General features: G+C 41.1%; 2 protein-coding genes and 1 long non-coding RNA gene across 7 annotated transcripts; 2 read left to right on the top strand and 1 right to left on the bottom strand.

Moving 5' to 3' along the window:
- The first annotated feature begins 11,954 nt into the window (after positions 1–11,954).
- Positions 11,955–20,233, top strand: MMAA (metabolism of cobalamin associated A). Of its 3 annotated transcripts, none has more exons than XM_042779235.1 (7): positions 11,955–12,039; positions 12,615–13,090; positions 14,206–14,328; positions 15,388–15,558; positions 15,847–15,932; positions 16,284–16,433; positions 17,723–20,233. In XM_042779235.1, the coding sequence occupies exons 2-7, from the start codon at positions 12,670–12,672 to the stop codon at positions 18,008–18,010; spliced, it is 1,239 nt and encodes a 412-aa protein (XP_042635169.1). In that variant the 5' UTR covers positions 11,955–12,039; positions 12,615–12,669; the 3' UTR covers positions 18,011–20,233. The 3 variants fall into 3 exon arrangements, with proteins under 3 accessions (XP_042635169.1, XP_042635172.1, XP_042635171.1); XM_042779238.1 differs by lacking the exon at positions 11,955–12,039 and adding an exon at positions 12,117–12,368; XM_042779237.1 differs by lacking the exon at positions 11,955–12,039 and adding an exon at positions 12,117–12,380.
- Positions 20,234–23,222: 2,989 nt separating this feature from the next.
- On the top strand, positions 23,223–37,572 carry LOC122149393. Its single transcript, XR_006162984.1, has 5 exons — positions 23,223–24,193; positions 25,466–25,542; positions 32,232–32,370; positions 34,441–34,518; positions 36,672–37,572. It is a non-coding gene; the product is annotated as an uncharacterized LOC122149393 (long non-coding RNA).
- On the bottom strand, positions 37,079–136,270 carry ZNF827 (zinc finger protein 827). Of its 3 annotated transcripts, none has more exons than XM_033061403.2 (14): positions 136,024–136,270; positions 111,530–112,540; positions 107,553–107,725; positions 97,372–97,855; positions 85,693–85,926; positions 73,972–74,220; positions 73,211–73,268; positions 68,636–68,739; positions 50,639–50,776; positions 48,999–49,170; positions 47,359–47,525; positions 44,261–44,452; positions 43,989–44,166; positions 37,079–41,213 (listed from the first exon to the last, which is right to left on the bottom strand). In XM_033061403.2, exons 1-14 carry the CDS (start codon positions 136,064–136,066, stop codon positions 40,406–40,408), a joined length of 4,011 nt encoding a protein of 1,336 aa, XP_032917294.1. In that variant the 5' UTR covers positions 136,067–136,270; the 3' UTR covers positions 37,079–40,405. The 3 variants fall into 3 exon arrangements, with proteins under 3 accessions (XP_032917294.1, XP_032917295.1, XP_032917296.1); XM_033061404.2 differs by having other exon boundaries at positions 41,130–41,213; positions 43,980–44,166; XM_033061405.1 differs by having other exon boundaries at positions 41,138–41,213; positions 43,976–44,166.
- Positions 136,271–144,179: the final 7,909 nt, after the last annotated feature.

Raw genomic sequence — 144,179 nt, 5'->3', positions numbered from 1 at the left:
CTTTAGATTACTGAGCCAAGCTTAGAACAAGCAGGAGAATGAGATTTGATGTGTGTAGTGCTGCAGTAACACTTAACTATTTTTTTTGAGCGCTTGCTTCTTGGCAGGAGAGCAAGGTCTGTCTCATCTTTGAGCCCTTCACTTCTGCCTTCTGTTGATACTTTAGGGATTGGTAATCCCGAGTGTTTTCAGATATACATGTGGAGACTGAAAGATGGCTGCTGTCCCATCAGATATTTATCCAAGTTTGTGGACCAGTCTTCTCAAGTCAAAATCACCATAGGCCATAGTGTTGGCAACAGCACTGTTTAGAAACTGGATCCAAGCATGGCTTCATTTTGAACGTGATTCGGCCGATGGTTTGACTACAAACGCTTTTCAAACCTCTCTAACACAGCTTGATCCCTCAGTCTGCTGGATTTGGGCCATGCTGTTTTCTCAAGCAGCACAGAAAGAAGCTACCTTGATCTGCATGCTCTAGAGACTCAGAAGCCCAGGAATTGGATCTTTACCTTGTGCTAAGAGAGCAGTTCTGTAAATACTCTTTCATGGGGTAGCTTTTAATTATGGTGTGGGGTTTCTTTGTACCCCTACTGCTAATGATTGATATGACTCTAATTCAGAATACATTCTGGGCACTGGGGCCATTCAGTTTTCTGAGCCACTGTGTTGCTCTGTTCTTTCAGGAATCGAGTCATTGCCTCAGGTGTCCCTGATTCCCCCAGGTCACAGAAGCAAGTTTGAACAGATAAAGTGATAGATCTTTGGTTGAAATTGATCTTACACTGACAGAAAGCAGCTTACAATTAAAATATTACACTACTAAACTCTCTAGAGATTGACCATCTTCAAAAAGATTCCTAGGAAAGCACTGGGATGTCTTAATGTTGACAAGGGCACATACAGCAGTTTGAGCTGACACCTTGAGTCTGGAGGCCCTGATTTGGCAGCTCATACTGAGTAAGGGACCATCCGTTCCCTCATAGGATCTGTTGGCACCATACAAGCCCCAGGTTAATCCATATTGTGAGTAATCAACAGAAGCAATGGGGGAAAGGCTCACCTGACCACACTATGAGTGATCTTGTTGTTTTTGTTTTCATTTCACTGTTTTTTCAGAGTTGTCTGGGTGCTCTTGCACTGTTTTTCCTTTGACAGTAAGGTGGGTGAAAGGATACACAGAATATGTAGGCTTTCCTGTATTTTTCTCCATATTCTGGTCACCTCTTGTGTTTTGTAAAACATTACTGTGTCTCCTGTTATTGGGAGTGACCATGGCCTGACACAGGTGGGGTATACAGGAAGCCCAATCAAAATTAATTCTCTCTACAACTGTATCTGGAATGCCTGAAAAACGTGACATGGTCTGTCACAAACAGGAAACAGCCCTTGTAAGGGAGTGAGTGTAGCTGAAAGCCTCACCCATGTAACACTGTTAGTCATCTCCATCTGGGAACCTTTCAGTGCCACACAAGTTTGGAAAGCGTGGTTGTGACTGGCTTCCACATGCGGCATGAATGGAGGGTACCAGATGCTGCCTTACACATTCAACTCTTTTTCTCTAAATTCCATCTGAGACACAAATGTTCTGTGTGCAGCACTTGTGGGGTAAAAGCCTGCACATGACGAGGTTTTGGTGTTTGCATAGGAATAGGGCTGGACCTGTAAAACTGAAAGCAGGGTCGAGGTTTCTCTGTTCATCTGAAGTTTCTGATGACAGTGAGCAATAAAAAACCAGAGAGGTTAGCAAATTAAATAGGCACTTGTCAGAGGTGGAATGCAGTTTACTTCTAAGTGCTGGCTAGTATGTCTGTGAAAGCTGGCCTTATTTCCTCAAAAAGGACACCATGGAATGTAACAACAGACTGATGATATCCTCTTTGGCATATGTAATAATTAGGCACTCTTAATTTCCGTATTTTCAAATGTATGGGCTATGGATTATATCCTGTGTCTGGTTTTAGTTTTTCAAATGCAGAACCAGAAGGCTCCTTGTGACATTCCTACTCTCAGTACTTGTAGCCTGCTTCCTCTTTCCACAACCTTTCTTCCTCCATGCTTAGGGAAGTTTGGAGAGCACAGTAAAAGGGCTGGTTACTGAAAAAAGTGGAGTATGAGATCATGTGATGCCATGAGAAGATAATTAGTGTATACCTGGAAAAACAAACAGTTGTATGTGGGATATTTTAATTTCTGTTGTTGGGCATTTTTGAAGTGTCCTGTTTATTTCTTGTGGGTTTTTAGAAATGTAGCTTCCAGACTACAAGTCTGAGATGGTTAACCTGGTATTGCTGGTTTGTTACTAAGGTGCAAATTATAGAATTGGAAATAATTTAAAATTCCCTATTTTGGAGAAGGCAAATTCTATAAGACAATATTCCTACTTTTACGGAATACTTTTGGTTGGGTTTTTGTGTTTTGTTTTTCCTGGAAAGCTGGATGAAAACAGGTGAGAAATTTCAGTCCTCATACGTGCAGAGGGGGGAGTACAGGGATCTGCTTCACTTTCTTCCCTGCCACCTCCCTGAAATGAATTATTCTTCTGTAGTTTTGTTGGAGGAAAGGGAAGAATCTGGAGGGACTTGCTCCATGTGGTTTCCCTCTGGCTAAAGCTGACCCAGCCACAGGGAGAGATCTCACAATGCAACAGATGCTGTGTTCTTCAGATGAATTATGAATTTCAGTCTCTGAAAAGATCAGTCTAAAAGCTGGAGGGCTATGAGGGGAGGGAAAATAACTTTGAAAAACTAAAACATCACTTTGGGTGCATAAAGATTAGTGAGAAATTCTTTCAGGAATGCTGTATTGGAAGCGTATCTGAGCCTTGTACATTTTATGCACATGCAGAAGGGCAGTAAATGCCAGTCAGGTGAGGGGCTGACTGCATCATGCATCCTTTCAGTGGTGTATGGGATGATCACAAGGGCTTGGTGTAGGATTAAAGTAAAATTTAGAAGGTATTTTGTAACTTCCCTAGATACCCTGTTCCACTTACTAATCACTTTTGTAGTTAGAATGCTGCTTTTACTCTTTGGTTAAAATTCACCTTTCCACAAAATGGGGTTGCTTTATAGTCATGCATTATGTCTGAGTATTTTACAGAGTCTTTTGCACTTGCCTTTAGAGATTGTCACTCCACTATAAATACAGTGGGTTTCCATCATGTTTTACTGGGAATCCTGAGGCTTTCATCATTTCATGATGCTTTCATGAGACTCTTGTGAGAATGAGCAATGATTCTATGAAAAAATTGGCCTAATCTCAGGACTCTTACATAACTGAGCTATAATTTTATATCTCCTGGAAATTGATCATGTGGATTGTCCAGATTAGTGCTCAGAAAAGATTAAAATAATTGGCAAAGATTATCCCCTTGGATTAAACTGGTTTTTTTGTTCTTGCCCGTTCTTTTTTTGACTGTTTCTCTGATACCTTTTAACATTAAAACTCCTAAAAGTGTTGTTTGCTTGTTTGCTAAGTATTCACTGTTCTTTTTAAAATAAGAGTTAAAACATTTATCCAAGAAGCATCTGAGAATTACTGTTTTAAAATATTTCCTTAAAGTGAGGGGGCAAAAGTTGGGTGGATTTTTTCATTTTATCTTATTTCAGTGGAAAAAAATGCATGTGCTGTCATCTTTTTCTTAGATCACAAGGAACAAAAAGAGTTTTCTTTTACACGTCAGACTTTAAAATGTGGTCTTTGTTATTTAGAATGCATTAATTAAGAAGGTATGTGGTTAGATAACTAGCATTAGGTTTGTATTTGTAGTCTTCTTCCAGAAAAGCTGACCAAAGGGTTTTCAGAAGTAACCTTTGCTGAATTATTTGCTGCCCTGCTGTCTGAGCCTCTGAGACACTGCAGTCATCAGTAACTAATGCAGGAATGTTTGTGTGCATGGTGGCAGAATCAAGTGAGGAGACTGCCTGATCACTAAGTTTTGTTTTAAAACATCATGGTAAATAACATGCTTTAAAATGCTTTAAAATTAACTGAAAGGGTCAGACCTGGAAGTTTTGAAGCATGTGTAGATAGCTACTTTGAGGAAGAAGAGTTGAATTCCTTTTCTCTGCAGGGAATAGGACAAGAAATAGCAGGCTTAAACTACAGAGAATAAAACTGAGTAATACTGGGGACAGGGGAAAAAATTGTGTCAGTTAACTTGTTAGTGTTTAATATCTTATCTGGATAGATTTTGGGGTTGATCATTGGAGATTGTCAATGACAGGTTAGGAAAATGCATATTGGGAATAGCAAAGGTCTTCTTGATGCTTTCCTGCTGTGTGCTGTGAGTGTTTAGGGCTTGGTCTGAACTTTGAAGAGCTGAATTCTGTCAGAGATGTTGAGTATGCCTTTGTCACCTGAATATATTTTCATATCTACTGAGACATAGTGATTTAATATAAAGCAGGCAAAGCTATTTTCCCCTCTTCTCCTTGTTCCATATGCCTGTGTAGTTAAAGATGAGTTGCAGCTAAAAAAATGTATTGATTTGCACAGCTATCCTAGTAACAAACCTCACTTTCTGCTCAGGAGAGTGTTCTGTACAAGCATTTAACCATCACTGGGAAAGCTGGAGTACCAATGCCTCGTACAAGACCATCTGGAAGAGCTTTTCCTGGAGCTTATCAATATTCCTAACAGGAGCCTTACAGAGTCTTTGCTCTCAGAGCAGCAAGACTGAAGAAGCAGTGACAGCTATAATGGCAGGGCACTAATGACTTTGGAGAAGTGTTACATGTGTAATTGGAAATTATACAAAAACACTGTCATTAAAACAGATTGTTGGTGCCACCTTTATTCTTTTCATAGGCTTAGTTACAAGGATGGATTCACTCTAAGGAGATGATACCATAATTTTTATGCTTTCTGCAACTAGATGTAGATCATGAGTCTTTAACATATGAAATGTTGTTTTTCCAGAACACCAGCTGAAGGAAGTATGGATTTGAATGACTGCATACTTTTCCTTCCCTGGAACAGGAGCACTGAAAAGTTGAAATGTCATTGACGTGTGATTCTGAAACGTGGAGCTGAGAGCTCTGACTTGAGCTCTAATTTTCTTGCATTTTTTTGATTTGATGTTAGCAAAAAAATCTTTATAGCTCAGTGTTTGGTATAAAATATGAGAAGACAAAATCAATATCCCTTCCCCTCAAGAAACATCCCATTCTGCAAGTAACTGCTGTTTTAATCCTTCGAGTCTCCACTCATTCTGTCTTTTTCAGAGTAAGTACATACAAGAAGTCAGCAGCAGAAAGGGGTGGTGATGAGGAGAGACTGCAACACAGGAGGCCTCCTAGAATACTTTTAATGCAACACTATCAATTTTTTGCTTATTCCATTCTTTTAGATTATTTTAAAAAACTAATGGGCTTGTAGAGCCTTCTGTCAGACCTCCACTACTGGTGACTGCACTCTCATTGACATACTCAGCATTTGCTCTAGTATTAGTCTTGCTCCATGAGAAGAAAGTAGCACCAGAGATATGTTCTCTTGGAACAAATGGCAAACATTTGTGTTATACACACACACACACGATGGTGTGTGTGTGTAACACAGACTTGTATTCAAGAGTTCCTATGTTCGTTTTTATAATGCTTCATCATCTGACAATTTGAGTAGTCTGCCTCTGGCTGAGCAAGAGAGAGCATTCCTGGAAGTTCCTAGAAGTGAAGTATTCTTGGAAGTTTCTTTCCAGAAATGGCAGAAAACCTGAGCCTAGGCCAGATTAGAGACATGCAGATAGATACAAAACTAGAAATTTTGGACAGACCTAGATACAGTTTTTGGCATCTGACTGCTGCTGGTTTTTTCCACAGCACTATGGGAAGGGCCATCTAACATGTCAGCTTGATTAGCTTAAGTCAAATAAACAGCTGGGATTTTAATGCTGAGAAATTGCAATGGAATAGCTGATCTAAAAAAAACAACAACAAAAAAAACCCAACCCTCACTCTATCCCCTTCCATACTAAAATTGCAAGATATCAAATAAATGCAGTTGAATCTGCTCTAAAAAGGATGAAGGATGCTGATAACCACAAGCCATCTGAGCTGTGAGTACTGCAGATTTCTTGTCTTCTTTCTAAACAATAAAACAAAATCCTTTAATATTAATGCAACAAGGCAACTATTTATGTTTCCTGAAAAGCTTTCTCTTTGTTTCCCACACTGATAATCTAAGCAGGTGTCATAGCAGCAGAATTCTGGTTAAAATGTATGCTTTGTATTTTGTTTCTGGTTTAGGTGGGAAAATAAGATATTTCTATGTAAACCTTATGTTGCACAGAGATCGCTGACTTGCTGCAGTGACTAAAGATAGGGCAACAGCAAAATCCTGATGGGAAGTCAGAAACTCGCTGTCAGGGACTCCTAAACAGGGTTAGAAACACTTGCTGCTGGTTTTCCTTGAGTAACTCTCCAAACAAAACCGAGCTGGAACCCAAGCTTGCAGAGAGGCTTTTGTGTTTTACACTCTGAAGCCTCCTGAACGCACTGTCAATAAATGTTCAGTGTGTTTAAGTTCCTCAGGTAGTTAAACTCTGCCGTGGCCAAACAGGGCGGATTTACGATGGTGAGGGTGAATTGAATTCCCGTGTGTTCAGAATCCACCCAGGCTGTGTGACTCAACCACAGAGCGCTAGCTTCCCCTTCTGGCCAAAAGAGGGAAGGGAAGTCTCAGGTCGAGAGTCACGGGAATTATTTCTCAATTTTATTCCTCTGCACTAAACACAAATTTTCAGATAACAAATTAATGGCTAACTTCCAGTGGTGGGGAGTGCAGATCCAACATCTTTGATTCTTGCAGCATATTATAATGATATATTGAGATGGGGTTGCTGCTTGCAATGTAGAATTCTTTTCTTAACATGGACCTAGTCAGGAAAGCAATTAGATGACAATACCAATTCCAAATTTCCCTTTTGGACCTCTATTAGCTGATCCTGAAAACAAATATTTTACTTCTTTCTATATGCTCTGTGCTATTTTCTCCCTGCAACTGCATCAGTTACAATTACAGTGGTGTTTGTTGTTTGGACATTGGAGTTTTTGCTCCTCTTTTTGTCCCATTTAAGGATTCTTCTTTAGTCTTAATTGTGTGGTACAATATTTTGTATCATTAAGCTAAGCTTTGTAAATGTAGGGTGTACTTACATGAAGGTGTTTGTTTACTTTGTGGTGTAAAGCAATGACACAAGTATGATCCAACAGGCTTTTTAACAAGCCCTGAGTCAGTCAGCCTTTTAGAATGCTGGTGTGCTGTATTTCTGGATGGGTTGATCATACAACATTGACTCTTAGCAGAATCATCCCTTTTTGTCTTTCTCACGCCCATCTGCTACAGCTGGGACATTTAGCTTGCACACAATTTTGGATAGTGAGACCAAAGTCTTACTTTTGTGGGCATGCTGCAGAATAAGCAAGCAAATACCTACAGAGCAGAGAGTTGCAGTATGATAAACAGTCCCTCAGGAGGCCTGCCAGAAACAACCTTCCCTGGTCACTCCACAGGTTTGGTCCCAGCTGGAAACAGTTAGGTTTTCCTACATCTCAGTCTTGAATCCTGAACTATTGGATTTACCATGGCCTTGGTCTTCCTCTTCATCTCAACTGTGTCATCTTGGAACAGAGAATGTCATGCCATGTTTTCCTGCAATGTTACGTTCCTATGGATAATTGTCCCCACTGTGTCACTTCTACCAATTGTAGTTTTCATGTGCTAGTGAGGCACTCGGTGTGGGACAGAGCATTAATGCTGTTGGAGATGCAGGGGAAAACACCTGAACATATGAGAGACTTATGCTTTCACTCTCAATGTTCAAATTGTCTTCAATGGTAAACTGAGTTATGCATTCATCATTGATTCCTTGCCCCAATGGATGCTTCACCTTGTGAACTACAGTATTCACTTTTTACTGTGTAAGACTGTGCTCATTTCAGACTGACTTAGTAAGCCTTTAGCACCCTGTGTTGGAGGGAAGGAGGATTATATTAAAAAGCCTTGAAAAGGCTCAGTTCTCTGCTCAGGACTGAGTTTCTGACAACTAAAGAACTTAAAAACTGCAACCAATACGGCCTTTCCTTAAGCAAAAAGTAGCTGGGAATGAGGGTGTCTCAGCAAAGTCAGGTGTCAGATTGTATTATATTTTTTATGTTTACTAATATGCTTGCTATGGTTTCATTGTTGTATTGAAAAAACAGGAGGAGGCAATTAATGATTTCCTTTTCAGCTGTGCAATAATGAACTACATGAGAAATATTTTGATATCATGAGTCATTGGTGGCCATGGAGAAAAACATACTCTTTAAGCCAGGCTTTTAAATACTTTTTTAATTGAAAGAAAATGAAATCATATTTTACTGGCAAGTGACTTGCTCTTCCAGGTTTATAATTTTAACAATGAATCAGTCTTGGAGAACATTATTTAACTGGCTTTTACAACCAGTAGTAGTATATGAATAATGTTTGGGGGTCTTGCCTGTATAGTAAATGTCTGTCTTTCCTTTTTTTCTTATAAAAGCAACTGTCTTTTCTGTAAAGATTATTTTATCTGTCCCCTTTAAAAAATCATTTCACGTCTGCCAGTTCATCATTAACAATAAAAAAACTTGTGCATAAGCAGTAGAAAACTTGCCTGTAATGGCCGATGTCATTTCTCATTAATGTGCAATCACTGCTCATACCAACAAGGAAGTGTTGAAGTCACTGCTCTAAGGTTTTGTGAAGAAACTTCAGCTCTCTTGTTTATAAAAATATTACACAAATACCATGGTTATTTAAGATTATGTTTCCAGATGCTCCCTTGTAGGTCTCAACCAAAGCTGAAAGAGCAAATTTCTGTTTCCAGGCCTTCAAGCTCCAGTAGCCCTGACAACCTTATGGCTCATTACCAGTACAGGTTCAGGGAATCTGCTCAGCCATGGACTTGTCCCCTCTGTGTTGGTGGCTGACCCTGGGGAGCTGTAGAAAGGCTGTTTTCTCCTCACCTAGACAGGCAGCTGTCCTCCTGCTCTGTCCTAGCCTTTGTAGAAAAACCTTGGGATGCTCACAGTCAGCCTGACACCTCTTGGTGCAGCTGGTGCAGAGTTTTTGGGGAGATGGATTTTTTTCTGGTATTTCCTTGCCTGAGTCAGGATTGCAGATCTGAGGCCTGGCTCAAGATGCATCTCAACAGGCAAACTTTCAGCTGTGATTATGCTTTCTAGTGATCTTATTTCAGGTGTCCAATTATCTTTTAAGATAAGGCAGGAGGTATATTTTGTCTAGAGTGGTAAGACTGTCCTTGAAAGGCTTAGCCTGCCTTCTTGAAAGGAAGGCTGTAATCAGCAGTTACCTTCCTTTGTGTTTTCTTGTAAAGAGGAGGCTGGATCAAACTTCTCTGCTTCTGTGAAAACTGAAATGAATTGAAGCCTGCCTTCTGACATATTCGGTCACTGCTGTAATTTCAGTTTCTACCATGGCAGGGACTAGGGTTTTGTATTGGCTTTACAGCACATTGCTGTAAAGAAATGTCTATGACTATATTAAATGTCATTGTATTAATTATGTGCACAAAGATTACTTTGGGGTTTCTTAAAGAGGAGGTGAACAGAGCAAGGAAATCAGTGCTGCCAGAGAAAGAAATAATGAACGAATCCAACTAAAACTGCAAGGGGAAGCCAGTTAGAATGTAAATTTGTGTGGTTGAATTTGGCAGATTCTAATGTTAATGCTATTCCTGCTGTGAAAAGTTACAGAAGGATCTTTTTCTATTCTTTTGCAATGAACTGGATTTGGTTGCACATTTTGCCTAAATATTTGTGCTTCTGTATGCTTTTAGCTTGTGGCACAATATTTATAACACTTTACAGGTTTTTGATTTAGTATTGGCTCAGAAGGAAGACTATTTCATGAGTTACCAGCAGTACCCTTTTCTTTAACAAATAAAGGGAGAAATTCACAGCAAGGAGGTTAAAACAGAAAATTTTCTTAAATCTTGGACAAGTTTGCAGACTGATGGAATAACTATGGGGTGTGCATTTTTATTCTTCTGACACCCTTGGGGAAAAGAAGCAAAGAGAACACAGAATATGAGTTAAATGTGAAATAAAAAAAAAAAACAAATCCACAAACACGCTTCCCCACCCCAAACTTGAAAGATAATTTTCAAGAAAAAGGAGAAACAGAGTCTGATGTGGAAAGCTACTGAATTACCTTCTTGAATAGTTCAGCAACAGTGTTAAGTACAGTAATGGTGAATGGCTAAAGAATACAGAAGCTAAGAGAAATCTGTATGTTGGAGAACAGAAAGCATAAATACAGCGAGTCTGACCAAAATTTATTGGACTGTGTATAATAACAAGCAAAAACCCCTCTCTTCAGTTGCATATATTAAAAGACCATAAGAGAAACACATGAACATTGTATAGTATGGCAGGATGTAGATTAAGAAGATTCTAGATAGGATCCAGCCTCTGAGGGAATACTTTGCCTATTTGGCATGAATGAGGTTAGAGTAAAAGAAAATCAGAGATGGTAGAAGAGCGCATAGTTCTAGGAGACCTATATAATCTCTGATATATGAAATAGTATTAAAAGAAAGGGTGTATATAATTGACAAGGTAATGAGAAGTCTTCCTCTCCTATCTGGCATTTGGAGACTGTAGGCTCTGACTGGTGAAAATCAAACATGTTGAGTAACAGAGCTGGGGGGGAAGTGGAACAAAAATGAAGATGACTTGAGCAGTTTGGAGTTCCAGACCTCACTGCTGTGCAAAGTCTTGACAACAGTTCTTGCAGGAAGATGACTCTAAAGCACATTCATGCCTGTTTGTGACCGTATCAGAGTGGCAGTAGAGCTGATGGGCTGTGTAAAAGAGCAGCAGTTTTGTTCTGAACTGCTGAGTGCACACTTTAATCTCACTCCTATTATTCCAGTCCACAAGGTCATCATAGAGAACTGAACAATCCCCTCTCCTCTTCAGCATTGATGAAATGTGCAATTTTGCACACCTCATCGAAGTCACTGACAAAAGTATCCAAGTTGGGAGAACATAAAGGGGCATAACTGAACTGAACATAAACTGAAGGATCAATTAAGCAGTGGTAGAATGTTTTTTGTTGTTGTTTCTGCTGTTATTAAAATAATAGTGGGGATGTGCTACCTAGGTGTAAGCACAGCACTTGAAACAGAGAGCCTTAGAAAACTTGTTAGTGAAGAGATTAGACTGATCCATGCTAACTCTGAATAAAGACCTGGTTAAACAGAAAGACCTCACAAGGCTATTTTCAAATTTAATTTCTTGACTCTTTGTGTTGTGATTTCATCCCATGCCGATAGGGACACAAAATTGCATGTTTTCTTAGCCCTGAAGTGTTCAGTTGTCTGTGTATCATCATCTTCTGGACCAGAATAACAGCAGTGAGATTAAATCGTGCATTCAGAACAAAACTTTTGCTGTTTAATAGTCTGTCATTTTCTCTGCCCATGTGACGACACTGTGAAAAAACCTTTGCAGCACTGGGAGCAGCTCAGTCAGTGGATTCTGTGCATTTACATTTATTGGAAACAGATCTGTGTACCTTAACAAGAAGACGGGCAGAAAAAGGGCGGTGAGGTGACTGGAGGAGTAAGAAGTAACAAAACAAAAAAAAATCCGACCTCACAATAAACAAACGTGATTTAATTAGCACATGTGGCGATTTAAGCATTTCTTCTCCCTTCCTTGTGTATGAAACGAAGTGGAAGAACTAGTAAATCGCGTGCACGGATTCAGAGTGACTATTTCTAAACCAGGAGAGAAATGATTTGAAACAGGCTTCAGTGTAAGGCCAGGGCAGGGAGGGTGTGAGCCCATGGAATGGGGGAATGGCCACACCGGAGCCTTGCGGCCTTGGCCCCTCGCTCGGGCAAGGGCAAGGGCAATGGCAATGGCAGGGTCACTCCTCGCCCTTCGGCTCCCTCACCCCGGCCCTGCTCGTCCCTTTCCCTGCGGGACACCGGGTTCCGGCTCAGCCTAAGGGCGTCACTTCCCGGGGCGGAGCGGGGCGGCTCCGGTAGGTGCCGGCAATGGGGGCAGTGCCGGGCATGGCGGGCGGGCAGCGGCGGTGGCCGGGCCCTCACGGCCGGGCTGGGGCGGAGCGGGAGCGGGGCTGGGGCCGCCCGGGCGGCTCCTCCTGTTCGTCTCTGAATGTTTCGTGTCTGACCTCTCCTCACTGCCCTTTCTTCCCTCTTTCTCATGGAAATAAGTGCACATATGCCCTCAGCGTGAATAATTGTTAAAAACAGCCCCAAAATAGCCCTTCAAACTGAGTATACCGCCATTTCCATAAGCTTAAGGATTGATTGTCCCTGGATTTGTAGTGCGCTGTGTGTGCTCTCAGAGGTTTATTTGAAAGTACTTGTTTTTGATATTTTCATTCTATGAAGTATGATAATAAAGAGATGCTGTGCTTTTGATTCTATAGCTTGTTTTTATTGTATCTGTTTAACGGGAAAAGAGGATGGTTATTTTTAATTCGAGGCAGTAGGTACGGATAAAAGCTGATGATCACGGGTGTACATAAGTTTAATTTATGTATGCACTCACAAGTGCACTGAAGAAAGTAAAAATGCTTTTCCTTCTCTTTAGGGTGTCGGCAAACAAGTGATCTGACAACTCTGGTACTTTTTAAATTCCAAACAAGATGAAGTTCCCTTCTCTGCTGCTGAGATTCCCTCGTTGTTATTTCTCCAGAAGAACTTACTTTGTGAACTTTCCCTTCGCTTCCCGAGCAGATTTCCTGGGCGTTGAATCTCTCGTGCCAGCACACCGCTGTCATACAAAATGGATTTGTTCCTCAAATGGTTTGAGGAGAGAGCTGTGCCAGCAAGCAGCCCCGGAGCAGCAAGCAGAGGGACTTTCTGACCGGGAGCAGAGACTTGTAGACAGACTTTACCATGGGCTAATCCAGGGTCACAGAGCCTGTTTAGCTGAATCCATTACACTTATAGAATCAACTCAGAGTAGGAAGAAGAAAGTAGCCCAGGTGCTCCTTCAGAAGGTATTATCCTACCACAGGGAACAAGAACATTTAAATCAAGGAAAGCCACTTGCCTTTAGAGTGGGTTAGTCCTTTTATGTCTTGTCTAGTAGTTGCTTACCTGTAATTACTGTCCTCACCTTTTATTATCCCTGTTGTTTGTGGTCTATAGTCTTGGACTGTTATTTTTTTTGTGTTTTGTAACCAATCTAGATTGCTTCTGTTGTCCAGTGGAATTATGACTTGAGATGAAAAATGCTTTAGAAATTATCATTCCTTCTTGAGAGTTATTTGGGGTGGGTTTTGTAACCACTATAAGGTTGAACTTTAGTTAGTTTGCAAATTGATGCAGATGTTATCTACACTTAGGGAAACATGTAGTCAAGCAGACCTGGTCTTTTCCAAAAGGTGTTTTCTTCCTGAATCCCTTTTTTAGACTACAGAAGGAAAAACATGAACCTTCCTGTTTTATGGCCCTCTGTTAAGCAGCCTGCTTTTCAGCTGAAGTAGACTTGAACCTACTTCTCTTGGAAGCTGTAAAATATTTTTCCCTTACAAAGAGGTGGACTGCTAACATGTGTCATGCCCAGCTGTCATCTCTCCTGTCTGTACAAAGGTAGTAAGAACAAGAACTGGGACATGGGAGTGAGAAAAGTTTGGTGCTAATCTTAGTTTGTAAGCTTTGACATGCAAATAAATGGCCTCTTTTTTTATTTTTATTTTTTTAAAAAAATGAACAGCTCTTTAAGATAAGGGGTTGCTTTTCCTTTTGGATTGTTTATTTTATAGCAAATCTGGAAAATCCAGTTCTAATATTTAACATTTTGAAAGTTCTGAAGGGTAAGTCATACAGTATAAGTAATTTTATTTGGAGGGGAGGAAATAGATGTGAATAAACCCAATATTATGTTGGTGTCAATAGGATGAGGGGTTGTGAATGCTGCTATGTTGCCAAACTCCTATTTTGTTTTGGCATAGTTTTTATTTGCTTTTGTTGGGATGCTGTGTTAAAGTAAAAATTGTTATCAACTTAGATATTGATGGTATTATGAGATGTATTCTTTGGCATAGTTTTTATTTGCTTTTGTTGGGATGCTGTGTTAAAGTAAAAATTGTTATCAACTTAGATATTGATGGTATTGTGAGATGTATTCTTTATTTGACTAACAAATTTTTTTTCTTCCCAATGTGATTATTTAGGGTTGTCCGGTCCTCCTGGTGCTGGAAAATCAACTTTCATAGAATGTTTTGGGAAAATGCTTACGGAAAGAAAACACAAAGTGGCTGTGTTGGCTGTAGACCCTTCCTCTAGTACTAGTGGTGGTGAGTGTGAATTAAATTTTGAGTCAAGTTTCTAATACCTTTTAAACTACAGAAGTATCTCATTGGGCCAAGTGGAAGAAAATTTGGTGCCTGTAACAGTAAAATATAAAATAACTCAAGTTTTCATGTGATATTGGGAAATTGGGAAATATTGGGAAATTGGGAAATAGGTACCACTTTCAGTTTTCCTATTTTCCAGTGTTCAAATATTGCCTTACATTTTTTTTTTCTAAATTTGAATTTTTTGAAGTTGTGCAGGATTACTGATGACAGGCTGTGATCTGTAAATCTCCAAAAATATTGCAGGGAAATTACAAGCTGATCATGCCTGATTCGTGGCATCTCTGACATAAATAATACAATCTTGATTTTTACCATTTTGTAAGGGGCAGCTGCCAAGCAGCACCATTAATTTTCCCAGCTTTTGTGCTGTTAGAGGTGTGCAACTATTTATAAAGAAAATAACTAGAGCATTGCAGTGATACGGAGCTGAGACAGACTGTGTTGTTGAATGCATGCCTTCAGGATGCATCAGTAGAACAGCAAAATGTGACAGCAAGACTGCACCAGTTGAAAGAGTTGAGCATCTCTCATCTTTTGGAGTGTGCATTGAGTGTGTAGATCTTGCTGAATCTGATTTGCAGTTTGAGTATAAGGAAGGCAGGGACACCTGTCAGCTCTCTTAAAACAAAACATTCAGCATCAGGGCGTGTCAGAATCATAATGTAGAGGTTTGTCGCTTTGGACAGGAGGAAACGAGAATTGGCTGCATGGCCTGAAGTGTATAGGCTTCCAAAAGCCATTCAGGAGTTGTAGAATTCATTCTGACCTAGCACAGATTCTTTGTTTGGTAGCAGTCAGGTCTGCCTGTCGGGCCTTTCCAGCTTCTGAGTAGAAAAAATAAGGTGGTAGCTTAGTCTTGAGCAGCTATGACTGGGATATTCTTTATTTTACTGACTTTGTACAAGAGATCTGTCTGACCTCACTCATTTATTGGTGGGGGGGAGGGGGGAAGGGAGAGTTTGTCTGTGTTGCACTCTTGAAATAATGTAACGTTAGGTTCCCTACTGGGTGATAAAACACGGATGACTGAGTTGTCAAGAGACATGAACGCATACATCAGGCCATCTCCAACCAGTGGGACACTGGGAGGTGTCACAAGGACCACAAATGAAGCCATTCTGCTCTGCGAAGGAGGAGGCTATGATGTTGTTCTGGTGGAAACAGTAGGTATGTGCTTAGGGTTTGCTTTGTCCTCTTCTGATATGAAAATATGCTGTGCTAGTAATTGCATGCTTCCTGCCTTGATTTTGCCCATGTTTTCCTGCATGGTCACTGGCTGAACATGAATGCTTATTCTGTCTTATTTTCCAGTCCTTTATGTCTTTTACTAAACTGATGTGATTCCTGTTGTCTTTGTTTTATTTGTGGGGCAGTGCTGGGATCTGTCACAATTACTGTCATTAATGTCACTGAACATTTTTAGTACATGGTAAATTCTGAATTTAATTGTTTTAGGTGTGGGCCAGTCAGAATTTGCCGTGGCTGATATGGTTGATATGTTTATATTACTGCTACCACCTGCAGGTGGAGATGAATTACAGGTATTTTTCATTTTCTCTTGTTGGTTACTACCTGGGACTAGAAAGAGAATCTTAAGTTCAGCAGGTAGTATCTATGCAGAAAGTCTGTATCAATAGTGTTTTGTCCATTATACTGTTAAGTATTTTCAGTATCATCCACTTACTGCACAGTTAAGCTCCCTTTTCAATTTTAAAAGTATTAGGATGTAAACTTTTCATACACCATGGCTTAACTGTGACATGTTTGCTAGCTATATATATTTTTAGGGAGAAAACTAGAAACTACCAAAGCATTTTGACTTGCATTTTGTGATGAATCAGCAGGTCACAACCCCTCTGGGTACTCCTGATTTCTATCCCTGTTGCATTTAGGGCATCAAACGGGGCATCATTGAGATGGCAGATCTGGTTGCTATCAATAAGGCTGACGGTGATTTAGTTGTGCCTGCCCGCAGAATCCAGGCTGAGTATGTCAGTGCTATGAAGCTGCTTCGCAAGCGTTCAAAGATTTGGAGGCCAAAGGTTTGTGGAGTTCCCTGTGTTTTGTGGGGCTCTTTGGGTCTGGGTTGGTTTTATGTGGGTTTTGGTGATGTGTTTGGGGATTTTTTTGTATTTTTACCCCCCAGAAAACGTGCTGAATGAGTTAAGATTGGTATCTTTTCATCTAGCTGTCCTAGTCTCCCTGGACGTTCTTTAAAAATTGCAGTTGGTTGTTTAGTCTCAGTGTGCTGAAGAGGTGATTGCTGCTGTCTGTGCTTCACCTCTGATCTCAAGGTGTGTCACATGAAACACTGCAAAGTCAGTCCTGCTCCCCAGGACTTCTGCCCTGAGCTACAATCTCTGCACTAGCAGACCTGTTACTGACATCAGGAGTGGTGCAAACTTTACTTGCTTTTTGTAAACTGTGCATATTGAAAAATGTCCCTTAATCTACTTTTCCCTCCATTGTAACTCTGAAGCCTGTGATTATCTTTTTCCTTTCACTAGTTCACCTGTTTTCCTTTATTGCTTTAATTTTTTTTTTTTTAGTTTCTCACGTGATGAAAATGGCTAGATAATTGGAATTCTCATCCTGTGGGTCTTCAGTTTTAATACTGTATTTTATCTACTAAAAGGTTTTGGTGTATTTTAAGGAGAAAATTCAGTACTAATTTTTAGTATGTGTATATAGAATACGCACACATACACTCACTTCCTTTATAAAAAAACTATCTCTAAAGGAGGTTTGTTCTACCCTGGTATTGAAATTGACCCACTAAGCTGAGTTTAGATCAGCTGGGCTGCCTGAGGATTAGCCTTTCTTTTGTGGAAAAGGAGAGAAGCTTTTTTTAAAAAAAGTACAGGCTGTTCAATTTGAAAGACTGTGCTGGATGTCTGAAATATTGGTGAAATTAATTCCTGGTCTGGAAAACAAAATGAAAAAAATAGCCAAAAGATGTTGTTTCTGGTATATTTTAAGTGCAAAAGAATAGCTACCAGAATGTGCACTTAACTCTACATTTAAGTAAAAGATCGATAATGTACCTTTTAGCTGAAGGACTTACTAAAAAAGATTCTTATACGAAGCAGCTAGACAAATATTCCAAGTAGTATGGATCTCAGGGTGTACTTCTAGCTAGTAGAATCTCAAATTTTTTTGGGGGGTGGAGCTGGGGAGGAAGGCACAGTAATGCTTAGAGCCTCATGAAGCAAGTATTGAAGGAAGCTTCCCTCACACATTTCTTAATTTCCATGCAATCTACCTGATCCAGTAATGGAAGCCTCAAGGGCAGCAGCTGACTTGGCTCTAACAATTCCTCTGGATCCAACAGGTAATGCGCGTCTCCGCCAAAACCGGGGAGGGGATCTCGGATATGTGGGATAAAATGACCGAGTTCCGTGACCTCATGCTCACAAGCGGTGAGCTGCTTGCCAAACGACGGAAACAGCAGAAAGTGTGGATGTGGAACCTCATCCAGGAAAACATGCTGGAGCATTTCCGGAGCCACCTGGCAGTCAAGGATAAGATCCCACTTCTGGAAGAAAAAGTTCTTAGAGGAGTCTTGTCTCCTGGGCTGGCAGCAGACCTGCTGCTGAAGGCATTCAAAGATGGTCTCTAAGCATTGTTTTCAACCCTGTTCTTGATAAGTGCTTTATGTAAACATGAACATTAAAGACACTTTTTCTATGTGTGGATTCAGATGTTTTGCTGCAGCAGACATGCATAGAAAACCTCTCCAGTACTCTGCAAAAGAATTCTGTTGGATTCTGTATACGCAGTGATCATGATAAATCTAAACATACACTAAGAGATTACTACACACTGGATTGGGAAAAAAATAAATTTCCAAATCTTTTATTTTTACAGGCTGTAGATCTGTTGATAAAAACTGGATGCCCATGTAAAATGATTGGGTTTGGGAGGGCAGGGAGTGAGGTTTGTGATGGTATAGAGTTTGATTCTGGTTTAGGGTCATCTCAGAGCAGTTGACACTGCAGCTTTCTGTTCTAATGTAGCAGCAGCTGTTGCCAGAATGGATTGCATTTTCTTTCCTCACCTTGAGTGACAGCGAGAACATTGGACTGCCTGACAGCACCAGACCACAGCCTTAGTTTTAAATAAATTGTATGCATATAAATAGAACATAGTGGTGTTTGGTGCCTCTTTGGAAGCTGTAGTTAGTTATTACACACTGTACAGTAGGAGAAGGGAATTTTAACCATCCCAGTTTCAAAATAGATGTTTTATCTAGAAGCAAAATGTAGTTAGGCTTTTTTTTTTACATACTGACATCAGATGGAACGAATGTTACCCATGATGTTTTACTAGGAAATGTCTTTATTCTAGAATAATTTATCTCTAAAAATAATGTTTTGTAGTTTTCTAATCTGACTTACATTTTTTGGATTTGAACAAAATGCCAGTTGTGTTTGGTGTTTATCTCTAGCAGAAGACAGGACTGCACTTTTATTTTTTATTTTCCCTTGAGAAAAATCTAGAGGAAACATTTTCCTGATCCGTGATCTAGAAAGCAGAGCTCATCTGGTAACCACTAAATGTGAAGGATAAGGTGGAAAACTGCTGATTTTTGCAGACCTGACAGTAAAATCAGTTAAACAGGAGAATTTGTGAGTCTGTTGGTGCTTAGATAAATTAATTTTTAAAGAAATATATTGGAAGTGATGATTTTCACAGTTTTGATTTTCTGGACATATACCTAAAAGGTATGGTGACTTTAGCTTGATTTCACCTGTTTGGCTTCTGGCAACCCAACTCCAGTATAGTAGTGAGTTGGGTTACTTAAATCCTCTTTTTACCTTCATGGTGTTTTTTTTTTAATTTATTTTTTTTTCCCTCAAAGTATTTTTTTCTCTTTTCCCCTTGTCCCGGTTGTTATATCATGTTCCCAAATTTTGCCCCCTAGGCACTGTTTGCAGTGAAACACTAAGGAAAGGCATTGTGGTGTTTTTGGGGACCATGCAGCTGAGGCATTTCTTTGGGGTAGCTGGTGTTAGTGGTTTCCACCACGTAAACTGTCAGACTTGAGCACTGACCTCTTCCTCCTGTTTATTAATCCCTGCTTTGGGATTGCTGCAGTTACAAAGAAGCAGCTGAAGAATGCATGGAGTGGCAGAAGCACAGTGACTTTGTTATAACCATGATGAATTTTTATTTAAACAACCTCACTGGATATGACAGAGTGCTCCAAACCAAAATCAACGTCTTGTGTCCTTTGAGTCCTTTCAGCTTTAAATACTGACTGTATTTCATGGTACCTTGTAGAAGAAATGACAGGTGGGAAATGAATTAATGAGAGCAACAACATTTTAACTGGTGTGTTCTCAACTTTTTGATAGTCCCTTTGTTTCAGGTGGCAGTTTTTGAGGTGACCCCATTTGTGTTTATCTGTTAGATCAAACCCTTACTATGGTCATTATTTCTTCTTCTGTCAGGGACTGCTGTTTTCCTTGGCTGTTATACATGAGCTGCCAAGCAAGTAAAACAGAACCTGCAACTTTGTTTAAATGACATCCTGCTCAAGCAGAATATGTTTTACAGCTTCTTCAGTACTTGTTTTCTGGATGCAGATTTGCTGATCCACTCAAGCTATGGGCTATCATTATTTTCTCATTTTGTTGCTTCTTTTATAGTATTGTAAATTTACAAATGAACTCTTAGCAGAAGTGCAATGGCTTAAACAGGCATTTTCCTCTTAAAGCAGAGCATTAAATGAAAATCTAATTTGCCTTTTTTATGTGTTCAGTCATGCCTCATGCTTCAGTAGATGGAGAAATATCCTTATATTGAGAGGAGTCTTTGGAAATGAAACAGTAAATGAGAATCCCTGTTTTGTTTTTCAGTGATTCCCCTACCAAACTGAAAAGCTGTCCTGTGCAAACTGTGAACTGAACCTTCCATGCAGTAATGAATAGTTTGGTTTTTTTACACTGTAAAATTTTGCTGTGATACATTTTGGAGTCAACTGCAGCTCAATTAATTGTGCAGTGTTCTCGTGGGCTGGGCAGATGCATTGTCTTCAGAAGGACTGCAGAACTTCAGCTGGTCAGCTACAACTCTGTAAACAATCCACTGTGTCCCAAGATAGGGAAGAATGTTTCCAATTCATCATTTTTAGCTCTGTGGGATTAACTTGGCTAAAATGCATTAAAATACTGTTATTTGAGTAAACAGGCTTCTGAAAAAAGATAGTAAATAAATCTGTTGAGTAGGATGTTGACATATTCTTAGTTTCTGGAGTTGTCAAGCTGCTCTCATGTTAACACTTAAACCCACAACTACTGCAGAATAGTTTGGGAAAATAATATAACTTCATGTGAAGCCAATAGCAAATTTATAGCTGGAGGTATGACAGACTGTTAGACAAATGAGTATAGGAGGTAAGAATAAACGGTTCAGATACACAAAGTTGTTTCCTACAAAGTCTTGCAGTTGTCTGTAAGTGTGAAACTTTTTTCCCCAGGTCCCTGTGTAATAGATACTGCTGGTGTTTCACAGCTGGAAGAAACACGTGTGGTGAGATCAAGTGATTTACCCAGGACTCTGAAACAGGTCAGAGAGTGTAAGGGTTACAGTTCAATAGTCTTTACTCTGAGCCCCACATATATTTACAGCCATGTTACTTAAGGTTGAAAAAATGCTCTTAGCAAGTTCATGCTCTTAGTGTGACTTATTCCTTTCATATCTAATCTCTCTGCTTTCAGTGACAGGACCCAGTGACCCCTTCTTGACTACTGTTCTGTTGTAATGTCCTGCTTTAAGTAATAAAAAACTTTCCTTTGATATCTAATCTGCCCTTGCCTTCTGTAAATGCATTACTTCCTGTTGTGCATACTGCTTCAGCCTTTAAGTTCTCCTCACATATATTGCTTATTTGTGAATCTGCAAAGTGTTGGCTATTTGAGAATTTGGGGCATGGGAGTTGAGTAAAACTAAAGAATACAAAGGATTTTTTTTATTTTTTAAACTGTACACAGTTCCCTTTCTAAAGTTTTCTTTCATAATGTGGCCGGATTCAATTACTGACTTGCTCTGTACTGGTGCAAACATCCTTAATTTCCCCTTTATTTTCCTTTCTCAGAGTGCTCTGTTGCTCCCACTTGAATGCACATTCAATAAGTAACATACTCATGAGTTAAAATGAGAAAAACATTTTCACAGAGCTTGTTCTTCTATAACTATTCCTGCTGGACTTTTCTAAAACATTTATAATGTAATGAAAGATTGAACAAAAGTTGATAAAGAATGTATTTAAGGAAACATTAGTGTGTTCCCCTGAAGAGTTGGACAATCATCAGTGCACAGACTGACTAGCAACAGGATTCCTCTTCCAAAAACCAGTTCAGCTACTCCACAGTCATATTCCTTACAGTTTATTTAAAAATAACCCACCCAACTCATAATAGGACATTACCAGCATTTGTAAATTGAGAATAAAAGTTTCAAAATTATAAACTCACAAGCAATTACAGTAAATACTTAGAATGGAAGGATGACAGACATACTCTGTTCCCTCCTCTCATACTAGGGTATGGTTCAGCTGATGAACAAGGAAGGAAAAGAGGAGCTGGCATTCATAACTGTACGGAGAAGGTACATTATGGAGCAGCAAGAAGAATGCCTGTTTTTCTCTATTTTTCATCCCATGGGAGCATAAGAATTATCTTGGATAATTCACTGTGAAACTGATGTGACCAATGGTGTTTGCTGTGTGAAGCTTACAAAAATTATAAATTCAACTTCTGTTCATATCTTTTGGTTTTGTTTGTTGCGTGGGACCATGCGGCACTTGTCCCTTGGCACCAGGTGGGTTTGTTTGTAATTCTGCTCTAAGAGGGGAATAGTTAGAAGCTCTTGTGCTTTGAGTAAAAGATTGTAACCAGTTACTTGTAGCAAGTTAAAAGCTTCACCTTTCATAATGCATTATAAGATTCCTATATTTTCCCTTAAAATACTGGCAAAGTGAGTTCCTGCTCTGTGTTACTATGTCTTCATTTCCTCTTACCTCTTTCCACTGCTAGAGTAGCCTATAAAAGCTTTAGTTATGCACCTTTTAACATGACTCAGATATTCATGAAGTTAATCAGGGACTGACAACACTTCTGCTTTAATTCTTCAATTGAAAGTGACCGCTACAACCTCGAGATTACAACCTATGAGAAGCCAAAGGCTATTAGAGCTTCAGAGGCCTGGGCTGACCTGCCCTGTGCAGGCTGCAATGGCTGGGGATGCAGAATGTGTGTCTAATGAGAAGTTGCTGCATGAGCTGTGTGCCTGGGAGCAGTGCGCGCTCACACTGCTAAAGGTTTCCTCCCGGCCCTGAATCTGTGATCCTGTTTGTAGTTCTCTAATTGCAACCAGCAGAAGACAAGGGTGATGTTGGTTTTTATGACTTGTTGCTTAGCAGCGTTGATCAACAAAAGTACAACCTTTTCTTTTGCTGTAACCTCGGTGAACCCGGGCTTGGACGGAGCTCACCAGCGGAGAACAAGGGTTTCTGAAGCCGTGTGAAACTCCTATGCTGTGCCTTGTTAGCTGCATCTGAGGGAAAGCATCTCTTCTTGACCTCTTGGTTACCTTTGCCCTTTGCTGCTCTTTCTTTCTCTCATCAAGTCTTAGAAGAAAGCAGGCACCATTCTAGGAAGATGTGGAGGATGGGAAATACAGGGACAAGTAACTATACTAAGATGTATCCTGCCTCTTTTCAGGAAAAGGATCAAAGCTGGTTCCCAGACTGTGATGTCAGACCCTCCTCTCATGGAAGGAGAAAGACTTCAGCCACCACAGTAAGGTCTGTTCCTATTTAGAGAAGCTTTCCTAGTATTTTGAAGTAGGCAAAATAATCCATAGAGGAAATTGGGGCACTAAGAATTTCCTGGTTTCCATCTTTTAGAGGGGATTTCACAAACTGAACCAGAAGAGGTATTGAATGAGGTTGAAAATGATTGAGGGTCTGCACTGAATGCATGCCTTTATCTGATAAAATCTGGCAAAACCTGCAAAACAAGGAGCAAGGAGTAAGTTGCTTGTTTCACCTTAACTCTAAACTGTAAATTGTTTGACTGGACCAAGGCTCTTTAGTGACACCAGGAGCCGCAACAATTAATGTGTCTTACAATATCAGAGGCTTGGAGCAGGATCTTTGACTGTTCTCAAATGCTTGTCTTTTACACCTAGATCTGAGTAAGAAACAGCTGAGTATTTGTATACTTTTTCTGCCAGAAATGTTATCCTGAGTCACCTTTATGCTTGTGGACACTAGGTGGAAAATAAGGCCTTGTCAGTGTGGTGATTTTCTCATTTTTCTCCTCCAGCACTGACTTCTCCCCTCTATTCATCAGTAGCTTTTCAGAGCACTACAGGTCAATGTGTTAAAAGGTCAGCATGTGTTTCACAAGCCTGTTATGCTCTGTGTCCCTCCTCTTCTGAAGTTTAAAGAGAAACTCTGCTCCAGTCTTGTAAAATTCATGGAGAGGACTAATATTGCTGTAATTGCATAATTGAGATCAGAAACTGTCTTCGGCCCTACATGCCATGTCAAAAGCATGGCAAGTGCATGGTGACTGGCAGAGCTCAATCAAGAAAAATAATCAGCAAATGGGAATGGGAATTATGTTGAAAATATTGTTCTTTTTTTTTTTTTTTATATTGCATGAATCTTAACAAAATTATCTACCTGGAAATCCTGACTGTCATCTGAGACTGAGAGGAATGACTTTTCATGCCCTTGCTTGATGAACAGAGCAAATTGTGTTCACTCAAACAGGATTTCTTATTTAGAGCTGTGAGTATGATTTGTCTGTCTTCACTGAACAACAGCTGCTAATATCTGATATCTGCAGGACTCAAAACAAGAGACCGAAGTTTTCTTAACTTCTGATTTACAGGAGAAATAGGGAACTAGAAGTAGGTCAAGATCAATAAGCTTTTAGAAGCAGTTTCAGTAAAAGTTAAAAAAACCCTTTTTTGTTGTTTTTTAGTGCTACGATGCAGCACTTATAACCTGACTGGTTCTTTCTGTGTGCAGCGCCAATAGAAACTGATCAGATTTGAAAATTAATGTTTCAGACTTCAGTTCAAATATTGTTGTCCTTCACTTTTCCTTTTCACTGTCCATTAGAATGTGGCATTCTTGGAAATGAAGGAGTCTTTAATGTGGGACTCTTTAGTACTGTCATTTCCACACCTGCAACAATGGCCACTCTACAGCACTAGCATGACTAAAAGCCACTGAATGCTGTATTTCTGTACTGACATTTAACAGTTATTTTGGGTTATGATGTGTTGAAAGTCCCAGTTTCACGTCTTGCACGATGCATGTGTCTTTCAGTTTAGCTGGAGACACTGCTCCAGACACTCATTCTCACCACACGCAATTCCTTCCGTGTTAGAAATGCCGCTGCTTCTCCACACCCTGAGGTCAGGAGAGGTCAGCAGTGGAGCATGTGCCTACACGTGATGGAATAAGGTCCTAGAATAAAGGTTGCCTGAGGCTTGTCCTGCTAGGCAGGTCAGTTTTCCATTTTTGGGGTGTAAACTTCATATGCAGTGAGACGGGAAATTTCAGAGGGAAACTGGGATAATTAAAATAATCTTGTTTGGCCCATTGCCAATTCTTTAATCTCAGAAAACATTGCTGTGGAGACAGGCACAGATCCTGTAAATTAGTCTAGTCTGAATAGCTCTCATCTGACATTTTTGAACATTGAACCTTAGTGAACATCGAACATGCAAGGGCTTTTCTGTGGGACAGTTTGAATACTTTTGCCTTCATAATTTTTTTTTTCTTCATTGAGTGTTCCTTCAGATTAAGGCTGGACTAAGTGGATCCTCAGGTTAGTGTGGTATTTCCCTGTGTAGATTACATCACAAAACCACTCCAGAAGAAGATATTTTCGTGAGCAAGACCTGTATAAATTACAAAGAAAAAAAAATTTGCCTGGAAAAGCTGAAATAGAGATTTAAATACTGCACAAGCTGGATAGAATTAAAGCTCTTGTTTTTCCATTTCTAAATCTAGAAACCATAACATTTTCTTCTCCTGTGCTTAATCTAGAGTGTTTGTAATAAACCACCTTGTCTGCATGCCAAGAGATTGCCACAGAGAGAAACAAATTGCTGCTGATGACAGAGGTAAATCTTGTTATTCTGAAAATTATTCCTCAGGCAGTTTCTTGGTAACTTCGTTTTCCAGAAAATTCCTGATGAATCAGTGGCAGCGACTCAGAGAGGAAACAGTTGCTCAGAGAGTTTTGCTGTGGTGACCCTGCTGTGTGCCTGGGAGCCTGGCAGCTGACTGGGAGCATCCACGAGCCAATCCATAGGTTTGACTCATTCCATCCATCGGCAGTACTTATGGAGAGCCCTTAGATGGTGCTGTATGGCAGCGCTCAGCACCTGCCTTAGGGATGCCTGTGCCCCACCTCAGGGCGAACATTTTGGCCGTAGTTCAGTCTAAAGAAGGTAAAAAGCAGTCTCTGGGCTCTGTTAATTAGGATGAGTAAATGAAATCTGTCAGTAGAGACATATTAAATGTTAAATTCAAACATGGATTTCAATAGTTGCTGTAATTTAATCCTTGTAAACTTGAATCATGTCATGCTTAAACTTCCATGCCAAATTTACTGCTCTCTGTCTGTAAAACAAAGGGCTTTTAAATAGTAGTTAAGGAGTTTTTAAAGGGCATTTGAGGATCATCACGATGGAAGAAGCGCTCACCCTGGGAACTTCCTCATGTAAACATGGGTGTGGTGGTGTGGCTTTCAGGTTAAATCTTCCAGACTGTGAAACTCTCTTCATTTCTGAAGAACTAGGGATGCAGATTTAGGAATTTGAGTTGTGCTGTCTAGTGCAATGGGATTGAAATGGAATTTCCTCTAGCAGGATGGGTTTCAAGCCACAAAGTAAATTTTATTTGGAAACTGTTGGTTAAATTATTAGAGAGTTATTAGATGACTCTCAAATACTGATGGTATCTTTTGTAATAACACAGGAGAGAAGTAAGGTGGTGGAAACAAATTGATCCCTGCCCCTTGGAAAAGAGTTATGTGACTGTTTTTTTCTAAGTTGGGAATATATCTTTCCTATAATTTTACTGAGTGCTTATGCACATTCCTGTATTTTGTGTTTTCCACCTGTTCCTGTAGCTTGAGGGGGTTAATCCTGGGAATATTCTGCCAAAGCAAATGAAATATGCACATGAAATAATTCATGTTTTCAGAATGACTTCATTTAGTCATGACTTTTATTTATTTATTTAGAGAGAGAGAGAGAAAGAGCTGGTGTTGTTACAGTCTCCACTCTCTCTGCTCTCTTTTTTTAATCTCTGAAACTTCCTGTAACCCAACTTTTTTTTTTCTGACATTTGAAATATTCCAGGCTGCATAAACTGAGTATCTGCTGTGTGTTCCTTTCGTCCCAGTAATTCTCATCCTGTGGTCCCTGTATGCTGTTATTTTAGGTGTATCCTTTACCATTATGTGGGTTGTTAACATTACCCTGAATTCTGCTGCCATGTAGGTGGGACCAAGCACTGAGATTTCCTTTCTTGTGAGTTGAGAAAGAAACTCTGTCTTGAAAACACTGACAAGTTACTGGGTGGTGATTTGTAGCCTAAAGCTGGTGGCAATAAATTCTCACCTGTGAAAAGAGAATCTTGTAGCTCTGCACAATATGTTCATCCAGCTGCAGCTGAATTTCTGCTCTGTTAATATCCTTAAGCAGCTACAGCAATGTGTCACACTGATCTGGCATTTTGCATCCCCAAAGCTCTGCTCAAATATTTGGACTTAGTGAGGCACTCCACTGAGCTGAGAGGGAGGCCAGTGTCACTACAGCTTTGCAGAAAAAGAAACAGCACCTGGGAGGTTAAAACAACTTTCCCTCACCATGCAGCAAGTCAATGGTGCAGCTGGAATTACAGCTCAGGAGGTTCCTGGCTCGTGCTACACCATGCTGTGGAGAAAGGTCATTTCCCAAAATAGTGCAGAAGGTTTGTTATTGATAATATGGCAACAAAGGGCTCTAGATGTATTAATAGGTCACTGTGTGCCACCCTTACTAATACATAATTTAGCAACCTTGCAAAATGGGCTGCATCATATTTTTCTGCAGCAGTATCACTTTCACAGTTAGGTTTGTCTGCTATACTCTGGATAGGTATTTTTGTTTTGTCTCTTCTAACACAGCTTTATTTAAAGTAAATAGGGACATTTACTAAGTAGGCATGAAAAGCCTCCTGATTAGCAGCCACATTAAACTGCAATATCCAGCTCACCTTTCAGGTCAGCACAGCTCCTCTGCCCCTTGGAAGCCACTGAGCAGAGAGCTCTGTCTGCCTGAGGAGAGCAGAGAGGTGACAGAGGATTTTGGTGGCAGTCATACCTGGCAGTGCAGCAGCTGGAGTACAAGGATGGGAGCCCACAGGGCTGCCAGGTTTGGTGATGGCCTTAGGCCTCCCAGGGAGACAGGCAAACCCCATCCCCACCCAGTGGGACAGGGTAGAGGGTGCTCGTACTTACAAAGGGGCTTTCATTGAGATTTGGTCTCAGCTGTTCCTCAAATGACTTTGGGGATGGGTTATTTGGTAGCTATTGTTGGATCTTGTAGATTTTTATTTCAATTTGCCTTTTATAAAATGCTGTTGATCCCCTTTGAACTCTTTTACTTCAACAGTCTACTTACTGAAGGATTTTGTTTCTTCTCAAAATGATTTATTTGACCTGCTAGGTTATTCAGCAAATTCAAAAGTACTATGTAGGAAACAAGTTTATTTTTTCAGCAAGCCCCCAGATCTATGCATCTGCAATTGAAAGAAGAACAAAATGATATTTTGTCTTAGCCAAGGCTGATGAATTGCAGTGAATAACGGTGGGAAGAATGACATTCACAAGGCAAATAGATATTGAATCCATTTATTCCATCTCATTATGGTTTGAGTTTGGGTGAAGAGTCTCCAAACAGGGAAACTCCAGAGAAAGAAATGTGGAAGCCAAAATGTGTAAGGACAGTTAAGCAGAGCACGTACAGCATCCAGAGATGGCAGGGGTGCTGTTCTCTCTTCTTCATGTCTATGGATATATGTGTTTGAATTAACAGAGCAATGTAAGCTTTATGTGCTGCATTTGTTTTTTAATGCTTGTTGGTTGAAGTAATTGGAGCTATTGTTGTGGGCATTGGGAATGCCAGCTTGGCTCTTACAGTCACTGACTTGTGAACATGACCTTCTGGAGGTCAAAACACTGGAGAGCTTGCTCTGTTTCATTCTCAGAGGTGCCAGTCATAATAGTCACTGCTTTGAAAAAGCAGTGTTGATGCTCCCTGCCTTTATCTAGTTTGTTGTTTGTGCTGAACTGTGGTGTGTTTTGTTTTGTTCTTGTTTTGCTAAACTATCTTCTGGATTCAGAGTTTTTGAAGTTTGGTTGATTTTTTTCCCCCTGTGTGTATGTGTTTTGGTTTGGTTTTTTTGAACTACAGTTGAGTTTTCACAACTGAAACTTGTTGATCAGAGATTGAATTGTAAATGTTAGTGGTTTGGAGTGATGTTTAGTACTTGATTGGGCATCCTGCTTTCATTCTTCCAGATGATGAAGTCAGCCTGATGGAGTCAAACAGTGCCACAAAGGAAAAAGCGTACACTTTCTGGGAGAGACAAAAAACTCTTTTTGTGATTGAGGCCAAATGATTCATGGCAAATGCTAATGGAGACATAATTTCAGCATTGACTACCTCTGCCTTCCCTACTAGGGAGCTCAAGAGAGACCTGAGTGAAACATCCTATAAAAAAAGAGACAAATGATCCCTCTAGAGTGTCTCAGCTCATCCTCCTGGTCTGGAGCATGCTTGAGTTCTTGTAGCAAAAAGGGAGGTTTCAAGGTCTATGTGGTTTGTATTTTCTGGTATCAGATGATTTGTGGTTCTTCATGATATGAATCCTTTCCAGGAGCTTGGGGAGTTGCTGTCAGTCCTCAACTTTCCTTGTACAAACCTGTCAAAACATACAGGATTAAAGCACCAAGCATGGCATGAAACAACCCACAGATTTGGTGGTCCATCACTGGATTAGCTGGACTTAGACCAAAGCAATCATGGCACTGGTGATTTGATTGCCTATCATAAAATTCCTGGATGGTTCACATGGGGTTAGTTGTGCTTTTTCAGAGCATCTTTATTTCTCCCTAAAACCTCACCAGGTTATAACTATCATGTTGCCCCTATCAAAGATTCTGTTTTAGCTGATTTGAATGTTTTTTTCCAAGTCTTTAGCCTTCTTGCACCACACTGCTCCTTAAAAGTACTCGCATTACCATCTGAAATTTGCATCTGCTTAAGAATTCTGTTTGGGACTGTGGGTAGGCTTTGTCTAGATAATGGTCTTGTTTTTCTGGAGTTAGGAGAGTTTAGACCTCCTTAAAACTGAGCTCCTGCTTACAATGGATTTGAGTATTTTTATGTCGTGCTAGAGAGCCTTATTTTTTTTTTTTTTTGGTGCTGCTCTGTGGCTTGATCGGGGCAAGCAGCACGTTGTATATCTGCCTGCACTTGTTTGGAATTGATGCTGTGCCCTGGGTGTTGTGCTCAGATTTACAGCTGAGGTAAAAAGAACAACCACTTGTTACCATCTTTTTTTTCCCCTCCTCAATGTGTCAAACTGCTCCACGGTCCTTCAGAAGCGTATTGGGCTGCTTGGAACCAGAGAAAAAAAACTGGTGAGCAGAGTTCTGAATCAATTGTCTCAGGTCTCATTTCCTTCAGGGTTCTGCATTTCTGACTCTCTTTGGCAAGGATTTTTTCACTGCTTTGCAATGGGCAAGAGCTACTGAGGATACAAAATGTTCTGTTGCTGGAGAAGAAGAAGGGCTGGGAAAATTAGGAGTCCCAGCTGTTGTGTAAATAGCTTTAAGAGCATAACTTTTTGAAGAGGCCCGTTTGTGGTTAAGTCATTCAAGTCATTCTCTTAGTCAGGAAACCTGTTTTCTATAGCCCAAACAGATTAAAATCCATTTGGATCATCTCACAAATACTTTTTTCCCCCCTGGATATCTTTTGTTTATGCTAAAACTATCCATTCCTCAAAGCTTCCTTCTGCTCATACTTTCAGATTCTTATGAAGGTGTGTTATATAATTCACACAGTGAATTGTGCTGTTTATTGTTCTCCTTTTCCTTATTTCTCCCTGTAGGTGGAGAGCTGCTAGAGCTAGGGTGAAATCCATGCTACCTTTAATTACTAAGGGCAAAGTCCCACTTTTGCAAAGCACTTCTCTTTTATTTCTTTCCACTCTGTATCTTTGCGTCTCTGTCTTGTGGCTTGTTTGGCAAAGGCTGACAGAGCCCTTTCTAGCCTGATAGGGCAATGCTGGCAGAGGTATCTCACAGGTACCTCTTCACCACTGTTAGATGAGGGAAAATGCTTTTTTCATCTAGAGTTAGAAAATGATCCACACTGTAGTCCCTTGCCCAAAATCCTGGCTGTTTCTCTTCAAGAGATGCTGAAGTTATATCATGCATCTGACTGGCTGATGCCACAGTATGGAGCCTTTATTTATAGATGTGTATAAATAAAATCAATCTTCCTCTACATACTGTCAAATTGTATTTCCCAAAAGCTGAGGAATCTGCAGTCCATTAAATCTGGAGGTAATAAATGAGCCCAACTCTCTAGAAAGAGAACCTTTTGTTCAGAAAGACTGGTTTGTTTTAATCTGGCTGCTGACTGAGTTGTCTACAGTTTTTTCCTGCATAAAAAAAAAGTTGCTGCATTGTGGTATTTAGTGTAATTATGTTAATTCATGTTTTGAATTAAAGAGATCCTGAATAGTTGAAGGTGTGTGTGATATGAGCACAGACAAACCAAGATGTGCAGGCAGGGGATGAGGAAGGGGAATTACTTAAAGAAGGTGTTTATCTCCTGACATTATTTGTGCAAGGGAGAGGGTAGATCATTGGCAGCAGGTGCCCTGAGCAGTTGGTTTGGCTGGCTGCTGTTCACCTTTTTGGGATGTGGGTTTGAAGTACAGTTTTCTCTTTGATCATTATCAGGAAAAAAGAACCACATTTTGAACTGAAGTACCTCAAGGTTAACTACCCTGCCTTATAAAATAAGAAAAAGTACAGTTGCTTGTTTTCATGGCAGCCTATGAGACATGAGGATGCATTTCCCATTTCCTAGATAAGCTGCATTAATCTGTTTTCTGACACCTCTCATGTCCACAGCAACCTGCAGGCTCTGTCAGGGCACAGCCATACTGAGCTTGCTGGTGAGAAGGGGTTGGTTTCAGGACTAACAGATCTTTGATTAGTGTCTCAAACTCCTGCCTCTCCATTCCTGGAGAATGCCAATCTCAGCTCCTCCCTGTAAAGAGCTGAAGACTGGATGGGCTTTGGCACATGCTTGATTGTCCCTTAGCCAGAGAAACTGTGCTAATTGCCAAGAGCCCCACAAGGTATATTGGGCTGGGCAGATGGATGCTGTGAGGATGGGCTGCTTTCCTCTCTTGCCTCTGCCCAGTGTCCCAGATTGCCTGCTGGAGTCAGGCACTCAGCAGCAGCCTCTGTCTGTGGCTGGAAGGTTTGCCTGTGTTCTCTCACCTTGCTGGGAGATGTTCAAAGACTTGAAAGAGGTGGGAGGGTACCTTTCCTTGAGGTAGCTTTTTTTTTCTGGCTGTCCTCTTTATAGCCAGGAAGAAAAGAATAAACAAGGATAGCATCAGAATTCAAGTTGAATGCATCCTTGGGATGGTGTAGGATGTCAGATTTCTCTTGGCTTGACTGACAATATTAACTGTGTTCTTGGGTAAGTGCTTTTTCCATTTTTGTTTACAGGAAAGAAGTCTTCAGAAAGCTTGTGATGAGATGATGTGAGGGACTTGGCAGTCTTACATTGGAGCAAGATAATTGATTTGAGTTTGTTATGACACTGCAACTTGTTACAACAAAGCAGCCCTGTGCAAGAGGAGACCAGGTATGTGCACTTCTGCTGGGGTGCAAGTTCTCAGGCTTTCAGTGTTTGCACAGTGAATTCATTGTCAACACACATACAGACAGCAGATCTCAGAGGAGTCAGAGGTAAGTAGCCTGGCTTTTTGAGGTTTCTAGAAAGGGCTGCAGAGCTGAGGGATTTCTTCTGGGTTTTTGGCCTGTCACGAACTGGCAGATGACATGAGAGGAAGCAGTCCCTGGTCATTTGGCAGTGCCAAGAGTGAGCTTTGAACCATGCAAGCTTCTGGCCAGTTAGGAAACAATCCCACAAGACATTTCAGTCCTGACCTTTTGGCTGCCAGTGACAGTTTTGGGTGATCTTTTCATTTATATCTGGTCACTACTATTGAGTTGTCTCGGTTGTTTTCTTAGACTAGCCCAAGAAACTAAAAATGTTCAGTGGGAAACAGATTTTCTGAACAGTGCAAAACCATACCCCATCCATTTTCTTTTGGCTCTCTAAATGTGGAGGATTCTTAAAGTCTCTACCATCAAATAGGAGCCTGGATCTTGACAAGCTATTGATTAGGTGACGAAAAACTAATGACAACTCATGTGACTTGGGCTGAATGGCAAAAATACAAAAGTTGAGTGCAGTTATTAGTTTTTTAACACTATGACTAGCCACAGAATAGTAACAGTGTGAAGATAGGGAAGAAGACTGGCCTGACTGAACAGGGAGCTTTTGGTGAACTCAGGGAAGAAAAAGGATTTCTGACCTTTGGGGGAAGGGGCAGGTAACTGAGGAAAAGTACAAGGATGTCATTAGGTCATACAGAGAGAAAATCAGAGAGGTGAAAGCTCAGCTGCAACTCAATCTGGCCTTTCCTGTGAAAGATAATAAAAAAGTGTCTTAATTAATCCATTAATAACAAAAGGAGGGCCTTGGAGGTTTTTTCCAACCTTAACGATTATAGGATTCTGTGAAATACATTTATCCTTGAAACATGATACCCTAATTTTTGTGAAGTGCTTAAATTCACCCTTAGTTATATTTTGCTGGTTGAAGTTGCTGAAGGACTGAATTTTCTGGCTCTGACTTAGAGAAATCTGTCACTTTGAGTAGGAATGAAACTTGACTGATGCAATCTTATCACAGTATCACCATATAAATGGATCTTATTTATTTTTAATTGAAATGTCAACTTAAAAGATGCAGTGCATATTTTTAAATCACACTGACATTATATTTAGAGCTTTTCATTAACTTCTGGGTATGCAGTCCCATTAAAAATAGGGAGCTAAGTATAAAAACATGAAGTCTTAATGCTTGCTTACTAAATATTCAGTGTGCAAGTGGGCATTGCTCTGGTAACACCTGTGAATAGAGCTATTCTGGTACATTTAAAAAGTGTCACTTGAATGAGTGACAGTCACCAATGTATTCATATTATTTCAGAACCCTGTTGATGGAAGGAGCTTTCCTGCAGCTATTTATCTTTACTTACATTCCCATCCCATTTAAAATGTTTTTCTCAGTTTCAGGAAAGAAAGATCCAGTGATTTTTACTGCTAAAACAAGCACTGCTTCTAAGTGTGCTGGAATGCAATTGCACACTCTGTGCTGGGAGTCTGGATACCAGGCAAGTGTTAATCCCTGCAGTCGAGGAATACCAGACGTGGATAGTTTGTCTTAATTTATTTTGCTGGTTCTAGCCCTGAGCAGGGCCTAGAACAGGCTCGTGGTAATTTGTAGCAACTCGAGGCAGTGAGAGCAAACTGGGAGAAACCTGCTTGTCTTCACTGATGCAGCCTTGTATCTGTGACTCCAAAGTGCCATCACCCAGGTGGGAGCACCTCAGTTAGGGTTTTGACCCTCCCAACTGGCTTCCTGGTAAATCTCTTAAAAAACAAATTCCTTGGCCTGGTGAGTGAATGAACATTCCAGGCTTAAATAGCAGGGAAAGAATCAAGAAAGTATTTGATGCTTTGTTGACCAGCCAGGAAGCAGGGCCTATTTTTGGTTTTGGTCACTTTAGGCTGTGCTGCAGACATTGGCATGAAGGTCTAGGGGCTCAGCAAGAGAACATTTTTCTCCTCTTTATTTAAACAGGCACATTCCCAGAAGAGTAACAATCCAAAGTTTACACTTCCAGTGAAATGCTGTCTGAGGAGTGCTGGAAAAAGAAAGGTATGTGATAGAAAGTAGAGGTCTGAAAAGTAAAGTGGAGAGAACTAAATGCAAACAGAAGAGGAAGGTCTACTACTTGAAGTCTTTTCATATTAACTATAGCCTAAACTGGAAAAAGAATGGGGGAGGGGGTTGACTTTTTAGTTGTGCCATATGTTGATTTTAATCATGATTAAGGTGGAGGGAAATGAAACAATTACAAAGAAAACAAAAGCAAAGCAAAGCCAAGCATGGAAAGCCCTTCCCCATTGTAAACAGGGAAATAGGCTGCCACAGGATGCAAAAATAGTGCCACACTATCACCTGATGCTCTGCTCTTCTGTACAGTTGTTGGGTTTTTTGGGGGATGCTTTGTTTTTTCTTTTTTTTTACTTAATGAAACATTTCCAGTCAGTGTGTTCCCTTACCCCTGCTACTGCTCAGTTCCAGCTCTAAGTTTCCTTCCCTCTCCTTGTCATATATGTAAATCAAACCCCTGCCAGGTTGGTCAAAGGCAGATGTTGTGCCCATGTGGAAGCCCAACAGCTGCATTCCTCATGTACTGCCTGGCATCCAATCCACTTGGATGTCTTTCTAGGATATGTCCCCAACAGCTCTGCAAGGAGCCCAGCAGCCAGCTAAAATCCCAGTCTTTGGTTCAAATGGCACCTGTGAATTCAGTCAAGGTGTGCCCCCATCCCTTTTCCAAGGGTTCTGCTGGACACTGAGGCATCAGCTGCCCCACGTTCAAGGTTAGCTGTCAGTTTAGGGATTTTTTCATTGCATCTCAGGGAGTTTTTAAAACTTTTGGTGCAAGAGAAAGGGGATTTTTCCTTTGCAGACTCCTTGAGTGCTCTGTGCTGGGAAGATGAAGTTCCATTTGCTACAGCTCCACAGACTCCGTGGTGGCTGGCAGACTCCAGGCAGGAGTGATTGCCCTGGTGTTTTATTAGCTCCCAGAAAATATATAGCAGGGAAAGAGGCCATGCAGGCTCCAGCACGGTCTGCCTGAGCTCTGACCCCTCGGGCAAGAGGCTACATCGCTTTTACAGCCAGCACTTAACCTTGCTGCTGAGACTTGTCAACAAGGAGGCCAATTAGCAGCAGATAAGATGCTGGATGATATAATGCAGATGTCTGTCTGTTAGGGGCATAACTGATGTATTTTTAACTCAACAAGGATCTTAAACCAGGGCTCTGCATAAATGATGCCATCCCCTCCACTGTAGAGAAGCCCTCCTGACAGTGAAGTGTTACAGAAAATTGTAGGTTTGTTGGTTTAGTTTGGTTTGCCTTTTTTCTTCCCCACAAATCCTCTCTTAAAGCCCTGTTCTGCTAGGCTCATGATGACTATGGCACGTGTAGGATTTTTAAGAAATAACTATGAAAAAATGGCAATTTTATTTTTTGAAATATAAAAATGTACATAGATTCAGAATGAAAACAGGACACTTCTTGTTTTCCTGAAAGAGTACACAACTGGAGCTGTTTTCTGTAATCAGACATGGATATTAGAATATCATCAGAAAACACAGACTAGAGAAAGTTAATTGATTAAAATCATGCAGGTCTGCAAGGCTTTTAGAGCCACCTGCTGCAAAGGTCAGGGGCTCCTTATCTCATCTCAGCACATCACACTCATACCCCTATTTGGGTGAACACAGGGGTTTTCTGTCAGACTAAAGCTACAGGGGCTGCTTGCAGGCAGTTTATGTTTTCATTGAGACTGGGCCTGATTTTTTAAACAAAAGCTTATTATAAGTAACTCAAGGGCTGAAGTTTCTATAAGACTTGCTAGCTGCCTACTTAGGCAGTCAGGGTAATTCAGTAAAATAACTCAGCCCCCTCCCAGTTTATTTTAAGTAATTCTGCAGTCTGGTTTTGGTGATTTAGAACTTACTTTAACAAATAAGGCATGTCTTCATAGAAGGTTTGCAGTGCAAGGGACCTTAAAGTGATGCAGTTCCAACCCTCCTGCCATGGACTGGGTCACCTTCCACAGGACCAGATTGCTCAGAGTCCCCTCCAGGCTGGCCTTGAACATTTACAGGGATGGGGCATCCACAGCTGTTCTGGGCATGATTTGTATGATTGCCTTTTAATTGCTAGGATAACTATTTATGTACAGTGCAAAAAACTCCACAGAGAGTATCACTGTATATTTTCTATTACAGATACAGTGTGGGTGGGAAGAGAGAGAGAGAGACACCACATCTTGAGAAACACCATGACTTACCAACGCTGTGTCAAAGCTTTTCTTTCAGCTAAGGAGTCAGCAGCAGAAGAGGACCAAGGAAGGTGAATTCCAACACCTAGCAACATGTACAAGGTACAAGAGTGAAGTCCTGGAGCTGACCTAGGAATATTTGCTGTATTTCTGCATCAGGAGTGAGAGCCAGAGCTTTCATTTTCCATTTCAAAATGGAAGATTAAGATCATTGATAAGAAGAAAAAAAGGCAGATGTTATCTTCTTGTCTTGTAGGAGGATTCTTTCCCCCTCCCTCCCAATCAACTCTAATTCAGAGTTGATACTTAAGGTGAAAAAAAGAGAGGAAGGAAAAATCAAAAGAAACCAGAATATATAGCCAACCTTTTTAATTAGAGTATATTGTACTTCCAAACTGGATACACTAGAAATTGGCAATGCAACATAAGATGCAAAGAAATATACCAGTTACTGTCAAAATGACCCTGTACAGCCTTATAATGCAAAAAGCTTTATACAATACAAATTTTTATTAATGTACACAAACCTTGACAGAATGATATTTGAACATAATACAACAATTTAAAAAAAAAAAGGAAGAAAGAAAAAAGTGCTGAGAACTTCAACTGAATTACTGAATGGAAAAAACACGCCAGCTTTTGTTAAAGAATGCATAGTGAAAACCAGTATGAAATTACCTTTATGGTGGGGGGAATTTATCAGAACTGTTGGTCATTAATCAGTAGGGGGAACCTCTGGAAATCATTCCTGTCTTTAGTCTTGAACTGCAAACAATTTATTTAATATGCAAGAGCTCTGATAAATAGTGTATTTTTTTTTCTTAAAAAAATAAAAACCTCCTAACACACTTTTCCTTACAGAGAAAACTTCTATAACTTGCCAGAAAGAATGAATTTATCCTTTCCAAAGTGCTAGACAAATTTCCCAGGTACACTAAACACTGCCAGGTCAGATACTGGTGCAGTGGAACATGGTCAAAGCACGTGGCGGTCGCACGTGGGCAGCTCATTCTTGGAAGTTCCAGCCCCTTTCAAACTGCCATTTGGTTTAGATACAGTGGCCTATTATTATAGCATTCCTCCTTCTTCTTCCTCCTGGACAGTTGTACTTTACCTGTAGTTGGTGTGAAAAACAAGCTTTTTGATGTGGGAGTGTTTGTTTTTCTGTGCTGTGGTCAGAGATGTGTGTGTGGAGTGTGTTTTACAGAACTGGCAGAGCTGCTGGATACAGATTGCAGATTTCATGCTGTCAAGATAGTAACTATTTTATGCTCTGAGTACTTACCAACACAGTATTTTCTATTTTGTCTGTCCTCCCAAGGAGGTGTGAGCAGGAGCTCTGATGGAGTAAAGCCTGGAGAGCAGGGCCCTGAGTTAGGTGAGTTGTTCACGAAGGTTACATGCAGTTTGGAGCTGATGGGTTTTCTTTGCTGCATAGACAGAACCGCCAAGTGCTCAATAGAACCAAAACTGTCTGCTGGAATGTAAACAAATGGTGAGACTTCTCTGTCCTGTAATTAATAATGCCAAATGATAACCTGCTATGATTTTGGATATTTCCCCCTTGTAACTAGCTTCCAGTATGGTAACAGGAGTGTGCAGATTAGGATGTCCTACACAAACAGGAAGAATTTGGTCAGTTTGGCCATCTCAGTACAAAACTGAGAATGTCTGGCCATCTCAGTACAAAACAAACAAAGAAATCTTGCAAATAGGTTGAAGTGATGCAAGTTCTGCATCCAGAAAGTCTTTCTACATAAAGCTTAATTTAAGAACTAATGAAGATTGAATTACATTTCTACTTTTCCACATGGCCAAGAGCCCTTTTGGACAAGAAATGCCTTCCTGAACTGGGTTGTTGCTTTCCTGCTGTCACAAACAAGGGGTGGTTAGATCCCCTCATGCCACAACAACCTGCAGAGGAAGTTCCTTCAGGATAGCACAAGGGTGGGGAGATAGCATGAAAGATGTGACTCAGGGCACCTCCTACAGTGGCTTAGCCAAGGGACAGGGAGGGGACTGTGGCAAAAGCTAGGTCAGACACTTCTAATAGCTGGTAAAAGACAGCCAGATCCAAATCCAAGAGACACCATGGAAAACAATAATTCAGTATGAAGGCATTCCTGTACGTCACATGATCATTTTGAATTGCTTCACATTTTATGCTTCCAATTGTAAAACAGAGTGCTTTTAATCCCAATCTTTCTTCCCACATATTAAATTGTCTCAGGAACAGAAATCGATTAACAGTCAGTTAGCTTCTCTTGCATTAATATCACTCTTGGCATTTTGAGATTAACAAAGGTTATACAACCAATCTGCATTTGCTTCTTCCTGCAATAAAGTGCTACATATAACATGTCATTTTAATGACCACGAGTAGGAGCATTAAATAAGTACAAAGTTAGCTTCCTAGCAGGACACACTCTATTTGCCATCAACAGAAAGGAATAAAGTATTACTGATGACATGGAGGGGAGCGAGAGGACTGTCAAATTTGCAAGTACAATTGAAATAGTGAGGGTATAAAAGAGAACTTTATGGTTCCAAAAGCATCTTTTTATAGCTTTATATTTCAAAGAAGTTACTGGTACCTTTTCAAATAAACAGTCTTATTAACTTCAGCCCACAATTTGTTTTTTTTCTTTTTTTTTTTTTTTTTTTGCAAGTGAGAAACAAACTAGTGCAAGACTAAAGCACTGTGCAAAACTGCCTTTTTTTTTTTAGTCTGAGTATTTATACCCAGAATTTACCATACCCTTTTTTAAATCCCCTTGTTGGATTTTTTTTTCCCACCATAGAATTCTAGTTATACAAGTTGTTCCTGCAAACTAAAAGGTAACCACTGCATAATACAGTATATATATAATATTTATATGCCCTTTTAAAACAAAAGATGTACGCTGTGACCCAGAGGCAGGTGTTTGTCACACCTGTGTGAGAGCTGAGAATTGGACCTGCTGTGTGGCTGCACACACTGCATGTGTGTGTGTGGACATACACACTCTTCATTGCTCTCATCCTGCAGTGCTGAAAGTAACTTTTTTTCCTCATCAGTTCTACCCCAAATCCTCAAACCTTGACAACTGAATACAAGGCATCAAACAACTTAAGGAAGCTGCAAACAGCATTGAAATAATACACCAGTTCTCCCCCCGCCCCACCCCAAACATTGCTCCTTCTACAGCTCCACAGTTCAGGGGGAGGCAGGGGGAAGGCAGGGAGCAAGTGTGGAAAGTGAAAAGGGGAAAAGAAGGATGATTAAATAAGCCAATCCAAGGGATGTGCAAAAGCAATGTCATGGCACACTACAGGCAGCCTCTCTTCCACACACCCGCACGCACACAAAGCCCAAAAATAAAATGCATCAATATGTCATCTTACAAGTGCTGATTGCCAATAAGGACACTCTTTTTTTTTTCAGCTTAACAAGACAAAATAGTTTCTTAGATAAGAGTACTGGGAACATGCCTCTGAAGGTAGAAGTATGCAGTAGGTCACCTCTTGGAGATTTAATAAAGCAGCTTTCATGTCAATGCAATAAGTATACACACAGAGCCATTTGCTAAACCTTACTAATGATATAGTACAAGTGTTCGTTACCTCTTGGGGCTACGTTTTGCAGCAATGTATAACCTGCTGGGTTTGTTGGGGGATTTTTGGTACAGAATGCAACTGCCCTCAGACAGTTTCTGCCCTTTCTGTTAGTCCAAGGTAGGCAAGGAAGGAGTGTTTAGGTGAAGAGGCACCTCCCGGTGCAGTCTGAGGTCTGGGTGGATGGAATGTGAGATCGTAGTGGTTCTTGGGGAAAAACATTGTTAAAGGAATAAGGTGGGCAAACTCTGAGTTCCAGTATTTATCAAAGCACAGGGAAGTGCCGTTGACGGCCAAGGCTTTCACTGCCAAGTTTGGCTCTGCCCCGCTGCCGTGCGCAGCTGACATAGCTACTGTCTGCAGAGCCTGGGAGGCAGACATAACTGAGAGGGGGGACAGAAGGTTCCTGGAGCTGTTCACTGGTAGGAGTGGACTGGCTTCCTTGGAGGCTGAATACTGGCCCTTCTTCTCCTCTTCAGAGCAGTCCCCATTCTGGTGCTTCTTCACGTGGCGGCTGAAGACAAAAGGGTGGGTAGTCTTGAACAGGCACTCGTCGCAGCTGAAGGTCTGGCGTGGAGCGTGCTTCAGTTTCTTGTGCAAGTTGAGATTGTCTTTGCGTTTGCAGCTGTAGCTGCACTGGTCACAGTGAAAAGGGCGCTCGCCGGTGTGGACACGCACGTGCTCGATCAGCTTGTTGGCCGTCTTGGACAGGTAGCCACACTGGTCACACTTGTAATGGTTGCCAAGGCGGTGCTCTCGGATGTGCATCTCCAGCTCCAGCTGGTTGGCTTTCACTGTCTGGCAGATCCGACACTTGTACTCCATCTTGTAGTGAGTCTTCAGGTGGCACTCCATGGCTGCAGGGCGGTTCGTGGAGTAGATGCAGAATGGGCACCTGGCAACACAGCAAGGAAGGCAGGGACAAAGAAAAGAGTCACTCATGTGGCAGACCTGTGTTCCTGCTTTAACCCTGGCACTCAGCCCCTTTCTGACCTACTAAGGAGGAGAAAAAGGCACTCAGTTCTCCCTATGGAACCTCTTTCCAATACTTGGTTCGCCTTGACACATCTCTACTTAGAGGAGGTTTGCCCATTTAATGGCATTCCTAGTAAAACACTGATTCACTCTGAAGGAGCATCCCTTTAATCTTCTGGCTTACCTTGATGGGGTCTTCCCCCAAAGCAGGCCGGGGTGTGCAGGGTGGGTGACTGATGCACAGGTACTTTGTGTAACGATTCCTAGTGTTTGCACGAAGTCACTTTAGCCATTTTTTCCATTAAGAAGTGGTTTAAAGTGAGTGTTTACAGATGAGTATGAAAACAGCTGTTTAAGTAAAGATGGAATAAACTTGTAATACCACACGTAAAGCAAAAGCTTAGGAATTCCCTTTTATGTGACCTTGAACAATAAACTTGCTGGGTATCCTGCTAGGAGCAACTGAAAGCCAGGCTGTTAGGATGATTTGTAGGGACTCCCATTTCTGGGAGATGAGCTAGCCATGCTGAAAGGGACGTGTGCTTGGCAGTGTTCGCCTACAGCCGCCTCTGCCATGGCAGGAATTGCTCCTGTGCAGGAACAGGATGTGGGTTCTGCTTACTCACAGCAGCAAGCATCTGGCCAGGGGTGGACATGGCAAAGGGCCTCACCCCAGCTCCTGAGCCAGGAGGGGCCGAGAAGGGAATCAGGAAAGTTTGGAAAGAAGCCTGAGCTGCACACTGAACAAGCCTGGCCACCCAGCAAACCCAAAGCACACCCACTGTTGCTTGGTGCAGCTGAGAGGAAGTTGGTGGGGACAGCTCCCTGCCAGGGATCTCTGCTGTACTGAACCTTCCACATGGAACTGGTGAGCTCAGAGAGCTGGATAAAAAACTTACAACTAAGGCAGCTGGCTACTGTCTTCCAACGTCCCTAGCTGCCACACATCTGCGTTCACTGTTTAGCAGGTCTGCTAATCATCTTGTGGCATTTTGGATAATTTCTAAGCTGAGATTCTCTCTCTCCCTATGCATGTTTTCCTTGCTACATTTGGTTGCATATACAGGTATAATATTACTCTACAAGTTAAGAGTTTTTTGAGGAAAGTGAGTAGTAACAGGAGGACAAAGAGATACTAAAACACCTGGACACATTTCCTGATGCACGTCAAGTACTCTGATCCAGAGAGGGAGCCTGTCACTGAGGCTTCTAATGTGATTATCTCTTTCACCAGAGGACTTGGCTGTCAATGCACACATACCTCTCCTGGGCTGGGTGCTCTCTGGATCAGAATCTCAGATTTTGACCTGGAGCTGGAAGAATCATGTTTTTTTTCTCTTCCCCCACAGCAAACAGGAGACAGAAAAATACAATTTACTTAGTTCTCTTCAGGCTCTTCTGGATGCCTTAAAAAAAAATAAATCAGAGCTTTTTCTTAGATGCAGCTTTCAAGGTACCTAATTATTACTTGAGTTGGGCAGGAGTAAAGACTGAGAAACCCATTCTGTTGGGAAGACTTGAGTCATATTATTGTCATGGTTTTTCCTTGGTAAATAGAACAGATTTTACGCAGTTTAAACCAAATGTGTACCCTGTATGTCCAAGACAGACATCCCGTCTTTCTGACACACTGCTTGTTTCTCAATCTGGTCGTCTTCCCAGATTCAGTCATCTCCTCTCAAGTGACCACAGATCCCATTCTGTGGAACTACTGAGCTAGAGACCAGAGCTGCCTGGTAAACAGGACCAGTTTTCCAAAGCTGCAGCACAAACCGAGGGAGCTGCACGCGGTAACGTTGAACATGGCACGCTCCTCACGTCCCAGCCACAGCACACTGAAAACATCAATCTGTTCAGCAAGAGCAGCAGGAGCTGGGAGCCCTGTGCTCACCCCTAGCTGGGCTCCAAGTGGTTCCAGCCTTTTCTCCTGCAGCAGCTGGACTAGACAGAGACCAGGGAGGTGCCTCTTTCATAACATCACACTGCCTGCCCAGAGAGCAAGCACATGGCCCCAGCAGACCCTCCTCCCCTCAGGGGTCTGACTTTGACATAAGGGCACACTCATTCTCTAGAAACACTGCTCTGCACCAAAAGACCTTAAAGACACCACCACAGCCAAAACCAAAAAGGCTTTTATCTTAAAAGACTGTATTACTCATTTACATGGTAATTTATACAATAGTGATTGTTATGGGGCATGCAGACAAAGCAGAAAGCATCCATTTCTTGGAGAGAAATGACTTTGGATTTGAGTATACAGAAGCTATAACCTTTAAGGTTGTAGCTTCATACCTAGTTGCAGAGGCTGTACAGGATCTAGTTTCTTTGAGCCAGGTGCAAAACAAAGCCTGTGCTGGGTGCTTCTTTTTGCTCTGATGCCTTGGAAACAAACCCTTATTCTGCCAAAAGCTCTTTGCAGTACTGCCTCATTCTCTGTAGGACCCATCACATACTGTCTCCTCTTTGACTTGAATGGGGAAAGGACCACAGTTTGTTACAGCTCCTCTGCTGCTAGGTTACCAATCTGCTGTAATGATCCGAGCCTGAAGAACAGACCTTGGATCATCTAAATACAAGGAAGCCCCCAGTCTGGATTATTAGTTAACCAGCCCTTTCTGACTGACTTCCTTTTGTCCTATCCCCATAGTATTAAGGTGCTTAACACAGTAAAAGTTTGTGTACTTGCTTTCCTTACTTGAGCCCACCGGTGGGGACAGTGTGGCATTTCTTGTGCTCCAGTAATTGCTCAGGTGTCTTCATGAACTTGTGGCACACGTCACACTCGAACATCCGTGTGATCAGGTGGATCTGCAGGTGACGCTCAAACATATTTTTTGTTTTGCAGACAAAGTTACAGAAAACACATTCAAAGCCTGAAAAATAGAACAGGAAAACTTAGTCTTTACACTGTGGTCAGATTGACTGCATAGAGAGTGAGAGTTTGCATTTGTTAAACAAATTTTTTACCTTTCTCTGACTTTTCTTCAGTGTTCACTGAGGTCTGACTACCAGGCACTACAGAAATGACCAGCAGGTTGTTTGACCCCTTGTTTTTTGGGGTTATATCTGCATCTTCTTTGCTGTTGGCAGAGTCACTTAGTGCTGACAGTGAAGATGAAGATGGACTGTTAGATTCACTGGGTGTCTTCCTCTCTTCAGCTGAGAAACAAAGAACAATAATTAGTTCATCAGATTAGATGGAGTCTCCATGATCCTGTTTTAAACTTCAGGAAGTACTTATATTTAAAGTTAATTCAAAACAAGTCTGAAATTAACTGAGTTGGTTAAAAAAACATTGTTGCACCTCCTTCCTTTTTATTAGTGTTTAACCACAGTACATCTCTCAGTTTATCCTGCAATTGAGTGCTTCTGTGATGCTAGTGAGAAGGGATCATGCAATTCTACCGCATGACTGAAAAAAGTCCCAAGAGAACACTTTGACTCTGAGTTCAGAAGCTTGTTCCTCAGAAAGGAAACAAAATTTCTGTAGTTTAGAGGGGCAGAAACCAAAAGTACCTACTGGTCCAAGCTAAACTTCACCCCCCTCCCCCCACCTTTCCATTTATGTGGGCCCAGTGGGTTTATTCTCCTTTGCCCTTCCTCCCAAATTATCTCCCTCATTGTACTGAAGAGCATCCTCAGTAACAGAGGTAACAGTGTGATCTCATGATTTATATGTTTTTATTAGGATCTCCTTTCAAAGATAATTGAAAAGCCTGTTATTTAACTGGACCTAGAGATAAAACTTCTTTATGAAAGAAAGCATCAGAGCTTCCTAATGTGTGCAATAAGTATATGAAGCCCACATCCCAAACCCTATCACACACCAGGGCTGAACAAGAGGGAGAGTTCCCATATGAGAGCTGCCATGAGTCAACGAGGCAAGGATGGGCAAATTATTTCCTCCCACCCATGTCCTGGTTCAATGAGAGCCGTGTTAAAACAAAGGAAACTTCACTAAAACTTCAAATTCTCTGTGTGATAAAATCCCCTGATCGAGGGCTCTGCAAACACCAGCACCTGTGTACTTAACTTTAAACTGGTGAGTGGTACCTTTAAAATAAAAACAGAGGAATGCACTAATGAAATCTGATGACCCAAGCTGCCAGTTGGGAGGATGACTGGATATCATACAAAAAGATTCACTGACCTTGGGGACAAGAGTAATACAAATGGAATGAAATTTAATAGCACAGAGAACAAGGTTGTGACCTGAAGGGCCAGTAACAAGAATTTTTGCAACAAATGAGAAGTGCTTAGGCTGGAAACAGTGAAGGAAAACAAAAGTAGAATTCAAGCAGAACAGGGGATGAATATGGGCAGTGTTGGGGAGCCTTCAAGGAAGGTAAATGTGATCACGGAATGTTATTGTGTGACCTATTCCCAGTAACTGCTGCTGGTTTGCACTACCACACTGCTTATTTCATTTCAGCATGTATAGCTGTGATTGCATATGTCCAGAGCAGGGATTCCAACAAGAACATATGCAGTAAGGGATTGGTACAGCAGGAAAACCATGTTCCATATAGGAAAAGGCTCAGTGTACATTTAGAGAGGAGAGTATTGTTCTCCAGAAATGTACTAAGGGAATAAATACTATGCAAGGAGGAAAAGGCAGACTGCTGTTTCTGATAGAGGGCAGTTCTGGACAAGAACAATGTATGTGTATTCTGATTATCACTATGATACACACTGGAAATTTTAAAAAGGTCCTTAATCTTTAATGCAAGAAAATCTACAGCTGCCTGTCCCTTGAAATAGTTTAAAACAATGATACTTCTTTGAAGGCATATGCCATATCCTCACAAACAGTCCCTTCATGACCTGGTAATATCACAGGATAAGGAACTGGAGTCAAGTGACCCAGAAAACCCATTCTATTTTTCACTCTGTATTTGCCATATGTGTGAGCATTTGGCTGAATTACCAGCTGAGGGGCTCAGTTAGGCAGGGTGAAGGAAGAACAAGGGGGTTTTGCCTATCTTCAAAAGACAAGCAGCAGTTTCAATCTTTCAGCCACAATAGGAAAATACAGCAGAGCACAGCTCACTTTTGAGCTCTGAGGCTTTTCACATAGCTATGGGTGGTGTTTCTCATTTGCCTTGAACTCCTCTTTATGAAGTGAAGTAGTGCTGAGAGCTATGCTGGCATAAAATCCCTTGAGAGCTTTCCAGTAGTTCATATTTCTGTAGGTCTGTTTAACTTATGTATCTGTGAACACAACCAATTGTATTCTTCTCTCCCTTCTTCATCCCTCCTGTTTTCCCAATTTTATTCCTGGTAGGACAAGAAAAGCAATTTAGCAATGGGAAAGTTGTGCTGGATGCAATCCTGTTCCGTACTGTAAATACAACTGTAAGTAGTTTGTGGCAGCAAAAATGCTTCTGCCTGGTCTTATAAGAGAAATTAATTACAAGGATTCAAATTTTCTTCTCCTTAAATTATGCCAGACTTCATTAGTTGAACTAAGCATATGGAGCTTGTTTGAAAACTGCTATTGCTTTTATCCTTGGCTATTAAGTGAGCAGGACCAGGGAGTGAGCACGACTTGTTCTGCTATTTAATATAAAGTACATTTATGGTATTGCTGAATCACAGTGTCAACTAAACATCAGTGTGAAATTCCAAACTGATGGACTGTGGGGGCAAACACAGCGAGGAGCAAAGCTGAACATAATGTTTATTAGAGACTTAGAGCCAGGTACACACAATTAGTCCTCAAAGTCACCTTATCATCGCTGAAGTCAAAGCAGGATTTTGATGAAATAGTAAACCAGAAAAACAAATGAAACATTTGACTGACTCCAGCAGGGGAGGGGATTTGGGGGTAAGGGGAATAGGAAGAAGGGCTAAGTAGTCCTTCATTTATTTCACTAAGCTTGAAAATTGATCTGCACTACCAGATTATTTGCCTGGCTGGAGTCCAATTCACTTCAACTTTGAGAGATCAGGCCTTAATTAGCAAGCATTTCAGTGAAAGCAAAGTGCTAATGGGAAGTGTGAAGGTTGCACCTAAAAAGCAAGGGAGACAGAGATCACTGCAGCTGGGAGAGAGGGATCATCACCTGTGTGCTTGTTGTTGACATGAGCCTTCATATCTGCCTCTTCCATAGTGACAAAATCACACGCCGTGCAGCAAATGGCGAACATCCACTGCTCCTTATCCACGTGGAGGGACATATGACTGACAAACTGGACATTCATCTCTGTCTCAAACCCACACACATGGCAGCTGCAGGCAGAAGAGAATGCAAAAGAAACATTAAAAACTAAACAACAAACAGGAGCTTATCACCCTTCCCCAAATTTGCAAGAGGAAACTCACTGCATCGTTTTCTGCTCTTCCTCACTGCTCAGTGTTCACTGCAAAATTCTTTTGTCTGCTGAACTGCCTTTAAACTGATGGCCATGCCAGTGTGATTAAGGGCAGGCACAATGCAACAATCCTGTACATGCTATAATGATGCTAAATAATCATAAAGTTAATTAAAAACTACAGATTCCAGATGCTGTGCATCACCTAACCGATTCCTTTGGGCAATAAGAGGCACTGCAGCTTTGCCAAGATATTTAGTACAGCTGATACACTGACAAACAGAGAGCTTGCTGCACACTCCAGGAGTGATTTTTGAGCCCTGGAATGGTTCCCATGCCAAACTGGGATCTTGTGCAAAACTGCCTGGCAGTTTCAGTGTAAGCAAGTAAAAATGGGTTCAAACATTTCTTATGCTTGACTGGAAAACAGCAGTCTTTAGCTATGCGAATAATTAGCAGGGATACAGATTTTGCAGCCAGCACATAAACAGAGTGATTCTGAGAGGCAGTGGAAAGGACTCTTTAATTTAACTTTCTTTGCAGAGTCCTCCTCTTGCTTTGATTAGACCATTAACATTTAAAACAAGCCAGAAAGATTGGAAAAGGCATATACTCCAGGGCACTATTTTGCTTTCCCAAGGGGAAGCACTAGATAATCTAATCCAGCAAGTCTCATTTATTTCTTACTTCTATGATTTTGTAATTAAATCTGCTCTTGGCACTTTGACTAAAAGTAAGAGTGATTTGGTAATCTGCTTGGCCACTAGAGTGCACATCACAGTTTGCAGAGTGCACAACGGTGCATACAACAAGAAAAATGTCTAAATATCCATTTTATCAGGGCAATTCCTTTCAATTTTTCAGGCAAATTCTCCTGAAGGTTTTTTTCTTTCACCATGTTGGTCACAGAATGTATATACTTCTAGCAAACAGAGGAAATGTGTAGATTGATATAACAATTCTTGATAACACTTCTAAGCTATTTGATTTCATCGATTTGGCTGAAAACAAGAGAACAATCAGAGGCAACTGGAAGCACCAGGCTTTAGATTTGCTGTGAATCCCTGTACATGACAGGATGTTTCCAAACACAAAACTTAAAGGAACACTGCCTAAAAAGTTTGAGAGGCTTCTAAGAACCCAGCTGCCTCACAAAGCCACTTAAAAAAACCAACCCCACAGCAAACCCCCGAGTCCTTCCCAATGGCCAGCCAAACCAAACAGCACGAAGCAGCCAGCCGGGACTCGCTGCTCACCCTAAGCCAGACACAGGCAAGACAAATACTTCAGTCATGGCTCCAGCCCTGCAGCACCAGAAGGGTGGCCCTGTCACACATCCTCAGCAGGCACATGATGGTGCACGGTGCACAGCCCTTGTCTGGGTGCTCACCTGTAGTAATAAGGGTGCTTCTTTCCATCGCTGGGCTCGGCCGTGACGGCGCTGACGATGTCCTCGGTGTCGGTGCTCACCAGCTTCACCGAGTGCACAGTCAGGTGCTGGTTCAGGTTAGCACGGCACTTAGCAGCATAGGGGCACAAGTGGCATTTGTATTTTCTCTCTTCTGAAAAAAGGAGCAGAAAGATGTGAGTGTATACTTCAGTCTGAAGCCAGCTGCTTTGAAAGCTGCCAGTAACCAAGCGTGCATTCCTCTGGGTTTCTCCAAGCAGCTTTCAGGATGAGGTACTTTGGAAGCTCGACACTTTAGAAGTTTATAGCAGTTCACAGCAATTACTCAGGAAAAAAACACAACTAATTTGAAGGTAGTTTAGGGCAAGCTTTTTTAATTTGTAGTCGGATAATATAAAACTTTATAAACTGGAAAACTGGGGCAACTGCTGCTCTGGGAGCTGCAGCAAAGCCAGTAGAGAAACAGGTTAATAGTCTAAAACTACTTCCTATACCCAGCATCTTTTATTTGATTTTTGGGCTTAGTTATTGTTGAGGTTGCCCATGTAATCGCTTGCAGAGAGCTAATAGTTGATGATTTTGTATTAAAATCTGAAGGTAGGAGGAAGGGGAACACTATATCATCAGTCCAGATCCAAAAATAAACTAATAAAAAAGGTCACTCAAAGAACAGTAAAAAAAATAAACTAATTCATCATGAGTTTCTGATGCTTCACAATTTAAAACATTCCTCTTTTTTATTTTAAATTAATCATTTCTAGATCAGTTTTTGTGAGTGCACCAGGCTGCATTTTGCAAAGGGTTGGTTAAAATAACCAAACATTACATCTACTTTTACAACCCTTTCCTTTGAAGGTCTGCTCCTCTAAAATTGAAATACAATGCTACAAGTGTGAGGGGAAAGGTATTCCATAAAGCAGCTTATGTCTAAGGAAACCTCACTAGACCATGGAGCATCTGAGCCTTTTCAGGATGGCTCAACATACACTGGCATTATACCAACAGGATTTCTCAGCACTACATGGGAGACTCTTGCTTCCGAATGTTATTTTGTGCAGTGTGCTTCAGCAGGCTGACAGACTGCATCTTTCATAAAAAACTTTGTCTCAGCTGATTGGAAGCAGATTCACTGTAAGAAAGTTGAAATGGGGTAGAACAGCCCCTGTTCCTCTCAGAACTGTATGATGAGACCGAAGATGAATGAGTTATTCAATTACTGAGATCTAAAACACCAAGGTCAAATCTTTTGCTGTTCGGTGACACTTAAAAGTTCATCAGGTGAATGATATTTCTGTCCAAAAAAAACCCCAAATCCATCCAAAAAAAGGCTGTGCCTTCTCTTCAGAACTCCATTACCAGGCTTGGTTACCCGTTGGTGTCTACAGTCTGGCGTGCTGGAACCTGGGCAAACTCCAACCGACAGGTTCTGTAAGGAGAAATTTCATGTAGGCTGCAAAGAAACAACACGTTCACTCCCTGAGCCCGTGCTGGCATTGTGTCCTGTTCCTGCACTTGAGGCAAGGATGGCTCACACACTCCTCTCCTCATCATCTTTCTCCTCCCTAAAACAAACCCCAAGGAATTCCAGAGTGCTGTAACAACCACAGGTAAGCCTGCCTTACCTGTGTGCAGTGAGAGATGCCGGGACAGAGTCTGCTGGCGACCAAACACTTTTCCACACACATCACAGGGAAACAGCTGGTCATTAAATTTCCAAGATGGCAATCCATTTCCCACCTCCAGCCCCAGTTTTTCTGTTTCTGTGCCAAAAAACACAAAGTCATCTTAAGAACTCTGAAGACTTGCAGATTTCATTCAGTGGAGCCCTGTAGGCATTGTATAAAATGCAGCACTTCAGCAGCATGCTGTGTGATCTGGCACATGAGTTCATTTAGAAAGGAAACTCCCAATGCTGGAAAGGAAATGAATCTTTCATAAAGCACCTTTCTAAAGCAGAATGCTGAGCCCAAGTGTTCTGGACATAGGCACAGCCAAAGAGCTAAACCAGGTTATGTACTGAGAGAAGGTCAAGAGTAAGCAGGGCAAGCCTTAACCTCTAATTAAGGTTTTGTGGAAGAACCACTCCTTTGGCTTTTTCATTCACCCACCTTTGCCTGGTGCATGAAGAAGCCTGATCTGAGATGGTCTAACACTGGATTATTATTCATGGCTTAATGAAGATTTTCAGATAGTTTCTCTTCTACTGAGGCAGGAATTTTTGCTACATAGAATAGTAGAGGCATTTAGGTTGGAAAAGACCTCTTAAGATCAAGCCTACCCATCACTAAAGCCATGTTCTAAAGGGCCACATCTACACACACATGAGGTGTCTGACTCTGAAGACCAGAAGATTGCTCAGACAAACACTAAAACCAAGGGACACAGCATCCCAGTTCATGGTTGGCCTCCAAGGTGAGTTCTACCCAGCGCTGCTCTCCTCTGGCATCAAAATCCCCAGCAGCTTAGAGGGCTATTGAAAAACTGTGACCTAGAGTGAGATATTATCTTTTAATAAGTGGTTTTAATTGTTTCAGGAACAGAGTCTGCAATACAGAAGAAAAGAAACCCCACAGAGCATAGAGCACAGATATGAAAGCACTTCGTAAGGAAGTCAAGAAAAAGGGACTGGGAATGAGGAAGAGGGAAAAAAGTTACACAATGTTTCAAGAAGTTGAAAGCATGGCCAGTTTTGATTTGGACAGAATGGAGAAAAAAAGCAGGTAAAGACTGGGAAAAGCAGTGTACTACTTAGAACAATAAAATAAAGAGCATCAGCAAGTCTTAAGTGAAAAAATACCCTGTGCAAGGGTTCTGTTCCCTGAGGAGAAAGGACTGCTGTTGTAAGAGGTGCACAAAACTACAAAGGCACTTTTTAAACACAGCAGCCAGCAGTGAAGGGCTTAGTGCAATTTTTCTAGTTCCACTGGAAGGAAAGATGCCACTGGCAGAGCACCTTTCCCCAAACCTGGGAATCACTGCCCAGAACAAGCTCCGTCACTGCGTGTGAACATGCCCTGATGGAGGAAAACCACTTGGCTCAGATTTCCAGGTAAATGAGGAGACAGGAGCTGGGGATTTCAAAAACATAGTAGTGAGCGTAAGTCAACGTGGAGTTTGGCACAAACAGCAAAATCTTCATCCCATGAAGCACTGAGGAATAAACACCCCCCTGTTGTACTGACAGTCAGCTACCACTGCAGATGTGACTACCATGGCTGAGAGAGTCTCTCCTTCAGAGAGAGCTTTTCAGACAACTCCGCTGTGGTTTAGGCTAAGAACTGTCAAATACTGTATTTAATTTAAGCAATAATAAAAACAATGCCTCATTTGGGGCAGAGAGTCCACATAGCAATCTCAGCAAATTTAGGGCTGGCCATACTTGCCAGTCCCTTCTCCACTGCTGTTTTGTTCTCCTGTGACCCTGTAATATGTACAATATTCACACCAGAGGAATTCTGAGCCACCTCTGAGTGCTACTATCCAACAACATATCTTTCTTAAAAGAACTTCTAGTTAGAAAACAAGTTCTGCCTATTCAAAATACTAATTTTATGAAAATAAAAAGGAAGACATCTCCCCCCATCCCCTAAGGGCTGCAAGTGACCCATAACCTCTAAGAACTTCAATAAAGAAGGATTCTTTTTATTGCTATCCTTGAGTTCCAAACAATGGAAAAATCTGACTCTGTGGTAGTGCTACAGATATTTCAGCAGAGTTTTTTGAGTACATAATCAAAACAGTGCTTAAAATGAAGAAAATAGCAATAATTATAAGAGAAGGTCACAAGGGTGTAGGTTGCTTCAATATGGTCACAACAAAAATGAATTAATTGGGACATGTACCAAACAACCAGGCTCAATTAAGTAAATAAGTCTCTTAACAATTCACTTCAGTATTAGTCATCAGGTCTCTTTTATCTCTTAAGAAAAAGAAATAGAATATTCTCTTCCCTACGAGGGATTGTCCTGGGAAGCTCATGGGAAGCTGGAAAAATAGCAGTTTTCTGATTATCTCAAGCTGGTGACAGCCAGTCCCTTACAAAGCAGCTGCATATTTTTCATTGATGCAAAAGAGGACACTGAGCTGTTTTGAAAGTACTTCTGTTTACCTTCAGGATGTATTTCTGGAGTCCTAGCTACAGTGCTTATTCCATCTCTTTTCACTGAATCTCTCTGCAGCAAAGTGCTGTTTCTATTCAGCAGCTTCTTAGCTAGCTCATGGCAAACCAGAGCTAGTCTCTTGCAACAGGAGCCTCAGTATTCTGTGAAAGATTTCTCAGCTTCAAGCAAAAGCACCCATTTCCAGCCATCCTGCCCTCAGGCAAGCTTTGACTGCATCCTGGAAACTGGAGCTCTATGTCCATGCAGCAGTCCAGAAATCTGCCCAGAACATGCCTGGCACCTGACCTTGCCAGTGACCTGAAGACTCACGTGAGTCAACTTCCACACTCATTCCTTGGGCTCTGGCTCTAACAAGTGCCAGGGAATGGTGTTTTCTGGGAAGTGGCCACAACACTGGGCCGTGCACAGTGTTCTCTGTGCATCCCTAAGCCCTGTTCCAAGGCAGTCAGTATTGCCAGCCTTAGAGAACACCTTACACAGTAGCCAGGAAGAGGATGGACTGAGACCAGCCAATGTTAGGTAATGAATCACTGTTGTGAAAGATGTCTCACAGAAATCCATCATTCATTATGACATCCCCTATACTAAAATGAAAACGAAAAGAGAAAAAAAAAAGGGACTTGATACAAGATTACTGCTTCAAATGTCCACAGCAAATTCCAAAACTCCAATGTTAGAAAATAATACAAGACAAAATTATATTGAAATTATTAACCAATACACTGCATTTCTGTGTCAGTTTTGTAGTTTCAAACAAAATATGCTCAGTAAAATGAAAGCCTCCAAGTTCTCCAGTACAACATTAAAAGGAAACAGAAGGATTAAGACTCAGAATATCACAAAGCTAGTGATAAAATTATTTTGAAATGACTTTGCATAGAACCGTTAAGAGCTAAGAATCTTATGTAAAGGTAAGACTTAATTAAATATAGTGAAATGCATCTTTATGGACATCTTTCCTGCCCTCCTGCATCACTTGGTGTCATTCCCCTTCTAGCCACAAGTCAACTTCTTAATGAGTAGCTGTGAAGAGCTGATCATCCAAGAATGCCACCATCTGTATTTTCTCTGAGATGAAGACATCAACTGCAGAAACATTGTTCTGTGCCTCCTCTTCCCCTTCCAAATAGGTTTAATTCCTGGCAAACAAAGCAGCTTGAAAGAGTCTCCATATACCCCTTTCCTGAGGTGTTGGGCACAATTTAGAATACATATGTATTTTCAGTTTTCACATTTGGTGATTAATCTTTTCCTTTCCAACTGGTGATATCAACTGTCCCTTCTGAAAAGTCTTTACCCTGACTTGTGTCAGGATATGCTTGGAGAGAAGACACCGTATCTGGTGGAAGCTGTAACTGAAGAAGAGGACGAGGCATGACTTGAATACAAAAGTGACTGTCTGGAGTCACCCAATCAGCCTTGGGACTGCTGGTGGCTGTCAGGCACAAGAACTCCCAAGGCACTGGCTTTGGACTCTGATGTTTGGATTATTTATTTACTTTTACTTTGATGTATTTATCAATTACTGCTTCACAGTGTTTTATGCTACATCATGTTTTAATATGCTGTCCAATGCCATGCCCAACTTCATATCTTTATGGAAAGAATGAAAGCACTATTTAGGTGAAAAAGACAAGCCTAAGAAGACAAACAAAAAGTGTGCTGAGGCATCATTCAAAGAAGATAAATTCATGTTTATAACCTTTGCTGGTTTACTCTCTGCTCTCACATCCTGTAACTCCCTTAAACAGCTGCTTCTCTGTTTTATCTTCACACCTTCACAGACCTCAGAAGCAACCAAGTCCACAAGGGCAGATCGAATCCCATGGATATAAATTAAATAGATTGTTCTTTGCAATAGATATTACTTATAGAGACGGGATTGAGAGGTGCTGATAAGCCTTAACATGGAAGGTCAAAATTAATTTTCTCTTCATTCTTCTAGAAGTGTATGTCAGAGTTATACTTTGGGCTATTCAGACAGCTTGACATCACACAAATGGTCAAGGAGAAACCAGGTAAGTAATTTTGAAAATTAAATTAAAGCAGAAATCCTATGAAAATAGAGTGTTTTCAATAAATGCTGCTTGCAAGCCACCAAAGCAGAAAACTAATATGCTAAAAAACAGTGGACAAGGTAACCAGGGTTCTTGTGAGCTCCTGATAAGAGGATGAACACTCTTGTGCAGATGACCAAGGCAACACTTCGCTCAGCAAGACATCTCACTTTACTCAGAAAGACCTGAAACATTAAACACTCATCAAACAGGTAACTTTTGGCTGCTCCCAGCCTGAGGTGAATTGCTCCTTTTTCCTTTGAGATCGTCAAGTACCCCACATTTACTCAAGAGGTAAATAAACTGCATGCAGCTCTACAGGAATGTCACAAAAGCTTGCTCCATTTGTAAGGTTATTTCTGTTTGGTTACATCTAAAAGACAAAAATGTCAAGAAATTATTTATTCAGAAACAAGATATTAAGGTCAGATAATCATGCAAACATCGCTTTAAAAACATTTATTTACTCAAAGAAGTTTTCTTTCCTTCTGTCTGCATTTATCTGTCTTATTATACAGTCTTCCTATTTCTGCAGTGTTCCCATCATCAAAGATGCATTTTATTGCTTTGGACTCTTCCCTTTACATGTTCATCCATCACCTCTGGCAAGCACACTGTACTTAAAAATTGAGAACTCCTTTTATGAAATAAGTAATTATGGCTCTGTTGCAAGCTTGTTTGCCAAAAGCCTGTGAAAGGTTCCCAAGCTCAAAAATATATTGACTATATGGAATTGCTGTGCTCCAAATACTATATATCTTACTCCCTTTCCAACTTGCTTCCACAGAGGTTTTATTTGTAGGGCCAGAATCCTTATTTCTAGTAAGTCAGTTAAAATACACAGTGGAATCTTTCCAGGTACTGTAGTTCCTGAGTAAGGTATCTCTCAACTTATCTAAGGTATCAGAGATGCTGGCAGGCCCTGCAGCCTTCATTTGTCACCCCCTGCATCGCTGCATCCTGCCTGCTCTTGGTTCAGGGTGTATCTTTTACTGTGAGCAGACTCATCCACTGTTAACTGAGATAAGCAGTTGCTTTCTAGGCATAACATTTTTCTATACTCCCCACAAAAATACAAAGAAGATAGAAAACTCTAGTCCCACATGTGAGGGAGTCACATCCTTTTTGTTTCATGAGCCCCAAAAATCTGCACATAATCAACATGAATAACAGAACAAATGTACAGAGGAATCAGCAAAAGTCTACTTTCCAATAAAAAAAATTACCAATTAAAGCTCTTATTTTTCCCCCTCAAAAACTCTGCAAATATGTTACTATGGAGCTTGATAAAGAGCAGTAATGTTAATTTAAAATCCTCGATATGGAAGAAAGTTGAACCCAAGTGATTTTATTTATCAGTAGCACAGTACTTAAGCTGCTCTTTCTGAAAACAGCAACCATCAAAGTTGGAAATACTTCAGTAAAGTGCTTGCACAGTTCCACCAAAAAAAACATTAATATTGTGCACAGAAGTAGTCCAAGTGCACAACAATAGACAGCAGCACTTGAAAAGGTCACTGAGAAATAATAAAGATGTCAGGGTTTGGCAAAAGAACAAAAACAGGTAAAAGATGAACTTGAAAGTTGGTTCCATAGAGAAGCATGGAAAAAAGTGAAGCCCCCTTCACTGCTAAGACTGAACCCATTGCTCAAAAATGGACAATCAGAAGCAAAGGAGAAAGTCAGGACAAAAAAAGATTGGGACAACTGACTTTAAAACACAAAGCCACTCCCACCTTCTACCTTTGCATCAAATCTCACTCCTGTTTTCACATCCCTTTTACAACAGAAGACTTCTGAGCAAACCATGAGATACCTTGTGATAACCTTCATCTGCATTACAAAGTTCTGGCATTTGCTTTTATTCTCTGCACCAAACTCAAAACTTAAGAAACAGCCAAGAGAGAAAAAAATCCAGTAAATTCTGTGCAAGGTGGCTGAATCTGCAGATTTTTAACGAACCCTAAAACTACAATAATGTTGCAGTCATTACTTGAAAACTACTTTTACAACATGTACATCATGGCATCAATTTGAGGAAAACGCTGGGCAACAGCCTCTATTTCCCCCAGCTTGTACTAGCACTGCCTTGCTTTGGCATAAAGCATAAACAGGACTGTCTTGTGGCAACTGCATCCCTTACACAACAAGAAAGACTAGAACAATGTAAAATTCACAACAGATGCAAAAACAGGCTCTCCCCAAGCTGTGAATTTGCTGCCTGAGAAGTAGCAGCCCTGAAGAATCCCTTTATCTCACTGCATGGCTCCAAGAGCTCTTCCATCGTTCACAGTAATCACAGGGAACATCAGCTGACTTTTGTGGCTGAAGATGAAGTAATACAATATGGCCTGGAGGAAAAATGGATTATTTTTTTCACTGAGGGTGCTGAGACATTTCAAGAAAGGCAAAGGAAGCACCAACAAATCTGCTCCCCAAAAAGTGCTTTTCAAAGCTTTACCTGATCATTGTTGGCCAAGAGCAACTGAGCCTTTAAGTAGCAAAGGCTCTATCACCATTACTACTTTTTTTTCTTGTTTAGAAATAACAGCTAAAGTTAAATTCTGCATCTATTGTCAGAGAAAAACTGGGTAATGTGCTCTCTTATCTTTGCATAATATATTTAATTTAATTTCCTTCATGACAACAGTTAGAGGTGCCATAATAAAATTACATAAGTTTCCTCTAGCTCACTCCCAAGCAGGTGGCCCTCACATCTATCTCAAGCACTACACTGCTTATAACACTTATTTTGAGTGCTACAGCACTGAGTTCCTATGAACCTATGAAAGTATAATTTGCTCCTTTTGCTATTTTTAAATCAAAGTTAATTCATTTCCATAATGCCAACAGGTTTCTACCTTTTTAATTTTTTCCCTACAATTCTGCTTAAGACATGCTTCCAAGAGACACTTTCAAAAATCACTCAAACATTTGTGTACATTAGGACCATTATTAGGGCATACAAATTTTCCTTTTTTGCTTTTGTTTTTGCCAATGTGACAATTTCTGCTTGCCAGTCCACAGGAAATACGGGTTTTTCTTTTCGAAAGGGAAGATAATAAACACACCTGGGGCACTTTGCAGAGGCTAACACTAATAGTTCCCCATCCAGCATTCAGGTACAAATAAAGACAAATTGGATTTTAGATTGTGTTTTTCTTTTCAGCTTTCTGCCTCTTTTTGGGTGAAGCAAAATCTTCTCTACTTGGAAGAAGCTGGTGACCAGAAATCTCAGTGGGGGAATGCAAAATAAAGTGCCAAATGCAGGTTGAGTTCCTGAGCTGAGTGAATTAACACTAAATAATCAACACTGGATGAACCAGTAACTACAAACATTTGGCCAGAGCCACCTTTCCCAAGGTGCTTGTGATTGCTGCTGTGAAAGAAAACGTTTTTGCTGCTTTTATTGCAGATTGCCCAAGTGATAAAGACTGAATCTGCCATTTCCTTGAGGCCTTTAACTCACTCTTTTAAAGATATTAATGTCTCTCCTTGCTCTCTCTCCCCTATCACCAGCCTGTGCATCTACCTGTAAACCACCCCCTCTTTCTGCATAATCCTCCCATCTGCCTTCTGCTTTTGCAGGACACCAGTGACCACCACAATTGCCCCAAACTCAACTAAAACAGCAACAAATCAGGGCAAATTTGTACTCAGACTGAAATCACACTGTAGAAGAAAAAAAACAACCCAACTTGTCTTCAGCTTTGCTTAGATTATTTTTAAATAATACTCTTTATGTCTATCTATCCATCTGTCCAAACAGCTGATGAACTTTACATTTAAATCACTCTTAGGCAGACAAATGCTATACAAGACAAACTAGTACAAGGTAAGATAGGCGAGGACTGAAGAGTCTCAAGGTAACTCTAAAAAGAAATGTCAGGTATGATGTGTTCCAATTCCTTCTGCAGAGCTAGAAAAGTAATTTTAAGACCTGTCTTTCTATTTCATGCTGAGCTCGTATTTGGAAAAGTTTCATCTTTGGGAAACAATGTGACTCAGTGCTGATGCTTAGGTTTACAAAAGATTCTGATATCAGGAAAGACAAAAGAGGATACGAAACCAGAGACAGGTTTCAACGAGATGCAGATTCTAAACCACAGCATGCTGAGTATCTGTAAGCCAACTGCCTCATCTATCCAATCTCTTTCAGGAGGCTGTTCAATCACCACTGTAGCTCTGTTACTGAATTTATATCCCAGAATCAGAGCTGGAAGGGACCCCAGGAGGCCAGCTTGTCTCTCCCTCACCCAGAGACACATCAGTCACGCACCAAACTTACCCATCAGTCCCAACAGGTGCTTTTCTTACTTATTTTTTTTAAAAAAACCCTACCGTGACAGCAGCTCCTCTGACAGTTGTGCCACTGCAAAAACACCCCACTGCTAGAAAGTTTCACTTGGTGTTTAGCTCCATGTCCCACTGCTAGAAAGTTTCACTTGGGGTTTAGCTGCAATCTCCTCTGCTGTCATTTAAACCTGTTATTCCTTATTCTGCTCACATGAACACAGGCAAGGCTTATTATTTTCCTCTCAAAGCTGTCATTTTACATATCTGAATGCCATTATCACATCTCCCCTCCTCTCTGGACTAAATAAATTGGTAAAATTCTTCAACCTTCGTGCACAGCCCATGTGTTCTAAACCTCTGACCACCTCTGTCTCCTCCACATTGTTCTTGGATTACAGAGCCCAAAATTGAACTCAGGGCTCCAGCTGCAGAGCAGAATTACCACATGTGCCTTACAGACAACATTCCCAACACCTCAGCCAGGTGTTTGTCCTTTCTGCAATGCCTGCTCTAAACACGGTGTCTGAGCAAAACTAATCCAGATCCCTGCCTTAAGGTGCCCTGCCTGGGCGTTCACCCCTCCCCTTTCTGCATGGCACCCACCATTCCCCCAGGCACAGAAATTTGATCTCACTGCCTTGGCTGCTATCTTTCACAGTTTCTTGAGTTCCTCAAGGTAAGTCTGAACTCTAGTTCTGTCCTCTTAAGTGCTTATAGCACCTCCTTGCAAGGTGTGCCCCAGACATTTAATAAACATCCTTTCTCCTCCATCCTCCACGCTAATAAAATGAATGAATGCCAGAGCAAGCACAGCCTCTTGCAGACTCCACGTGGTCCCTGGGCTTTGGTAGCTATATTCCACCCTTAATTAGAGCTGTACATACCCTGGGTTTCCCTGCTCACTGTGGGCATATTGTGGGAGGACACATCAGAAACTTCACTCAAGCCCAGAGGTCATTAACTATTGTTAGGCTTTTTTTTTCCATATGCATCTCCAAGTTGGTTCCAGTTGTCCTTCCTGATGCCAACAGGTTTTATTTTGCTGTTTTCCCTTCTTCCTTTCCCAAAATCAGTTCTACAACTTTGTGCCATTCTCCCCTAAGCTGTCTTCTATCACTTGTATGAAAAGACAGCTCCCAAGAACTTGCTGGGCAGACCTGTGTTGTCCCAAATTCACTTCCCAGAATAATACATGGTAGACAAAAGTCCCACATTTCTCACTAAGTACTTCCGATGATTGTAGCTGCTCAAAAAATCTTTTTCCAATTTGACCTCCACTGGTGTTACCTGGTTAAGAATACTTACGGCAACGATTTTAACTTTTAAAAAATCACTTGCTATTGAGTAAATATTACTCAGCAAGCTTATTATGGGAAGTTAAATAATAAGAGTTGCCAAAATAGTAAGAGATGTCAATGAGTATTTTTGCTTGTATGAGAACACTGCATGGTATTGGAAAATAAAATTTACCCTGTAAAAAGGCAGCCCACAGTAAAACAAGAAACACAAGTTTTCAGACAGATGTCAAGTGCCTTTCAAGACAGCCAGTAGACATGGACCTGAACTCTTTCTGCTTGTTTTAATTAACACCTTTCAGCTTGAAGGTCCCGTAAACAATTGGCAAAATAATCAGTGCAGTGACTTCCCACGGAAAAGAAGCGAAATCTATGTGATCACATCAATTGGAGCTAAGTCCTGCTATTTAGCCTGTATTGAGAGACTGGCCAATTCACCAGGAGTTTCATGGGATGCTCAGAAGGATATCATCATATTCCCTGCCCAGTAAATACTGATGGTTAAGAAAAACTAAGACATGTACAATGATGCACGTGCTGCATATTTCACTTGTCCTGCTTTAGCCAGAGATCACACCGTACACATGCTTGAGCAAGAGGCCATTTGCTGATTTGAAATTGTTTGTTCTGCATAATAAATGGTATTTTCAGCTCTGCTACTTATGAAAACTGTGTGGCTGCTCAGGACACAGCCTCTATTGCTGCACCACAGATCTGTACCACACATGCAGGAGATGCAAACCTGCTTGGGAGCAGATCCAGAAAACTGCAATCAGTTGAAGCCACTTTGGTTATATCCCACAGAATGAACCAGAAATGTTCATTCCTGTGCTCAATGGCTGTGGTGCAAAGTGGTTGTCAAGGCAGCTGAGTGTACAGGGAGAGAAGGCTGCACGCAGGCAGACGGTCATGGGAATCTCAAGACAGGATGCACTAGATGGAAAACGTGCCAGAACCACTATCAGGCAGTTTAGTATTGCATTACGTTGCACAAATTCTGCAAAACCTGTCTTGCCTTGGAGAACTATGCTAAGTACAGCCCACTTCTGTAGCAGTCCAACTATCTCACTTTCCTAGAATGAGCCTCCACAAGTTGCCAGCTATGTGTCCCGCTATCAGACAGCAGAGAGCCACCTTAGTGCCTGGCAGTCCCAGCCCTTCCACAGAGTTCCCACCAGATACTTGGACCCACAAGACACTCTCTTTGTGGGAAGAATTAGCATGTTGGAGATAAGGAACTCAAATCAGTTACTAAAATCAATCTGCCACTCTGTCACAAGAAAACCTTTCCTACCATCTATGAAGCTGTTGGATCTGTCAGAGGGACATCCCTCCAGTATCCTTTTTTGTGCACCTGTATGGATTTTTACACAGCCATACACATGCACACCCACATGTACACACACACACAAACAAAGAAGAGTATTTGGTTGAATCTTACTCCCAGAGAAGTACCAGAAGAAAAATAAAATTAAAAGGGTTAATTAATTGAGGACAGAGAGGCAGACTTTGCATGACTTAGGGAGTACCTACAATTGGGCCCTGCAGGTTGCAATGACTGTGTGGCATCTGCTTCCAGCACCACTTTCCCCAAGCACATTTCACAGAAATCCTAAGACAGGAATGAACAGCAGGACCAAGTGCCTGATGGAACATGCCTTGGTAGTGAATTAAGTGCCACTCTCACTTTTCTACCCTGACAGGAAGTCAACAGGGGTCAGGGACTCTCATCAGCAGGAAACTGAAGGGGGTATCCAGTGTCTTGGATGGGCAGAGCTCATAACTCAGACCAAAACTGAAAGCAGATAAAATGATCATAAGCACTAATAATGGGATAAAGCAAGGTGGGGAAAAGCACTACGTAAGTCAATTCACATGCACATGCACTCCCACCTCCGCAATTGCATTGGCAATAAAAATTGCTGTTCTGTCACAGGGATGGAAACAGCTGCCAGGGTCTTGAAATATTCTTTCAGGATTTCAAAAAAGTCTGAAATCCAGTAAACATGATTAAGGGAATGGAGCAGCAGTCATACAAGGAGAGCCTGAGAGAACTAGGACTGCTCAACTTGGAAAAAGGTGACTTTCCAACCTGGACAAACACCTGATAGGGGGAAATAAGATGAAATCAGGCTCTTAGTGACACCAGTGGAGAGGAGGCAAGGGCACAAATTAAAACACAGGAAAATCCATTAAAACATAAGAAAACAATTTTTCTTGTGGTGAGCAAGGTCAAATATTGGCACAGTTGGCTCAGAGATTGTCCAGTCTCCATTCCTGGAGACAGTCAGAACCTGACCAGACATAGCCTTGAGCAGCAAGATGACTCTGCTCTGAGGAAGGGACTGAACTAGACTTCATACCTTAGCCATTTTGTGATTCTCTCAAAAATAATAATCCACAGGTTCTGCTGGCCTGAATGAATTCAAAATCGATTGCTTGTAATCATGCTCTTAAGCCCCGGCTTTCATTTACAAATTCTAACACTTGAACGTTTTAAGAAAGCCTTCCTACAGTAAAGTAGGATTACCCACAATGTGGAGTTAGAGGCTTTTTGGCAGATGTAAGCAAACAACTGTAAGAAGGTGTGAATCATTCTAATTAACTCCATGGGTGCATAGCAGGGAAGCTACAGAAGAGCAATTTAAATGCCAACATTTCACTGCTGGTCACTTCAGTGGAAATTCCAAGGGTCTGTGTGTTTCATAGTCCCCTAAGGGTATTTTCCAGGGTGACAGAAATGGCAGCGATCCCACACACAGAAATCAAACCCTCAAGGTGTCCCTTCATTTCTTATTGTGCTTACAGTGGTCTCATGGTGATGACTCAAAATTCAGAGCTGGTTACTGCAGAAGACTGCAGAAGTTTATTTTGCTGCAGAGCACAGGAAATCAGAAAGAGCACAAATACTGCCAGAAAATAGTGGATATGAGCACCTCTGCTGGATAGACCAAGAGAGTTCTTGCTATTTACTTTCTAGATGCTTGGAGTCAAAGAAAATTACAACATCAAGAGCTATACTGACCTTAAAGCATCTTTAAAAAGGAATTAGGCAGGAAGACATGCAAATTCACAGTAAAGAATGTAATATCTGAACAACGTCACCAGAGTGATTATTTATCATATTCAAGCTAAAATTCTAAACCCTCAGGAGATATTTTTCCAGCTACAGTAACAGAAAAAAATAAACTAGATTAAATGTGCTCATGGGCATGCCAGTCTCACACAAATGCTGAAATTTCACATGGTTGAAGGATACAGCCTCACATCCCAACATTCCCAAAAACTGTTAGTGAAGAAAAGGAGATTAGTTCACTACTTCCCCTGATGTGGCCACACAGGTGTTGGCACTGCTGTGAGCAGAATGTGCAAAGATAAGGCCCTGGGAGCAAGCAGGTTTTTACCTTTTAGTATTATTGAAGTTACAAACCAACAACCAGTAAATTAAGCTGTGACAAAATTTAAAAGGAGAGGGCTATTCCTGGACTACAACTCCTTAAGACCCATATCCTCGAGTTCCAAAAGTTTATTTTAGCCATGTTAAATTTATTTACCACCATAAAAAATTAAAGTGCAGCAAGTAGTACTTAATTCTCACAAGAAGGTGGATTTTTTTTTTAATTAATCCACTACAGATGGGATTGTTTCAATACTTGACACTGTCAATGCAGATGAAAGAGAACACCAGGTCCTTGATAAACAGAAATATTATTATACTACATACAGATAGATATACATGGAGAAAAAAATCCCAAATACCATAGCTAAGGTTTTCACCAATACTAATGAACCATCCAGAAAAGGAATAGTGAATATCACTCATCTGGCTTCCATGAAGGCAGGTTTGATTTACAGAACAAGTCAATGAGATGTGGAAAACTATTAAAGTACATTAAAGACTGACTAAGGGTCAGGAACAGCAGCATAAGATCAAGTTTTTAATTTATCCAGTGATCTGAACTGAACTATATAGTCTGACATAAAATTATTCTGTCAAAAGAAGAATCTTATAAAACAGAAGATGAAAATGTCCTTTTTTAAAGTGACTGTTTGAAATAAAAATTTTAATTTCTTATCTCTACCTTTTGCTAGATTAAAAGAGGCCACTTTCTTATAGAGAGCAGCTGAAATTATTGAATTGGTTTGGATGAGACTTTGTATTAGGTATTACTTTGATACTATGGTTATTTTTGAGCAAAGTGTGTTTGGTTGATGTAGATAGCAAAGCTACTTTATTTCCACTTCTGAGTAAAAATGAAGTTATTTTGGTCAGTAAGACTAACACAGAAAAGTGCAATATAATATGGTTATTAACATAGAAAATATCTTAAAAAGTGAAAGAAGCAATTCCCCAAATCTAATCAGTGAATTTGAATTATATATACTCTAGGAAACTCTGTCTTCCCTTCTCAGAGTATCAGGAATTCATCATGGATTATCAGGGAGATACCATGACTTCTGTGGGTCTGATGAGTCCCTTTCTGACAGCTGTTGGAGATTTCATTGTTATTTCCTTGGATACCTGAAATAAAATCAACTCTCCTGCCTGTGATACTGCTGCTGATTAGGAATACTCCACCCTTTTTTCAGGCCAAATATCATTATTTATTTAGGATTTTTTTCCCCTCCACTAAATGCCCTGATCAGTGCATTGCATTCACACATCTTTTAATATTCTCTCCTAATTATTTCAAACTCCTTGAGGGATCTTATCTACTCAATGCCCTAGAAAGAATGCTCTGCCACTTAAATACACAAATTTGCAATTTTCTTATAAACTGGCTATAAAGTGAAGTGGTTTGTGCTGAGGGGGCCACTAAGCTTAAGTCTCAAGGACTGAACTTTGGACCCAATGTACTTAAAAGTCCTCTTTAATAGTTTCAACACACACACATGCAAACCCCTCAAACAAACCAGAACTGCATTAATGAAAGCAATATCAATATGCAGAAATTTCTGAGTACTGAAGAAATAATCTCAAGAGCTAGAATAGCAAGTGAAACAATTCAAATTACAAGGTCATATGCCTATGAGTGTAGGAACAAGAATTTCTGTTGCATGCTGAAATCATCAGCTGAAATTATAAAGGAAAAGAAAAACACGCTGCTATTTGACCAGCAAGAGAGACACCAGTGTGTTCTAGTTGCAAAGGCTGTGGTTAATCAGGAGAGGCATTTCCAATATGCACTCAGAAGATTGCAGGCTGTTGAAAAAGTCAGGGGTAAAACCTCCTATGAAAGAGCACATATAGCTCTGACTACTCATATTTGCAGAAATTAGTGTCCCTAAACAGAGGCAGAAATAGGACAGGAAGTGGAAACCCTATCATGCTAAGAGACTAAAAGACACTGGTTGGCTTACTTTCCCAAAATGAAGGCGGGATTAGAGGAATGTAAGATGGCACATCAGATGGTGAACATTACAAGGAAGAAGAATTATCAAAGTTGAAGGACAGTACTGATGAAATAACAGAAGTAGAACTTGCAGTGAAGAAATTCAGTCTGGAAAGAGAGGGGTCCCAATTCTTCAAAGAGGTGAGCTTCTGAAACAGCATCCTCATAATAAGGATGATGGGTTTTAAGATGGAGCTTAGAAATGAGTTAGATGGCATAATGTTATCTAGTACAGAAAAGAATTGAATTTGACACATGAAATATCCTATGTCCTATGTTCCTGTAATTTTTCCCAATTCCTCTCCAGCTAGGATGCCAAAAAGGGTCTTTGTGCAGACAGAAAGTTGGCAGGAGTCTGGGGATGCACGAGTCTGGGGATGCAGCCGCCCATTTTGGTGCTCACTTGAGAAGAGGCAACCACATACATGGATTTCCACTAGGGCCATAATTTTCCTATGCTGCTCTTTTCTATTTCTTACTTATTTTCTTATTGTCCTATTTCAGGGATGGAGTCACCTAAAACAAATCTCAAGCAAAAGCACTTTTATGTGGGAGACCACATACACACTTCCATAGTATTTTCTGTAACACTTTCTGTAGGCCTTTCACAATGGTTTGTTTCTGTTCCTTAATGCTGCTCTTTGAAGGAATAAAATGTTTTCAGAGCCATCCATTGCACTATACAGGCTATTTCTTCTTGCAAGGCTGAAACAAATAGAAATTTTACCTGTGGGTATTCTGCTGTTCTTTTACATGAATATAATATTTGTAATTAATTACAAATTTAAATCATGCTCTTGGTGCTACTGTGAAGTTGCACTTCAGGCCCAAGAATTTGTTGTGAAGCTGAGAAAAAGCAGCATATTTGGAATGATAGGAGTTGTTCCAAAAATAAAAACTTAGCAGAAACTGGCATTTTAAAATTTTCAGTATACTTGCTACTATTGTATATCAGACTACAGAGCAAAACGTATTACAATACACAGACCTATCAAGGTTCCACAAAACAGATTATGGAGCAGCACAAACATATAAAAAAACAGATCCTCAGAAGCCAATCCAACACTCCAGGATGATCTAACCAACAGACACTTTACATCCTTTAAGCAGAATATCAAACATGTCACCAAAACCCACCCATGCTTCTAGTGGCCTCACTGAAAGTGAAGTCTTAGAGAGAATTAAAATTCTTCTGCATTTATCTTGGTATGATGTAAGAGTCTTGCTGCTAGAGGCCATGTCCTCTGAGGTATTGAGCCCTGCCTGAGGAGTCTGTGAATTCTCATCTTTCATCTGGGCATATGAATATTCCATGTAATGCCAAGGTCAAAAGCCAGGGTTGAAAGTTCTAACCTGGTTTACATTTTAATACTTAAAAGCACCACATCTGATCTGGTTCTCCTCACCCAGAGGTACAGAATCCACTTTTCCTTGCAGAAGTGTGTCTGTGCACAGCCTAGAGACCCTTGTCCTTATTCTACAATTTTTTTTTTCTTCTTGCTATGCATATTTACCCTTAGACAGCATCTAGCTCTTACCCTCATCTGCCACTTCACAAGCTGTCAAATGACTATTCAAGCATTAAAAAAAAAATGAAGGGTCTGTTAAGTTGTAAATTAAATGACAGTCTATAGCAGAAAATTAGCAGTAACGTGCCCAAAAGTTTATTGATTGCTAAGAAAAGGTGAATAACCCCCCCTATAGCTGACTCTGTAATTACTGACCTTTAGAACCCCAGAGCTATTAATTTAAGAACAGATAGCAGTGAACTAGCAAACGAGTTATTTTGCAGCAGGACAGTGAAGGCACATATCAAGTTTTTGCATGTGTTCAGTGCGACCTTGAATAGTATTATTACATGCCCATACTTTCCATTTTCATGCAGAATATAACCCAAGCTATATCTGGACATAAAATGCCTGTCAACTAGTTCAGAAAAGCAGTGGGAAGGCACCCACAGACACTGTGGCCTTTCAGTACCTTTGAAGAACTCCACATCCTTCCAGAAAGGTTCTAAATTACTGTTAAAGACAGGAAAATTGTATTGCCATCCTGGTACATGTCCTGCAAACATTTTGTCTGTACTCCAGAGATGGAGATGGAAATTGCCAGGAACAGGAGAACAGCAGGCAGTAATTCAGCATCAATACAGTGGCAGACACACACACACAGAAACCCCCCTCTCTTCTCTTGATATTGCTAAATTTAATCTGTTATAGACTATTGCACAATTCATAGAAACAGCAGCTTAAAGACTATTAACACAAATGCTCCAGCAATATATTTAACTTTTCTCCTGTTCTTCCAAATAATAAGCACTTACTGTAATGGAGAAATAGCTGCCTTTTGATAAAGCAAACCATATTTTAAGAGCATTGGTCAGATGGTGGAGTTCACAGCAAGAAAATTTTAGAAATATCTGTTAACTGGAAGTAATGAAAGAAAAAGGTATCTGACCTGGTGCAGACGTCCTTCCATGAAGAGCAGTTTCATTGGGCAGGAGATCTTTTGAGTTGGAAGTGAATGGTGATTGTCTAAATGTGTCTTCAGAAAAGAAAGGGCTATAGGAAAAACAAGATGCCTTTTTTTAAAGAAAACAGTAGTTAACAGAATAAGTAGTAAAGATTAATTTTGCCCTCAACATCTTAATATTGTAAGAAATACCATCTTGTTATAAAAACTGTTTCACTCACAGAATTTGTACTGAAAAATAGGCAGACCATGAGGCAGTGTGCTTTGGTAAAACTGCATTTCAGAGTGAAAACTGAAGACCACACAAAAGGTTATAGCTACATTTCAACATCTCACATTTGCTATATCACAATACAATACTGATCATTAAAATTAACACTTCAAGAATTTGTATTCCATTGTCATATCTGAAAAGGACAATCACGAACTGTAAAAATATTATTATTTCATAATCTGAAGCATGCAGTAGTTATCTTTAAAACAGAACTTTTCAAATATTAGGTTAAGATGCTGAATAGTTCTATTCTGACATGGCCTTCCATGAATTTGATTTTTAAAGCAAGAAACAATTCATAAATTGAATGGGTGCGTCCCAAGGAGTGCAAAACACAAAAATTACCATCTACATGACTCCAGAAAGAGTACTTTGTTTTAATTTTAATTAACAGGCAGAAAAAAATGTTAATTTCAATACTGAAATGGCATCTCTGTCAAATTATTTGTTTTCTGCTCAATTAAGGATCATAACAGAAACAAGAATTCCTTGTCTGCAGTACAAACAGACATCAGCAAGAGGTACATAAAAAGATTTAAAGTGGAAAGCTACAGCCTTTCTTGGAAAAATGCTTTCTAAGGTAATGTATTCCACCTGCATGCAAACTATCAATTTCTTCTAAGCAAAGTGAGAATCACTTTAAATCTGATCTCTCCCAGACTCGGAATCCTTAACAGGCTGGTGTATAGTGGGTGTTTCAAAGGTGCAGGAAAGGAGGCCAGACCATTTCTGCAGCCTTTTCTTACTCAGGAATAAAATCCAAGAATCTTTTCAGGATAAAGGACCTACTATGAGGTCTTAGAAGGTGCTGCACAGCAGGCAGTCCAGACTCAAAGTATGTGCCAGCTGCATCAAGCTGACCTCACCAGTCCAGATACCCAAAGTTTTTGTCCAAAAAGCAGCCCCTCCCTGTGTTTTCCCTTGTGCAGTTTTCCTGCAGAGTGAACAAGGTGTCTCCACCAAGTCACTTATATTCTTAGATCTCTTCTGCCTCAGGGAAACTTGTTGATAATTGACTTGATTGTGAAATGCTTTTGGCAACCATGTTGTTTTACTTTCCTATTAAGGTTTTTGGACATTATTCATTTTGTGCTGTTCCATAAGTGACAGTTAATGGCATATTTGGTATTTCTACAAAAGTTTGAACACATCCATAAGCAGTCAACATTAGGCTGTGCTGAAGGGGAAGGCACAAAGTTGCCCCAAACCTGAACAGTTTGGTAAATACCAATAGCTGAACAATGCAGGATACTCCAAAAAACAAGTGACCAGGATAAACCAAACCAGCTCCAAAACACATGTGCAGAACTTAACTTCTTCCAAGACTCACACTCCCACTCAGGAGTGACATAATATGAAACAGACTGACACTGTATAAAAATACACCATGATTTATTGCAACATTCCTCTCACTGGTTTAATAATTATTTGAAAGAAAAACAGCAATAAAAAATGTTTTATTACTATTGTAACTCTTCAAAATCTTGTAATCCGCTCAGGTTTCCATGTTGGCATTCCTGCTTGTGCCTTAGATTCAGTCACTGGGAACTGCTCACTGCTGGTTCTAAGCAAAACAGATGGTGCAGGGTTTATCTGTTCCAGGTTAGGCCATAGATCATGAGCAGGTGCTGTTGAAGGCCACATGGTGTCGTATCCCAAGGATCTCCCTCTCCTCCATTGGCCTCTGGTGAATTACAGAACCATCCCTGGATACCCCTCCTTTCTGCCTTCCTCTAGAATGGCAGCTGAGTCTCTTCAGTGGTGGCCCTATTATTACTCCTATTTCAGCAGATATGTCCTGCAATTCTCAGTGCAAAGTATGGAGGGAGGAGCTCCTGCTTCATAGCAAGAAATTACACACATTGTCCTCAATCACTGTGCAAAGTCCTTTCTGACGAAGGTTAAGCTTTAGGATATTTTTTATTTTTCCTCTGGCTGCACTTTTCCAGTTTCATGGCTACACAGTTCTCTAGATGAAAGAAACTTATCTTGGCATCTTACGCTGGCGTACTCACTTCCAGATCACTCGCTTCTCCACTTTCTGTCTTCTCATCACAGATGGCAGGCTCTACCATCTCACTCGCCACTGAACTGTGAGGAATCCTTGCCAGTTCCAGCTGCTTAAGCAAAGTCATATGGAAGTATATGCTGGCAAAGTCCAGGAATACTCACAGGAGGAACAGCAACAGATAGGTGACAGTTAGAAATGTTAATAAGGAATAAGACAGCAAAAAGTGCCTGCGTACCCCATCTTGCTGGGCTTTGCTGATTTAATGCTCACCAATGACACAGCTAAATCTTTGTGCTTCCCAGCTACTCACAAGTGGACAACACTGACCTCACCTTGGCTCTCTGCAGCTGTCAGCACATTTCACACAGCAACTGTGATCCAAATGCCTTTCTGTCACTACTCCAGATGTGGGTTAGCGAGCCAAACTGCAACACCACATGTTTTCTTAATGCAGTCCAATTGCCTCTATCCTCCACTGGCTGCTCCATCACATTCTATTTTTGAGAAGGCGTCATACCCTTACCAGTAAAGACTTCCAGCTGTTTATTTGGTTTGGGGTGGGTTGGTTGGTTTTTTTTGGCAAGGTCTTTCAAGTCAATTTGTTTGAACTTGCAAGATTTAGTAGAATGACTCACTTCCCCTCTTAAGAAGGTCTCTTCATTCATGTCTTCTTCTGCTGATAAATAGGCAAGATAAGAAAAGCACCCAGAGAAACTGAGCCAGGCACTCAGCATTTCATGCCCTGATGGGTAGCAGCCACTGTAAGGACATCTCAGTAAAGCTCAATACAAGTTTGACAACAGCCAACTGTGCTACCCTCTTAAAAGCTGGCAGCCAGAAGAAGGGCAAGTTGTCTTTGAACTGTCCTCAACCTTTCCAACTGGAATTATCTTTGATAGATCCAAAAGTAGCTCTGGATTCTCACACCAGTCCTGCTAGTAACATCATGAGGCACTGAAATCTATTTTCAGCTATTTGTCAGCCCGTCCCTGCAGCACACCCTGGATGGTTAATGAGTAGTTGGACAATATGTGCATTTCTCTCTATTTGTATCGCAGGTTTATGCTTTTTAAGTAGCACAGAAAGGCTGTGAAGGCTGCATATCTGATAAATTCCCACGCTAGCAAATATGGGAAGCATTCACTGTAACCAGAAGCTAAAAGCTCAATTGAATTATCTATCAACTTGTAACATCAAAAAGTCCCTAATGTACATTTACTGAGCTGGTCAGTTTATTAAAAACAAGTTATTTATTGCAGCTAAAAGGAATGAATTGGATAGGCCTAGAAATTTAAGTACAATATATTTCAGAGACCTTTTCTTTGCAACTGAAATGCTTTTCCATTCTATCTGGGCAAAGTTGTTACACGTTAGCACTCAGAACTTCTACAAAAGGGCTGCAAAGGCAAGAAACTCTTAATCCTCTTTGAATGAATTCTTCATCACTTCAGTGTGCTCAGTCTCCAACCCTTCCAACAATTAGGGAACTTTCAGGTAGGAAATAAATATATCCTTGCCAATTCCTGCCTACTCCTCCTACCCTACCATGGGCTCCTAAGTTTTTACCAATTCCAGCTACCACTTACTTCATAAGAGCTTTAAATCTTCCCACAGGGACACCTCACCTAGCTGCTCATGGATATGTAAACACCTTGAGGGTTTGTTCCCAGCCACATCACTGTAAAGTGCACATTTCCTTAACAGCACAGGCCACAATAGGATCATGTTTTTAACTCCTGCTTAATTTAAATTATTGTAATAAAGCAACTGTAATCCTTAACACGTTTTGTTAGCATTGTCTTACAGTCTGACTTTTAAAAATTCATCTCTAGAATGTATTGAGATGACAGAAATACTATATAAATTTTTCTTTAGAAATCTAGCTAGACAGAGGACAATCAAAATCACCTCTTCTTACATTGATCCATGTCCTAAAATCCAGTTGTCAGCCTGGTCTTCCCTCAGGTACTGCATGTACCGTGCAGTTTCAGTTTTTTTTGAAAAAAATAGAATAAATAATTCTTAAAATGATGTGTGAATACTTGATCAGAGGAGAACAGACAAAAGCCCTTTGGGCCTTTTTGACTTATGAACCCTAAGCAATCAGATCTATAGTTGTAGCTTTTCAGATATGGGTTCCATTACTCCTGGAAATATCTTACATTTGTACAATCAGGTCACATTTGCAGGAGACAGACAGGTTTGAGTTCACAGGGCAAAAGGAGGCAATGCTATTTACAGTGCAGCTTTGCAGATAACCATGGGCTGTACTTACCTGGCTGTAGTTCTGATGGTGTTATCTTTATTGTGGTTGTGCTCTTTGCTCACCTTTTCTGCAGAGGAACAGACATGAGTTTTGTGATTAGCATATGTCATATGTTCTCCATCAGATTTTATTCAGCAGAACTATTTTAATACTTTCAAGTAACAGCATAACCCAGGGTAATTTAGGGTAAATAGTTCCAGCACGATTTGAGAATGGGCATAACTTTATTTAAATTAACACCCAACAAGATTTTCAGCTCCACACATCAGTGTTAGAGTCCATGCAGAGCATGCAATGCAAGTGTTCATTGAACACAGTGCTGGTCCCACTGCCATTGTGTGACACATGAGGTTCACCTTCTTGGCAAAGGGAAGTGGGCAGTGCAGCCCCAGGAGTGCTGCATCCTGCAGCCACTGGCCACTTCAGCCAGGAACTGCCATCTGTAGATTCCCCTCTACAGGGATCAAAGCAGTCATCACAAATTATTTAATTAGTTTTCAAAAATACAGGAGCTGAACTCTGGCTTTTCCAACTCAGTTGAAATACTGTGAACCTGACCTGGCTGCCACAGTGCTTTAAAGCATATGCAAACTATGGGGGACATTTGGCAAGGCCTCTATGTTTCACATGTGAGGGCAGGAAGGTTCTAACTCCTATTAGTTTTCAGCCCTTGTGATCTCACAGTTTCATAGAACTTTGGGATTAGACAAAAAAACAAAATCTCATTTTGTTCTTTAACTTCAGCTCTTGAGCAGTTGCACTAAATTTACCTGATAGCTGGAAGAGCAGCTCAGATGCCATCTTCACTGATATGTCCTGGCTGAACAGATTTCTGTCTGGGAGCACACGGCCCTCGGGTGCCTTCTGGATGCGCTCGCCCATGTCCCGCCCCAGTAAAGTGCTGTAGCCAACGTTCTGGCTGGGTTGGCTGGGGGACACCGAAGCCTGCGACTCGTGGATGTCAACTTCCATCGGTTCTTCCTTTATCTTTACTGCCTGGGCTTCCTTGAAACTCTCGGCTGCAAATATGTATTAAAAAAAAATAAATAAACTGCCGCCATAATTATTTAATTAGGCTGTAATTTTTCCGAGTGCTCAAAGCAGAAATCACAATTACCGAGTTGTAATTTGTGTACTGCATCCCTGCAAATGGGAAGGGAAGCAAGCAGCTGACAGCCTCGGTATTCTTCTGGCTGTTATAAATAGAAGCAAGCCCTTGAAAATAATTTTTCAAACTAGAAAGCAGAAAACAGTTGCATATTTGCAAATATGAGAGTTACATCACTTTCTATGAATACTGTGTGTGTGATGACATACTAGTTAGTGAAGCTTTGTTTCTATTTATTAAATGAAGTTGCAGTTCCACCCAGCTCTCCTGAGGTGGGCACTGAAGGCCTCTCACAAACCCCAAATTACTCTACCAGCAGAAGCACCAGCACCGACAGTCAGTAGTATCAGTATGGGGATAGGGGCAGAGGAGGAAACCTCATCTTCTCCTCTTCCTCTCTCTTTTATGGAAAATCCCAGACAACCATGTGAAGAACCTGTTTGTAACACGTACACAACCTTTCTAGATGAGAGGAGTATTCTGGGGCTCATGCTTTTCTCAGGGCTGACAGATATTCCCTCATACATTACAAGGTCCATTCACCTTAACAAACAGTCTTGTTAAGTCCATATCCTCCCCTCCTTGCCTCCCTCTCCAGCACCCCAGGTCTAGCAAACAAAACCATAGCCTAGAAGTCAATTTCTAGTTCACTTTCTACACTTGGGATTCCTTGGGTGTTGCTGAATGTTTTGGTTTGGCTGCAAGGTAAGCTATCATTTTTTATTCAGACTAAAAGCCCTGAAATCTCAAATTCAAGGCTCCAAGGTAATTTGTTTACTACACCCCAAACACCTGTAACAGGCCTTTTGATTCGGACTTTCTGCTGTGAAACAAGAAGTTGAAGACCTGTAGAATTTACTCTCAATTTAGCTTCAGAGAAAGAGGATGATTTTTTTTTCCTCCTAATGGTTTTCATTCAGAGCACTCCTGAAAGGGCACTGGTATCATGGCAGAATTCCCCAATGAGGTGTGGCTTCTGCTGGCTGGATGCTGACCAGAAACTCCAGAGAGAGCATAAAAAAGGCAATGTGCTTGGAGAACCAAGAACATAAATAAATGCATGGACAGAGTTAAAAACCAGAAGGGATACCCAGGAAAGGAATCATTCCAACAAACTCTGTTGCTCTGTTTTTCCCATTCTCTCTAACTCACATGTGAGTGTGTCAGCTTCACAGATAATACTCCAAGTGTGAAAGATTCAGGACTTTCATTTTCAATTACCCAATATTACAATGGATCTCAGAGGCACCAAAACATGGTTTGGTTATCCACAAAAATGTTTTCAACTTCCTCAGCTGGTTGGTGTCATGCTATTGCCTCAGCAAAAGATGGACAGAATCCTTTTATCAAGAAGGCATAACCATAACCTAAAATTAAACTGGTATGTATCACCAAGTCCTTTTTCATTACTTTGGTTTTAGCCTCTCTCCACATTCCTGGAGTAGAGAAAAAGTGGTTTTACTACCTACAGCTCTTAAAAAAAAATTAAAAATTGAATCCAGGAGATAAAAGCCACTTGGATATGTTCCAGGAGCAATTTACATGAAGTGCTTTCAATCTTTTCTTATGACATTTCTTGACCTTTAAAAGGTAGATATAAACATTGATAAAAATCCTTACCATCTACTATGCACAGATACATCTCAGACTTCAGAAACTTTTATAGTGAATTCTCAGCTGAAGACTGGTTAGAAATATCATAAAGCCGTTTTTTTGGTCCTGTTAAGATTTTTCTCTTTTTAAAAAATTTTGTTTAAAGTTTCCATTACTCTCTTATTATAAAACCACAAAAGCTTGCATCTGTGTTTAAAAGTGCAAAAATAGCATGCTGCGCATTGAAAGTGAACACAGAGCAGCAAAGGGACACATCAGGTAACAGTGTCAATCAAAAGCTCAGGTAACTCCACAAACAAATGAGTTCTTCAGATGTCTGACAGACTGAGCTCTGCACCCAGCTGCCAAATTTAGGTGCAGAGTCAAGCTGACCTTTGCTGCTCTCTCTGCTTTTAAAATATTCTTTCTATTTCTGTGCTGCTCCACAGTTTAATTCCCTGTCCTGCAAATGCTTTTGTATCAGACAAACTGATAGGACCCCAACTAAGGCAAGAGTCAAGCAATACCAGTGACCTTCTCTCCCTCACCATCAGTGAGCACTGCAATTGCCATAACTAAATCTACATATTTGATCATTTCCTTTGACCTTTATCTTCCCAGCTGCACCCTTTTGATCTGACAGAATGTCCCTGCCAAATGTGACTTCTGTCATACTCTAAATCCCCAAAGCAAACACACAAAGAGAAGACTGAAGGAGAGTTTCTGATAATTTTACAAGAGCTAATGAAAGGGAAACACAGTCAGTCTGTCCCACGAGCAGCAATCACAGGCAGAAAACCCTGCTGTGCTAGATCTTGTGCTGGCAAAATACTGTAATTAAGGTTATGCCCATACCTGTCTCACCATATAGGCAGTCAAACTCCAGCTTCTTGAGGATTATTTTCCTTTCTTTGCTGTTCATTGTGGAGTACAGTGATAGCCCTTATTTCTTTACACAGGTACCTCACATGGTTACAGTGCAGCTACAGTTTTTCAAGTCAAGTACAGGTGCACAAAAAGGTCTCCTGCTTTAAATAACGAAATCATTTTATCTTTGACTTTTATAGCAGACCTAGTAGATGAGCTGGTTAAATAATCTGCTATATATCAGAGTATGAAGTTAGTATATCAGAGTCAGGTTTCTTTCTACAGGTCAGACTTTTATAATGGTACAGCCAAATCTGTGGGCTGAAAAGACTCAAATAGCTCAGAAGTATCCAGACCATGATCTCCAAAACAGTCTGCTATTCATACAAGACTAACCTGTGTGAGGCTCAGAATAACAGCACAGCAGTGCTGAGACACTTCATAGGGCAAAAGATGAACTAAATCACCTGACAGGTCTTTTTCTGCTATTAACTTTGTGACACAGAAACACCTTAACAAAATAAGAGAAAACCATTTTATACAGGGATGTACTTTATCAAGCCACAGAGATGCTGTTTCTTTACAGAGGAGTGTAACTTTTAATCATCTTATCTACAAAAGCCTTAATGAATGTCATCCTATTCACATTGAGTGAGACAATTTTCCACATCCGCTATGAAAAATAGAGTACTGGACAGGTTTGCTCCAGGAGGAAGTAATTTCTTCCATTTTCAGGTTCTCTGGTATTCACAACTGCAGGGAATCACAAAGCAGTGATACTTGCTTAAAAAACCCACCAAATCTAGAACAGCAGAAACGTAGAACAATACTTGTGCTACCTAAAAGCTCAGGGTACATTTATCCCTGAAGGCCTGAGAGTGTCATCTCTATAAGGCGTAGCAGTAAGAACAGTTCTGAAATTTAGCCTCAGACAACACCACTCTACAGCCTAGAACAGAGGCCAGCAAGTTCTAGAAAGACCTTACTCAATCTCTCTGAAAGTTGGGACTATCACAATCCAGCTCCAATTGAGCACAAGTCAGCAAAGTGCCCCTGTGGCATCCAAGGCCAACCCTATTTTGGGCCCTATTATCAGATCTGCAGCTGTCAGGCAGAGGGAGGACGGAGGGAGGGACCCTCTGCTCTGCACTTATGAGGCTGCATTTAGGGTATTGTGCCCTATCTGGGGCTCCCAGTACAGGACAGACACTGATATCCCCATTGCATGTTCAGTGGAAGGCAACCAAGGTTGCCAGAGGGCTGCTGCAAGACAGAAGAGGAGAACAGTTGTGAGAACTGGGTTGTTCAGCCTCAAGAAAACATTAAGGGGACACTTTATTGCTGTCGACAGCTCTCTAAGGAATAAAGGGAAGATGTAGAGAAGATAAAGTCAGACTTCTCTCATAAATGCACAGTGATTGTATGAGTCAACAGACAAGCTGGAACATGAGGAATTCTGTTTATACATACCAGAAAAAACTCCCATCAGGATGGGGAAACAGTGACACATGTTGCTGAGGGAGGTTGGGTTCTCCATCCCTGAACACATTCTAAACTTGGAAAGACCCTCAGCAGCCTGCCTGGCTTGACCTGCTCTGAGCAAAGGTCTGGAATAGATGACCCCAGAGGTCCCCTCCAAACAAAATTATTTCACTAGGCCAGCTGCAGGTTCATCTTGCAGAACTTTAAAAAGGAAGATAACACTTGTTCTAATGCAACACTAGAAATTTTTTTAATGTCTACTCTGAACCTCCCAAACTGCAGTTGGCAGTTGTTACCCCTTCTTTTACCATCTGCCTGCAGGGAGAAGAGTTTAACTCCACCACCTTTCCCTGTCTCCTTCAACTACGTGCAGGCTGCAATTAGATTGGCCTTTAGTTCCTCTGTGCCAGACTGAACAGGCTCAGTTCCCCCAGTGTCTAATAGCACAGGGAAGCCATGACCTGATGGACCTGATCAGAAGGTTGGAGCACTTTCCCTGTGGAGACAGGCTGAGAGAGCTGGGGTTGTTCAGCCTGGAGAAGGGAAGGCTCCATGGATATCATACAGTAGCCTTTCAATACTCAAAGCAACCTTGTAAGACAAGTGAGGACAGACTGTTTAGCCTGTTGTGATAGGACAAGGGACAGTGGTTTTAACCCAAAAGAGGGTAGATTCGGACTATATATAAGGGAAGAAGTTTTTACAATATGAGTGTTGAAACACTGGAACAGGTTGCCCAGAGAGGTGGTAAATGGCACATCCCTAGAAATGTTCAAGGTCAGGTAGGATGGGGCTCTGAGCAACCTGATCTTGATGAAGATGTCCCTACTTATTGCTGAGGGATTGGGCTGGATGACCTTTAAGGTCCCTTCCATCCCAGACTATTCTGTGATTTCATGCAGCACTCACATGCTCTGAAGGGGACACTGAACGTACTGTCCCCTTCCTAATGCTTTTCTTGTTATTTGAGATAAAAGTCAAAGGTAAGGGACAGATTTCATAAAAAACACAAGTCATGCAGTAAATATTCCTTTGGCTGATACAACAGCTGTCCAATAACCTTGCATCGCCAAAATCAAATGAATATTTGTTAAATTATTCCTGTTTCTTCCCACCATTTTATTTAAAACTTCACCATGTGACTAAAATACTAAGTTGCAGATATTTGCTGAAATGCCTATCAGCTTTACAAATCAACTTTATGAATCAACTTAGAGAAGAAAGCCTTTCCCATATGTCTCATAAATTGGACTCATGTACCAGTCTCCACAAGGAAGCAGACAGCAGTAACTGGTGGGTCAACTTGTACCAACTTCAAAAGCTTTCAGCACGGAGAATCAGGCGTTTTGTTATGCTAATTGTTCTGATTTGCTAGAAATAAACATGCCCTAAAACAGCTTAAATAAAACCTCAAAGGTAGGAAACAGTTGGCGAGCCCTGAAGGTTCTGCTACAGAGACACAACAAGGAACATCTGACGTTCCCTAGGGCGCTGTGCTTGATACTTTATTTTGCTAGTATTTTTTTCAAACTGCTGTTTTATATAAGACAATGTCAATGAATCAATGTAACAGGATCCTGCATTTAAAAAAAACCCCATGAAATGGCTCATATTTATTAAAGTGGAACCTCTGAACTCCCATGTTACAGAATTTTGCAACTACAAGCTGCTTCACAGAAATGCGATCCAAGGGAAAAAAATCTGAGCAAATTAAAGCCAAAGACTAATTAGAGCTGTGACAGACATCTGCCGCCCCTTCCATTTAAATGCTAGGATGATGGTGCTTACCTGCAAGACCCTACTTGAAGAACCTGGTTAAAACAAAAACCCAAAACCAGAAAAAGTCCCAACAAAACCCACTTGGCTAGTAGCAGGGTTTAATCTGGGAATGTGACTTGCCATGGTTTGCCATTTCTCTTCCTCCCATGAACAGAAAAATCTTATTTTGGATCATACACTTCCCTTGCTTACATTCTGGGCTCCTACAGAAGCCCCAAGGAACAAAAGACTTCCCTGCATTTTCCCTTTTCTGCCTGTTATAAAGGCTTTCTAAGCAGGGATGAAAGCCTTGACAGCTCAGCTGCAATCAATCCAGGTGCAGGGACTCTATGAGGTACTGGCAACAGGGATGTCCACAGAGAGCAGCCTAACTCCACACAGGCACTTCCCAGAGCAGTCCACAATGTTGTGGAAAAGAAATAAGCAGCAAGATTAGTTCTGACCTTTACCTTATACTAGAATTGTACTATCATTCTTTTCTCCTTGTTTTACTCTTTTTAAATAGTTGTTCTAATCCATGTGATCTCAATTAAATGTATGATACAGTGTCAAAACAATTAACTACAAGGCATGAAATACAAAATTACCATAAACATTTTCAAGTGGATAAAAGCTTCATCAAAAAAAGCCAAAAAACCCAATCACACCCCTCCCCTGTAATAACCAGTTGTTCCAAAAGAGGAACTATCATATAATTAAGTGATAATAAATGGAACTGATTGGGAATGCTTCTGGACTCAACTGTAGGCAGCACCTTACTTTTTGTGCTGAGGTCATGAAGTAAGTCTGCAGTAATTGCACATGCTGATAACCCAAAATTAAGATGCTTTGTTGGTACTGGGTGTATTACAAGAAAACACTGTGTGACCCTGAGGACTGAAGAACAAAAACTCCAAAGGAAACAAATAATACAGATGTCATGCACTTGCTTGGGCTAACATGGAGATGTGCAACACATGGGGAATTGACCTCCAGAAAAAAGACAGGAGGAAAACAACCTGAGTTACATGCAAAATGCACACATTTCAAAAATAGGATACATCTGAAATAAAGGCAAAACATTTCTATGAAAGAGAAGGACATACTACTAATGTCCCTGGGTAAAACATTACTTAAAAAGTGCTAGTAGATGGGATAGATTTTATACTCCTCCACCTATACACTCATTTTTGGACAAGAAGCCAAAACACTGTATGCTTCTAAAAGCAAATACATGCCCCAAACATATCAGCGGCATGACTATTTCAGCAGAAAATGAGTTTTTCAGCCCTAACATTGCCATGTAAATGCAAATATTTATTTTTAATTTCAGTCTCCTCTGAAACCTACCTTTCAATTTACAAGACTAAGTATATAAAAATGACTGGTAATCATTGAGGGTGCCACTTAATTAAACATTTTGAGAAATAAATTAGCTTTTCCATGAAAGAGAACTGGTAAAAATGTAAAAAACAGGTGTATTTGAAACACATTACTCCCATTTCTTCTAATTGATTTTATGTAATGTTTTATGGGAATTTAAAATCTTGCCTTCCAAAGAGAGATGAGAGCAATTTTTCCCACTCCACTATCTCCTCAAATCTGTCTGCTTACCACTGCATCTAGTCTCAGTCAAGATTTAGCAATGGACAGAATTCCCAGCCCACCTATGTGCACTCACACATATCATGGAGGTAATTTTATTTTCTTCTGTAAAATGGAGGTTGAAAATCTGCTCAAACTTTGCTGTTAACTTCCAAACACCATTTCTTTCAAAATTATTTATTCTGAAATAGTAGCTTGATAGGAAGTTTTGTCCTGGCTGTTTGGGTGGAAGTGGGTTCTGCCCAGACATGCCCAAGAGACATGAGCCCTCTGAGCTTGGATAATCCTATGGAAGAGGTGTGAGTAGGTATCAAGTCTATGAACTGAGGGGTAGAAGACCTGAATCCCAGGGGAATGTAGGAGAGAAAGACCTGGTGCAAAAAGTACAATTCCACTAACGTAATGTGTGGGGCAAGGGCCTGACCCCAAAACTCTGGTCATGATGCTAGAAGCAAGTGTCTGAAGAGCCCTTCAGCTTGAGAGAGTCTTGTCTTGCAGAACTAAAATATAGCTGTGTGTGATTTTCTCTTGTTTCTTTCCTTCTGCTTCAACAATGGCAGTTAACAAATGTTCTATTAATGCTCTACTAGAGGAAAAGATGTTTATTCTTCTAACTTTTCCTAGTTCTGGAGTAATTTCTGAGTGACTGACAAATAGAGGCTGACAAAGGGCTAGTGGATTTGGAGTAAACCCACCCTACAAGGATGCACCAGAACAAACCAGGCTCCAGAGCTGGAAAAGCTGTACAGGGTAGTGGAAGGCCAAGAGCTGGTAACACAGCACCTCGCTTTCAGAAAAGAGATTTCCCTGTGAAAAATATAAACCAGTTTATCCTTCACATGGAAGGAGACAGCAAGGTCTATGCCTAAATCCCAAGTGGCTCCCACTCATGAGGCTGAAACAATCAGAAGTATTCTTGCTCAGAGGATAACAGCAGCAGCCTGTATGTCAGGAATGCAAGAAACACAACACTGTTATGTTGCAAATTCCTTCCTGAATTAGTACGTGATGCAGGTTTTGGTGATTAGTATTATGCAGAAGAAAGTGAAAATAACAAAGCAAAACCACAATCCATTCAGTCCTTACCAAGCATATAGAGAATCTGGAAGGACTTGACTTAAACCCAATTATAAAATATATAATATCTAACAAGGGCACTTGACTGAGGATTTCCCACAGAGAATAAAACATCAAGATATACTTGTTCTTTTTTTTTTCTTTCCAGTACCATGAAAAAGGAGAAAGGTTGTTCTTATTTTCCCTTTAATCTCAAGGGGTGGCTCAGAAAGAGATGTGGATGCCTCATCCCTTCAAGTGTTCAAGCCTGAGCAGTATCTTCTAGTGGAAGATGTCCCTGCCCATGGCAGAGGCGTTGGAAGGAGATGATTGCTCTCTACAGCTCCCTGAAAGGAGGTTGTAGCTGGAGAAGTCTCTTCTCCCAAGCAACCAGCAACAGGACAAGAGGAAATGGCCTCAAGCTGCACCAGGGGAGGTTCAGGCTGGACATCAGAAAGAATTATTTTCACAGAAAGGGTTGCCAAACATTGGAATGGGCTGCCCAGAGAGGTGGTGAAGTTACCAACCCCAGAGGTGTTCAAGAAATGACTGGATGTGGCACTCAGATGCTGTGGCCCTGGTGGTCTTTTCCAGTCTAAATGATTCTGTCATCTTTAAGGTCCCTTGATGTTTTTAGAGGCTTGGGAATAAACTAGGTATTTATTAAAAAGGCCTTCAAAGGATACACCTTGGGGAGTACAAGAGCCTGGTGGTGGCTCCACCCAAGATGGACTCAGAATCATGAGTTTTCACACTTTTTTAAGCTTAGGTTCATTTACATATTGAGGTTAATTGTCCAATTATAGTTTCAGGTTATGAAGTCTCCCATCCTCCCACTTTGCTCTCCACAATTCACCGCTGTTTACACTTTTTGGGCCCAAAGCTGCAGTGGTGTCCTTGGTTCTTGGGCTGGAAAAGGATTGTTTTGCCAGACTAAACTGTGAGGAGAACTTGCTAAGACTTTATATGAAATTCAGAGTTACATACTAAAGCAGTATAGAATCTGGATAATATGAAAGCTAAAACCTAAGGTATCACCTTCTATGATTTTATGAATAAGTAGCTTAATTGGTTAAGTAAGTTATAAGTCACCAAAACAAGGTTGCAAAATTGCTTAGGTAGGTTGCAAAGTCAATATAGGGGTATTCCACCAGACAAAGTAAAGAGTCAAAAAAACCCAAAATAAACCACAAAGGAGGCTAATCATCTTAAGATTTTCCTCTTGTAGTTGTCCTACATTAAACTGTATTAATGTTTTCCTCTCTAGTTTCTGCCTTCTATGGTAATTCAGGGAAGTGCAAGTTGAAAGCTGTGTCAAACTGGGTGTAACCCCACCCCTGGCTGATGTGGGAATACCGACAGCAGCAACACCGACTCCATAAATCCGAGTTACTCTTCACAACCTAATCTATGGATTAGCCAAAAAAACCACTGTCAGCAAAAACTGTTCAGCCCCTAAGAGCTTGTAAGAGAAATGTTACACTGGTGTATTTCTTATTACAGCCTTTAAAGCCTGGGAGGTCCCAACACAAGCTGAAGACTTGACCAAGATTTAATGCAGGCTGGATTTCTCTCATAAACAGGTATTTAAGGCACAAATATACTAGGCAGCAATGGAGCTATTTAAACACAGCCTGCCAGTGCTGAACTCCAGACTGACAATCCAGAACCCTTGTGTCTCTGACGTACTTGACAAAACATTAAATTACAGAGCTCTCTCTTTATAAAAAGTTACATAAATTTATATGCATCAAAAAAAATACAGCTTTACATTCATTAGGCTGCAAAGTTTAGTTACCAAAACACCTCACTTAAACCAGTTACCAGCAGCAACTGTGAATTACACAAAAACCAAGTGTTTTTTCATTTGGGAGTCTGAGAAAAAAAATCTGGAAACTGGTGCTCTGGTTGGCTTTTGTACTTGGGAAACCCTTTTTGCATCATTAACATGGAAGGCTTGCAAATCAGTGATTCAAATTGTTCTGCAAATTAAAGTGTGGAGGAATGAACAGGAGTGAAATAATTACATGTTTTTTGGGGGAGATCCTAGTCAGCTCAAGTCTTTCAGATACAAGTTTGAACTCAAATTCATGGTTAACAGTGTCCAATCAAGTCAACTGATTTCAGGTACATTTGACAGGGATCTCAGAAGTTACTTGTAAGCATTCCCACCAGGACTTCTTGCATGACTTTGGCATAATGAAAAAAAGAAGTCTTGTCCAGTTTTGGAGAAGACTTAAAATCTATCAGATTCAGTTCAGGTGCAGAAGCACAAAACCCAGCCTGCCAGACTGACTTTTATGTCTTGGTCCTAAAAATTCATCTGTTAGAACTTCAAAGCCTTTTCATCATTCAGTTAACCTGATCTCAGTGGAAAGAATTTACTTTCTCTTAAACCTCAATACTGACAGTTAGAGAAATCATAATTAACAGAACATACATTTTTATTTTACTCCCTCCAGCTTTAACACTACCTATGTGTGTACACTGTCTACTTGTCTGGCAGAAGAATCTATCACTGAGGCAATAGAAGCAAGTTCAAGTGGTCTTGCTAAATGCAGAAAGGTTCAGTTTACACCATTTTTTAAACAGTGTATCTTGTAATTTTGAGTACTATGTATTGTCAGAAAAAAAACCAAAAGCTTTAAAAGTCATATTTTATAAAGTTATGTCAGGTACAGTAAAGTACAGAAATGTTCTTATTATGTTAATGTGAATAAATTGTTATTAACATGGCTTTGTACATTTTAAAAATTACAGCAGTTAAAAGCTTTAAGGCACCATTTCTTTTGACTTACTCCATAGTCATTAATTTGAAAATCAGAGCAGAGACAATTAGGTAGTGTGGCTACAGACCAAACTGAGATGTTTCATGTACATGACATTTTGCAGACAGGCCTTTTCAATTGTTCCTTAGTTTGCTGCTAAAGCTGAACACCTACCTTCTTGCAAGGTAACCCTGTTAGCATACACAAAGGAAAAAAACCATCAGAAATGCAATATTATTAAATAAAATATTTACCTGAGAGTTTCATGAGGAGCTCGGATGCTGCCTTGACTGACATGTCCTGCCTCATCACATTTGCCTGTGCTTCTTGTGGCTTGAGTTTCTCTTCAGGGACATTTGGAGCTGAGGCTTCAGGTTCTTGGCTGAACACATAGCTGGGCTGAGACACAGCTGAGCTTCCAGCTTCTTCATCCTTAGGCTCCTCCTTCACTTTAAAATTAGGAGTCAAGGGCTCTTTTTGATTTGCAGCTGTCATGAGAAGTAAAGAAGTGAGACTTAGTGTAATCCTGGAGCAGCTAGTGACAGGAAGAAACCATAACCTAAGAAATGTTACAGTAAGCAGAAGCAGAGACATCAAATTCTGCTCAAAGATGCTTCAAGGGACAAACTTCTGCACCTTTTCTACAAAGGGGCAGTTTTGAAACACAACAACTGCATGTACCAAAGCTCAGAAGAACACCCTCTCCCTTTTTACCCCCTACTCCTCCTAAAAGCTCTTTCTTGGTCACTGGTTTTCAGGTTTCCTACAGGCTTGGTGGAAGTTTAAAACTCATTTCACATAAGGGCAAATTTGGCAAAGCCCATGGGTATGACATACTAAGGTTTTAAAGCATGGAAGAGAGGCAAGAGATGAAGAGTAGGAAGATTGAAAAATCTAAGAGGGGAGTAAAAGGGAAAAGAGCAAATTCTTAGGTCCTAAAAATTGCTATATTAAGAAGAGAACTAAGGGATTTTTCAGAAGAGAGTTCTGCACTGTTCCAAGCTCTATATCCATAAAAAGAAAGAGAATAAGTTAAAAATATTCCTTTCAAATACTCCTCCTAAGCAGCTGTATAGCCTCAGAGGAGGGTAAGGAGACTTTGGGGAACTGCTTAAGACCTACACACTGAGCAATGCTGTTCTTGAACGGTCTTTCTGATAGCCCCTGACAGTGGCAGAACCTTTGCACAGTGTTTGGTTTAAAGGATAAAACCAGAACAGCTCTTAAACAATACCTCCAAGCCCAGTCAACACAATTTCATGGGCAGAGACATGACAAGCAGCAAGTTAAAGAAGTTAACTATTTTTCAAGTAAATCTTATACTGTTTTTATGTTTAACCATGAAGAGATACTTCTTTCCCTGTCTCTTTGTGACCTTTCCTTGGTCAAAAATATCACTTTAAATTCCCAGTAACACATAGCACATGATTCATTGAGTGCCTTTAACTTCGGCAAGTTTGTATTTTTCCCACCTCTAAACGTCTGTCTCCACAAACACAAAAGACAGCATTGAGCCTGGCAAAATCTGGTAACATTTACCTGCTTAAACCCTTGGTCTACTTTCTCCTCCAATTCTCAGCTTCTTAACTACTCTCAGTTTCCTTTTTTATTTCCTCAGACACACTCCGTCTCAGCAACTCCCCCAAAACTCCTAGAGAATCCAAATTCCTGCATCCTACCATGAAGTGCTCACCATCTCCCAGAGACCCAAACTCTAAAATATCAGGTACAATTGTCCTCTTTATCAGAATTAGATGCTTATTTTTTTACATTTGCTACTTTGAGTCTCTGTTCATTTCCACACAGTTAATTTTTTTAAATGTTTGTCTTTGGGGGTGTGCTAAGGATTTCTAAAGCTACTGCATTACCTTGTAACACAACACATCTTTTCAATTTATATTTTAGAGTTGTTTGATTTTCCTCCTGGTTAGTTGGCAAGCCGCTACCAAAGAACAGAATTAAGACAAGTGGTATAAAGAGTGCACACATAAGCAATGTGCACATACACATTAGCTCTATTCACTTCAGAAATTACATAACCTTATATCTGGAATTTTTAACATGACCTATAGGCACTTTTAACAGCACTAGGAATTGTTTTTGCATTTTTTATTTTTTAAAGAAGAGCAAAAAGCAGAAATATGAAACACTAAAACATGCTTTAACCCATAAAAATGCAAGTTAGAGCTCTCAAGATAATCTTTACTAAGGTACTAACACAAAAATTCCATTTATCTTCTTTATCCTGGCCTCAGTCTATTCTGGGGTTTGACCTGGAGTGATGAATGGTCACCAAAAAAAATAAAGAGACCCAAATCTTCTCTGCTGAATTACCTTCTGCTGTCTCTTGCTTTTAAAACCTGCCACTCCAGCTGTTATGCTGATATGAAAAATACCTCCACCAGGATCTGAGTGCAACCAAGAGAGAGCGGTCTGCCTGAACTTCCAGAGAACATTAGGGAAAGAAAAGGTCTTTTGAATTTATTCCTTTCAAAAAGGTATTAATTCAAATCTGTCCCAGAAAATAAAGGAAGCATGAGTCTGAGTGAAGAGGTAAAGACCCCCTGAGAACAACCATTAACCTGTGGACCCAGCCTTGTCTCTGCCATGGACCAGGGCAGAAAATGAGCCAGGTAGAGCAAGCACTACAGGCTGGGTGAGCCTACACTCTTCCCCCATTTAAAATAGAGGTGATATTAAACTTGCATAGATCAGTGTAAATTTGCAACCATATACCATATCACAAACATCCATAAACAAACAGAATGTAACAGAATTGATATAATATCACAGACTTAAGGAAAGAACTTATTACAAGAGTTAGGTGCTATAGTATGCAGTAGCAGATGCTTATTGCATTACCCTACCACAAGAAAAAGGATCAAAAGGAATGCTTTTGGAAGAAATGAGTATTTTTTAAAACTCTCTTATCACCAAGGCAAAAATCAGCAGCCAATTTAACCCACTCCAAGGGCAGGTGTAAGGTGGTGCCTCTATGCTCTTCATCCCAGGGTATCTTCAAACCCTGCTAAGATGAAGACAAGTTCTGATAGTTCAGAGGACCAAAAAACTCAAGGTAGATCATGCCAGAGTTTAAATAGTTCAGTGATAGTCCAGTTCCTGGCCCCTCAATTCAGGAAGAACACTGAGGTGCTGGAGTGAGTCCAGAGAAAGGCAACAGAACTGGTGAAGGGTCTGGAGCGCAAGTTTTATGAGAAGTGGCTGAAGAAGCTGAGGGTGTTTAGCCTGGAGAAAGGGAGGCTCAGGGGTCATTATTACTCTACAATTCCCTGAAAGGAGGCTGTAGCCATGTAGAGGTCAGTCTCTTGTCCCAGACAGCCAGTGACAGAATAAGAGGAAACAGTCCCAAGCTGCACCAAGGGAAGTTTAAGTTGGATGTCAGGAGGAATTTCTTCCAGAACGAGTCATTACGCATTAGAATGGGTGGCCCAGAGAGGTGGTGGAGTCACTGTCCCTGGAGGTGCTTAAGGAAAGACTGGACATGGCACACAGTGCTGTGGTCTGGTTGACAAGGGGGTGTTTGGTCACAGATTGGACTTGATCTCAGAAGTGTTTTCCAACCTGATTGATCCCATTAAGTGGTAGATCCAGAATGAATCAAGTTTCTCTCCTTTCCTCTGTACATCTTTCCCTTTCTGTCCCTACCCCACACACCATCCCTCCTGCAGTGACAGCACGTGCTGCTAGGAGCCACTGCCTCCTCACACTTCTGAGCCATCATCCAGGCTAACAGTAACAAACAAAACTATGCTGGTAACAAATCTACCAGCACAGCATCAGACATCATCTGAATGAGCTCTTCATGAGGTATGTATACTCTGTGTGCTTACAGTACTTCACCAATGAGAAAAACGAAACATAGACCCCCCCCAACCCAGAAGATGCCCTGAAGGTGTGTCTTTGGCAGTATTACATGAAGGAAAAGAATCCCAGACTGTTGTTGTTACCTATGTCACTGATTCTGCCTACTTTAGCTGCTTTGTTACGGACAGAAGAGGGAACTGATCAATTATGAAAGAAATAGAGTCTTATTTCTTTAATTAAATGGCAGCACATTCTTTAGACTGAAAATCAAAACTAAATCAGACAACTACTGGGTCACTTTCAAGCCAGTTGCTACAATTAATAGGGTTTTTACTGCTTCTTGAAATATACTGAAGCAGATTCAAATGTAAATGAAACCTAAAACAGAAGGACAAATAAAAAAGGGCAGGTTGTCTCATTTATCAGATCCATACATTAAAGTTAGAGGGGGAAAAAAACCCACAACACAAAAAAAGACCTTTAAACAACGAAAGTCCCCACCATTCTTGTCCCATCTTGGATCCACAACTATGGACAAAATTGGTAACACATGGGGAATAGCAAGTGTGATGCATCCACTAGTCATTTTAGGGAAAACAATAAACAGATGTAAGAAAAAGTATGGCAAGTAAGGGAAATAAAAGTCTCCTATGACCAGTTTTTAAAAATCCCATGACTGAGGAATCCTTAAAAAAAATAGAACTAGACAAGAACTAAGAAGAGTACGCTGAAGATTATTAAAGTATATTTGAACGACAAAATTATTACTCCCCAGAAAGAAGAGTATCTTCTATCTACATACAAAAATAGATACACACACATACCCTAATTTGTATTTAATTTACATTCATTCTGAACAGCAGTGAGAACAGAATGAAGGATGTGTTGTCTGCAGACTGAATAAAAAAAATCCCAGCAATTTAATTTTGAAATACACAGCGAGGAAACAAAACAAACCCACGTAGCAAATGAAACCAAGAGGCAGGAATCTCTCAAGCACGGTGGATAATGCTCCATTTGTTCCATTCCATATCCAGAAAAAACACAGATCAAAGAATATTCCAGACTGCTGATTTTTATCTTCCTGGCAACTAGAACCATTTGAGCCATTTGGCAAAAGTAGATGATGAAAGTTATAACACTTTCCTGAAACTGCCAAATGCCACAAGAAAAGCCTTGGGCATCTGCCACTAATCTGAAACACTCTGGTAGAAGCTGCTAACTCCATCAGTACACTTAAGAGGATTTCTAAATGCTCAAAATGTTTATAACTGAAAGAGGAAAAATGGGCTGATTACTTCCAAGCCAAGCTCCATGTTAAAAGTCACAATCAGCAAGAAGTTGGTCACTGCTCCATCTGTCTGAGAGGAAAAACAAGAAGAAAAGACCAGAAACTACAACAAAAATTCTGCCATAAAAAAAGGCTATGAGAAAAAGGATCCATATAGCCTGTGTTGAATGGAACTATGATGAACCTTCCATCCCAGATGGTAAGCTCTGAGTTGTGGTCTTTAAAATGAATGAAGGGCCTTTGACAGATCAGTTCTGCAGTATTTGGGAGACACACAGTCCCATGACAGTGGGCATCACATCACCCTCAAGGCAGCTGTGGTCAGTAAAGGGTGGGACTTGGGTCATCTACTATTTTACTCTCTAGCAATTGAAATTTCCATGTAGGAACTGGCAGTCTGCATGGAGACTATGGCTTATATTTGATGCCATTCAAGAACTGGGAAAGGAGTACAAACACTGCAGAAGCAGCCTCCAGTGAACTAATTGCTTTGCAAGAAAAATCTATGGAAGTAGAACCTGTTGGAGAATCTCCAGACTAAAATACAATTGGGCTGATAAATTATGCTCATCTAATTAAACGCAGAGGTTGCATACACTGAGTGGCCCAAAAGGAAAAATATTGTTCTTCTGGCAGGACATTCTAGCTGGTCTATGATTTCCTTTTAGCCCCTCTTGCCCTGGAGTATTAGCATGACCCAGAGCACTTCATGCTACCTAACTCTTCTAGGAATTCTCAGTCAATTACACCCAAATTTTAAAGCCCTCTACTCTTCTCTCAGCCAAATAAACAAATCTATAGGGCTATAAGGGACAGAAAGGGCATTATCAAGGAAAAAGCTACTCATGACTCAGGGGTGCTCAGCACCACAACATTTCTTTTTTGTCAAAGCAGTGCAATGGCAGAATAGACAATCACAAATCCGATGATGCCATGACTTGACACTCCTAGGTTTCAGGGGAACACTTAAAATATGAGGTCTTCCAAAACATATTGCTTACATACATTAAAAACTGCAAATATAGGTTAAGAAAGGTCAGCTAACTGAACTGATCATTAAAGCTGCTCTGTGTTTAGAAAGCTGGAGTCAAGCACAATGAGACAATGAGCAAAGGAGAATGATTAGTCCTGCTAACTGTGCCCTCAAAATTTCCCCATGTTCTAGTCCAAGTGGAATGGAAGAATCAGGCCAATTGCTAAGGCAGAACCACACATCCCTCCTGACACCCTAAGGTGTCTGCTTTGCAGCCCAAGTCCCACAGATTAAACAAGGCTGCAGCATATGCCAAGACCATTTCCTTCTTTCCAGGTGAAAACCAGAACTGCAGCAGAACAGGTAAGATTGTGAGAACACTGGAGGAAAGAGAGGGAGCAGTGAAAGGAGAAAGAAGGAATTTATTGCTGATAAGAAAGAATTATTTGCAATATGGGAATGTCTTCTCTCTACAAAGGAGCAAAAACAGGGGAGAGAATTATCACCAGACCAGCCTTTATATTTGTTTAACAAAACAAAAAACAAAACAAACAATCAGAGATGATTGAACTAACAGTGTTTTCAAATCCCATTTTGGATAGACAAGAGAGAAAGGCTCATGAGCTCGGACTTCTGCCCAGAGTAATAGTGTATTCAGGGAAACAAAAGAGCCATCAGCCTAGTCCAGGTCCTATACTCCAAATGTAAGATTTTGTGTAGACATTAAAACTAAATTGTAAGCACAGACCTGGTCCAGAATCATACTGTTGCCTTCTTTTAAATTGTATTGGATTGAGTATACCAAAAGAAAGGAGTTTGTTATGCTGCATTTTAAATTGGTGGATTAGAACAGAGACTACACTGCTTTATCTTGCTAAATTCTACATGTTCCTTCAAGATGTAAAACACGACAGTGTGATTTTAAGGCTGCTGGGAAATTGTGGATACAAGACTAGAAATTGCTGAAAAGAGATTATAAGGGTGATGGTATATCAGTAGCAGAGATTAGAACAAGATTTTATTTGCCCAAGTTTTAAGTAGATGTGCTACTGCACACCAGAATTTTACTTCAAACTAGAGGTCTATATGGAAACTTGAAAAATGTGAATCTGGAGAGACTTCAAAGAGAGAACTTGATGACATCAGGGGTATTTACACTGACAGTAGCATTATGGAATTCACAGTATTTTAAAATTAAAGACATGGCTCAATAATTGCCAGTCCTGTGCACTTATATATTCTAATTGAAATTTTACATTCTGACAAACTATAAATCCCAAATAGAGACAGTGTGGTTTTTTTTTTTCTTTGGAACTTGCTACTCAAATACATAAATTAAGGTAATTTAATTGGATATGCTTTTATTTTATTAAAAATAGCTGTTTGAAGAGTTCAAGCCCGCCAGTTCAGCACAGTCAATGGCAAATGATAAAACATTTCAAATTACTTGTGTTACCTTTAAGGAACGCAGTAATTTTCAAGAGCCAAACAGAACAAATAATCTAAGTGATTACTTAGCTTTTCTACTAAAGTGCCGTATGTAGCTGTCTGATGATTTACTCTCTCATTATTCCATTAATGGAATCAGCTAATAAAACACAAATGGAAAGCCCAAATATTTTGGATAGACACCAAAGTCCCATGGTGGCTTTATTTCCCAAAATAAAGACTTGACTCCTTCACATGACAGTGACAGCAGATATGACAAACTGAGAGAAAGCAGTTTCTAACTGGTTTAACAAGGCCAGCCCCAAACCCTCAGCGTTTTAGCTCTTCTTCCTGTCTTTTTAAAAGTTTTTCCATGCAAGTAACTTGGGGCACATAAAAAGAACAGCAGAGGCAGGGCACACTTGATACCACTCCACAAGATGAAGAGTCCTGCTCACTGCAGCAATGCACTTGTTTAAACCCAGAGAGGTGGGGGAGAGAGGCCAGCAGTGAAGGATGTGTACCAATTACTGTTTCCACACAGAACCCCATGGAGAGCAATAGTGCAAGAATCCCATTCATTTTGTTGGGATTCATTTATTTCCAAATGTTAAAAGTTACTGCAGCACATAACATAGGCACAGTAATAACATCACTAGGGTGCACTGGCCATTGTAGTTTGGAGCATTGTGAAAAAAATTTTCATTAAGAAAAAAAAAAACTGAGCAAAAAAAAAACCACCTCCCCTGAAAAAAACCAACAACAAAAAACAAAACAAAAACTCACCAAAAAAAACCCCAAAATACCCAAGTCTGAAAAGTGGGTGGAAGGACACCAGTATTTAAAGAGAAGTGTTGTGTAATGCCTGCCACTGAAACCTTTGAAATAGGAAAATCAAATACTCTTTAAATTAAGAAAAGAATGCTGTTATAAAGTTTCAACATGGAATTGAAGCATTGGGGGAGGAAAGCATTGTGACAAAGCACTGATACAGCAAAATACTGGAAAAATTTAAAGCAGACCTACTGAAATCAGAGGAGCAAGATTTGAAGGTAAAAACATGCCCATGCTTCAATATTCTTCTCTTTATGTGTTCAGTCATCTGCAAATTGTCTTTAAAAAAATCAGAATAAAGTTTCAGAGAACCCTTTTAAATTTCTTACAAAATTAAAATGTTCTCCTACCTTAAACTAGGACCTAGAGAATTGAGTCTGGGAAAAAAATAAATCAAGATTTGTTCTAATTTTTGGATTTACACTTGGTGATTTGTGTTATGCCTTATTTCATAAAACACATAACTAAAGATCTTTCTGGCAAGCAATGGCACAGAATTGGGCATGAAGTGGTCTTGAAAAGGTCAGCCACACCAGTCTTTCTCAATCTCTTTAAATCTAAATCTTCCCTGAGCCTTCTGGCCTGCTCCAAATCAGGTCTAACTTTGAACATCTGCAAATTTTCCCCCAATTTGCATCGCTACAGCTTGCTGCTTGTTTTTGTTCAGACAACATTTCTTGCCACTGCTTATGACATCCTATGGTCCACTGATTGAGATACATAGATTTAGTCCATCTTTCTGCTTAGTATGTGACCAGCCATATCTGGCAGACAGCTGCTTTTACATTTCTCCAGTGGCAGAGATGCCACAATCTCTCCAGCCATACTATCCTAGAGGTATAAATACCTCAGCTTGGGAATGAGTCTCCTAATACTAACTTAAACCTTACAGCAATACAATCCTGTTACTTCTTGTCCTAATGATTTTATGATTATTTCCCATAATCTCCATTCTCCTGCAAACTATGCTAAGGCACATGGAAAACAAAGAGGTGGTTGGTGACAGCCAGCATGGCTTCACCAGGGCAAATCATGTTTGGTGGCTTTTTATGGTGGGGCTGCAGCACTGGTGGACAGGGGCAGAGCAGACTTGTGCCAAGCATTTGACACTGTCACATGTGACACCCTTGTCTCTGAACTGGAGAGACATGGATATATTGGGTGGACTTCAGCAGATTTCCCATGAAACTGCAGGTATACAGATTGACACCAAGCAAGAAGAGGTGCAATAAACACTGGCAAAAATATACAAAGCAATAAACACAAGCAAAAAATAAATGTTCATTTAGAATATCAATATTCAATAAGAATGAATGCCAAACTCTAAAAGTCTCTATGTCTATCTACTGCTTCCTTCCTAGCCACAAGGCCCGTCAGAGAAGAAAATTAGATTGTTTTGACATAATTTGGTCTCGAAAAATCTGTGTTGGTTGTTACAATTGGCATATATAATTTGAGATGTCAAAAGATTTATATCATTGGAAAGGTAGGGCAAATAATTGAAGCTCTGATGGGCCTAACAAGACTGTCGTAATAAAGAAATCACTCAAAAGAACTTTGCTCAGCAGAGCTGAACCATCAAAACTCCAGGTAATACTCAGCCAACTTGCTAAAAGAGAATTACTTTTACTCTAAATTTATGCACTCTGGATAGGAGAAAGCATGAACCAAATGTATGTAACACAATCTCCAGAAGAAAAGAGATTCCCTTCCTTCTGACATTGCTCTTCCTGTGCAGCAAAGCTGGTGACTGGCAGTACATTTTAATCCAAATACGCGCACATACAAAATTACAGATACATCTTGCTCCCCCAGTGACTTTATAACATGTTGCTAGGTAACAGTGCATACAAGTCAGGTTTCAAGACCTTTAGTAAGTCATCATAAAATAACTGCATAGGCCTTTTGCATGAATAATGTGCATTTGTATCCTTTCTCTGATGCCAATAGAGCAGACACTGAAAACATGACCGTCTGCCAAACTGTGAACAGCTTCCCATCAACTGCTACATGAAAAGCCACACGCCAAATTGTTGCATGTTCTCTCAGCTTGCAGGCTTCCCCCCACCCTGCACTCTGCTCTCATTCCTGCTACATGCAGCCATCACCAGCACCACCCTCCCCAGGCCAGCCCTGCTCATGTGCAGAGCCTCTTCGTGCACAGCAATCCAAATTTAAATGGCCATCAGAACATGTGTGGGACAGCTGTTGGACAGCGCAAGATGGATTTCATATCGAGTCCAAACTTGAAACTGGAGTAAAGAAATGTAGAAGCAAATCCAAACAGACTCATCCTGCCCGCTTTTTGTCAGTCAGAGTAATAATTTATATTGACAGATTGTTTAATATCTTTCAGGGGGAGGTCCTGTGGTTTCTTCCAATCAACATGGCAAACCATTTGTGCCAGCCCAATTCACGTCCTGCTTGCCCTCAGCTGTTTTCTCTTTTCCTAGCTGGCTCCACGAAGCCCCAGTCTTGATTTCTTGTATTAACCCATTCTATTCATTTCCTCACAGAACTGTGACCCCAGATGTACAAAGATCTGGGAAGATGAGAAGAGACAGATTTTCCTAAACAAATGACTGTGGTTTCACCAAGGCTGGGCATTAAGACAGAGCGAATTCCTTAGTTTACCTGACAATAAAATTTGCTCAAATACAACCTACTTTCCACTTAAAGGAGAAAGCTGACTAGTTATTTTCTGTTGTAAAGGTTATCCTCCATCTCCAAAACCTAAAACTTCCCAAAGGGACAGAGATCTCCTCATGAAACAGAAGCTCCTTGAGTGGCAGTTTTCCTTCTTTTTCTTCAAAAATTCACGGCCAATTTCAAAAACATTTGGCATAGAACACCTTCCCAACATATCAATTCTTCTGAAGTATTCAACCAAATCAATGAAGACCACATAAAATATAACAGATACACCCTAAACACATCCTACACTTGTCTCACACATGAATATCATTCTTACAGCAATAATATGACAGTGAAAAAACACTACACACATTTCGCATTAGATATGGATTTCAATTAAAAATAATTTTTAAAAGCTGTACATGAATCTCTAGGATTATTCTTTTCTTAAAGTGTTAGCAACAAAACCCAAATGCAGTAACACTCACACTTCACACACATTTACTACATAGGCATCCAAATACAATTTGGAAAGGAAGGTGAATACTTTATTAGTCCTTTTTAACGGGTGGGTAAAGGCAGAAAACTTAAGAACTGAATTTTTGAACATGCTGGACACTTGGGTGACTCTCAGTAATCTCAAACTGGTACTACAGGTATTCAGCGTGCCTGGAAAATGCACCACAAGAGATTTGCCAAGGTAAATACTAATGAACGTAAAAGCCTGGATAAACAGTTCTCACTCCTAATCCCAGCAATTAAACAGCAAAAACCCTTTCTCCTCTCACTGCTTCCCCTCTGCCCTCCACCATACACCTCTGCTATCAAAAGAAACAAGAAATTTTAAGTTAACAAGCTAAAATGTTTTGCTGCTAGCAATTCCTTGACTCATCAAAACAAAGTGTCTCCAAGCCCACAAAGGAGCAGCCAATGCTGCTGCTCAATTACCTGACAGCTTCATAAGAAAATCTGATGCCATCTTGACAGAGATGTCTTGGCTGAATAGTGCTGATGCTGTATTAGCCACGAAGTCAGAGGAGTCTTTCAGCTTTGTGTTGTTTGGGGCTCTGTCAACAGTGCTAAGCGCAAAAGGTGCAGCTGAGGCGCCAGTGTCGTCTTTGGGCTCTTCTTTCACCAGCAAAGTTGGAACCCCCCCACCAGGCTGCCCAGCAACATCGGGTGTTTTGGATACAGATGCTGATCCTGTGAGGTCAGGCCCTGCTCCTTCCCTCTGTGGTCCTGGGCAGGAGTCACTGTTTAGCTGTGGTGACCCCTTCACCTCAGTTTCTGGCATTTCCTCCTTCACTTTAGACTCTGTCCTGAGGAAATGTTGATGGCAGCGCATGTGGAGTTTCAGGCTGAAGTGGCGGGAGGAGGTAAAAGGGCATAGCTGGCATTGGAAGGTCTCACCCCTGTCTTGGTGCTGGTGAACCTGGTTCAAGAGGTGAGAGATAAAAGCATGTATTAAGCCAAGTAATTAACAGAACTGCAGAAATTTCAAGTCTGCATTTCTCACACAGTTTGAAAAAAACCAACAAAAAACAACAAAAGAAAATGTTAACTAATGAGTGAACTCTTCATTCTGAGCACTTGGACAGTGGACAGACCCCAAGAACAGTAGGATTCTTTCACACAAGTCAAAAGACCACAAACATCAGACGCCAGTGAAAACAAACAAACAAACAAAAAAAAAAAATCAGGAACATCTGTTTCTGCAGCTTGGAAATTATGAAGTCTGCTTTAGATCAAACAGTCCTCACAATCAGATCCTGATGACCTGTCAGTACATAAAGACTTCCAAGCTATAACTAATAGCTTTCTTGATTAAAAAACAAACATAACTCTGCAACCTAACTAATAAAAATTGTTCAGAGCAACCCAGAAAAAAACCCAACAAAACAACAACTCAACCAGCACAGCAATGTCCATCATAGATTTATGTATCATTAGAGTAAAAACACAGCACCTGGCAATACCAAGGAGCTATTGAAGCAGTTTGCTGTAAATTAATTCTACCAGAAAATAAACAGCTCTTTTATGATACAATAGAAACATGAGAAATGGTGTCTGCCATTTATTCTAGTTTATCAGCCAATTAAGGATCACAGTTAATATTGGTGTCCTCATATTTTGACTGCAGGCTCTTTGTCATAGAGCCTGCCTGCTCCGGTATGAGTACAACGCCTGCTATCCTCAGGCTCGATCCTGATTACCTTTTAGAGGGAATTCCATCCATCCATATGTAATGGCTCCCATATTATATGAACAGACACACTCATTAAACTATATAAGCTATATATACATATAATTATACAATTTCTTGCTTCATACAGTACTCATCAAAGAGAAGGAACAACTGAGCCCAGCATAACAGCAGCAGGGTTGTTGAAAAATCTTTTTGCTATGGTTTCGCAAATAAATTTTAAATCCTGACAGCAGCACTCCAGGCTACTCCCTGCAAAAAGGCTGGCAAATACATACATTTGTTCCTTACTAATGGATGAACATGTGATCAGGGCACACTGGCACCAGCTGAGCTCCACACATTCGCTTTCACTTGTGACTCAAGTTGGTTGGAAACATTTCAGCGAGACAGATTTTTGTTGGAAAATGGCAATTTGTTGAATGCAAAATATTTCACCTGAAACATGGAGAGGTCTGACAAACTCTTGGCAAACAAGGTGTGATTCCCCAACTCTACTGAGTGGTACTCTTCCTTCCCTCTGCTCCCTGGGCTTGGCTCAGAAGCAGCCAGCTTCTGAGTGGGATCTAAGGCTTGCTGCTACAGCCTGGGAGTCCAAAAGCCCTGAGGGCTGCAGATTTACACTAGGGAGCATGGAAAACATAGCTTTAGCTAAGGCTTTCAGCACTTTCCAGTCTCCTGCAGAGCTGAGATCCAGATCCTGAGGCTCCAGGTGCAGACACTGCAGAGCTCTGGGGTAACAGCAGCCTTTCCCAAAAGGCTCTGTCAGAATTCAGGTTGCAGTTTCCCATGGTTGTAGACCTGGCCTGACTGATTTCCTGTACTGTTAGAGGAACTTTAGTGACAAGCTCAGATCCAGGATTTCCAAGTCTACACAAGCCCCTGACTCAGGTCTGCTGAAATGTATAGCTGGGGGATGTCCCTCTTTTTGCACTTTTTGCATTCAGTGAAGACATATTTCACCAGTGCTTGGTAACTTTTCATTCAGTGGTTCTTTGGTGGCTCTGGAGGTGCTACACAGATAGCAAGAGAGAATTTCTCTTGGCCAGAGTGACATTCTCAATACTATCTAAGCATGACATTTACAGACAAAGCAATTCTGGACTCTTGTAATTGCACCTGATAACAACAGCGAAAAAAAAAAAAAAAAGAAAATAAATAAGCTAGTGCTAACCTAACATATTTTAAGCTACCTTGCAGAAGAATAGCAGTACAATAAATTCTAAATATTAGCAGGTTACAATGAAAATGCCAACCAGATTGCTTGTCTACACTAGTGGAAGCAGGATGGTCTGTGAGCACAGCACTGTGTGAGCACTCTTCACAGAGAACACTGAGATGTACTCAGGGCAGCAAGCACCCTCACCATGGCAACTTTATCTCTTACACCCACAGATTTTGTGTGCCAGGGCTTCTCTCCAGGATCCCCTTCAATCAGCATTTCCCTGCCTGTGTTTAGCCATGTCTTCCAGAGGCACTTATCGCAGCCATCAATACGATGCCTTCAGAAGGCTGTCACTGCTGCAGGCAGGTGACAGAGCCTGGGTGGGAGCCCACCTCCTCTCCCAGGAGTATGGCATGCCACCTCTGCAATATCTTTTGAGAATGGATGAAAATTGAGACATTGATTAATTTGATTTTTTTTCTCCTGCCCAAAGAAAGTCACTTCATCACCAATGGATATTTCATAAAATAGAGAATGTTTCTAACTTGCAGGCAAGGAACAGAGTTCAAACCCAAATATTTTGAGTATTGAAAGGAAAAAATTCTAGACCTAGAAAAAGAAAAAATAAAAAAACCCATTAAGCCAAAGATTTAGCCCCCCAATGTCCAGAGTCCATTCCCACCAGAAGATTTTAGCTTGTATTTTCAAAAATAAGTAACATTAATTTCAAAATTTGAACACTAAAGCTAAGCTAAAATCCCTCTAAAGGAAAAACTATCCCTTACTTTCTCATTCAACAGCAGCTAAAAGAGCCAAGAATTGCCATTCTTTGCCATTTGGGAGAGAAGAGTCAAGGCAGCGACTACTTACTGCAGAATAAAAAACAAGAAACCCCGTAGAGCTACACAGAAAGCCACAGGGGAGATTTAGGCCATGCAATATTACAGTCCAAAAATCTGTTTCCTCCATGAGGCTGAGAAGGGCTCTTATACTGTGCTAATGCTACCCAAGCCATCAGATTTCTTCTTTAGACTCAAACAGGCTCTTCCTGCAAGAACCACAGGCAGGAGGAGACAAGAGTGCAGCTGGCAGGTTTTCCCCAAAGTGCCAGTCTGAGCCCAGCTGCTGCCAGATTTGGATCTCTCTGAATTACACTGCAACAAACCACAGTGCACAACCTGCTCATACACAATGCTTCTTTCAAAATCCCATAAAACTACTGTTTGACTTATGCCAGAACCACTTAAGGGCTTCTGGCTTCAGAGTTTATTTCCTTTAACCAGGGATGTTCTCCTTGACTGGGCAAAGGACCAGTATCATCTTTATCCTAACCCTACGGCCTGCCCAGTCTCAAATGATATTTTGTGGTTCTGCAGTTTTTTCAGTATGTGCTTGCTCGTAATGCAGCAATTTTCAACAGAATTACAGCGTCCTCACAAACTTTAGGCCTTGTCTGAGGACTTGGGTACAAGTTACATATTGGTCAAAATTTAAAATTTTTGTTTCTTTTAGTTTTTCTTGCTGCCTCATTTTCACATTACAAGAAAGAAAAAAAGAGGCCATTCAGTTCATCTTCTCTATCAGGCATTATTCTGATCACACCTCTCTCACCCTCCTGGCAGTCCCATTCTTTTCAGCTTCTTTCTTCAAAGGCAGTCCTTTCTTGCCATCCCACTAATAATTTTCACTGCCAGCTTTTAAAATCCCTTCTACTTCTCACGTCTTTTCTTATGCAGTGACCAGAAGTGGCAGCATACCATATGCTAATAGTAACATTGTTATATTTTCAGTGTTATTTCTGTTTTATTCTCCAGACACTCAAATATCTAATGTTCTTTTTAACCACTGCTGTGCACGCCAAGAAAAGGTTTTCATTGAAATGTCTACAACAATATCCAGATATTTTTTCTGAGCAGTTACAGTTCATTATATCCGACAGCCAGGTGCATTATTAGACTCTGGTTTCCAAGGTACAGTACCTTCTATTTGTCAACAATAACTTCATTTGTCCCCCTTGTTTATCAGGCAGCCAGCCTCTTTTTGTTCCCTTTCAAGCTTTGCCTTTTTTAATCTCGATTCATGCACATAAGGTTGTACCATCTATAATTCTCTCACCCACAGTCATCACTCTGTGTAGATCACATTTGCTAAAATATGCACAATTCCACTTTTAGTAATGGAACACCCCTCTGTTAGCCTTTTGTCATGCTTAAAATTGCTAATTCCTTCCTACCCTTTGTTTTACTGTCTCTTGGTGAATTTCTAATTTGCCATAGTACATCACATTGCTTAATTTATTTGGCAGCTTCGCTGTGAGAAGCTTTGCCAAGGGCTTTTTTTATAGACCAAATAAATTTCAACTGATTTTAAAGTCCGTGATTTTCCTGACATGCTCAAAACATCTTAGTAGAGGAATACATTAATTTCTTTTACAGAAACCACATGTCCCTATCCCATCACATCATTTGTAGCAATGTGCTGGTTTTTCTGTCACTTTTTTTTGTTTTGTGGACACTAACTTTCCTGGTATCATAAGCCCCTTCTTCAGTCATCTTTTCCTACTTAAAAGCAACATCCCTGCTGATTTACCAGCCATGCAGAGGTGCCACAGGTACAAATACACGTGATCCCACTCAATGGAGTAAAACAGGAGTAGGGGTGAGGAAAAGGGTTAACTTCATGGCACTGCTGAAGTTGATCTTTTCCCTTCCCTAAAGCTGGGTAAAGCTTTGCACAGACTCTCCTTTCTGGTTATGAGACACAGGCATTCACGTTTCTTTTGCAGGATTATTTTAAAAATTGAGTACTCTTTCCATTTTAACATCTATCACGTGGCCTCTGTTTTTTCATTTCATGCTCTTTTCCAAAGAAATCCCTCATTTTTAAAATATTGCATTTTCAAGAGCTGAGTGCTGTGGTGCTAGTTTTGATCTGATCCTTCTCCTCAAGACACATATGTTATTTATATAGCATTTTCTTTTTTAAAGTATTTCCTTGCTTTGCTTCAAAACAAGGGGGGACAAAGGCCTCTCTACAGTGCTGGACTGGATTATATGTTAAAGAAATTATTTTTTGAGAATATTTAAAGTCCTGTCTTATCCTTGTCTCATATGCAAAAAGTGATATTAAACAAGAGAAAAGTAAAGTCATTTGTGGTACCTGTCTGAGACTCTGGGCACAGATTTTATGTACTGAAAAGCTGTGCAAGTTTGCATTAGCTCCCCCCGCTTATGGGGAGGTTATGGAATCACAAGTGCCTCCCAGGGATCTTAAAAGTTTAACTTAAAAAAAACAAAACAAACCCTCCCATGGAATACATTCAACCTCCCTCTCCCAAGAAGGTGAAGACGCCTTGAAAAGAACCGGTCTCATACTTCAACAAAACGGATTAGGAAAGCTTATTCAGTTGTGTGACACTAGCTGAGGAAGAAAGAGGGAAAAGCAAATCACCAAAGGGCACTGAGCACCTGGCCTCATTCCTCAGGACCTTTCCTGATTCCCACTATCACATAATTAATAGGCTCTCTAACTGCAAGCCTGATTATAACCCTCTTTGTATAAGACAAGAACATTAATCTTCATCTCACTGAGATGGTTGCTTTTCATAAGCAGGAAAATCCTGTGGTTGAGAATCACATGATCTGTCTACCATTGCACTGAACCTTCCTGTTAAGCTTTGTCTTCCCTCATTTTCTATCAAACCCTCATGTTTCAGCACATGTTCACAATGCCAAACTTATTTTCCACTGCTACAAGAGATAGCTCATCCATTTCTGCCTCATGCCTATATAGCAGCACAAGCAACATTTATAGATATTGTTTTTGGCCATATGCTCCTCTTCCTCGCTCCCCCTTCCAAGTGCTCAGCTAATATCCTGTTGCTTTCTTGGAACATAGCTGCATGATCTCACAGCCTATCTGTCCACCAATTGCTGAGGAAGATACGTGCATGATCCAAAGGTACCAATTGGCCAAAGTCTGACTGATGCTTGTGGTATTGCTCTGAGCAAAATGTAATCCCTACCAGGAAAAACAGAAAAGTCTGACTACATCTTGCTGAATTACACCACAACTTTCCATTGCTTTCTGCAGAAGAAATACATAGGATACTGTCTCAAGAAGAAAGTTTATTCCAACTGAACATACATTTTGATGAACAGAGAAAAGGATTCAAGCATAATATCTGCTGCCTGCTTGGACAAGACACCTCTTTTCTCAGTTACCCATTCATTTTGTCCAGTACTCTCAGCATCCCTGAAAACCATGCTAAGGTACCAGAATCAGTTGCTGAGATGTTCCCCCCATGTTCCTGGAAATAAGAGCCCAAACTTGTGGTTATGCATGCACTACAATTATTTGCCTCCCCAAAAAAACCAACCAACCAAACAAAAAAACACCAAAAAAACCCTCAACCTAATAAAATTCTGTACTGTGTCTATTTTAGGATTTTTTTTCTAGGGTGCCTATTGCTGTGGAATCTAAATAAAATACAACAATTATAGTTAACACTCTGTGTCTTAAAAGGCAAGCTACTCAGCCCCCCTGTTTGCTGTGTGTAAGTTTATGTGTGGAAACTTTCCTTCTGTTTCCCTTCTTGTGCCTTTCACTTCCTCGCCTCCAGTTGTGAGCTGGCCCTGGCAAAGTGCCCTTAGTGGAAGAAAGCTTCATCCATGTGGTGGGTAGCACATGCAGATCTGAATGTGGGTCAGGGTTGGAATCATTCCAGCTCTCCATTAAGATTTTCTCCATAGCAAGGGACGGGACACCAAAACTGTTGGCAGTGTTGTGTTCTGGGTCAGTCACTCAGACATGCTATAATTATCATAAAATTACACAGCATATATATTATACAGTTACTGGTCATTAGTCTAAAGACACAGTAAGGAAGGCCCAGATGGACACACACAGACCACTCATGGAAATTAAATCTCCAAATAACCAGTTTCAGAGGAGAATGCCTACAAGTACTTAGGAAAAAAAAAAAAAAAAAAAAGGTAGTTCAAGCTCATGGCTATGTTGCCTAGGAGGAAAATAATCAGATTTTGAGGACTGCAGTTGAACAAAACACATTTTGCCTGTTAACCTTATCAACAGAGAAAGAAAAAACCTGAAAACCAAAGAGTAGCATAAAGGAAAAAAGCTTAGTTTGTTACAACATCCTGAAATAAAAGTTGGCTTGTAATGACTGACTAACACCAGCCCAGTGCCTGAGTGGCCTTTTTGGTTTTGAAAAATGTGTCTTCACCTGTAGCCACAGCTGACACATGGGGAGAAATGGGTGGAAAGACAGAAGCAGTTCTAACTTTAGCAGCTGCCTGCCAGAAATGAGACAGTATCATTTGGGAGCTACCTGCCCCCAAGACTGTAAGAAAACCCAACACAGCCAACTGGCATAATCAGAACACTGCATCCTACGTAGCTCCCAGCTGTACTGTACCGTATCTGGTGTCTAGTCAGTCCATTTTGAATGCTGTTGGCTTATATATATGCCAGTTTTTATAATATCACATACATACAGATTTAAAGGGAACACTGGTTATAATGAGAAAAGAAATCTGGTATTTTTTTATTTTTCATCTTGTTTTCAATTTATACTTCCACCAAAAGGAGTTCAAATTACGTGTGGCACTTTTGGACGCAAGACCAACATGTTCCTCATTCACCTGCTTCAGTTTTGATGTGACAGAAAAGAATTCTATTTGTGGCTCAGTCAGTTGAGAAGTATATGAAGCTATTTGAAACTAAGGTAAAACTTTATCTTCCAAATAGTTGTGCTTCTGATTCTTTGCATCTGTCAGTAAGACCAAAAAACAAATGCAAACCACCTGACCTTGTAAGAAAATTACTTTCACCTCAAATAAGGACAGTTTTGACAGCAAAGATGCCCAAGTCCATCCTGACCTTTATGACTGGACTGCAGTGATGGAGGAGACTTCAGAACTGGCCTCCACAGCAAGGCTGAAGGCAGCTTGTAAGAAATTCCATTGAGTCAAGCAGGCCTGACTCCGACCTCAGGGATTTCTAAGTGAGCATTACCCAGTCATAATCACAATCTTACCAAATAATTAACACTACATGCTGCATGATTGTACAAGAAAGTACGTTTTAAGTAGATGCAGGTTCATTAATGAAAGCATTAATGCTAGGAGGGGAGCAGAAAAGAGCACAAGGGTCTCAGTCATCACTCTGAGAACACACAGAGACAGTGAAAAAGTCCCTGATTTTATCCATCATCCTACCTGTGACCAGCTGCAGAAAACACCATGCCAAAAAGGAAGGGATAGACCCTCAACCTTCAAGCAACATTTTTTGCCAGTAAGGCAAAAACATGCAGAGGACAATTCTCTCTGCAGGGAACAATAGGGATGTCCTTTACAAAGCAGGGGACAACAGGGTTTTGCCAGGGAGCAGTAAGCTTCTAGGTCATGCATGCTTCTATGCAGGTTCTCAACAGCTGAAAACGAACAAAAATCCCCACACTTTCTTTCCATGCAGTGTTCCCATCCTATCTATTCGTCCTCTGCTCAGTTTAGCCATCTGTGCCCTCTAGTCAACATGGAACAGCAAGTCCTAAAAGACAGCGCCATAAACACTGAGCTTACTTGATCAGGATTAGCATGATACACTGAGGATGCCTGGGAATAGTGCACTGATCTACAGCAGAAGCACTAAGGAATGAGCCTTCAGATTATAGGGACATGACTTAAGACCTAGCAACAACTTAAACCCTAGAAAGATCTGGATAATTTACACAAAAGGAAACAGTTTCTTGAGTGTAAGCAAGGCCATACGCTTGTCCAGTAAGCCGAGATTCTGCAATAGCAAATATGAAACGCAAACAGGCATCTCTGGCCCCCCTCACACCAGTCTGATACCCTGTTACACACATTCATCTAAAATAAAGAAATTGGTAACTACAACAAAACATTTCACTATTATTATAAAACTCAACTGCATCAACAAGGGAAATGTTTTCACTTCAGCTTATTAATCAAAGGGCTAAGAGGACAGGTATCATTTTAGCTTCCTCAAGAACATTCTACAGCTTGCAAGACTTGGCACTTTGTGTTGCAACCACACAGTACTTCAGCTAAGCAGACAATCAGTTTCTTCACATATTTATATTTTTCTGTATCAACACAGATGTTGTTCCTTCAGAAGGTCAACTTCAGCTTGAGCCCAAAACTTAGGCTGAGTTAAAAACACACTTTAAACGTGAAAACAAAATATTACAGTATAATCTGTCATGTATTTTGGTTTGGATGATTCACTGCTGAAATGCCCACAGTTAAAAGCTAAAGCAATAAAAAAGTTAAAACTCCAGGCCTGTCTGTAGAAAGCAATGGAGACACCCCTGCTAGAGCTAGCCAAATTGGTTTGCCCACTTAGAGGAAGACACTGGCACGTAGGGTTATTAGCTGGCATCCTGGGAGTAGCACTGATAGGACTGAGTGATGTCACATACCAACCAACATCCCTGCTTCTGGTGGTTCCAGGTCTGGAACTGAGTCACAGGCAGCTTGTGCTGCACACAACTGACATAGCCCAAGGCAGTTTCCACACTGCATAAAATGGAAAAGTAAGCAATGGAATAAAAGCTATTTCTTTCTTTTTATGGCCTCTTTACTTAAGCACAGGCATAATTCATAATACAAATAGGGAAATTTTGTTCTTGCAAATGCAAATGAAATAGCTTTTCTATACTATCGGTTTTTGACTGATGATTTGAGTACTCTGATTGTCAGTAAAGATTCCCCTTACCTTCATGTGTGATTTGAGATTGTCCTTGCGTGCACAGCGGAAAGGACAGAGTGGGCACTGATGGCTCTTCAAACCTGTGTGAATCACCATGTGCCGTTTCCAGTAACTCTTCCTCTTGATTACCAAACCACAGATGGGACACTGGAAAGGTTTTCCCCCTTCTTCTTCAGAGGCTTAGCAGGAAGAAAAAGAGAGGATCCTTTACAGCCACTTGTCAAATACCTTCCCCTTGTAAACACACTCAAGATATCATTTGTCAATGTTAGAGTTTCATCTGTAAAGAGACATCAGTTAAACAACAAAAGGTATCAGAAGTTTCCATTCCTCCCCACATACACCTTTTCCCCTGGATCTAGTTATTATCCCTCTGAGAAAGGTCACCATAATTTATAAAGGTTAATGCCCCTAACTTCCTTTCACTAATCAGTAGAGGATGCTACTCACTCTCACCTGGGTCCTAATGTTCCTTGTAATTTAACTGCAGTGAGATGAATGCCTCTCATAATCATCACTTTTCAGCTTCATTTCCTATCAAAGGCTGGTTATACCAGAGTGTGGAAAAAATGCATAACTCTTAAAAAATGATCCATTTCCACATGTGATGGTCAGCCAGCAGGGAAGCAGGATATAAAGCCCGGAAGAATCCACAGCTTAACTGAGAAGCATACTGGTATTGCATGGCAGATACATTTAACACTAGAACCTGAAAGACTTTGGAAGTCCTGCTGCTGAAATTGTTTAGTTATGGCTCAAGTAGATACTGCTGCAGCAACAGCCATCAAAGGTCTTCATCACAGGTTTCCTTGTGCTCCTCTAATTGCCAGGGCTTTAAATCTACTGCCTTCCTAAATGTCTGCACTCTGCTCTACTGCTCAATTCACCTAAAAAAAGGATTTGGTGGCATTGATCAGGAAAGTATGGCTAGACTTCCAAGTGCAGAACCATCACAAGGTTGAAGGAGAGAAAATTCCTTGCTGCTGACTTTGCACAACTAACCCTCCATCCATCCAACTTCTCACAATTTCCTCTCATTATTATAAAGAAAGGCCTACTATTACAGTAGAACTGGATGTCCTTTTCCTCACTGTAAAAGACAAGACTGTTTTCAAATATCCAGAGCTCAGTAATGTGCATCTTGCTATTCAAAAATTCTCTCAGACTATTTAATCTCATCAGTATCAATGATAAGAATATAGCAAACATCAAATTCCCTTGACGAGGGAAAAATCTCCAGAAAGATCTGTCACATCCCAAAATACAATTCTTGCTATTAAGTAGGAAACAAAACCACTGAAATTCAACTGATTAGGCAGCCATTATGTAATTACAGAAAGGGACACAATGTCAAAGCATATATTATTGCAAGTTCAGAAATTCTCCCTGTAAAATATTCTATCACATTTAAAGTATCAAATTGTTCCCCTCTCTGCATCTCTAAAGAGTAGGCCAAAACCAGTGTAATAACAGCTGATGTTGGTTTTAAATCATTTTACTTTTTCTTCAAAAAAGGCAGGAGAGAGACAAATCACAGAAAAAAAAAAAGCATGTGTAGCTCTTTTACCTCTCTTCTTTTCCTTCTATCACACTTTTCCAGCCTCTTGTTATCATCCAGAAAAGAAATGTGTAACAAGATACTACCTGGTTTTCACCCCCTTAAAAATAAATGTACAATCAAGATGAGTCAACGGTGATTGAAGCACATTACAAAATACACAAACAAGTGGGATGAATGCATGTGACTTCAACAATAACAGTGACAATTAGTGCTACTCAGGAATTGTGCAAGTATGCTCCAAAGCTGAGCCATGTTAGCTCTATACTGCATGAAGGCCAGAATAAAAAGAAAATCAGGGGTTTCAGCTTTCCTTCATTTATATTGATGTCTATTTTATACCACAATGTTACTCCAGTGAGGAGAGAATCAGCCAGTGTTTCCCAAAGAAGTTTTGGGAACAAAACTGCATGCATCACAGGCATTAAGTTACACCAAATAAGTATTCAGTCAGTAAAGGAAAGGTCTGTCATCCATCCTCTTTCAAAACAATCACATCTTAACAGATATTCAGGTTTTCTTTCAACTTCAACCCAAATGTGTGAGCAGTTTATAAAACTGGCAATATTAAGAGATTGATAGAAAAGTTAGTTTACTATAATAAAAATGCAAGTTGACCAAACCCTGACATGCCATTTCAGAGGCAACTACACTCTGATAAGCCATGGTTTCAGCTTCTTGCCTGAAATAATTCTGAGCAAATAGCTCAACGTGGTGGACAAAAGAGCAGCAGGCATACTCTTGTTATTAACTTAGTCCTCTTTAAATAGCCTCCATCTTTGCTGTTCCTTACTTACATCTAATTAATCTCACTGAGTATTGATCTCATAACCAAAGCTACATGTTGCTCGTGGGGAAGTGACTCAGATTCGTAACAGCAAAGTAAACTCATCAGTGCATTAAAAGTTCAAAGTATGAGAAGCAGGGGGGAAAAGACCTCTCAAGTCATACCTACTGGGAAAAGATACTTGTCTCTGGAAACAAGAGAAAAAAAGTCTCAAGAAACAACCAGACAGACACAACAAGATAAAGCATTATATAATGATATACATTTTTTAAAGAAATCTTTTAGTGCCATAAGGTTCTCTGAGCAAAAGGAATCAGGAATGTGTAACATTTATTTTCATGGCATTTCATTTTTTAGCTTATGTTACTCCAAGAAAGACTTCATCTAAACTAATGAAAACCTTAGGCCAGGCCCATGCCAAAAATATTTTGCCACTTTAATTGCCTTGGCAAAACACAGCAGTTAAGCATTTATAGAACACATATATAACACAGAGCAAAAACTGGTACTGGCTGTAACTCATTGCATCCCTCTCCCTCCTCTTCCAAGGGAGGGATGAGCATTGCTGTCCATCCAATAGCTTCTAACCTATGAGTGTTGACCAAGAGCTCCACAGGGACAGATCAGGCCTCAGGATACCCCTGAACAAAGAGGTTAGGCCAGAAAAACAGCAGGGCAATTACACAACATCCATGTCAGGTTTCATATCTGTACACTGGCTTGCTACACCTGTGCAGCCAGGTGTATTCCTGATAAACTCTGCCTGATAAAGCTGGAATATACTAAACCACTTTGTGCATCTCATGGAGATAAGTGCCACACTTCCTTTTCCTCTGCAGCAGAACACTGACGACACCTGAAGCCAGGTATCCGTGACGTGAACTTTTTATAGAAAGAGATGAGAGCAATTATTTTTCCTTATTTTGAAGATGGATCATTTAAATTGCCCTGCATGGCTTGTCAGTTCTTTAAAGCTTTTGTTACCCAGTTTCCTCTTCCCTGTAACCCCGATTCCTTGACTGTCAACAGCTGGAACTGATGGAGCAAAGTCAGATGTGCAAAATGGTTCTTGTTGAGCAAATTACAGAAATGCAGTTTAGTTGGAATTTTTTTTTTGTTAACAACAGAGGATTGTAAAAAAATTTTAATGAAAAGTGGCAACACAATAATATACTCTGCTAAATTAGGACATGGTAGTAAGCGATTACACAAAAGTCCATTTGTGACAGAGACAGCAGGAGGGAGAATTCTCCCTTGTCCAATATTTCAAAAGCACAAGTTTTGTACATGCTCACTGATACTGTGAACTCCCTCACAGGGATTCTTTGATCTTCTCCATTAAATATTTTTGTGGACACATTCTAAACTTGGTATGAGATGAAAATACTATTGTACTGAATAAAAGGGGAAAAAATGTACCAAACTGTACACTCATACCTTTAAAATAGGAAAACATTTGTGACAGCTTGGTCTCAAAGTGGTACTTCAAAAAGCTTTTCTATTGTTCACCTAAAGTATCTATTTCTTATTTTCATAAGATATGGAATCAAACCAAATCCAGACCCACTGAAGAAATGTTATATAAGCCTATAGAAAAAACAAATACATTCTACTCAGTGGTTCAAATTGTATCCATACCTGTACTAGTGGGTTTGGATGCTCTTCCCTTTGGGACTGGTAGTAGCAGTAATTCCAAAGATTGTGGTGGAGTTGCTTTCTCTTGTTTCATCTCTGAAAGCTGCAGGGGATCCTCAGGAACCAGTGATTTCTTCTTCTCAGCCAGGAGGGTGCCTGCAGCCCTTGCAGCAACCTCCTTGAGAAGGGCAGCTGAAGAGGTCATGGAAGCCAGGGAGAGGAAAGAGCTGGCTGGAGGTGGGTGCTCCTGCCCAGGAGTCATGCTTCTTTCACTCACTTTCTTAGACAAAGCTGCTAACGTGGAGCTGGCTGACTGAGAGCTAAAAGGCGAGGAAAAGGACTCAAAGCTTATCCTGTCCTCAGTCCTGGAAAAAGATTTGTCCTGCAGAACGGCATTGGCTGCAGCTTTCAGCTTCAGGATAGCTGAATCAGGGGACAAACCACAGGTAGTGGTTGAGTTTGGCAACCACTTACCCTGATTCCATATAAAGTGACTGCCTGCATTGTATTGGTCACTTTGTTCCTGTTTCTCAGCAAGCTTCCTGGCAAGCACACTTAGCTGCTGGGCATGGTGAGCAGGTGGAGAGAAAGAGATGTTTGAGCCAAGATTTACAGGGGACTCAACCCTGCCATTGACTGTAACAGCAGCATCCAGCTTGAGGGAGCCAGCCTCCAGGAGCCGCCTCAGGTTACTGCTCAGTGGCTTGTTTGGACCAGGAGGTTCCTCTTCACCCAGAGAGGACACATCTGGAGAAAGGTGCTCCTTGCTCTGCAGCGTGTCTCTTAGTGCCTCATTTTCAATGGATCCCAGTTCCGCTGCGTTGCTGCTCGGCGTTGCACTTCCCAAAGAGGTGTCGGGGGAGGTGGACTGCTCTTGGATTCTGTCCTCGAGAGACAACTTAAAGTTCTCCTGGACTTCTCCATATGATGCTTCTGAAGGAGTTTCTGAAGAATTCCCAAACCAGCGTTCTTCTTCACTGAGCTCACCTTCCACTTCTTCCTGTCTGGTACCATCTGTGTGGAACCATGAACAACAGCATTATTCCCAAATCTGTGTAAAGCAGTTTCTGAGCATGAAGCACGCCTGACCTCTGCATGACCCTCCTGAATAGCCCCCTAGCACACCCCCCTAAAGTGCAAGGGCTTAGAATCAGCCTGGATTCAGTGACCAGAAAAAAGAGCTTTTCAAAATGAATAAATCTTTCTTAGAAGACAAAATGATGACAAACCTGTCATCTTTCAGTTTGCATAACTAAAGTAGCTGAAACTCCAACAATACATATAAACATAATATATATTCATATATTTCAAACAATTTTTTATTGGCATAGTCTCTACATCCTGCATAATATTATGAACTCTCTGGTATAAGGCAGGGATTTAAAAGATCAGAAATTACTGGATACTTGTGTATTTGTACAGCCAGCACAGGTGTGCCTTTAAAGGCAGAACAGGTGCGTAGCTACTCAAATCTCAGACCAATCCTGCAGTGACCCCTATCTAAAATAAAATAAATTAAATTTGTACTGATAATTCACAACTCATTCCTGAATAGCTGCAATGACTAATACATGAATGCGGGCTAAAGCTCTCATCTCTCCAACTACTTAGGAAAGGAGTATCAGACACACAGTGCTGTCTTACACAGACTCAAGTTATTCTTATTTATTTGTTCCTGCGTAATAAAGCTTTAAAGATCATCTTAAACTGAACTTAGTTTAGCTAAAAAGAAAAAAATGAAAAGTGTTGGTTCCACTGCAGTTAAGTTTTCTCCTCTCTGGTAACTGCAAAACACCTGAGTCTCTCCTGAGACCTGCCAGTGTTTAAAGCACTGTGTCCCTGGATTGCTCCTCTTCCTGACAGGTATTCAAAGTCATACAGATGTGACCAAGACCTTTTTTTCTTTTTTTTTTTGGCAGCTCTTCCTGCCCAATCACAACATAGTAAAGAACAATAGCAATGATATAATTAAATTCATATTATCTCCTCTTGCCAGATACATCTCACATTTCTTGCTTTTAGACACAATTTCCCAAGTTGCACAAGCATCTTTGTAATCACACTACAGCAAGACAAAAGTATTTATATATAACCCTCCACTGACATTCTGGAAATAAGCCTGCAGTATATGCATTGTGTCTATGATCATGTATTATTCCCAGATTCCCAATTTAATTCCAGCAAATTACAAAACTTGGAGAGAAGGTAATGAATAAAAACTTAGATTTCTATTATTGCTTTGATCCAAAGAATTTAAGGAGGAAAACCTCAGACAAATGTATCATGAGTATGGAGATACAAATGTACGCTCTGAAAGCAAAGTTTTGGGAGTTATGTTATATAGAATATGAGGCACAGTCTCTCACAGAAAGTTTCTTTTACTCAAAACCCTTTGGAAAAAAAGTCACCAATATTCTAGAAGCTAGCAATAAACTTGGTTACCTTAGGTTTGTAATTCAGGCAGAAGAGGGCTGGTATGTTCCCTTTTCAAAACAAACAAAATCCAAACAAACATCCAAGCTCTTAGTTAGAATTATTTTGGTATTATCCAAGTTAACAACACAGGCTCAGCAATAACATGTGCATAAAGGCCAGTTTCATGCACATTCAAATAAAGAAGGTAGATGTTAATCAGTTGAACCAGCACTTATGCAGGTTAAAGGAGAACTGAATTTAGTCCCTTTTCACCCCATGAACATTGAAAAAGTAACTTGAGCATGTCTGTACAGCTGGGTGCACTCACATGAGAGATCCATTCACTCATCCCAGATGCAAACAAGTTCTGTATTAGAAGCCAAAAATGCATCTTACTGGCACTTTGAACTGATACACCAAGTGCAGGGCACATCCTCTGGGACACAGCCTGGAGCTGACACCACTACACAACTCTGGGGCCAGAGCTAGCCTGCTTCCTACCACTTACATCTGTCTGTTGAAACAATCTCTCCCCTCCCCTGCAAGCCCCACTCTCTTTGTCTCTGTACTTCCCCATCCATCGACAAGAAGGCAAACTTGCATTTCACTTCACCCAGAAAGCCACTCAAACATTACAGTCTGAGGCATATTGAAGTGCAAATGGATCCAAGAAGAAGTGGACTTTTGGTTTAGAGAAATCTACAGCTTACTACACCCTCAAACTTCTCTGCTCCTTGCCATGTACCTCGCTTTCTTTCTTTTTCCAGACATGCACATTCCCCATTGGTCTTGCCTATATGAAAGGGCAGCCATCACCATGTTACTAACAGGGAGCAGCAGGAGAGCAGGATTCTTCATGAGAAGGATTGCTCCCAAGTCCAGGATTTCCCTCCTCTTTAGGTAACGCACTGAGAGTTCCCTCTCCTGTTGCTAATCTACCTGTGACCACTCAAGGCCTCTCAAAGCTCCATGCAGTTCCTATAATAAAGGGCAATTTTCCTCTGCAGCCTCACTATCCCAAAAGCCAGCGGGATACTTTTTTTTTCCACCAGTGCAGCTTCTTTCTGTAGCCAGAAATCAGACCTCTAACTGCTGACACTGTTCTAATTTTCCTCTTCTCAGTAATTCCCAGTTGCTGCAGCATCAAGCCCACTGTATTTGAAGGCTGTAAGGTTAATGCTGAAAAAGCCAGCATCAGTGTCTTATCATGAGCTCAGTCAAGCCTCCCTTTAAACACCACTGAATTGGTTTAGAAGCAGAACAGTGAAGCCTAGCAATTTCATTTCTAAGCAAAGTTGTCTTTCAAGGCCTTCAGGGCAGAATTTTAATTCACATTGACTTGCGAGCCTGTAAGTTTGAAAAAGCCTGTGAACTCTGGGAGAAAGCAACCCAAGCCAACAACTTCTTTATGATTTCAAATTATATAAAAATTTCCCTCAGAACCCAAGGGGTTCATGGATCACCTGGACCAGGTTTGTCTGAAACAGGAGCCAACCTTCATGTGTCTGTCAAGAAATTTCAGCTGCATTTCACATCTGTGGCAGAAATCTGCATGACATGTTTTTCCCTTCGCTCACAACACAATTATGGAGCTCTTCTCCATGATTCAAGGGTCAAGACCTGTCAATACTGCTGCTTCCTGATTTCCAGAGCAAGAACTGCTTCCCAAGCCTTTTGCCACTGGCAGAAGCGAGTTGGAAATTACAGACAGCCTGCATGTTTCAAGACCACCACATTGCACAGCACCCAGGAGCCTCAAAAAAGTATTTTCCACTCCTCTCAGCAATGACAAAAGGCACCAAAGTACTGCTGGGTGACTGCTGCCACTGATGTAGCTCATGTATCCATCTCTGGCAAAGCCACAAATGTGTGCAGAAAGCACTGTTTGAAGAAGTTCCAGTTTCCCTCGCTCGCCAACTCATCTGCTTGTTTTCAAATACAGAGAAGTTAATTTTCCTCTTGAAGAGATCAGTTTGACAGACAAATCTTATTGATCCCAAAGTGTGTTATTTCACTTTGTGACCATCTGCCCTTTTATTTAGAGTGCTGATTAGAATCTGACCCTGGTGCCAATAGAAATGTAAATATTAACTTGCTCAAACTACTTATATCTGGAAACTGAAAAAGACAAACATGTTTGTTGATTTATACACTGAGCCACTCGGTTCAAATGCTGGAAACTTTAACTGTACCCAGTGCAATGTACACATGTCATTCCTGAAAGCAACAAGTATGAGATGACCCACAGCTTCACTTAGTAGGACTTTGGGGGGAGAAATATCAATGTAGTGAGTTAGATCTCCAGGAAAGAAAAGAGTCTCAAAGTTGTGCTACTGAGGAATAGACATGGGCAGTGAAAACAAAGAACACAATTTGAAACACCAGAAATTATTGGAGAAGAGGTTACAGCTAAGGAACTCGCGCCAGAGACTGATTTTTCATGCTAAGCAGGACAAAATTCTACTTTAATCATTCACTGTAATGAGTAAATTACAGAACTTCAATACAGAAATCCATATGCTACAGTGATATGAAACATATGGAAATTGTAATGATGGGATTAAAGAATGAAAACTAAAGCAAATGTAAAAGTAGGTAGAAGTCAAATAATTTCAAAGAAATGCACACAGGAAAATTACTGATGAGATAAATTAATCAAAATTTCCTTTTTTCAGCACTTACATTTCAAGGAAAAAATGGGAACCTACAGAACCAAGATTTCAAGATAAAGGAGAGCCAAACCTCTTTATTATCTTGATATCAGTTACCCTGATTTGTATAAGGATTTCAGATATGATCATTCAAGTTTGTGTCAATCTAAATAAAGTTGCAATTACATTTGTTGTCCATTTGACATCCAGATCACCTTCCTAATTTGGTGCCCCAATAACTCTATCATTTCATCTCTAGCACTTACCATAAACCATCCTTTGGATTATTTTACACTGAACACTGTACCTAGGCCTACTGAAAGAGCTGGGATTAAGTGATAGCTTTACACTAGGGAACTGTGGAGCTCTGCAAAGATACCTAAAGAATTTAAAAGAATGCATTAAACTTAAATGAAGCAGGAAGCCATCCAAGAGGAGTTCTGTGGAAATACTGACTGGCTCGGTTGAGCAATCAGTTTAAGGCCAAGTAAATAGGCAGATGCATAAAAAATAAGGCAGAGACAATACCTGAGCAAGTCAGGACTTAGCCTTGGGTGACTTTTATTAGTGATAGCAAGAAAAGTGGTATGAGTGAAGAGAAGAAACAATTGACAACCGAAAAGACAAGGACAACTGTAAAGGCTTTTAACCAGTCATGGACAAGGACAGGTGAGACACAGAATGAACTAGAATGTCCATATCTGGCCTCCAGGATGGATTCTCTTGTTTTATTTCTTCCTGTCTGTTTTCTTAGAGTCCTCCAATGAGGACTAGGTAGTCAGGCCACAGGCCAGAACTCACTGTTCTGACAGTCCAGTTCAGGATACCCTCTCCTGCTGTAACCCAGGTTCCATCATGACTTGTCAGTACTATCATATCCAAATAAGACAAGTTTTCACATCACATGGTGGCTGTCAATTCAAGATCAGCACAGGCTCCCCTTACCCTCATTTTACCTCTGCAGACCAGATAATGTGGAGAAGAATGAAGGAGCTAAGGACCAACTACAACTGATACCTTTAGGTAAACTATGCAAACTGTGTAAGCGCATCACTTTAGCAAGGGTAAAGAAAAATTACAAGAGACCACTTGCTAATATCTCATCACTTTCTAATTTATGTTTTCTCTGGCTGTCAGCTGCACATAAGCCCTTGCCGATTTCACAATCGGGTACTACAGAAACCAGAAGGCACAGACCTAGAAATGACAGTCATATCTGGAAGGTCTATTCTGTGGTATCCTACATAAATTGCTCAGTCTAGCTGCCTGCCCTCAAAATACCCTTCTGGTATTCAGGCTGATTTTTAAGCATCTCAAATTCAAAAAAAAGAAAAAGGTGAATGTAATATCTTCAGGCTGAAGAACTTTTATGGGTTCACATGCTTACCAAACCATGCAGATATGTTTGCTGTAAGATTACCTCCAAGAAGCTGGGCACACCGTGCACAACACCCCACAGTCTCCACCTCTAAAAAGCATTTACAGCCACATCTGATGAGGCTGTATATCCAGAGCAGCAGCTGTGTTGATTTTCCCATAGAGATGTTTGCTAGAAAATCATTATTTTAATAAAAACACAAAGGCCTGCCTTAACACCTTTTAATATATCTACAGCAGCAAATAAGACTTAAAAGTGACAGTTACATAAATAGTCATGTGCTGGAATGTCCTTGGTCCCCCATTTTCCCTTCATGATTTTTGTGACCTATAATAGGTAAGCAGCACAGGAAGTCACTGTCCTCTTTGAATGGAATTTCTGGCTCACTCCTTATCAATGGGATGATTATTCAACTCTTGACCTCCTCACAAAATGGTTTAGCAGTGTTGCTAGTGCTTGAACCAAATTTCTCTACTGCAGGCTGACCTAAAGAGAGCAGCACAGCTGCAAGAAGGATCTGCCAAAAAGCCACAGCTCCTCTGTTCTGTCCTTCTCCCCTGTGTTTAGGTTATGTGAAAATACTCACACAATTAGACAGGGAAAGAAGCCCCAGGTAGGACTTTGCATTTCATCTCCACATCTTCCAAGATAATGATTTTCCTAACTGGAGGGAAGGAGGAGAGGGGAAAAGGAAGGTACAGCTTTTAAAGACAGGGCATACATTCCCTACTTTTATCCCTAACTTTAAGTGACTTTGAAAAATTCAACATACAAGAAAACCCCAGAATATTCACCTAACATTTCTCTAGTGTCACTTTTTTTAAAAAAAAAAGGACTCAGAGCCAAAAAAGATTAGAGAATGTTAATTATTTTGCAATAACTAGAAATCTTCAAGATGTTTTGCCCGTACACACAAACAACTGAATGTGCCCAAATACTACACATTCAGGTTTGCAAACTGCTAGACAGCCACAGATGATCAAAATGCATGTACAACACCTCAGTTTCCTCTCAAAGGCAGAATCCAGGTATGATGGACTCTCCCAAGGAAAAAGGCAATCAGGACGGATTACTGAAAAAGCTTGTCGCACACAACATAGAACTGCTTTTATTTCATCTCCCTCAAAGGAGAGGGAAGCTGTGGTAGAAGGGAAACAGGGGCAGTGGCCTTCTACTTTCAGCCACAAGCCCCAGAACAGATGTGCCAAGTGAGTTTCATTAGCTGCCAAAAAGATCCATCTTTGACTAGTAAGCATCCATGGAAGGGAACAGAAACACACGGTTTCTCCTGAGGAAAGCTGTCGCTACTTGTTGAAGGTTCTCAGGGTTGGCTGACAGACCACAAGATGGAACATTACAAAGACAAATCTGATCTCCCCCAAAAGCAAGTTCAAAAGAACTCCTAGAATGATGGATCTTTGACATCTTTCCTCCAAGAAAGATTAGCTATTCTTCTGTTCTAGGCAGGAGGTTATAGTTCATAGTTGTGGGATTAGTGTTTGAGGAGAGTTGCTTCCACTGGGACTCAGATAGTTTAAGGTACAAAGGAACAGGCATCACCTTACAGTGCAGTGAAGTGACAAAAGCTCAAGACCAACAGAAGTGGTGGTCCCGTGCCCTCCCTCAGATTTACTCTGTTGTTTGACTGCTTTGTGAGCCAATTTCAACTCATTACTTTGCCAGAAAACTACTCACTCTGTCAAGAAATCAGAAAAAAATATTGATGCAAAGTACAGAGGAATGAGACAACAGGTTGAGTGGGCAATCTGAGCCACCTATCTCCTCTAGTCTTGTGGGATGCAAAGTACATCGTATCTTTTCGGTGAAAAACCAGCTGAGGATTCTCTCTCCTCTCCCAAACTTCAACAACATACTGCACCTCTCAGGAAAGCTGGTCTGTGCAGTCAGGATGGCCACAGCAGTCAGTATCCTATAGACTTCTTCAGAAGCCTAATCTGGGACATCTGTAGCTGGCTTGGTCCTCACATACTCTGATCCTAATTTAAAAAACCCTCTTCTCTAGAACTGGTAGGCATTATCTTTCTAAGAGAAGAGTACTAAAGACCCAGAAATAATATCTTAACAGTGAGGCACAGTAATCAGTAACCATAAGAGCAGGAGGGCAGAGCAGTATGTCTTATAAAGTAATAAATAACATGACATATAAATAGTACACATGTATAATAATACATGTATAATACTTGCTTACTATAATTTAGTTGATTCTAGTTGGATTTTGCCAGTATTTCAGGCCCAATGAGCTGAAGAACTTGAGGTGTGCATGTGAAACAGAACAGAACACACACAGCCTTAGAGGAGGGGAATGTTTTTGAAGATCATTTCTCAAGAGGTGCACCACAAAAGAACAGCCTGCACAAAAAGCTTCCATTAGCTGACTTGACCCAACTTGATCACCAGGGAGGTGATCCTGGCTTCTCTACTCAGCCTTGGTTCAGGCACTTCTGGAAGGCTGTGGTCAGTTTTGGGCTCCTCAGTACAAGAGATGTGGGGCTCTGACCCATCTACAAAGACATTTAAGGGACTGGAGCATCTTTCTTACAAAAATTGGCTGAGAAACTTGGACCCATTCAGCCTTGAGTAGAGACAACTGAGAAGGGACCATCAATGTATAAAAGTGCCCAAAGGAAGAGGTGTCAAGAGGATGGACCCAGCTCTGCTCGGTGGTGCTGGGCAATAGGACAAGAGACAACGGTCAGAAACTGATACACAGGAAGTTCCACCTGAGTTATGAGGAAGAACTTCTTCACTGTGCAGTGTCCACACACTGGAACAGATTGTCAAGAGAGTGTGTGCAGTCTCCCCTGCTGGAGATAATCAAGAATAGCCTGGACACAATTCTGTGCCATGTACTCTGGGATGACCCTGCTTGAGCAGGGAGGTTGGACCAGGTGACCCAGTGTGGTCTGCTCCAACCTGACCCATTCTGTGATTAACACAGAATAACTGGAGAAAAGGTACACAAAGACAGTTGATTTTTATGATGGAGGTTTTCAGAAGAAACAAATACTTCTGAGGTCAGCTTACGCTCCAAAGGCTGCCTAGTAGCCCCAAGACAGGTTCATAAAACACATGAAGTGTCAGTAAAACAATAGAGAATCATGTTCCTTGCAAAAGCTATTTTATGTTACCAATGTTCTTGCAACAGTTTTATGGAGGCTGAGCAAAATACCACAGCCAGACTCACAGAAAGTTTCTTCCACAGGCACTCACAAGCATCCTATAATAACCTATAGCTGAGTCTGGGCACAAGATACTGATCAGACTGACTAATACACTACAGGAATATGGAAAATTGAAAACCTGGAGTTGGTACATTAACATATCAAAGGAATACACCTCTTCTTCCTGATGTAAAGAGATGATAAACCATTTTCCACAAAACCAAACAATTTTTGGGCAGAAACTTCTGAGCCAGATTAAAGTCCTTTATCAGGAATTTCAAGTTTCCCTGTATCTTTTTAAACCAGCTATGGTATCAGTTTTTTACTGATATAGATTTATATAGATTATAACAAAGTTGAAGAAAAACTGTATGTGCAGGAGTTCCTCTGTTATTCCCACAGCTCTGCTGGAAAGAGGTAACAGTATTAGCAATCTGTGGTGGTTCAAATGGTTCATGTGCAAGTCTATCCAGAGAGATTCCCTGCACCTGGAATGGCAGCATATCCTTAACATCAGTGAATATTTGCCACCTATATGTAAAGTTCAGCACAGCAATTAAAAATTCTGCCTTTGTTAGCTATAAAGAAGCTTTAAAAATCCTTAAAATTGTTTGTAGTTAGCCAAAATTTACTTTGATTGCTCATTTGTTTTGCTCTAGATAGACATCTAACTCAATAGGTTGCTGCAGTGAGAAAACATCAACTAACAAATGATAATAGGGATGCTGGCACCTCCAAAATAAGAAGAGCTAAAGATTATTCTCAAGACTTCTCTTATCCTTAGCATACAGAGACAAGACCTATCATGCCAGCCTACCTCATAAAGGAGGGGAAATATTCCAAAATTTCCTAACTTGGGCCCTGAATGAAAATGAAACCTCAAACAATTCTAGCAAACAATTTGCAAAAGTTGGCTATAACCAGAAAAGTCCCTAAAAAGGAGGAATTTTAGTTTCCACCCTAGATCAAATTATTGTGGGAGAATCCTATGAATGCCAAATATGCAATATAGTAGTCCATAATATTTAAAAGCCATCCTTCAATAACAGCTAACTCCATGAATAAGATTTTATATCCCTTGGCAGGACATTAATGAAACCTTCTTTAAGAAGTTGCTTGTGGAATACAGGACTGGTGTCTCTATTAGGAAATTCTAAGCAGAAACACAAAACTGCCTTATCTTAAACATAGTCTAGCTGCAAAGCAGAGGCTCGGTTACTCATTTCCAAATGGCTACGTGCTTTCTGATAGTTTAGTTCTTGGTCACAGAAGCCTCCATACCAAAACAGAAGTCATTATGAATACTGCAGTTTCTTAGGTCACATTTTGTGTCCTCTAGGTGCCAAAAAGCAAAATAAAAACAAAACACAGGAAAGTTTTGCTTTCTAATATTCATTTAACCTGATAACAAATAAAATTGGTGGTCTGCTATATTTTGCATACCTGTCTTCTCTGGTGTTGAGCTACATCTGTAAACTGCCTGCTCTTACTGAGTGCCTTCATCAGCCAACAATTCATCTTAATTAAGCCTGCCCCTGACCTGCCACCTCCCCAGATCTGGCTGCAGTGATAGTTGTCTCAACTCTTTACTGCAACAAAATGCATCTTCATTGCCTGAAATGCACTGCAAATCCCAGCAGTCACAACCCCAACAGTAAAAAACGGGAGGCACAGGAATTCTCAAATATTCCTCACAACTTACAGCAGCCAAGAACAAAGTGATCCATTTGTGCTACAGATTACTGCACTGCTGATTAATCCTCAATAGCTGTGACTCATTTTAATATGGCTTATCATCCAAAACTGACAGGGTCACCACAGCAACATGATTTTAGTCACCCTTACAGGTGGGAAGGAAGCAGAGAAGTTGGAAGCATCGATGCAGATGGCAAAAGAAGTGAGAAAAGTGTTCAAACATACCACTTTGTTGCATACAGACAATTTGCAATGAAAATAATAATTCCCTAATCACAACTGCAGGTTAGCATTATGGCCTAGGAATGGGCATAAGTTTACAGAAGTTCTCACATTACCTGAAAGACTAAAATTGATCTAAAATCTCCAGGAAAAATCACCTGTGTTCTGAGCTGCGCTGTGCATAGCAATTCCCAAATTTCCTAGGAGACAAGCCATTGACCAAAAGGCTAATTGAGGCACCAAAACCAGGCTGGCTGATTACCTGCTCCTTCACCCATTCATTCCAAGGAGTTGCCCTCATGTGTTGTACACACCATATAGGATCATGCCCTTAAGCAATCCAGAGTAAATTTGCCATAACCACCACGATGTATCAGAAAAAATTGTCTGCTAAGGTTGATAAATCAGTCAATTACCTGCTTCCTTGACTTTTATTCTTGTGTAAATGTTTTCAACCTGACATTAGCAATACCTATAAGAAGATGACCTGCACATTGCCAAAACCAACTATTTAAATTACTAGCAAATCCTTAATTACTATAAACAAGATTACAACACGCTTGTTTAAAAAAGGTTTCTAAATACCAAAGTGATAGCTCCAGAAAATAAAACTCCCTTGCTGTCATTATTTGAGGCTGCTGGTTCCACATTAACTCTAGCTCTGTGTGAGACCCTCAGAGCTCCCTCAGCCCACCTGAACACCACAGCAAGAGCAGCTGCTGTCTCTCCATCACTACTCCTTGCCTGGCTGAGCACAAACACAGGGCAGGTGGTTCCCATTCTCCTCAGCTTCTCCTATGAGGTCTAAACCAACTTCTTCCCCAAGCCATGCCCTTCTTTCATGTCTATAAAATAGGAAGAAATCTTTAACACACAGATGAAGGTAAAGACAAGCAAATACTACTGTAGCACTGCAATTACTGATTTCATCTTCAAGGCAGAGCTGCTTCAGTGCCCCTGGTGGGGATCTAAAGAACATTCCAATTCTCACAGGTGGCAGAAGAGTGTCAAAAATCTACAGGCCATGGTCCTTGCCAGTGAACTGATTTGGGCTAAAAATGAAATCTTAAACCCATGACAAGGTAGATGCACATGATCTCCGGGAAAATTTCCCTTTCCATACCTCTTCTCTCACTGGTAATAGCAAGAGATTCCCAGAACAGGAGAACAGAAAACAGCTAATGCAAAGATGCTGAAACTAAAAGAATAATTAACATATTATTCTTCTTCCTCTACACATAGAAGTTACTAAACACAACAGACTGTGCAATAGAATTGGTTTCCTGTATCTCTTCAAAGGTATGCTCAAGTTCTGAAATTGAGAGGTGACAAACTGTGACCAGGGTTTGTACAGGGACAGACTGCTGTAAGCCTAGCACAGCTCTGACACTTGAGGAAAGCTCTGTTAGAAGTTTTCAGCAGTGCTGAAACACAGCAGCATCCAGAACACATCCAGTTATTTAATGGAGCATGTTTTCCAACTTTTTCCCCATTGACCTCTGCTCCTCCAAGGGACGACTGCTCTACAGATGCACAACCTCAACGACTTACCTCAGCTTCCCCAAGGAACTATTAAGTGTATCTTTCCTACAGGACCTAACTGGAAAACAGGCTCTATTTTAGGCTAAAACCATTTTTTTGTTCAGTCATATGTGCCTAGGACAGCAGGTTAACTCCCTGGCTTATATTCCTATGCACTGCACATAACCAACGAAAGTGGAAGAAAGAGTCTCCTTCTCTCTTTTGCACAAGCTAATCTTCGAGAGCACTTTCTGATGTCTTACTGCTACCACAGAAAATACAAATTCAGGAGACATATGAGTAAGCAGAAGTCCTATGGAAGAACATGGTACTTCTGATCTGCCTTCTCCACAACTACTGTCTCTAATTTCCTAAGCCAGGCCAAAAATTACAGGGATGATACAAATGGGAACCTTTACTTTTCCTCTCCTCTCCAAAGCTCAAAGGCATGTTGTATCTTCTCTTGAACCAGTTCCAAATAACTTCTCTTTCTAGTAACTTCTGAAACTACCAATAGCACTCAGGGTGTGACACTGATAAAGTACTGCTATTGCCAAAATGAAAAATAGCTATTTCTTTCTCTACTTTCCTGCTTTTTCCTGACCAATCTTCTTCAGCTGGCACAGAAAGCTTATCATAAATATTGACTGACAAAGGGTGAAAAAGAGAAAACTTACCAGTGATAAAAGCAGTGATTACACCACAAGTGTTTTTCAAGAAAGAGAAAAAAGAGAAATAGATCTCAATATACTATTACTATAAAAGGATTAAAGCTGAAAAAAGCTGTGAGGGAAGCTCTGCCAATAGGTGTGAAGATTCTCTAAAGAAAACTTCCTGTTGAGCCACAAGTAAAAAACACACCAAACCAAACCAAACCAATACTCAAAAAGAGAGATCTAATGTCTGCATACTATCCTGCTGAGCCTCCGAACATCCCCACAATCATCATATACCCCAACAGCTCTGTCATTGCAATCTAGAACTCTTGGACCCAGAACTGTTTAAGGAACACAGTTACAGCTTACAGCACCAGTAAAACAGCAAGAGAAAAAAAATCTTGCTTGCTGAAGGGAGGTTTTCATCACCCAGGTAGCTTCTGGGGAAGGCAGAAGAACATAATCTCTCTGTCTCTTTATTCTGCAGGTGTCTGCCTGGCTGCTCTTCATAGAAAGGACATACTGGAGTTTGAAAAACTGTCAAAGAATTGGTTTTGTTTGCCTACCTTGATAAGATGATGTGCTGTTGTACATCCTGACCTATGCCTACTTTAACTTTTTTGGTTAGTTCAGTATTTCCTTCTCTAAGCACAAATAAGACATCTCAATTTCCCAGCAACCCCTGCGGCATCCTGGCAAAAGCAGTTCATTCCACTCAATTCAGAACAATAGTTACCACTACATATCCAATAATCCCAACACTTTGGTCTGATTTACACACAGGGCCAGGTTCTCTCCTGTGAGATTCGTGGGTATTTGGCAAAGGAGGAACACAGCACGAGCTCTGATTGCGCCTTGTGTTTTCTAACCCAGCCTCAGCCTGGAGATCAGCTTATCAGCAGCAGCTGGAAATGGCTCTTAACTAGCACTAAGTAGATCAGAATGCATTCCAGCTGTAGTTTCATCTCTAACCTTTCCCATCTCTGATTCAAATACTATTCCAAGCTGCAGTGATATGAAGATGTAGGAAATAATAGGATTATTCTTCTCCTAGAAAGATCCCTATGCAATATGAATCCCCATCTGGGGACCAAGGCAACTTTTGTAACTTTTGCATCACCCTAGCACTACAAGGGAGATCAGAAGAAGGCTGGAAAGATGGCCCATTCCTGATAATAAACATTAAGGTCAATTTAAAAAAATGTTAAGGGAACTCACTGAAATCATCCTAAATTTTTCTAAATATCGAAGTCAGAAAGGTAGCAGCAATAAATACTGTGAACTTTCTTTCCCTTTTACTATGATACAGAAAGAGGAAAACCCACATTAAGAACCCAAAACATTGACTCTTAGAAAAGGACTTTTAAAATACATGAAACTGTTGCTTTAGAAAATATTTATTAAAGATGTTCCAGAGATCAATAAAGTAAAAGAAACAAAGTCAACTAGAAACCCCTGTCATCTTAATATGCAGGTGGCAATAAACAGAACCTGGGAAGCCTCAGATCAAGGTGCTATACTGCCTGTAATTATCCCTACTGTGCTCACAACCCCTATCAAGGGGTCACAAAGCAAAGGGAGGAGCTCACAAACTGTGTGGATGGCAATATTCAACCACAGCAGGTGACAACAACCAGAGTACCTGCTTTAACAAAAATCCATTTTCATTTTAACTAGTTTCTGTTTGTTTTTGCTATAGGCAACTTCTCCTGCTCGATGTCTGGTAAATAATGGGCTCCTCATTTACTTATTTTACTCTGCCCCATTACTCACCTGAGGTGTTTTCTTCTCATTAGCGTTCCAACTGGTTCAGAAACAGAAAGCTTAGAATTTCAGATACTGAAATTATCCTCTCCTGTACATGTCACAGGAATCTAGTTGCCTGTAATTTAACAACTTCTCTCCCAAAGTCAGATTAAAACATAGCAAATTATATTCCCTGAGTTTCTAATTCCTCCCACAAGGATGATATTACAGTAAAGTATCTAAGAGAAGTTTCAAGAAGTGTTTGTTTTGTTGTGCTGTGTTTGCTACCAGAGACAGCTGCTTTCTCTAGCCCTGAGAGGATTGCTTGGGGTTAACAAGCAATGCCAAATAAGAGAGGATTAGGAAGCTACTCATAGTGGTAGAAGAGCACACAGCAGCAGACCATGTGGAATAGGCACTGCTCGCTCCCAGACATATGGTTTTACGCACGACACCTCAGCTTTCAACCTTAATTCAGAGGTGACATAATTAATGTGCAAGCACTCAATTAGAAGTGGACATTCCTCAAACTTTATCTTACTTTGAAGAAATTTAGGATTCTATGCCAAGCTCCCAGCATAGGAAACTACTGCTATGGCTACTTAGGGCACAGACACGGCAGAAATGGCAGCAACCAATTTTGACATTCTGCATAAAAATCCACTTAAAATTTAGATAAAGGAGAATAGCTAGAAGTGATGAGGAATTTTCCCGTTCATGTCCAGTCCATTCCCAGGTTTTTCTGCTGAACAAACAAACAGGTGTGACAGTGGTAGTGGAATCTGATTTTATTTTTCCAAAGCGCATTTCTTGGCTGAGAACTCTGTGGGCTTTACCAACAACTTTTACGAAGGCCAGTAAAAGCCTTCAAAGGCAACAACTTTGATTCTCCTGAGAGTGTGTCCATACTAAATAACGCAGGGCTATGTGGTGATATCTGAGCCAGCTGGAATATACCCACAAGTAGTAGAGCTGAATTAACCTGGGCACACTGCTGTGATAACGGCCTCCCGTACACAAGGCAGCTTATTTAGAGCTTGCTTTGTTATCTCAGCGTGGCACAGCACTGTGCAGGAAGACAATATAAACAATTATGATGAAGCATATTTAGGTCTTGCGGGCAATGTTCAAGTACCTCAAGGTGGGAAGAAGAGCTCCCTTCAGAGTTATTCACTGTGCAAAGAACTCCCTTTGGCAACGCAGAATCGACAAAAGGATTATGTCAGCCTTTCCTTTCCAGAATGAGGAGCAGGGTGAGAGCCTGGGGGCAGCAGAAATTGGAGCAGCTCTAGGCTGTTATGCTTACTCGGGTGCCTGAGAAGGACTCCTCGTGGGCTTGAAGTGCCAGAAACACAGAGGCAGATAAGAGGAAGTTCTGCTCCAAACACATAAAGAAATGGGTCTTCAGTCATTAGTTGCCAGGTCTAGATTTGGCACAGTGGTTTATAAAGGGAGAGACGCTGGCTGTGCTTCAGGAAAGCACGCAAACACAGCTACACCACCAGCTGCTGTCTAAATACACTTGTCTGCCACCCTCTCTGTTCCTTACTTTGCACTCCAGATAATGATCTAGTTGAGGAAGATCTGTTCGTATTTTAATTTTTGAGATGAGTAATTATTTGTCCTACTACACAAATCAAAGTGAAGTCTAGAAGCTTGCAAAGAATTTGTGTTCATTAAAGTCACACATGAGGATTATTCATTAAGCTAAATACACACTTGGTAAAATCAGCAGTTCTTTTAATGCATTTTTGTAAAAGTTACTTGACCTGATACAAAAATCTAACAGGCAGCAAGATTCAGGACACATCCAAAACACTTGGTCATAATAAGAAGTTACAATTTTTAAAGCAAGCTTGTGTCAAATCTTTTCCCTTTCAGAAACTTTCAGATAAAACTCGAGACCATGCAGAAAAGAATTCTTTGCACCTGCATAGAAAGCCTTGCAACAGAAGAAAACCACATCCAAGCTGCAAACCCCAGAGGAGGGGCAGAGCTACAAATTTTCTTGAGGAAGGGAATCTTTAGAGTAGGGCCATGCAAAATTCTAAGGGATGATAACAGTAGCCTGGTTTTGACCTGCTTCAAAAATGTTATTTCCACCCTAGTGGGGGCACCCCAAATAAAAGAAACAAAACAGTGCAGATGTTTGGAACCTAATTTCATCTGCTTTAACTGCTGATTATACCACTCATTACACGACCACTACCACTTGATAACCTTTAATTTTTAATGGGATTTATTCTAAACAGCAACTAAATCATCAGTCTCTCATGCAACCTTCTCTCTCCTGGTCTGCTGTGCTATCAGCACTAGCCACTCTTTCCCCTCTGCTCCCAATCCTGTTGTCTAATTGCTGAAAAGAATGAGGGGAAGGACTATTTATGCAGCCCTCTTTCTCTCTTTACTGAATGTTTCTCAGAAAAATACCCCAGACATGATTTGTGTCATTCCAAATTTCCCAAACTCGGATTCTGTGTAAATTCTTAACCTGCAAAATGGAACAGGCTTACCTTAGCATTAGGCTTAACTTGGAACTCCAATGCTCTGTATAGTTACACCACAAACAAGGAAATCCCTTGAAAGGCAGGAGAGATTTCAAGAAATAGAGCTAACTCCTAAGCTGTCAGGTTTAGACAGGACATTCAAAATATTTGGTGTCTAGACCAAGAAGGACACCAAGCAAGTAAAAGTGAAACTGTCTTTGGGAGCATAACATTACCATAAAGTTGATGGTAAGTCTGCAAAAAAGAAAACCTGAAAGACAAGCTTTCAAGTGAGCTTATGGGTACAAGTTGCTGAATCCTTCACTGAGTAGCCACAACGCAGCATGTAAGTGCAGCTGATGCTGTTTGTACCCTAGAGCATGTACCCCTTCAAATGAAGTATAGGTCTGAGTTTTATTATTTAACTACATTTAAAAAAGAAAATCCCTGGAGAGAGGGATATTACCCACCTTTTTGAAGGTTTGTGAGTTTTTTTTCTTTATAACAATATAATTTATTATTCTTCATGCCCTTATCAATACACAGCATGTATTGTTCAGAGAAAACATTTAAGGTAGAACAAAAAAAAGTTTTACTTTGTGGGGTAAAAGGAAAGGAAGAAAATTCCCCCATTCCCATGAGAACTGGATTCTGCTACATACTGCTAGCTACTTTGCAGTCCAGGTATTTAGCATATTATTATTACTTTTGAAAGGCACATGATACTTTAGCCTCCAATCATCCTGGAAGGATTTGTATGTGTAAGCCCAAATGACAGAAATAACGTACCATAAATAGCAAACTAGGCAACAAAAAACTAGGGAAAACCCCAAATTGTTATTTGGAAGATATACTCTTAAAGAACTCCAGAGTCATGCTTGAAAAGCTACAATAGTTAAAGGATTCCAGCCACAATCCATATCAGCTCTCCCTAACCATCTGAACTCATGTCTACATTATTATTTCTTTACAATGTGGAAGAGAAAAAAAAGTCCTGTATATAGTGCTTCATGACAAATCACATGCCTTGTGAAGCTTCATGTTAGAAACCCTTTTAACTTCCAAAAAGTCCTCTTTTGTAGGTCATGCTCTCATTATCTTGCTCTGGGATCTGGTCTGATTAAATTATAGGAAATTACTAATACTTCACTTTGAACAGCCAGCTCCTCCTGGCTCCTCTTCTTCCTTCTTTTTTTTCTAAACATAATTCCTCCTACTCCTGCCTTCTCACATATGAAAAAGACAACGATCACTCTGCTACAAAGATTAAGTCATACTCATTCTTCATCCATTTTAAAAGTAAAAATGGGTTCTGTCCACATGCTCTTACATTTCCCAGTCCACTGCTCTCCCTGCCCATTTTACCATTTGGCCAATTATAAAGTTTGCAGTTTGTTCTAAGTCTTGGGCACCCTTATCCACTCTAAAATCTCACTTATAAGATCCTAACAAGCATAACACTGACTCTTTGGTAGCCCAATCTATACTTCAGTGTGATTTATCCATATTTTGTACAATCAGACAACACTAAGATGTAGCATATCATTGATGTGCTTTAGACATTTACCACGGAATGATCTTGTACAAGTGACTTAGTTTGCATAACAACAAAAAAAAAAAAATCAAAAATCAGCACACGAATTTAAAGAGACACACTTTACATGTCAGAAAGGGTCCCCATAAAGGGAGAGGGTATTTTTTAAAAGTTTGTGAGGACTTCACTAGCACAAGAGAGACAAAATGAGAAAAGTGTTTTCAGATGGAGTAATGGGGTTGTTTCTTAATCCATCAAAAGGCTGCTGTTTATTTGAGAGGTGCATTACAGCACCACCAGGACAACCATAATGAGAGCATTAAAATTATTAACCAAGAATAATAATTTTACTTATGTGGATCCTCTTGTAGACTATGTGTTATATTAAGATCCCCACAGTGGTAAGAGATAAAAAAATACTAAAGATGTTAGAAGAAAGAGTAAAACATGTTAGAAGAATAAATAAAACCTTCCCCTTATACATGCCACATGTGCTAGTAAAGTAATAAACTCATCTGAAAGAGAATGACTCCTGTTCCTGGCAAAAGTGTTTTATCTTGGAGGCAACTGTTAAATACTAAATAACAGCAAAAGCATTCCTGACATTGGGAAGACCTTTGAAAAACCCATCCAATGCGTCCTCTCTTGCTATCAGAAAGTATCAGATGAAGCGAAATGCAGAAATAAAAAATGAAGGAAGCTCTAAATCACTGTTAATTTACTTGTTTGACACATTTTTTTCCCTCTGATGATAAAATCGAGCAATAAAGACACAATATAATAAAAAGCTTCACAGAGTTCAAGTGTTTTTTTACTGTATAGAAATAGCTGAACACTTCAACACAGTACCTGACCATGAAAGAAGGGTTACACCCACTTGTAGTCAGATATCCAGCTTCTGATACTGAAACAAATATTGTATCAATTCCACATCTCCTCCTTTAACAAAACAAATCCAACAAAAACTGTTACTGAAGTTTGTACTGCATTGAAAACATTCCTCAGAAACTAGCAGCAGTTCAAACTTCTCAATGTAGCATTTAATTCTGCCTGAGACTCCGTAATAAATGCAAGCTTTGAATAAATGGAATTGTGGCATTCATTCGCAAATTGCATTGCTGACAAGCCTCCGAGACAGAATCAAACCCCAAGGAGTATCGATTGCTGCACTTAAGGCAATGTAGTGCTCTAGATCTTAAATATTTACTCGAGTGCCTGAAGACTTCCCAAAACTTTTACTTTTCAGGCTGAGCTCTTCCGAGTCACATGGAGTAGTTCAGAGGTAACAGACTTTCAGGAATCCTCAGTAAAGAAAACAGCCTGAGGTAGAATGGAAAGCGAGGCATCAAGGAGAAGAAAGCCAGGGTTGTGTTTACACATATATTTTTATAGATTCTTATGCTGAGTAAATGAAAAATATCTAACTGCTAAAGCAGCTGAAAGGGAGAAAAACTCCTAACACACACAAACAGAAACGAGCAAAATTCCTTAAAACATCCCAGTGAAAATGAATCGACTTGTCTAAGCTAGCTGCATCCAAATATAACCACAAGAAATTCATATACTGGGCAAAATTTAAGTTATAGACTTAATTCTGCCATTGTAAACCAAATTCACACCACTTCAGTATTTCATTTGGGTATGAACAAGCCATTGTCTGTCCAGGAACTTCTGAAGTCCTATCCTCATTCGTTTGTATCTTAAATTATGAAGGATGCACTTTCTTTTGTGTTTCAGTGTGATTGAAGACATTTTGCTGGCATCTGTAACTAAACAGTTCCCCAAACCTGACTTATTTGGACACAAAAACTCCACTTTACAATACATGTAAATACTGGAGTCTCAAAGGGCCCATCCATCTGACTGAACGCTGAGGTTCATCCTACTTTGAGCAGGGGGCTAGGCCACACGACCCGCAAAGGACCCTTCCAAACTAAATTATGTTGTAAACAACTCCAGTGACTGAAAGCTCAACCTTAACTCTGCCATTTTAAGCAGATGCCACCCAAACACACTATTATCGCATCTAATGATATCAATCCTTCTCTTCCTACAAACACTGATGCAGCAGCTCCCTTGAAACTGAATTAAACTCTCGCAGCAGCCCGGTGCATCTCCAGCAAAGTCTTGTACAGAGAACTTCTTCACCATCGCATACTTTTTGGTGTGTGCTTTTCGGCAGTGCAGTCTTCCCAAGTGAAACTACCTGTGAATGTAGGTGTGGGCTGACCAGTGGAGCAGTGGGCAGAAGTATAAAATCAAGGTGCTAGTCAGCAGTGACAGCAATCCCCAGGTGCTCTGAGGGGTACCTAACCACTTTTAATTAATTAATTAAGGCCTAGAAGCCCTGAGAACAGAGGACCCTGGGGTAGAGTGAAGGTCGAGCACTGCAGCTGACAGCTTTTAGGATGCTGGGGGGAACTTTACATTCTTCTGCCACCATTAATACCTGAAAATGAAACACACCCTCTGTCCCGCTAAGAAATGTATTGCTAAACCAGCAAGAATCAGAGAATAAAAACGTATTTTACACTGAGTACCCATTAAAGCAACGTGTTGCTTCAAAAGCCCTCACCCAAACCAAATCGCTATACACATCATCCACATACTGAATTCCAAGGTATTTTCTTAATCTAGAACACTATTATTCTGAGTTATCTAAAGTATTATTACTAGTGTCAGATAAAAGCTTTTGATCCAGTGCAATCTAGTTGCAAAAGAATTTAAAATAAATAAATCCCATTGAAAGGTAGCATTCGTGTGGGACATATGGCTGGTGCACCTTTCACACACCAGGAAAAAAAAATCTCCTCCGATGAACTGAACTAAAAAATTAATCCGAAAGAAGTACAAATTAGGCCGTGTATTAAAAACAAAAATTAAAAAAAATCAAAATAATAACACACACCGAACTGTATCTGCACAATGAAGGCAATTGTTCCTCGGCCCAGCAAAAGCCGTGACTTGCCCCGGCGCGGCGGTCAGGAGGTCGGGGCCGCGGGCGGCCTCAGCCGCAACCCGGAGGCGGGGGCAGCGCAGGGCCGGGCCCGGCGGAGCCGCGCCGAGCCGAGCCCCCGCCGCCGCGCTCGGCAGCGCCCGGCCGAGCTAAGATGGAGCCCAGGTTTGATGTCAGCCCCAGGGGCGGGCGGAGGGCAGCGCGCCGGGCGGGGGCGAGGGCAAGGTCAGCCGCCAGCCCGGCGCGGCCCCGCCGCCTCCGCCCGCCCCGGGAGCCCCGCGGGGCTCCTGCCGAGCCGGGCCCCCCACGGCCGCTCCCCGAAACGCCCCTGCGAGCCCGGGCTTGGCCCCTGCCCCCGCCCGCCGCGCCGGGGCCGGGGCGCTGCAGAGGCGGGCGCCGCGATCCCGCCGCCCCCCCGAGCCGAGCCCGGCCGAGCCGAGCCGAGCCGAGCCACGCTCTGCGGGAGGAACCGGGGCTGCCGGCTCGGCTCCTCGGCTGCCGGACCGCCAAAGGGCTTTGCGGGGGCAAACGGCAAGGAGAAGGGAAGGGGGAAACCCCCAAACCAACCTCAAACATCAAGCCCCCGAAGCAAAGCCCACCACAACTCGAGCCCTTGCCGCGAGTCGGCAGGAAAAGAAAAGGGGAGACAAATCTTTGCGGGGCTGCAAGTGCTGCCCCCTCGCCCCCAGCCCGCCGCCCCCCGCGCCCACATCCCCGATCCCGGGCCGTGTGGCGGTGCGGGAAGGGCGCGGGGAGCGCTGCCCCAGCCCCTCCGCCCGCAGAGCGGAGCGGGGGCCGGGCCGCGCTCCGCCCGCAGCGGCGCCCCGCGGGCAGGGGCAGGAGCCGCCCCGGTGAACTCCCGGTGACCGAGCCCGGCTCCGGCACCGGCGGCTCGGCTCTCGCCCTGCCCCGAGCCCGGCGCGGAGGGGCTGCAGGCACGCTCCGAGCAGATGTGTCGGGGACAGACAAATGACCCTTCCATCCACCCCACGCTCTCCTTAAACCGGCCCTGGGGCCATGCAGGGGCAGGGTATTTTTAGGTCCCTTCCCCTCCTCTCCGCCTCCCTCTCAATAGCTGCCGAGCGCTGAATACAAGGAGAGGGGGGAGAGGGAGCGGGAGAAAAGTTAACTGTTTTGCAAAGAGGGGAGAAAACAGCCAGGGAGGGGGGAGGGAGCGATCAGGAGCAGGGCAGGGTGAGCCGTGTCAGGGGATGTGTGTGGATGTGTGTGTGCGTGTGAGTGTGCGAGCGCAGTGGGTGCCCGCGGGCGGAGGATCGGATGCACTTTAGCCCTGTGCTCTGCTGCTCTCGTCTAGGGCAGCGCCGCCGAAGCCTGAGTCTCGCCTGGCTCGCCTGACCCTTCATTTCACTGCGGCCAGGAGGAGCCCGGAGCCCGCCGCCGCCTCCTCTCCCTGCTCTGCAGGGACCTCGCCTGCCACGGTCTGCCTCCCCGCCGCCCCCTCCCACGCCGCCGGCGGCGGCCCCGGCCCCCTCCGGGGTGGCCCGGGGGTCGGTGTGGGGTGCCCCGCCGGCCCCCTCGGCTGCCGCTGCCCGCCTACCCCCGCTCCCGGGCCGCCCAGCCCCGCCGCAACCTTTAGCCGGGGACAGACCTCTCGGCTGGTTCCGCACAAGACGCCAGCAGCCGCTTCCCCTCTCGCCGCCCTCCCCGCCCGTGCTTAGCCCCCCTCCCCACCCCAATAAAACAGACCCCCCTCCCTCTGGCCCCAAAGAGAAACCCACACCGCCCCCCCCCTCCACCCCCCCTTAGCACAAATGCACAATCACGGGCGAGGGGAGGGAGAGGGAGGAAAGGGCGAGAGACGCGAAGAAAGAAGGGGGGAAAGGAGAGAGAGGAAAAATTAAAAGGGCACAAGGCTGTTCATCACCAACATGGCTGCCTTAGCTCAGACCTAAAAGAGGAATAACCCAGGCTGTGTCTTTGTCAGTTTCACCTCTGTAACCCTAAACTAATGCACGAAACGACGGAGGCGGCTGCAGAGGGGAAGGAGACGGGGAGAGGAGGAAGGAGAAAATGGCAAAAAGAGGGGGCACTTACGTGAAGAGAGGCGCTTGGGCTGCTCCTGCTTCCTCCTGGGCATTTTCCCCCTTTTTTCACATTCTCCTCCTTGGTTTAACGGGAGATCAAATAAGACCGGGAGGGGGGGGCACGGACAGGCACAAAGCCGGGGCCCCCGGGGGAGCTGCTAACCGGGGCGGGTTTTCCCTCTTCGCCGGGGGAAAGGGGGCTTGAAGCCGGTTTTCTCGGAGCCACCGCGAAGGGCTCCCTCTCCCCCTCTTCTCTTTCTTTTCCTCTCCCCCCCACCCCCCACCCCCCCACCCCCCCGCAACCCGGTCGTGCACCTGGCTTGTCCCCGGTCGCAGTATCCCTCAGCGGCCGGGGATGTGTTCCCGGCGGGCGGGCGGGCGCCGGGCGCCGTGCCGGGGCGAGGGCTGGCGCGGCGGTGCCGAGGGCTGCGCCCCGCGCTCCTCCCGGCCCCTAACTAACACTAACGCCGGGATCAAAGGGCAGCGGCGGCGGCGGCGCTCCCGGCGCGCCCGCGGGCGGGCAGGGACACCGCACACACCCCCGCACAGCCCCGGCGGGCGGGCACACGCACAGACACACGCACAGACACGCGCGCCCCGCTGGAGCACAGGGGACGGTGCCCTCGCTCCCCGCGGGCTCCGGGCGCGGCGCTGCGCGGCGGCGGAGGATGCGCTGCCCCGGTCCTGCACCCGCTGCTAATCCGCTCTTTAAAAAAAAAAAATAAATAATTAATAAAAAAAAAAAGTGTGTGTGTGAATTTGTGGGTCTCGACCATTCGCACTGTAATCTCCTCGTTTGTGGTGGGAGTGAAAATAATAACATCAACCTTTTTTTTTTTTTTTTTTTTTCATATTAGGGCGTTTTGTCTTCCTGTGTTAGAAAAGCAAAATTGTGGTGGTGTACACAGCTAACACCATGGAATTACTTGGATGGGCTCCGCTATCCCCTCACAAAGCACAGGGGCCAAAGGGGCTTTATGCAGCCAAAATTCGGTGTGGGAGGGAGAGGCTGCTTTATACACAACTCCCTCCAGGCCAAAACAAGCACCCAAAGTAAGCCAGAAAAAAGGTGGGCAAGTTGGTATTCTGACAATTTCTAGTGCAGGTTTTAAAAAGTGGAAAGAATACAAGGAGAATGGTAATCACAACTCCTTGGGAATGTGTGTGTGGAGGGGGGGAGGAAATCAAGATTAGGTCACCCCTAATGGTTGATTTAACTGCTACATGATACTTCTACAGTGCACACAGCAATCTGGACTTCTGATATTCACTTTTTTTTTTTCCTGCTGTAATGCAGGTATAGGAAGCTTTATCCTGAAGCAATTCCAGCGTGCATTATGAAGCCAGGATAGCAGCTTTCATTAACTGATACATACTCTCATTACTTCACAAATCACACATCTTTCTTCAAAGACAGACATGAAGGTGGGGGAAAAAAATAGAAGAGGGATTGGGTCTCACTAAAGCACAAAAGGTACTCCGTGAAAGAGAAGTGCTCTCTTTGTGACTTGCAGTCATTTGGATAAAAGTTCGCACAGAGGTTGTTAATGATTTAAACTCCAAAACCTGTTACTACAATTGAAGTAAAATTATTTGAAGCATGGTTGTTTCATATAGCTCTCTCTTTGTGTAAGAAAACTTTGAACTTAGCAGAATACATAATCAAAATCATGAGTCAGATGTTGCAAAAATAAAAATACGCATTATTCTAGCATATATACCTGTTAGAATTTTTTGGCTTTTGACAACCTGACTCATCATTTTATCACACTATTTTTCATCCTAACTTAAATTTTTAAAAAAATAAACAGCTGCCTAGGAAAACACGAAACACCAAATCTGCAACTTAAGTATTTTTAAAAAGCAAATTTAAACTCTTAACTACCTCAACTTACAATGGTTTCACATAATCTTATACCCATTTTACAGTTACAATGAGCCTTTTAGAAGGAAAAATATCTAAATAGTATTTAAAAGATTACATATATGACAATATCAGGTTTATGCCTGTGCAATTCTGAATTTTGAAACCACATGTACAGGGTACACATCTACTGAAACAAAAATTCCTCCTGGCTTCAGCTGGTTTATCATTTCACAATACAGCTAAAACACTTCATTTTCATGGAAAGATTTATTTATTTTTTATCCAGGGGTAAAAAACAAAGTCAGGACTGTGATTTCTGGGGGTAGGGATGAGCCCAAACAGTGCCTTACACTTGCTCATGACCAAGAGTACCGGAGACAGAATTCCCTCAGAATATTTAGGTCCTGTCTTTTCCCTCAGTTCTCCAGTTTATACTGGTTTTGGAGGTTTCTACCGTGTTAGCAGTGATCCAAAAAATACCAGAAGCCTTCTTCACTGTTGCTCACAAACCTCAATTTCGGCATACCTGGGACTAGCAACACAACTTTGTTCACTGTAGGAGTTGCAACGCTAGACCAGTTTACTCTTTTTTTTCAATACATGGCAACTGTGTTGAACTAAGCCATCTTTGTGAGCAGTGACCGAGCGATCCTGTGCAGGAGGCCACAAAGTAGCCATTCCAGAGAGGGAAAGAGTGCTGGCTCTGTGCTGTGATCCACCGCTGCTGAGACAGCCCTTCCCCAGGTGCTCTAGGAGAGCAGGACACAGGAAGTACTGTGTTCTTCACTATCACTCTTCCCACCCTCTATCCCTCATGCGTTTCTGGCATAAATTAATCTTGACATTGTCAGCATTAATTTACAGCGTGCCGTGCAGGTTTTTTTCCCCTCCATCATTTGAAACCCCCTTTAGGGGAGTTGAGGTGGCTGCAGCAAAAAGGCACCACGGGAAGACAGCTCTTTGAAAGGGCCGTGGGGACTGGCACACAGCAGAGCAGCATTAAATCTCTCTGAGGGTGACCTTGGCTTCCATAGGCATCCTAACAGTTTCCCTAGGAGTTTAGTGGGCCAAGCCTTAAGCGTGTTCTGCAGCGAAATAAATCCCAATGCTTGAATGAATTATCAGAGAAAAACTTTATATACTCTACCTTTGAAGAGTTTCTAGCCCCACACCTGGAGATACTCTCTTTGGGAACAACTTGGTTTTTTCATCTCTATCCTGGCTAAGTGCATTACTCCAGATCCTGTCCTAGTCAATAGATAGTATCCAGCCTTCCCACTGAAACCATAAGCACATCAGCCCTCACTTCCCACTATTTTACACATTGATTTAAGGAAAGTGACAAAGGGCATAATGCCATTTTTTAAAATGTCCTATTAGATGTTTGGGGGTATAGCACAAAAAGAAAAAATTAAGTCAGCTGACCACACTTTCGAACATTTTTAGTCCAAACATAAGAAAATAGTTGCAAGTCTTCCACAGACAACATAAGATAAATAATGCATTGCTTCTGCAGGTCCTGCTATTAATAAGTAATGATTGCATGGCACCTTCCAAACACCAAATCTAGTTACACATATGAATTAAGTTCAGCTCCAGAAACCACTTTTGAACAAAGTAAATATTTTCTTCGCTTAGACATGAGAAAAATGAAACAAATTGAGTAAATAAGGTTTTAAACAGTAATAAATGATGTAACATTCCTAAAACCTTTGCAGTGTATCTAGCATCCAAACTGTCTTTATGCAATGTACCAAATACTTGAAAAGGTTACTAAACAGAAACTTAAAAATTAGCTCGCATCCTTGCTTTATTTTTTGAAACCTTAAAGAGTTTTGCTCCCAGGGTCAGATTTTTTTAAAGAAGTGCACTGAGTGGAAAAATGAAACCATTTTAACCAGTTCCTGGGCCCTCTCACACCAAACTATGGCTGCCTCTGCTTTAAGTATAGCCCACCAAAAGGAAGGCCTGGTCAGTTGTGTGTGTCCCTGAGCATGCAGTGGAAAGTTATTCAGACTGCACAGGCTCTTTTCAAAGTTACTCCTATCTTTGGATTAATTTCCTGTTGAACATCGGCAAATACCTTCTATAGCCTCTGTATCTTCAATATGTACAATGAGGCCCACTAGTTATAATTGAAATTACCACCTCACATGTATTGGCCATTACCCTTAACAGCATAAACTCCTCTGGCTTTAATTTATGACAATATTTCCATGCTCAGCAGTAACTACAAATCAGTCCTTCAAACAACATTTGATTACAAACTTCTTTACTCCTAAGCATTTGAAAGGCAAACACAAAGGGATGGACAAGCCCGTAGGGCAACAGCTCATGGATACCATCATCCATACTTGCAATTGCTCTGTAAACAAATAACATTAAGTAACAGGTTTGTAAGAATAACTAATAATGACAAGTTAGTGACTGGCAAGGCCACCATCAACCCCACAAAGGCCAATGAGCAATGATCAGAAGCCTTTGCTGTCTTAGGACAGGTAACAAACAATTACCAAGAGGGAGATGCACTTGCATAACCAGCAGATCCTAAATGACACACAGGCTTCAGCTTTTTAAAAAGATGACCAAATTCTCCTTCTGCAAAGATTTTAACCTCTTCTTTCTTAAAATGAAAGGCCCACAGCCACTTCTAGGCAAGAACTCTTGCAGAGAGCATATTGAGTCACAAATGTTCTTGAAGACCAAGGATTCCACTACAATCTGAAAGCCTCCAAATGGAGAGGCATCAAGGAGGAAAAGTGCAATATGACCTTATGCCTCCTTGCTAAAACACAACCAGTTTTCTCAGAATCCTGTCTGAATCCTGGCAAACTAACTAGCCATCATCACTTTATAACAAACTTTAGCACAAGATGCTTCTAGTTGAGGTGCAAATTTAACACATTAATACTTCTTCAGAAAATCTATGGTGTTTATAGTTTTCAGCTGTTAGAATAGCACACTGCATAGGAAAGATGCTATAGCTTCTAATTTCAATTTTTAAAAAAATCAACACTTTAAGCCTGGTGGCCTTAAACCCATACTGATATAAAACCCTGGATTTCACAGGCCAGAAATACATTGTCTATAGGGTCTGAAGAAGGACCACATATTGGTGTCCACATAATTTTGCTGCTAGTTAAGTACTATAGGATGCTTCTTCAGAGTTACCGAAGAGTTTCATGATTCTTATTTTACCATAACTACAGTTGGCTTTTCAATTTCAAAATTACATAATTTATATATATCATGATATATAAGTACATATATTACATATATTATATATCACCTTCCCACATCCCTTTACTGTAAGTCTATTTGGCAAAAAAAAAAAAAAGAACCCCCAAACCAACCAAACACCCAAACAAAAAATAACCATCCACTCACCTGACCCTAGGACAAATGGAGTTAGGCCTACAACCACCTGAAATGCAGAATTTCTCCCCCAAGTGAGTGAGCAACTTCTCACCCAGTACAGATTAAATATAGAAAAAATAAATTAATATTTTACAACATAAAGCACTAAGTAATTTCTGAACTGATGAAAAGAATTTGTTTAGTCAACTGAGGACTGGAATACTTAGCTCAGGGCTACAGCAGCTACAAATGTAGAAATAAAGGACAATTATCTGCTCCAATCCCGATCCTTTTGTATAATTTTATATTCTGCATTTAAGTGCATTGAAATCAATAACTTTACTCCACCCTAAGAATCATCTAAGGTAAATCAGAGCAAGACTCAGAACTCCTTCTCTCATTTTGCTTCTGCTTAATAGTTTGCTAGTCACTGAAGATTCAGGCACAGCCTTATTATCAAACACCTGCCATGGTTTAAGGCATTACCTCCTCCTGGAAAAACCACCTCCCAAACTGGCAAAACAGAATGTTTTTTAAACAGTATTTATCCTCCTGTTTACTTCAGTGAGAAGTCTTGCAGCTTCGTTAAGTAGCAAGGCAACAGCATTTTAAGCCACAGCTGTTTGCTAAATGGAAGTGTGTCCAAGTTTTTAAACACCTTGTTACATCTACATTGAAAGGCAGAGTCTCTGCTGCACCAGCAAGGTGGCAAATTCCTCAGGGAAATCAATTCTGGTTTCTCAATTAACTAGCTAGTTTTCTATTGTTAAAACACTAGAGTAATACCGAGACTGCGCTGGAACATGAGAGCTGACAAGGCCCCAAGGAGCTCAGCTTGGACTGGGACTGCATTCACCAAACTCATCTCCCTGTGACACAGCACCTTACCAGAGACACAGCAGGAGGAAGGCAGGCACAGAGGGACATGGCAGTGGTACTGATGCCAACTATGTCCTCTCTTTGGAATGCCTAAAGAAAGGTGAGATAGGGCATTGGGAGACAAGGAAATATGGTGGTGATGAGACTTTACCTTCCCAAGGGAAAGAAATCCATTAGGATAAGGATGGGAAGAGCCATGCAGAGATCAAGCTTCTAGCAGAGTTCATCTGCCTGGTGTGATGAATTTCACAGGGAATTCAGCTATGCTGGACCATGCTGCATGTTCTCAGGGATCAGCCCTCACCTACTGGCAGGAAGAGTGGTTTGGGCTGCAAGTCAGCCTGCTGAGCATGAAGGCATGCAGCCTGCAGGAAATCTCTCCTTGCATTGGCACTTCCCCATCAGGGCATACAACATACAGGAAAAGGTTATTTGCCTTTTGAGATATTAGAAATAAAGACTAGCTTCCTCAACCCCTTCTAACACTGAGGGAAATACTGTTTCTAGTCTCTAGTATTTTCAGCAATGCTAGGGCCACCCATGCTCTTTCAAGTCTGTAGTTTACACTAAGCAAATTATTTGTCCAAAAGAAATAGACTAAATATAGTGAAAAATCCCTTAGAGAAGCATCAAACTTCATGAGTAGGGAAACAGGAGAAGTAGCAATACCTGGAGGGAAGCAGCTTTCATTTCCATTAAAAAAAAAAAAAATGCTGAGGATTGCATCCTCAACAAGTTTGCGCATGATTTAAAACAGGAAGGAGTGGCTGATAATACTGGATGGTTATGTCACCTTTCAGAAGCATTATCTCAACAGAAGTGGGCAAAGGAATGTCCTGAAGTTCAAAAGGGGAATGCAAAGTTGTGAGGAATAGCCCTGGGTACCAGCATATCCTAGGCATCTATCAAGTGGAAAACAGCTTTTCAGAGAAGGACCTTGGGATCCTGGTAACAAGAAGGTGACCCCCAGCCAGCAATGCACCCCTGTAGCCAAGAAGGCCACCAGGAGGAAGACAGTTGCCAGCAGGTTGAAGGAAGTGATCCTGCACCTCTGCTCAGTGCTGGTGAGGCTGCTTCTGGAATGCTGCATCTCATTCAGGGCTTCCTGGCACAAGAAAGATCTGGAGTTACTGGAGCAAGTCCAGTACAAGGCAACAAAGATGATTAAGGGACTGGAGCATTTACTGTATGAGGAGAGGCTGAAAAACTGAAACTGTCTGGTCTGGAGAAAGGAAGGCTCAAAGGGATCTCGGGGATCTCATCCATTTGTACAAATGCCTGATGAGTGGGAAGGAAGTTGAAGAAGTCAGATACTTGTCAGCAGTATCCATTGCCAGGATAAGAGGCAAGGGGCACTACATGAAAAAAAACCCCAGACCAAAACCAGAGACACGCTCCAAAACCAAAGCAAATAACACAACACAGTCTGAACACAAGAACACTATTTTTTTTTTAATGATTAGAAGAGTCAAACTGGTATAGGTTGACGAGAGAGGTTCCCTGAACAACTTAGTCTACCTATTTGAGCACTGAAGCTGGACTAGATGATCTTAAGAGGACTCTCTCAATTTAGGTGAAAGTGTTGTAATATGAGCATTTACTGTTTCCTAAACATGGTATTTGTGTCTGGTTTTATGGGAGTAGTTTTCAGAACACAAATATTCCACCAGGCTTTTTTAGCTACTAGGACTGTTCACCAAAAACACTCTTATGATATCCACAGCTCTTTAATGTCCAAATACTTTTTCTTAGAATTGCTACTGATTTATGAGCTACTCAACGGAAAACATTAATTAATCATTGCAAACTCATGATTGGTGTTTTACTTCCTCACTCTTTTTCCCTCAGTATGCTGAAGATTACACAAACAAAATGAACTTATAACTGCAGGACAGGTAGAAGAGTGACTGTATTTTTAATCCCTCTAAAATGCAAGCAGTGGAAGTTGACTGCCTTTTTTCTTAGACATTTGCAAAGCATCATTACCTCCACCTTTCAGTTGAGGGCATGCACTCTGCCTGTGGTAGTTCACCAACAAAGCTAGATGTAGAATTTTAAGGCTG

Source organism: Catharus ustulatus, chromosome 5, assembly GCF_009819885.2.
Source record: "Catharus ustulatus isolate bCatUst1 chromosome 5, bCatUst1.pri.v2, whole genome shotgun sequence".
NCBI classification, from domain to species: domain Eukaryota; kingdom Metazoa; phylum Chordata; class Aves; order Passeriformes; family Turdidae; genus Catharus; species Catharus ustulatus.
Note: the sequence above shows the minus strand (reverse complement) of the source record. Positions and strands in the feature narration are given on the sequence as shown.

Excerpts from the sequence above, each read along its gene's own strand:
- ZNF827 (XM_033061403.2), bottom strand. The coding sequence starts at position 136,066 with ATGCCCAGGAGGAAGCAGGAGCAGCCCAAGCGCCTCTCTTCAC. Across the intron at positions 97,856-107,552 it reads ATCTCAAATCACACATGAAG|GTTCACCAGCACCAAGACAG; the intron begins GTAAGGGGAATC and ends CTCTTGAACCAG. Across the intron at positions 47,526-48,998 it reads AAGCACCCTTATTACTACAG|CTGCCATGTGTGTGGGTTTG; the intron begins GTGAGCACCCAG and ends TTCTGCCTGCAG.
- MMAA (XM_042779235.1), top strand. The coding sequence starts at position 12,670 with ATGAAGTTCCCTTCTCTGCTGCTGAGATTCCCTCGTTGTTATTTCTCC. Across the intron at positions 15,559-15,846 it reads TGTTCTGGTGGAAACAGTAG|GTGTGGGCCAGTCAGAATTT; the intron begins GTATGTGCTTAG and ends TAATTGTTTTAG. Across the intron at positions 15,933-16,283 it reads CAGGTGGAGATGAATTACAG|GGCATCAAACGGGGCATCAT; the intron begins GTATTTTTCATT and ends TGTTGCATTTAG.